The 144,179-nt window shown below is 44.0% G+C and overlaps 2 protein-coding genes across 6 annotated transcripts; one reads left to right on the top strand and one right to left on the bottom strand.

Annotated features, from left to right (window-relative positions):
• Positions 1–77,094: 77,094 nt before the first annotated feature.
• LOC112632490 lies at positions 77,095–137,255 on the bottom strand. The gene is made up of 5 exons (XM_025398146.1): positions 137,186–137,255; positions 136,680–137,111; positions 132,495–132,564; positions 118,437–119,174; positions 77,095–77,680 (listed from the first exon to the last, which is right to left on the bottom strand). Exons 1-4 carry the CDS (start codon positions 137,253–137,255, stop codon positions 119,159–119,161), a joined length of 588 nt encoding a protein of 195 aa, XP_025253931.1. The 3' UTR covers positions 77,095–77,680; positions 118,437–119,158.
• PDYN (prodynorphin) lies at positions 90,019–105,989 on the top strand. Of its 5 annotated transcripts, XM_025399871.1 has the most exons (4): positions 91,036–91,097; positions 92,175–92,234; positions 101,687–101,834; positions 103,806–105,989. In XM_025399871.1, the coding sequence occupies exons 3-4, from the start codon at positions 101,706–101,708 to the stop codon at positions 104,436–104,438; spliced, it is 762 nt and encodes a 253-aa protein (XP_025255656.1). In that variant the 5' UTR covers positions 91,036–91,097; positions 92,175–92,234; positions 101,687–101,705; the 3' UTR covers positions 104,439–105,989. The 5 variants fall into 5 exon arrangements, with proteins under 5 accessions (XP_025255657.1, XP_025255656.1, XP_025255655.1 ...); XM_025399872.1 differs by lacking the exons at positions 91,036–91,097; positions 92,175–92,234 and adding an exon at positions 90,019–90,865; XM_025399870.1 differs by lacking the exon at positions 91,036–91,097 and having other exon boundaries at positions 92,012–92,234.
• Positions 137,256–144,179: the final 6,924 nt, after the last annotated feature.

The following is a 144,179-nucleotide window of genomic DNA, read 5'->3' as shown; positions in this document are numbered from 1 at the left end:
CCCGGTTGCAGGGAGGAAAGGGAGTTGCCCAACACCACCCAATATCCAGGCTTCTGCACACACACAGAGCAAAGAAATGATAGTTGAGGCTGGTGCCATTAGCCCTGCCAGGAAGTGGGAAGTAATCTTTGCGCCCTGGGCAGTTGGAAATTCTATGAACTTGCTTTGCAGGCTCTTTATCATCCCTGTTTTTCTTGAGTGCAATTTCTCAGGAACATGAAGGATCAAGAAGGTGTGAAGCTCTGGTGCTCTGGGAAGCTTCAGTACGGCTTGTTCTCTACTGTAACAGACAACTTCCTGAAATACAGATGCCATTTCTTTCTTCAGAACCTTCTGTGGCTCCACATTTCTCAAAGTTCCTGGACCAGCAGCACCCAGGAACTGGTTAGAAATGTGTATTTTCGCCTAGGTGCGGTGGCTCACGCCTGGAATCCCAGCACTTTGGGAGGCTAAGGTGGGCGGATCAAGAGGTCAGGAGATCGAGACCATCCTGGCCAACATGGTGAAACCCCATCTCTACTAAAAATACAAAAATTAGCTGGGTGTGGTGGTGTGTGCCTGTGGTCCCAGCTACTCGGGAGGCTGAGGTACGAGAATCGCTTGAACCTAGGAGGCGGAGGTTGTAGTGAACCGAGATCGTGCCACTGCACTCCAGACTGGCGACAGAGCAAGACTCTGTCAAAAAAAAAAAAAAAAAGAAAAAAGAAAAGAAAAGAAAAAGAAAGAAATGTGTATTTTCAGGCCCCTCCTAAGACCTATGAAATCAGATACTGTGGGGGTGGGGCCTAGTAATGTGGGTTTTAACAAGTCCTCCAGGTGATACTGATATATACTCAAGTTTAGAACCACTGATTTACAGAATAAAGTAGCCCCACAGTCTGGGACAACTGTGGCCCCAACCTACCTTTCCTACTGTATTTCCTTCCTCCAACAATTTTTAAACCTACTTAGCTACTGGCTCCTTCTAAAACCCCCCTGTGCTTGGAGCAGAAACCTCTAGTTGTCTCCCACTTTTTTCTACAGCAACAGAGGCCCTCATTTAAAAACTGTATTTCCTAGTCTCCCTTGTAACTGTGTTCTGGCCAATGGGACAAGAGCAGGAGTAAAGCGTGCAACTTCTGAAATGTGCTCTTAGGAGGGAAGAGCATGCCTGCTATCCCCTTTCCCTACTTGCACTGGCTGGAACACAGATGTGATGGCTTCGGACCACGCAAACAGATGAGGACTGGGGCTCAGGTGTGGTGGAGCATCAGCAAGGAAGGAGTCTGGGTTCTTGATGCTGTGGGGTCACTGTGGGAGCCATAGAACACATAAGCCTGGACTGTTATAAAAGAAAGAAACCTATTTTATTTGACCACTGTGACTTTAGATCTATGTCAAAGCAATTAACTATCTTCCCTAATACAATACCTTCCCGTATGCTGTCCTCCCTCTACTGGCCACATCCCTCTCTTCCTTTCAAAAACAAAATCAAATGCACTTCCTTTCCCTGATCCTGGGACAGTTGATATTTCTTCATTGGTTGCTCATTCCTCTTTAGAGTTCTTGTTGCCAGACAACTGGAGATAAGTCATTTCACCATGAGATCGGGAGCTCTTTGAGGCAGGAGCCAAGCTGGGTCATCTTGGAATATTCCCACAGTTCTGACTCAGTGTCTGCCACACAGTAGATACCAACAGACATTTTTCAGGGGCAATTTTAAGTCAGCATCTGCATTTTTCTATGCTCCTGGCTAAATTGTGCTTTGATGAATACTTTGGATGAGAACTGAGAGTCAATTCATAATGTGAAATTGTGGCCTGAAATTATTTTCCACTTCCCAGAGCAGCTGTGGACCAAGTGGACTGAGATTGGCCCCTAATGGGTGCTTTGGGGACAGACAGGAGTCAGGAGTTATGAGGAAGGTAGTAAATTAGAAGGAAATCATTTGTTATATGTCTGCATAACCCACTAAACCCCTTTCTCTGTGCTTGGTCTGAATGGTGTGTAGAGGCCTCAAGGTCAAGACTTGTGAGAAACTGTGACCCAGTGCAACCTTTTTCAAAAGGCCACTCCATCATTGCCTACCCGTGTTTCATGCCCCAGGAGCATGAAACTGGTTTCTCAGAACAGTGTTTATTCCGTGAGACCAAGCTATATCAGAACGCTCTGACCTTTACTCTGACTCAGAACTAGAAGTCTAAAGCAATATGCTGTCAACCAGATTGGCGCACGCTCTCTCTCACTCCCTTGCTCTCTGTCTCCCTCTCTGAGTGCCAGGCATTGTACAAGGCACTTGGAATACAAAGATGAAAAGACGCTGTCTTTACCACAACTCACTGGTAAGTGCCAGAGCATGCATGGACAAATCCTCACCAAATGTGATCAGGGGTTACCTGGGGGACCCTGAGACCCTTTGAAGGGATCCATAAGGTTAAAACTATTCTCATAATAACACCGAGGCATTATTTGCCTTTTTCACTCTCATTCTTTCACAAGTGTACAGAAGGTTCTACCCCAGAATCGAGCCCAAATGCATACAGTCATCCCTCTGTATACACTGGGGGTTGGTTCCAGAACCCCTGAAAATACCCAAATCAGTGCATACACAAGTCCTGCAGTTAGCCTGTGGAACCCCTGGAAACCAAAGCCCCTCCATAAATGCTGTTTTCACATCGTGCGAATATTGTACTTTCAGTCTGCGTTTGGTTGAAACAAATCTGTGTCTAAGTGGACCTGTGCAGTTCAAACCCGTGTTGGTCAAGGGCCAACTGCATACCTCCAGAAAACCCTGCAGAGGCTACATGGTGTGTGGTTATCAACACATCATAATAGAGAAGCAGACATGAGAATCCAGTTGTCCATGAAGCCAGACATGAAAGAGCTTTACAGAAATGTAAGGCAATGTCACTCTTCACACTATGCTTTTTGAAACATATAGTCATATTTCACAAAATAGTTTTGTTTATGTTAGCATGTAATTGATTTATTATTGCCTTAAAAATAGACTAACAAATACTTGTAAAATGTCTATTAATTTCTGGTACAGTAAATATCGATATAAAAATCTCTTTGGAGTCCGCAATACTTTAAAAAACTTTTGATTTTGAGATTATTGTAGACTCATGTGCAGTTGTAAGAAATAATGCAGAGATCCTTTATACCCTTCACCCAAATATAGTCGCTGTACCATTTTACATTCCTACCATCAATTTATGAGTGATCTGTACTCTCCATTCTTACCATTCTCTGTATTCTTACCAGTGGTTGGTGTTATTATGTAAAATCTTGCATAACTTTAGTGCAATATTACAACCAGAAAATTGGCACTGATATAATCCACCCACCTTATCCAGATGTCATGTGTGGCATGCACTCGTGTATGTGCGCGTGTGTGTATTTAATTCTATGCAACTTTATTACATGTAGATTTGTGGGACCACTACCACAATCAAGATACAGAACAGTTTCATCCTGAGGATCCCTCAGGCTACCCTTTTGCAGCCACAGCCACCTTCTTCCTTCCCTCATCCTTAATCCCTGTGTACTCTCTCTCTCTCATTTTGTCATTCCAAGAATGTCATATAAGTAGAATAACACAATATGGAACTTTGTTTGAGATTGTCTTTTTTTTCACTCAGCATAGTTCCCTTGAGATCATCCATGTTGTTGCATGTATCAATAGTTCATTCCTTTCCATGGCTGCATAGTATTCCATGGTGGCCATCTAACACCATCTGTTTAATTATTCACCTGTGGAAGAATAGTTGACATTTTTGATTTCTGGGTATTATGAATAAAGTTGGTATGAACATTCATGTGTGGATATGAGTTTTCATTTCTCTGGGATAAGTGCCCAAAGTACAATTGCTGGGTTGTATGGTAAACACATGTTTAATTTTGGAAGAAACTGCCATGTCTTTTTCCTAAATGGCTGTACTATTTTACATTCTTGCCAGCAATTTACGAGAGATCCATTCTCACCATTCTCATCATTCTCACCAGCATTTGGTGCTTTTTTTTTTTTTTTTTTTTGAGACAGTGTCTTGCTCTGTCACCCAGGTTTGAGTGCAGTGGTGCAATCTCGGCTCACTGCAACCTCCACCTCCGAGGTTCAAGCGATTCTCCTGCCTCAGCCTCCCAAGTGGCTAGGATTACAGGCGCCCACCACTGTGCCTGGGTAATTTTTGTGTTTTTAGTAGAGACAGGGTTTCACCATGTTGGCCAGGCTGGTTTCGAACCTCTGACCTTAGGTGATCAGCCTGCCTTGGCTTCCCAAAGTGCTGGGATTACAGGCGTGAGTCATTGCGCCGGCTGTTTTATTTTAGCCATTCTGATAGTTATGTAGTGATATCTCATTATAGTTTTAATTTACATTTCCTGAATGGCTAATGATGTTGATATTTTCACCTGCTTATTTACTAGCTGTAGATCCTTTTCAGTGCAATGTCTATTCATGTCTTTTGCCCATTTTCTAATTAAATTGTTTGTTTTCATTCTTGAGTTTTGAGAGTTCCTTATATACCTAGATAGCTGTGCCTTTTCAGATATGCGGTTTGCAAATACTTTCAATGTTTTCGTCGTCTTCACAGGGTCTTTGAGCAAAAGGTTTTCATTTTGAATGATCCATCTTATCCATTTTTCTTTTATGGGTCATGTTTTGGTATCAAGTTTAAGAATTTTTCACCCAGCTCTACATTCCAAAGATATCCTATGGTTTTTTAGTTTTTTTCCTAAAAGTTTTATAGCCCAGGTATGGGGGCTCATGCCTATAATCCCAACACTTTGGGAGGCTGACGTGGGAGGATCACTTGAGGCCAAGAGTTTGAGACCAGCCTAGGCAACATGGCAAAACCTCATCTCTATAAAAAATAATTTAAAAAATTAGTGGGGCCTGGTAGCTCATGAGTGTAGTCCTAGCTGCTTGGGAGGCTGAGGTGGGAAGATCTCTTGAGCTAGGAAGTTGAGGCTGCAGTGAACTATAATCACAGCACTGCACTCCAGTTTGGGAGAGAGTGAGAACCTGTCTCTTAAAAATAAAAATAAAAATATAAAAGTTTTATAGTGTTATGTTTTATATCTAACCTTTGATCCATTTTGAATTAATTTTCTTGTGTGAGGTTTAGATCAAAGTTTATATTTGCCTGTGAATGTTAATTATTTTTAAGAGGCCCTGGGACCCAAGGTTTGAGAACTTCTACAATAAGGTCTGTGAAGTACTGCAGGGCTGGTATGTGCAAGGTACTATAGGAAGGTTAACTTTGAGCAGGGCAGTCCTGGAAGACTTCCCAGAGGAGGTGGCATTTGAGTTCTGCTTAGGAGGAAGAATAGGATTTTACCAAGCAATGATAATATTTTCTTTTCTTTTTTTTTTCTGTTCTTCCATAGTCAGTGATATTCTCAGTGAAGATGTTAATTTTTAAAAAGTGATGGGGCTAGGCACAGTGGCTCACGCCTGTATTACCAGCACTTTGGGAGGCCAAGGCAGGTGAATCACGAGATCAGGAGATTGAGACCATCCTGGTCAACATGGTGAAACCCTGTCTCTACTAAAAACACACAAATTAGCTGGGCGTGGTGGCACACTCCTGTAGCTCCAGTTACTCAGGAGGCTGAGGCAGGAGAATCACTGGAACCCGGGAGTCGAAGGTTGCAGCGAGCCAAGATTGTGCCACTGCACTCCAGCCTGGCGACACAGCAAGACTCTGTCTCAAAAAAAAAAAAAAAAAAAAAAAAGTGACATATGGAAAATAAATAGAAGAGCCTAAGGAGTCAGGCGGACCCTTGGTTGAAATCCTTTTTACATAGCTAACTTGCTTACCTTTTTTAAACCTTAGTTTTGTTATCTGTAAAATGGGGGAAATACGTCTTTCTTTTGAAGGAAACTGAAGATTAAATGAGATACATATATAAACTTGGAAGCATGGTACTTTGCACAAGGTAGGCACTCAATGAATGGCAGTTACCTTTTCTTCTCCTTTCATGATTTCCTTTAGCTTTTCTCCAGATTATGAAGTTGGACCCTTCCTTTGACCTTCAACCTCCTTCATTTGTTTTTTCCCCCATGTTGTTCTGGATGAGTGGTTGTCAAACGTTAACTGGGCATCAACCATCACAAAGCTGGTCATCTTTTGTCATGGAGAGCTTCTTAAAAGACAGATTGCTGGACCTCACTCTCAGAGTTTCTGATTTAGTAGGTTTAGGGTAGGGCCCAAGAATTTGCTTTTCTAACAAGTTTCAAAGTGCTGTGGCTGCTGCTGGTCCAGGAACCATACTCTAAGAGGCACCACTCTAGATGGTCCTGGTAATAGACTCAATAAATTGTTTAGGAGGAGTTAAAATGTTCATGTTCTACATGTAAATAAATTTCAAAGGAAATGGCTTGTTGTGTTTGTTTTTCAAAATGTATGGAAAACTCAGTGGGGACACTTCTGGTAAGATGGCTGAGTTTTGCTTATTTGTCTTGTATTTAATTGTGGTAAGAAAAAAAAAAACCACATAGCTTAAATTTACCATCTGAACAACTTTACAAAGTGTAAAGATCAACAGTGTTAAGTATATTCAAGGAGGGCCAAGTTTTGTTTCTATCCACTTCTCTTCTCATTAAATCCACTCCAGACAATTAGGAGAACATGCAACAGAAACACCCTTTCCATCTTTGATGTAGCTGGTAGAACATCTCTAGCCCTGTAACACTGTAAAGGAAGACAGAAAATGTGTCGGGGAATGGTAAACAATTTGGCAGAGTGGAAGAAGGTTAACCCTGCTGCCTTAGAAGGGGCATCTATTGAGGAACATCCAATTCACCCCAGTGAGCCAGAAAGGCTCAGGAATTAGCAGAACCAGACATTGAGGAGGTGGAGGGAAAGCAGGGTGCTGAAAACATGAGGACTGACTGAAAGTCTTTGTGGGGGCATTTTGACCTTCTGCAGCCACGCACTTCTGTCCCCAGAGGCCACCGGGGATTTGATCTCTGGGAAATTTGAATCAGACAGGTTCCAGATTTAGTGGCCACAAACAGAGCGTTGACTCTGGCCGCAATATAGGGGAGAGGCGGGAGGGGGCTGAACCAAACATAGGGGTTAACTAAAAATTGCATCCCGAATGATGACACCTCCAACCTGTTCCTAGCCCAGCATCAGAACATTACATCTAGGCTCATTGGGCAATGTCCCCTATCCCCTAACAGGCAAGGGACTGGAGCTTCTTTCTATGAAGAAATTGAACTGCCCCAGAGAATGGACCTGCAATCGTGACCTTTGGAACTTTTCAGTGAAAAATCTGGCTGGACACTCAATTGCCCTATAAGGAAATGCATCAGTTGTCAAACCCTCTCCATGCTTACTAAGCTTTCCATCAGCTTTTACTGGCCTCCCTTTGAGATAAAGATCATCAGTCCCTTGAGGTAAGTTTCCAACCTGAATGAGAGAGACCAAACCAAATCTTGTTGCAGAAACAATGCTTTGCTGTGACTTCCACTTCAGCCCTCTCTGGGGCTGTTGTGCATCTGCAACTGAACGGTTGGGGACATAATAAAGTCTTAATCTTGGATCCCTGCATCCCTTGGCAGTGTGCCAGTTTCTGTATATGCAGGTATATGGGCTCAAGTTTGGGGTAGAATTAATCAGATTCTTCAAGGGGTTCTCAGATCCCCTAAGAACTGATGATCCACTTATTGTCTGAGTCTCTAAGCTCTCTCCCTGGCTTTATTCCTTGAATATATCTTACCTTCACACATCTCCAGGCCTCTGCACATGCAGGTAATTTGACTAGATCATCATTTTCCTATTAGGTGGAGTTAATTCCTACTCTTCTTTCCAGACTGATTTTAAATATCAGCTTTTCCAGGAAGTCTTTCCTGGCCCCCAACTTCCCTTCTGAGTTTAGGTGACCACTTGGTGTTTCCCCATCTGTTGACTTTCCCCATCTTTTTTAGAGGAATGTGCCTCCTGCCTCTGGGTGGAAAAGCCCAACTTCTCCCAGCAGCACCTGTGTTCCCAGTCTCAGGATGAAGCACTTGTTAATTGGGCTGAGAGCTGGTCTGGATAGGAGTAAATCAGCTCAGTCCTTTGAATTACACTTCAAAGCCCAGCAGAAGGCAGAGTGCGTTGTCTGAAAAAAGAAAAAGGGGAAGGCAGGGCAATTATCACAATTCTTTGTGCCTCTGCCCTTAGGCTCCCTAGTAGGGCTGGGTTTTACTGAAGCTCTTTTGAATACTGTAAAAGTGAATCTGAACTTGGTAAATGAAAGTCAAGGTCAAGGCAACACCTCAACCGTCTGATTCAGCACCAGATGCTACCGCTTCTCAGGACAGGGGAATGAAGTATCCAAGTGGGTCCAGTCCTAACCTGTGTGATATGTGGGATGAATATTATTTATTTGGGGGCCACCCTGCCTCTGTTTGCTATATTTGGAGAATTCCTCATATTATGAGTCTTAATGGGAGGCAGACATCACTTGAGATTTGAAAACCTCCAAGGAGACATTCAATTGCCCAGCTTCCCTTGCAGCTATAAGATGGTCATGTGAGCTAGGCTCAGCCAGTCAGGTACACTCACCCACACTTTGGAGAGAAAACAAGTGACACAGGAAATGAGGATGGTGAGGAAGGCTTGCATGACAGGGGCAGCAGTCACAGGAAATTCGTGTTCCTGCAGGAGGGGTGGCTGTGGTGCTGAGGCAGCATCCAGGCTCCCAGGTGGGAGGGGTCAGTGATGTACTTCACCATGTCTAGTGCTCCCCCAGATCAGAGGTGTCCTTCCTGGACCACTTAGTCCTGTACTTTTATTTTCAGCATAGTTCCCTGCTAAAGAGTCTCTGTCTTCCTTCAGGTTTTTCCAAAAGCAGAGCTTGAAACAAGAACCTCAGGTGGAGATGGTTTATTTAGGAGGTGATCCCAGGAAGTAGGTATGAGGAAGTAAGGAGAACGACAGCAGGAAGGAGGAAAAGCCTAGAAAGGGTGCATTCTCTAGCTGACTTCTAAAGGAAATGGGGCTCAACTCCAGGGACCTCTGAGAAGCAAAAAGAATAGTAGGCATTTATGTGCCAGAGTCCTTCCCCACTGGATTGCCTCCAGGAGTGGTCATTACACTTTTGAACTGAACCTATGTGTGGGCTGAGCAGACTCCTGAGATTTCAAGAAAGTCCCAAGGCAGAAAAGCAGAGATGGAGTAGTCCCCTGAAGTAGAACATGATCAATGTGAATAGAACTATTCACGACAGCTGGGGCAAAGCAATTGTAGAATGGGGCACCTGAAGCACCTGTTTCTGCCCCTAACCTGGTTAGTCAGTTCTGGCAATTTTCTGTACCGCCCCGTATCTTCCTAGTTTATTTCTTTTCTGCTTACATTGATCAGAGTTGGTATTTGTGGTTTGCGGTTAGGAACCTTCACTGATAAGGAATGAACTGAGACAGGTGAGTAAGTTGCCTGGACACCCTTCCTCCTGCCCTGGCAATGCACTTAGTCCTGGACCAAGGGGATTCTTCTTCCTAAATCCTCTACTCCTCCCAGGCATTGCCCAGGTTCAGGCCACCCCATCTCTCATCTGGATGCCTGCTCAGTTTCCTGGCTTGCTTCTCAAATGCCGTTGTCCTCTTCTTCTATTCATCTCCTATATTGCAGCCAGAGTCAACTCTCAAAAATCCAAATCTGGTTTTGGTGAGAGGCATGAAAATTATTTCAATGACTTCTGCCTCATACTTCTGTCCTCCACAGGGATAAACCATGGTCAATTCTTTTCTTTCTTTCTTTTTTTTGTTGAGACGGAATCTCGCTCTGTTGCCCAGGCTGGGATGCAGTGGCACGATCTCGGCTCACTGCAACCTCCACCTCCTGGGTTCAAGCGATTCTTGTGCCTCAGCCTCCCGAGTAGCTGGGAGTACAGGCATGTGCCACCACGCCTGGCTAATTTTTGTATTTTTAGTACAGATAGGGTTTTACCATATTGGCCAGGCTGGTTTCAAACTCCTGACCTCGTGATCTGCCTGCCTCAGCCTCCCAAAGTGCTGGGATTACAGGCATGAGTCACCACGCCCGCCCTAACCATGGTCAATTCTAAGACTCCTGAGGTCTTTTGCAGGTCAGTTTTGGTACAGAATTTCATTTGAAATAGTATACTCCAACCCAGTAATAGAACCATCTTATGACATCGTTGTGAAGATTAAATTATGTGTACATAGACTGGGTGCAGTGGCTCATGCCTGTAATCCCAGCACTTTGGGAGGCCGAGGCAGGCAGATCACCTGAGGTCAGGAGATCAAGACCATCCTGGCTAACATGGTAAAACCCTGTCTCTACTAAAAATACAAAAAATTAGCCAGGCGTGGTGGCGGGCGCCTGTAGTCCCAGCTACTCAGGAGGCTGAGGCAGGAGAATGGCCTGAACCCGGGAGGCGGAGCTTGCAGTGAGCAGAGATTGTGCCATCGCACTTCAGCCTGGGTGACAGAGAGAGTCTCCATCTCAAAAAAAAAAAAAAAAAATAGCCATGCGTGGTGGCGGGTGCCTGTAATCCCAGCTACTTCAGAAGCTGAGGCAGGAGAATCGCTTGAACCCAGGAGGCAGGAGTTGCAGTGAGCCGGGATCGCGCCATTGCACTTCAGCCTGGGCAACAAAGCGAGGCTCTGTTTCAAATAATAATAATAATAATAATAATAATAATAATAATAAATTATGTATACATAGTGCCTGGCACATATTAAATGCTAGCTTTTTAAAATTTAATTTTAAAATACACTTTCTTTTTAGATCACTTTTAGGTTCATAGCAAAACTGAGTGGAAGGTACAGAGATATAGCCCATATTTCCCCTGCTCCCACATACACATAGCCTCCCTGACTACCAATATCCTAAACCAGAGTGGTATGTTTGTTATAATCAACAAACCTACACTGACACATCTTTATCACTCAGAGTCCATAGTTTACCTTAGGGTTCTCTCTTGATGTTGTACATGTCTTGGGCTTGGACAGATCTAGAATGACATGTATCCACCATTACATTATCATACAAAGTAGTTTTGCTGCCCTGAAAATCTTCTGTGCTCTTCCTTATTCATCCTTTCCCTCCAACCCCTGGCAACCACTGATTCTTTTTACTGTTTCCGTAGTTTTGTCTTTTCCAGAATGTCATATAGTTGGAATCATACAGTGTGTAGCCTTCTCAGATAGTCTTCATTCACTTAATAATGTACATCTAAGTTTCTTCCATCCATTTGCATGTCTTGATAGCTCATTTTTTCTTAGTATTAAATAATATGCTATTGTCGGGATGTACCACAGTTTTCATCTATTCTCCTACTGAAAGACATCTTGATTGCTTTCAAGTTTTCGCAATTATGAATAAAGCTGCTATAAACATCCATGTGCATATTTTTACATGGACATAAGTTTTCAGTTCCTGTGGGTAAATACCAAGGAGTGTGATTGCTACATCATACAGTAAGAGTATGTTTAGTTTTATAAGAATCTGCCAAACTGTCTTTCAATGTGGCTATACCGTTTTGCATTCCCACCAGCAATGAATGAGAGATCCTGTTGCTCCACATCCTGAGAGATCCTGTTGCTCCACATCCTGAGAGATCCTGTGTTGCTCCACATCCTATTTGGTGTCATCAGTGCTTTGGATTTTTGCCATTCTGATGGGTATGTAGTGGTATCTCATTGTTGTTTTAATTTGCAGTCCCCTGGTTACATATGATGTGAAGCATCTGCTTAGATGTTTATTTGTTATTCATATATCTTCACAACACAACACACAAAGGTGTGTGTACAGGTCCTTTGCCCATTTTAAAATCAGATTGTTTTTTGTCCCTGTTGAGTTTTTAATGGTTCTTTGTATATTTTAGATAACAGTCCTATATCAGATGTGTCTTTTACAAATATTTTCTCTCAGTCTGTGGCTTGTCTTTTCCTTCTCTTGACATTGTCTTTTCAAGAACAGCTTTTAATTTTAATGAAGGCTAGCTTATCAGTTCTTTCTTTCATGTATCATACTTTTGGTGTTGTATCTAAAAAGTTATCACCATACATAAGGTCATTTAGTTTTTATTTTATGTTATCTTCTAGGAGTCTTACAGTTTTCTGTTTTCCATTTAGGCTTATGATCCATTTTCAGTTAATTTTTGTGAAGAGTGTGAGCTCTGTGTCTAGATTCATTTCCTTTGCATGTGAATAACCAGTTGTTCCATTATTATTTTTTGAAAGATTATCTTTTCTCCATTGTACTACCTTTGTTCCTTTGTCAAAGATCAACTATTTTTATATGGGTCTATTTCTAGGCTGTTTATTCTGGTTCATTGATTTATTTGTCTATTCATTCACCCATACTACAGTCTTGATTACTGTAATTACTATAGCTTTGTGTGTGTGTGTGTGTGTGTGTATTTTTATTTTTTTCAATTTGAGAGCAGGTACTCTTTATTTACTGACCAGATTAGAAAAACAATCATGGTAGACACCTTAGTTCATTCTTCTAATAAGCCTGTTGATCTGGTCCTCCCTGTTGCCAGCATCTCCACCTTCTATGAAATGGGTGGTCTGTTACTTCATTCCACCTCATGGAGAGAATAATTTGAAGGGCCACAGGAAGTTGGATGCTTCTTTGGAGCGTTTCCCAACAGTATAGAACTCATGAATCAGATCCTCCATGCAGATGATGCCGTATTTGCCAAGATATCGAGCAATCAAAGTGTCATCTGTCAAAGCAATTCTTTTCTTATTGATTATATCTATTTAGTGCTGTGGCATGATCATAGCTCACTGCATCCTTGAACTGCTGGGCTCAAGCAATCCTCTCACCTCAGCCTCCGAAGTATGTAGCATTCATTATATTAAATCTTGAAGTCAGATAGCGTCAGTCCTGATACTTTTTCTTCTCCTTTAATATTGTTTTTCTCCTTTAATAGTGTTCTTCTCTTTTAATATTGTGTTGGCTATTCTGGATCTTTTGCCTCTTAATATAAACTATTTGCTAATATCCACAAAATAACTTGCTTTTGATCTTAATTGAGATTGCATTGAGTCCATTGAGCTAAGTTGGGAAGAGCCAACGTCTTGACAATATTGAATCTTCCTATCCATGAATATGAAATATCTCTCAATTGATTTAGTTCTTCTTTGATTTCTTTTACCATAGTTTTGTAGTTTTCCTCATATATATTTTGGACATATGTTGTTAGATTTATACCTACGTACTTCATTTTTGGAGTGATAATGTAAATAGTATTCTGTTTCAAATTCCACTTGTTCAATGCTGGTGTATAGGAAATTGATTAACTTTTAAACATAAATTTTGTATCCTGCACACTTACTATAATCACTAACTAGTTCTAGTGAGATGTTTTTGTCAAAATACGTTTTTAGTTGTAAGGTTTTTATATCTGCTCTTTATCAAGTTGAGGAAGTTCCCCTCTGTTCCTAGTTTGCTGAAAGTTCACATTTTTTGTTAATTTTTTTCCTTCCTTCCTTCCTTCCTTCCTTCCTTCCTTCCTTCCTTCCTTCCTTCCTTCCTTCCTTCTTTCCTTCCTTCCTTTTTCTTTTCTTTTCTTTTCTTTTCTTTTTTTTGACAGGGTCTCGTTATGTTGCCTAGGCTGGACTCAAACTCCTGGGCTCAAGTGATCCTCCTGGCTCAACCTCCCAAGTAGTTGGGACTACAAGTGTGTGCCACTGTACCCAGCTAGTTTGCTGAGAGTTTTTATCATGAATTGATGTTGAATTTTGTCACTAGCTTTTTTTGTGACTGTTAATATGATTATGTGATTTTTCTTCTTTAGCCAGTTCACGTGGATTACATTTATTTATTTATTTTTAATTTGCTTTTAGTATCTGTCTGCTATTGAAACATTAATTGATTTTTGAATGTTGAACTATCTTTGCATATGTGGGATAAATTTTACTTGGTCATGGTGTGTATAATCCTTCATCTACATTGTTGGATCTGATTTGCTAATATTTTGTTGAGGACAATTTCTTGTTCTGTTGTCCAGGCTGGAGTGCAGTGGTAAGATCTCAGCTCACTGCAATTCCTGGCTCCCAGGTTCAAGCAATTCTCTTGCCTCGGCCTCCCAAGTAGCTGGGATTACAGGTGCCTGCCACCATGCCAGGCTAATTTTTTTGGTATTTTTAGTAGAGACGGGGTTTCACCATGTTGGCCAGGCTGGTCTTGAACTCCTAACCTCGTGATCCACCTGCCTCGGCCTCCCAAAGTGCTGGGATTACAGGCATGAGCCACCACGCCGGCCAAGGGTTATTTAATCTTGGCCAAAATTGATCTTTTCAAATAACCAATTTTTTGTTTTGTTTATTTTCCCTATTGACTTCCTGTTTTTAATTTCATTGTTTCGTGTTTTTTTTTTTTTTAATTATTTTTTTTCTTCTGCTTACTTAGGTTTAATTTGCTTTTTAAAAAAATTTCCTAAGATAGAAGCTTAGATTATTGATTTTAGTTATTTCTTTTTTTCTTTCTTTTTTTAGAGACAGTGTCTTGCTCTGTCACCGAGGCTGGAGTGTAGTGGTGCAATCTCGGCTCACTGCAACCTCTGCCTCCTGGGTTCAAGCGATTCTACTGCCTCAGTCTTCTGAGTAGCTGAAACTACAGGTGTGTGTCATCACACCTAGCTAATTTTTGTATTTTTAGTAGAGACGAGGTTTCGCCATGTTGGCCAGGCTGGTCTCGAGCTCCTGACCTCAAGTGATCCACCCGCTTCAGCCTCCCAAAGTGCTGGGATTACAGGCATGTGCTGCTGTGTCCGGCCTCTTTTCCCTAATGTATATATTTAATGCTATTAATTTCCCTCTAAGTATTGCTTTTGCTGCATTTCACAAATTTTGATAAATTATATTTTCATTTTTACTTATATCAAAATAGTATTAAATTTCTCTCAAGATTTCTTCTTTGACCTGTTATTCAGAAAGGTGTTGTTTACTCTCCAAGTAGTTTGAAAATTTCTAGCTGTCTTTCTGTTATTGATTTCTTGTTTAATTTCATTGCGGCCTAAGAGTAGATATTGTGTGACTTCCATTCCTTCTATTCTTTTTTTTTTTTTTTTTTTAAACGGAGTTTTGCTCTTGTTGCCCAGGTTGGCATGCAATGGCATGATCTCAGTTCACCATAACCTCCGCCTCCCAGGTTCAAGAGATTTTCCTGCCTCAGCCTCCCAAGTAGCTAGAATTACAGGCATGCACCACCATACCCAGCTAATTTTTTATTTTTAGTAGAGATGGGGTTTCTCCATGTTGGTCAGGCTGGTCTTGAACTCGTGACCTCAAGTGATTTGCCTGCCTCAGCCTCACAAAGTGCTGGCATTATAGGTGTGAGCCACTGAGCCCGGCCGACTTCTATTCTTTTAAATGTGTTTAGGTGTGTTTTATGGACCAGCATGTAGTCTATCATAGTGATATTCATCTGAAATTGAGAAGAATGGGTATTCCATTGTTGTTGGATGAAGTAGTCTGTATTTGTTAATTACTTCTTGTTGATAAATGGTGCTATTGAGTTCAACTATATCCTTACTGAGTTTTTGCCTGCTGAATTTGTCCATTTCTGATAGAGGAGTATTGAAGTCTCTACCTATAATAGTGGATTCATCCATTTCTCCTTGCTTTTTTTTTTTTTTTTTTTTTGAGACAGCGTCTCTCTCTGTCACCCATGATGAGTGCAGTGGCGCATACACAACTCACTGCAGCCTCAAACTCTGGGGCTCAAGCGATCCTCCCTCTTCAGCCTGCTGAGTAGCTGGGACCACATGCATGAGCCACCATGCTGGGCTGATTTTTTATTTTTTGTAGAGATGGGATTTCGTTACATTTCCCAGGCTGGTCTTAAACTCCTGGACTTAAGTGATCCACCTGCCTTGGCCTCCCAAAGTGCTGGGATTGCAGGCATGAGCCGCTGTGCCTGGCCTCTCCTTGCATTTCTGTCAGTTTTTGCCTCATGTATTTTGATGCTCTGTTGTTAAGTGCGTAGACATTAAATATTGTTATATCTTCTTGGAGACATAATTGTTATGTCTATTCTTGGAGGAGTGACCATTTTATCATTATGTAATGCTCTTCTTTTTCCTGATAATTTTCTTGCTCTGAAGTCTGCTCTGTTTTTGTTGGTCTGTTTGTTTGTTTGTTTTGAGATGGAGTCTTGCTCTGTTGTCCAGACTGGAGTGCAGTGGCACAATCTCGGTTCACTGCAACCTCTGCCTGCTGGGTTCAATCGATTCTCCTGCCTCAGCCTCCAGAGTAGATGGGACTACAGGCACGTGCCACCATGCCTAGCTAATTTTTGTATTCTTAGTAGAGACAGGGTTTTACTATGTTGGCCAGGATGGTCTCAATCTCTTGACCTTGTAATCTGCCCACCTCGGCCTCCCAAAGTAGTGGGATTACAGGTGTGAGCCACCGCGCCTGGCCTCTATTTGAAATTAGTATAGATGCTTCAGCTTTCTTTTGATTAGTGTTGTCATGGCATATTGTTCTCTACTCCTTTACTTTTAATCTATATGTGTCTTTATATTTAAAGAGGATTTTTTGTAGACAATTTATGACCCAAATAGTTGGGTCTTTTTTTTTTTTTTGGAGATAGAGTCTTGCTCTGTCACTCAGGCTAGAGTGCAGTGGCACAATCTCGGCTCACTGCAACCTCCACCTCCTGGGTTCAAGTGGTTCTCCTGCTTCAGCCTCCTGAGTAGCTGGGATTACAGGTGCCTGCAACCACGCCCAGCTAATTTTTGTATTTTTAGTAGAGACAGGGTTTCACTATGTTGGCCAGGCTGGTCTGGAATTCCTGACTTCATGATCCGCCCACCTCAGCCTCCCAAAGTGCTGGGATTACAGGCATGAGCCACTGCACCTGGCTGGGTCTTATTTTTCAATCCACTCTGATAATCTGTCTTTTAATTGATGTATTTAGATCACTGACATTTACATGATTATTGATATAGTTGGATTCATATCTACAATATTTGTTAAGTTTTCTATTCATTGCCATTTTTCTTTGTTCCTATTTTTGTCTCACTCTTTTTGTGCCTTTTGCAGTTTTAATTGAGCACTTTATATTATTCTATTGTGTCTCCAATATCATTCGGATATTTGCCCCCATCAAATCTCATTTTGAAATGTAATCCCCAGTGTTGAAGGTGGGGCCTAGAGGGAGGTGATTGGATCATGGGGGTGGATTTCTCATGAGTGGTTTAGCACCATTCCCCTTGGTGCTGTTCTCGCCATAGTGAATGATTTCTCATGAGATCTGGTTGTTTAAAAGGGGCATCGCCCTCCGCTTGCTCCCGTTTTCGCCATCTGATGTGCCTGCTCCCACTTTGCCCTCTGCCATGAGTAAAAGCTTCTTGAGGGCCTCACCAGACGTCCAGCAGGTGTTGGTGCCATGTTTGTACAGCCTGTAGAACTGACAGCCAATAAACCTGTTTTCTTTATAAATTACCCAGCCTCCTGCATTTCTTTACAGCAATGCAATGAATGGTCTAATATACTCTCCTTTCTGGGTATATCGTACTTCTATTTTTTATACTTTTGTTAATGGCTGTCCTGGAACTCACTTACTCTCTCACCCTCTCTATACATATATATAATGTGTATACAGCTATATATAACACATATGCATTCTAGTGGTTGTCCTAGAATTGGGTCTATATATAAAATACATATGCAATGAATACAAGTCCATTTTCATATAACACTATACCACTTCACAGGTAGTGCAAGTACCTCATAATAACAAAGTATTCCTAATTCCTCCTTCCCATCTCTTATGTCATTGCTGTCACTCATTTTATTTATACATAAGTGTGTGTATATACACACACACACACATAATCATACATAATTGAATACATCTTTGCTATTATTTTTAACCAACTGTCATCTGTTAGATAAATTAAGAATAGGTGAAATAAAAGTTATGTTTTACCTTCACTTATTCCTCGTTCAATGTTCTTTTCTTTACGTAGATCTGAGTTTCTCTCCTATATAATTTTTCTTCTTTCGGAAGAAATTTGCTTAACATTTCTTGCAAGGCAGGTCTACTGGCAACAGATTCCTTCCATCTTTGCTTTTCTGAAAAAGTCTTTATTTTTCATTTTGATGGATACTTCCACAGAGCACAGAATTCTCGGTTGCTTTTTTCTGTTTTCTTCTCTCAACACTTTAAATATGTGACTCTACTATCTTCTTGCCTGCATGGCTTCTGAAGAGAAGACACAAGTAATTCTTATCCTTGCTTCTCTGTAAGTAAGCTGTTTTCTTCCTCTGGCTTCTTTCAAAATTTTTTCTTTATCTTTGATTTTCTGCAGTTCAAATATGATATGGTTCAAATGTCTTTTTTTTTTTTTTTTTTTGGTTTGTTGTTAGATTTTTGGCACTTATTTTGCTTGATGTTCTCTGAGCTTCCTGGGTCTGTGGTTTGATGTCTGCCATTATTTGTGGGGGAATTATCAATGATTATTGCATCAAATATTTCTTCTGTTCCTTTCTCTCTTTATTTCTCTTCTGGTATTCCCTATATGCATATGTTATACCTTTTGTAATTGTCCCACAGTTCTTGGATATTCTTGTCTTTGCTTTGTTTTCTTTTCAGTCTTTTTTTTTTATTTTCAGTTTTAGAAGTTTCTACTGACGTATCTTCAAAGTCAGAAATTCTTTCTTTAGCCACATCCGATCTACTGAGCCCACCAGAGATGTTCTTTATTTCTGTTACAGTGTTTTTAATCTCTAGTATTTCTTTTTAACTTTGTCTTGGACCTTCCATCTCTCTGCTCACATACCCTGTGTGTTCTCTTGCATGTTGTCTATTTTTCTCATTAGAGCCCTTGGCATATTAATCACAGTGGTCTTAAATTTCCAACATCCCTCCCTGCTATATCTAAATCCGGTTCTGATGCTTGGTCTCTCGGTAAATTGTTTTTGCCTTTTAGTATGCCTTGTAATTTTATGTCCAAAGCCAAGCATGATGTACTGCATAAAAAGAACTTCAATAGATAGGTCTTTAGCGTTGTGGTAGAAAGGTGTAGGGTGAGGGGAAACATTCTGTAGTCCTATGATTAGGTCTCAGTCTTTTAGTGAGTCCGTGTCTATGAGCTATGAACTTCACATGTGCTTCTTAGTCCCCTCTGCCCCCTTAAGTGGGACAAGATGGCTAGAGTTGGGGAAGTTGGGTATTTCCCTTCCCCTAGGTTGGTTTGGTTCTGTTAAAACTCCAATAGGTCAGACTCTGGCAAAATAGTTTTTCCTGAGGGCAGACTTGTTCATGAACAGAATGCTCTGGTGTATTTCATAATGGTTCCTTTCCCCACTCCACCTGCAAGAAGCCTTTATTTTTCTTTAATATTCACTGTGAGAACCCCATAGAGCTCCTGAAGGTAAAAGGGTAAGAAGTGTGGGGGCCTCCCTATGACTGGACCCTTCTGACGTTTTTGTCTCTCAGACTTTTCCACACTGAGCTTCCATCGGTTTGTCAACTGCAGGTCAGGTTTTCCTATCTTGTACTGATTCCTGCACAACTTTCTACTGGAGGATTTTTGCTCTGGTAAATTGTGATTCTATGTATCTGCCTGTCTTTCTCCAATTTAGAGGGCAGCAGTTTGTCCTGTGATCTCAGTTCTCTGACAAATCTAAGAAGAGTTGTTGATTTTTCAGTTTGTTCAGTTTTTGACTTATTAGGATGAAATGACAACTTCCAACATGTCACATGCTGAACTGGAAACTGGAAGTCTGTGATTAAAAAAATTTTTTTTTCATTGTAGTAAAATAGATAATTTACCACTTTAATCATCCTTAAGAGTTGAAATCAGTGGCAATAAATTCATTCACATTGTTGTACAATCATCACCGCCATTCATCTCCAGAACTTTTCTATCATCCCAACCTGAAACTCTGGACTCATTAAACACTAACTCCCCATTAAGTAACTGCGAGCTTTTATATGATTGCTGATACTGTCCCTACTATGCAGCAAGCAACTGCAGCTCGTCTACTAGGATACTGGGCATCATTCTCAAGAACATGTGTGGGGTGGGGCATCATGACATACTTTTGAAAAGGGAGCTAATGAGGTCAATGTGCGTGTTTTAGGGAGAAAAATCACTAATAGAGAGAAACTGTGGGTGGAGCATGGTAGTGACACTCCTTCAAGTCAGAGCTAAGCAAGCTGCCCTGAAAATTGATCCTAAATGGAAACATTTATCAAAGTAAATGTCTTGGCTCCACATTGACTTCATTTCACTGGTTTTGTTTTATTGTTTCATCTGCCCGGGAATGGAACCTTGAAACTTTTAGAGAGATAAATGGGAAGATTCCTTGTACTAATCTCATTTCCAAATGTAATTGGTGTCTGAATTATGAAGCTCTCTGCTTCCAAAGGCTACGTTAACAGAACCATCTATCCTCCTCTTCATGTAAGAGGGCCAGGGTGCCGTTGCGATGCATGTTCGTTATTCCAGCAATGGAGAAGCAGTGGAGCTGGTACAACCTTTCCAGAGGGCAATTTGGCAATACGTTTCAAAATTTAAAATTTGCAGAACTTTCAGTTCAGCATTTCATTTCAAGGATCCCAAAGAAATAATTGGACAAATGGTCAAGCGTGTTTCTATAAAGATCTTCAATGCAGCCTTGCTTATAATTGTGAAATATTGGAAACATTCTAAATGTTCAACAGTAGGGGACAAGGTACTTTAATTATCCACACAGTGGAATGTTTACTATGCAACTCACCAAAGATAAGGTGGAGCTGGAGGTAAGGAAAAACCTCCACAGTATTCAAGGGTATCCTGCAGAATATTTCTCTGGTTAACATTTTCCCAGTGGAATCATTCTTAATTTATAATACTCAAACTTGAGAGAATTACATATCTCTCAAGAACAATGCCTTTTTTGGCAAATGCTTACATAGGAAAAACATTTATATTTATACCCCTAAAACACAATAGAATATTTAAAAATTATCTTTGGGAAAAAGTTACTCATTATATCCCAGATAAGTTTAATGAAGTTTAGAATTACATGTAGAAGTATAAAAACACAACAGAGTGACCCAACCCTCCAGTACCAAGGAGTCCTGGATGATGAAGTGCAGTGGAAGTCACTGGGTGAGACTTTCAGGAACACTCTTATGGAAAGAACAGCCCCTGTTCCTTGCCTCTCTCGTCTTTTTGCCCCTTCCCCATTCTCCCTGTCTGGAACATGGAAGTGTTGTCTAGAGTGCAGCAAACAGCGTACAGCCATGAGACTACAAAGCCTGAAGATGAATCTTCACACTGTGCAAAGAGGAAAGAAGGAAAGAGGAGGCATAAGGCATACCCAGCACTTCTTGTTACATGAGACATGTAAGCATTTTAGTAATTTATATCTTTTTTTTTTTTTTGAGATGGAGTCTTACTCTGTTGCCCAGGCTGGAGTGCAGTGGTGCGATCTCGGCTCACTGCAACCTCCACCTCCTGGATTCAAGCAATTCTTCCCAAGTAGCTGGCACTGCAGGCATGCACCATCATATATGGCTAATTTTTGTATTTTTAGTAGAGACGTCGTTTCACCATGTTGGCCAGACTGGTCTAGAACTCCTGACCTCAGGTGATCCACCCACCTTGGCCTCCCAAAGTGCTGAGATTACAGGTGTGAGCCACTGTGACTGGCTGATTTATATAATTTTTTGGTCATAGCTTCTTCCATGTGCTTCTGAACGCAATCCTGACACTGTGCTTATTATTTCCCCACGCTTTTTAAAAAAAATTTCTCAAACAAAATTATAAAAATATATCATGAATTAATAATAAACAATACCTGAAGGAGTTAAATAGAAAGAAGTTTTAAAAAACTGCCACGGTCAGTGGCTCATGTCTCTAATCCCAGCAACTCAGGAGGCTGAGGTGAGAGGATCGCTTGAGGTCAGGAGTTCAAGATCAGCAACATAGCAAGACCCCCTCTCAACAAAAATAAAAATAAAAAATCAGTTGGGTGTGGTGCCACTTGCCTGTTCCAGCTACTTGTGATGCTGAGGCAGGAGGACTACTTGCACCTAGGAGTTAGAGGCTGCAGTGAGCCATAATTATGCCACTGTACTCCAGCTTGTACTAGTTACGAAGCTTTTGGCTTTGGCTGTATGTAACTCAAATGTGAAAATACAAATGAAATGCTATCTCACTCAAGAAGCTCAGAAGTAGAGTGTTTCCAGGGTTGACTAATTCAACCTTAGATATATCATCAAGGATTTGAGTTCTTTCTATATACCTGTTCTGCCATCCCCAGATCATTGGCTCATCCTCTTAGTCCAACCTTTTTTGGCACCAAGGAACAGTCTGGCGGAAAACAATTTTTCCACAGGTGGCAGGGAGAGGGGGAAAGGTGGGGGAGGGTGCTGCTGGTGGTTTCAGGATGAAACTGTTCCACCTCAGATCATCAGGCATTAGATTCTTATAAGGAGCGTGCAACCTAGATCCCTTGCATGTGCAGTTCACAGTAGGGTTTTGCTCCTATGAGAATCTAATGCTGCTGCTGATTCTGATAGGAGGCGAAGCTTAGGCAGTAAGTCTTGCTCACTCCACTCACCTCCTGCTTTGTGCCCCAGTTCCTAACAGGCCACGCACGGATAGGTACTGGTCAGTGACCCAGGGGTTGGGGACCCCTGTCTTAGTCTTATTCCCTCCAAGGCCCAGGATGATTGCCATTGCTCCAGAAGTGCTATACTAAGGGCAATATGTAGAGGCAGAGGATATTAATATCTTAACCACGTCCCTTTTTGAGACTGGGGAAAACTTTTCCAGAACCTCCATCAATTGGTAAGGGGAACAGGAATGTAACAATTTTTGAACCAGTCAGTGGTAAGAACAGGACTATAACAATGAGTTGAGACCAGTAGCTCTCAACTCCAGCCACATGTTAGCAATACTACTTGCAAGGTCTAGGCTCCTGAGTCCACAACACGCCAACAATCTGTAGTGCAGTATCTCTGGGGGTGGGACCTGGGCTATGTATATGGTTTTAATTCCCTCAGTATTTTCAATGAGTAGCAGGGTTCAAAACTACTCTTTTAGCTGGGCATGATGGCTCACGCCTGTAATCCCAGCACTTTGGGAGGCTGAGGCAGGTGGATCACTTGAACCTGGGAGGTGGAGGTTGCAGTGAACCAAGATTGTGCCACTGCACTCCAGCCTGGGGACACAGCGAGACTCCGTCCCCCAAAAAACAAAACAAAACAATTCTTTTATGCTAATTATACTTCACCTCCTGGGACTAGGGAAGGGGCTGATTTCCCCTTGAAGAATATTGGGATTGTTAGCAGAGGGAATGATCGAGAACTGCTTGTTATGTATGTAGACTAATGACAGTATTTGACACATATGTTGTGCTCCTATTTCTGTAGTTTAAAAAATTGTCTAAGTACATAAAATGACATATATGACAAGAAAAAATCTGGAAGACTATAGACCAGACTTTTAACATTGCTTATGATGGTGGGGTGGGGAGGGTTAATTTTGGATTATTTTCACTTACTAGTTGAACTTTCACAATGAACATTAATCACATAATTAGAAAAACAGTGATGATACACCATTCTGGAAAAAATATTTTTTAAAAAAGAAAGAAAAAAAAAGGAAGGTGTAGAAGAAGAGATGCTGCTTTACCCTTGTAGGTTGTCTTCTGTGGGGCAGTCCAGTCCCTTGTTCAGTGACTTGTTATTATGCTTGTAGAGTTGGCTGGGTGTGGTGACTTATTCCTGTAATCCCAGCACTTTGGGAGGCCGAGGCCGGTGGATCACCTGAGGTCAGGAGTTTGAGACCAACCTGGCCAACTAGGGGAAACCCTGTATCTACTAAGAACACAAAAATTAGCTGGGCGTGGTGGTGCGCTCCTGTAGTCCCAGCTACTTGGGAGGCTGAGGCAGGAGAATTATTTGAACCTGGGAGGCAGAGGTTGCAGTGAGCTGAGATCAAGATACTGTACTCCAGCCTGGACGACAGAGTGAGACTCCGTCTCAAAAAACAAAACAAAAACAAACAAACAAACAAAAATCAAAACATAGTATTGATCACTGACCCAATAATCCACGTGACCTGGGGAAAGGTAAACCCTGATCATGCCATTCTCATTTCCCTTGCCAGCGATTGGCATAGGCCAGGACGTGTGATGCAGTTGTGGCCATTAATACGTGAGAAGGCATCTGCTGGTAGGGGTGATGGCTCTGGGAAATGTGTCTTTACTTTTCAAAAACACACAGGGAAAGAGGGTCTCTTTTTACCCCAGACATATTCCTTACTATATGTAATGCCTGGCTCTTACAGCTGCTATCTTATGATGAAGACAAAGTCCATACACTGAGGCTGTCACAGTGAAAATATAAAAAGAATTAGGTCCTCTTTGGTGGCACATTTTTAAACCAGAGGTATAACTTTCATACAATAAAGTGCACACATCTTAAGTGTACAGCTTGGGGAAGATTTTATGTGTATACACTCTTGTAACCATGAGCCCGATCAAGATACAGCACACTTCTGGCTCTCCGAGGGCTGCCTCATGCCCCTTCCCAGGCAATTTCCAATCCTCAGTGTTCCAATGCCTTAACAACTTTTTGTTGTTGTTGTTTTTAATTGTGGTTATGAACACATAACATTAAATTTACACTCAAACATTTTTATGTGTACAGTTCAGTATTGTTAATTATATTCACATCGTTGTGTAACAGATCTCCGGAATTTTTTCATTTTGTAAAACCCGAACTCTATGTCCATTAAACACTAATTCCTTTCCCACCTCCTCCTGGCCCCTGGCAATCACCATTCTATTTTCTGTTTCTACGATTTTGACTAATTTACATGCCTTGTATGAGTGGAAACATACAGTATTTGTCATTTTGTGACTACTTTAGTTCACTGAGCAAAATATCCTTGAGGTTCGTCCATGTTATAGCATGCGGTAGGATATCCTTCTTTTTACATTTTAAAAATTTTACTTTAACTTTTGGGATACATGTGCAGAACGTGCAGGTTTGTTACATAGATATACATGTGCCATGGTGGTTTGCTGCACCTATCAACCCGTCATCTAGGTTTTAAGCCCCGCCTGCATTAGGTATTTGTCCTAATGTTCTCCCTCCCCTTTCGCCCACCCCCCAACAGGCCCTGGTGTGTGATGTTTCCCTCCCTGTGTCCATGTGTTCTCATTGTTCAACTCTCACTTATGAGTGAGAACATGCGGTGTTTGATTTTCTGTTCCTGTGTTAGTTTGCTGAGAATGATAGTTTCCAGATTCATCCATGTCCCTGCAAAGGACATGAACTCATTCTTTTTTTTATGGCTGCGTAGTATTCCCTGATATATATGTGCCACACTATCTTTATCCATTCTATCATTGATGGGCATTTGGGTTAGTTCCAAGTCTTTGCTATTGTGAATAGTGCTGCAATAAACATACGTGTGCATGTGTCTTTATAGTAGAATGATTTATAATCCTTTGGGTATATACCCAGTAATGGGATTGCTGGGTCAAATGGTATTTCTGGTTCTAGATCCTGGATGAATCACCACACTGTCTTCCACAATGGTTGAACTAATTTACACTCCCACCAACAAATCCTTCTTTTTAAAGACTGCATACTATTCCCGTACATGCACAAACAACATTTTCTTTATCCATTCATCTGTCGTCAGAAATTTGGGTTGTGTCCACATCTTGGCTAATATGAATAATGCTGCAGTGAACATGGGAGTCCAAATATCTCTGAAATCCTGCTTTGAATTTTTTTGGATATAAACCTGGAAGTGTGATCGCTGAGCCATATGGTAATTCTATTTTTAATTTTTTGAGGAATTTCCATACTGTTTTCCATAGCTGCTGCACTGTTTTATATTCCCCCCAACAGTGCACAAGCGTTATTATTTCTCTGCATTCTTGCCAATACTTGTTGTTTTCTGTTCTTTTGATGATGGCCATCCTAATTGGTGTGAGATGATATCACATTGTGGTTTTGATTGACATTTCTCAAAAGATTAGTGATGCTGAGCATCTTGTCATGTGCTTTTTGGCCATTTTCTTTGGGGAATTATCTATTCAAGTCCTTTGCCCATTTTAAATCCACTGTCCTAATTCGTGTTTCCATGGTTTTACTTGTTCTTGAACTTTATATGAATTGAACAATATAGTATAAACTCTTTTGCACTTGACTTCTTTTGCTCAACATGTTTTTGAGGTTCTTTAATGTAATTATGTAACACTGGTAGTATTTATTTACTTATTTATTTATTTTTGAGACAGGAACTGGTTCTGTCCCCTAGGCTGGAGTGCAGTGGCACGATCATAACTCACTGCAACTTCAAACTCCTGAGCTCAAGCAATCCTCCTGCCTCAGCCTCCCACGTAGCTGGGACTATAGGTGCATGCCACTATGCCCTGGTAATTAAAAAAAAATTTTTTTATGGAGACAGGGTCTCTCCACGTTGCCCTGGCTGATCTTCATAAAGACCTGGGATTACAGGCATGAGCCACCATGCCCAGGCTAGTTTATCTGTCTAAAAAGAGCACTGTGTAATGTTCCATTCATTTTTTCATATCGATTATTTTCTATGTTAACATAAATTTCTCCCAAACTACTGAATTTCGGTAGTACCTTTGTTGTAAATCAAGTGACCATACATGTTTGGGTCCACCTCTGGAGTCTAAATTCTATTCCATTGGTCTATTTGTCCCTCCTTGCACCAATATCACACTGCCCTAATTACTATAGCTTTACAGTAAGCATTAATATCTGGCGGTGTGTATCCTTCTTTAAGATTGCCTAGTTTGTTTCTAGGTCCATTGCATTTCCGTATAAATTTTAGAATTAGCTTGATAATTTCTATACTTTATAAGATTTTGGTTGGGATTGCATTAAATCTATAAATAAATTTCAAGGGAGCTAATTACCAGTATTGAGTCTTCTAATCCATGGTATATCACTCCATTTATTTTGACTTCATCTTGATGACATTATTAAGCATTTGATTTAATTTAATCAATCCTGGAGTTACCTTACTTTGGTCTTCATATTATTATATAATGCATTTTACTAATTAAGACTTTTTAAAGTTGTTTACAGCCATAAACATCTCAACTGATACAATAAACTTGTCCTCTAGTGTGATAGATGAAGCAGAAGGCTTCAGTTTGTGCTATTCACTGTATGAGCATGGGTAAGTCACCTTGCCTCTCTGGGCCTATTTCCTTTCCATGAAAATCCCCCTTTTACAAACTGGTGAATGTCAGTTCATCTCTTGTGTCTCAATTTAAGTATCACTTTTGTTAGAAAGGCTTCCCTGATTCTTCCAGAAAAATACAGATTTTCTTTTTCAATACATGCCTCTCAAAGCAATCATCACACTGTAATGCCATTATTTGCCGATTGGTCTCCATCAATGCCTTGGATCAGTCAGGAACTTGTAGGAAACAGAAAGCACAGTTATGGGGTTCATTGTAGAGAGGATTAGACAGGATAAAGGGAACCCATACCGGATGATGAAGCGCCCAGGGCCTAGCCATAAGCAGAAGCCATTACTAGTCTTGGGCTTGAAGGATTAAGATGAAAGAATTATTACTGGAACTTAGTGATACCTATAGCTATGGAACAGGGACTGCCCAACAGGTGGACAAATAGGGAGGGAAGAACAAATGCCTACAACCTCTCTTTTTTCTCCCCCTCTGATTTCCTTCCACTGCTCCCATAGGCTGAAACCAACCACAGGTCAGAGGGTGATGGAGCTTGGGTGATAGATTGTATAAAGTTCTGTCTCCTGGAACAGACAGCAAGGCAGAGAGGCAGATATGGATACAGGAGAAGGAACGGGTAATGCTTAGGGTACTTACCTTCAGTGTGAGCTTTTGAGGATAGACACCAAGTCTTTGAAAAGTAATGTTGCCACAGTGCTTTTTACACCTGTTACAACAATAAACACTATAGAAAATAAAAGACTGCCTATCAGCTCCAGAAATGACCATAGCTAACTATCTGTTATGTAATATTTCAGATTTATATATATACACACTGAATATATGGGTCTGTGGAAGATCACAATTCAAAAAATGACCACAGCAATATTTCTGGTCTCATGTACTTTTCTAGACATTGCCATTCCCCATCACGAGATAAGTATGTTTTCCCTCCCCTTGAAACTGGGGAGGGCTTTGTGATTGCCTTGGCAGATAAAATGTGTCACACATGATACTTCATGACTTCCAAGTCATAAAGACACTATGGCTTCCACCTGGAAGTCTCTTTCTTGGGATGCTCACCCTGGGAACTCAGCCACCATGTTGTGAGGAAGCCCTGTCACATGAAGAAGCCACATGCAAGTGTTCTGGCTGATTTCCCAGCTGAGATCCCAGCTGACAGCATCAATTGTCAGAATGAGCTTCTGGATGATTCCATCTTTCAGTGTTCAAGCCATCTCAGCTGACGCTAGTTGGAACAGAGGCAATCTATTCCCCTAAAGCCCTATCTGCATTGAAGATATGCAAGCAAAATAAGTGTAGTTGTTTTCTTAACTCAAGGAAGTTTTGAGTAATTTGTTACATAGTCATAATAACCAGCAAAGAGGCAATATGAGGGGGTTAAGCTCTCAGACTCTGCAGCCAGACTGCATGGGTTTGAATGTGGTCTCTGCAACTTATTCCCTGTGTAATATTTGGCAAGTTGTTCAAGTTCTTATTTTAAGTTCAGGGGTACATGTGTAGGATGTTCAGTTTTGTTACATAGGTAAATGTGTGCCATGGTGGTTTACTACACAGATTGTCCTATCACACGAGTATTAAATCCAGCATCTGTTAGTCATTAGTCCCCATGCTCTTCCATCCGCCACTTCCCCAGCCCCCAGGTGCCCAGTGTGTATTATTCCCCCACCATGTGTGTCCATGTGTTCTCATCAATCAGCTCCCACTTACAGGTGAGAAAACGTGGTATTTGGTTTTCTGTTCCTGTGTTAGTTTGCTGAGAATAATGGCTTCCAACTCCAACCATGTCCCTGCAAAGGACATTATCTTATTCTTTTTTATGGCTGCATAGTATTCCATTGTGTATATGTACCACGTTTTCTTTATCCAGTGTATCACTGATGGGCATTTAAATTGATTCCATGATTTTGCTGTTGTAAACAGTGCTGCAATGAACATACATGTGTATGTATCTTTGTCATGCAATGATTTAGATTTGTTTGGGTATACACCCAGTAATGGGATTACTGGGTCAAATGGTATTTCTTCCTCTAGGTCCTTGAGGAATTGCCATACTGTCTTCCACAATGGTTGAACTAATTGAGAACTCCTATGGACAGGGTAAAAGTGTTTCTTTTTCTCCACAACCTCACCAGCATCTGTTGTTTTTTTGACTTTTTAATAATAGCCAGGCTATTTTTTCCTTCTTTTTTTGTTTTTCTCTTTTTTTTTTAATTTCTGAGATGCAATCTCACTCTGTCAGCCAGGCTGCAGTGCAGTTGCACAGTCTCAGCTCACTGCAACCTCTGTCTCTCAGGCTCAAGCAATCTTCCCACTACAGCCTCCCAAGTAACTGGGACTACAGTCATGTACCACTATACTGGGCTATTTTTTTTTTTTTTGTATATTGGTAGAGATGGGGTTTCACCATACTGCCTGGACTGCTCTGCAACTCCTGGACTCACATGATCTGCCCACCTCAGCTTCCCAAAGTGTTGGGATTACAGGCGTGAGTCACCATGCCTGGCCAGTAATAGCCATTCTGATTGGCATGAGATGGTACCTCATTGTGGTTTTGATCTGGACTTCTCTAATGATCAGTGATATCAGCTTTTTTTCATATGTTTGTTGACTGCATGCATGTCTTCTTTTGAGACATGTCTGTTCATGTCCTTAAGTTGTTCAAATTCTAATCCTCACTTTCTTCATCTGTAAAATGGGACCGACATTAAAAATCTCACAGAGTGGGATTAGTGTATGAAACACTCGGCCTAGTGCTCGGCACATATTAAATGACTCTTTTTGATGATTGATTCCCTGAAAGCCCACCAGGAAAAACTGTTGATCAAACAAAGCTAACCATATTCGGTTAACTGTAGTAAGGGAGAACAACACCTTAAGAAGCTCTTCTAGTATTTCAAAATGAAGAAATTAAGGAAAGGACACTTACAGGGTTTAGGCTGCTCTGGGTAATTTTTAGGTAAGTGATATAGACAGGCTGGGCTTGGGCAGAATTTATGACATAATTGCTTTGGATTGGTGAGCCCAGAGAGGAAAGAGCCTTGAAGTAATTCTTGATGAGCAAGTTATCTATTTTGATAAGTAAGATGTTTAGTTGGTTCGGTCTTATCTTCCAAGAGCAGGCATTTCCTGGAGCAAACAGCTAAATTACTGTTACTTGGCCCCAGTATTGTTTAAGGCAGGGGAAGAAAAATGTGTTGCTCATGGTTCTCATTATTATATGTATCTTTTCATGGAAAGAAAGATCATACCCTACCTATTGTATTAAAACTTACCTTTTCATCTAACTAAATGTCTTGAGCACCTTTCCTTATCAACACATGTCAATTAATTGTATCCTTTTCAATAGCTTCCCGGTATTAACTTGCGTAGGTGCATGATGATTTGTTTGCCTTTTCCCATATCAGCAGGTACCTGGTGTGTATCTGAAGTGAGCTGGGGCACCCAGACCCTTAGTACAGTGCCTGGCACAGAGTAGGCACCCAGAAAGGGTTTGTTATTTCAAACAGAGTGGACATGACATGTGTAAGATGCCATACACATGTAATGTATGGGTGGAGGGTTGAGATCCTCCGATTTCTGCATCTTATCCCATCCCAGTTTGTCTCCTGTAGTAGGAACCGTGTCATGGATGTGCATGGCCTGGGAGAGATCCAGAAGTCCCTGTGAATCTGGGATGGGGGAGATTGCTGAGAGGTTTGAACCAGGGAGCCTAGGGAACTGTGGGGGGACCAGCTGAGGCAAAGCTGGATGGAGGATACAGCTGGGGCTCAGGTGCCCAGGAGAGTGGTGGTGGCAAGAACAGGCTGTGAGTTTCAGCGGGTGTGGGCTTTAGCAGCTGGTGCCATCAGGACACCCCTGGCTAGGTAAAGCAAGGGGCATCTCGTGAAACCAGCCAGTAGTCAAAGGACTGTATAAGGGCCACCTCTCCCCATTGTCATGAGAACATTTCCCTACATCCAGATGTCATCTTGAGGAGAAGGAAGCAGAGGAGAAAACATTTGAAGAAAAATAAAGCAGCCCCTGTAGAAATTTTAACCTGATAATCAGATGCAATATTTATGAAAAAGGGGATGAGATGCAATGAGGCATGGGTTTTCAACCTGGTGTGACATCACATTAGCAGGGGGCATTTGGAAATAGGTGGGGCATTTTCCACCCACTACAGAAAAGTAGAAAGAATCATGGAACAAATACATGTATATCTATCACATGGATTTCTCAGTTATGTGGGGAATTTGGCTGTAATCGTTTTATCTATTTTTTTCTGAAGCAGTTTAAAGCACATTACAACTATTGTGACATTTCAACCCCTGAATGCATCTCTGAAAAATAAGAACATTTTTCTGCGTCATGTGGAGATGCTCTTGGTTGACACTAGGAGTGCTACTGACATTTAAGTGGGCAGAGGGCAGAGAGGCTAAATGTCCTGCAGTGTGTGATTTACTTCAGAATAGGAAGAATTGTCAGGCCTAAAGCTCCAATAGCACCATCTTGTAGAAAGCCTGTTCTACAGAGGAATGAACTTGTGTGGGAGTGTGTGGGTGTAGGTGGAAGGGGTGCTGTCACATATTTATTCATTATATATATATGTGTGTGTGTATTATAAAAGTAATACAAAAACTGGTAAGATGTAGAGACATACTAGAAAAGTCTAAAGAAGCAATAGGATAAAATCACCTGTCATACCATCATCCTCTGAGAGTCAACCACTGTTAACATTTTGGCACATTTCCTTCTAGTTCCTATCTTTTTACATAGTTGCGATCATGCTAAATATATATATGTACAGCTTCCCATCTTAGAAAGGCATACTTTTAATCGCTTATTTAAAGTTCCTTTTTCTCTGCCCACTCACCACAACTAATGGGGTAGGGAGCTGAAGTGCAAGAGGAGGTGTGTTTCTAAAGCAAAAAATAATGCCACGTTTTCCAGAAATGCATTTGATTTGTTGCCTGTTAATTTGTTTTCACCCTACCTACTTGTGACCTCAGTTAATCTTCAGAATTACTTTATGATGTAGAGATTATCTTTCTTGTTTTCCAGATGAGATACCTAAGGCACAGTGAGTTTAGGAAGCCCACCCAAGCTCTGTGCTCTTCTCCATTCTGACTTGCAGCCCCTGAATACACTGTCTCCTCCCTGACCAGCTCCAGGAACAGAGAAGCCAGGATATGGGAATGCAGAGGGAGCGCTTGACTCAGGGATCTTGGGAGATGGGAGATTCTGATTCTTTTCTACTGAATCTTAAATGACAAGTAGGACTTACCTCAGTTGTGAGGAGTCACTTCTCCATTCCCCATTTGATCACCTACTTCTAGGTGGGAACATGGTTTGGGGAAGAAGAATTTACCTGTCTGTGTCTGAGCATAGTTATCTGGGGCCAGTACCTGGAGTGAGAACGCAAACTACCTGTGGTAGATTAAAGATATCTGCAAATTCTTCAACACTCTTTTCATTCAAGAGGAGGGGGTCTGTGTTTCTCCCCTTTAATTTGAGCAGACTCAGTGAATGTTGACTAATAAAACATTGCAGAAGTGAAGTTGTACGCATTTTCTGGCCCAGGATTTAAGAGGCTGGAGTCTTCCAGATTGTGTTTCTTGGAATGCTTGCTATTAGAACTTGGCTGCCATGTTGTAAGGAAACCCAAGCAGCCCTGCAGCCAGGCCCATGCAGAGATAATGGAGGCCACTGGTGCATAGCCCCAGTCAAGCTCTTAGCCGTTAGCTAGCACTCACCCATGTGAGTGAGCCAGCTTGGAAGCAAATCCTCTAGCCCCACTCATACTTCCCCAGCTGATGTTGCATGAAGCAGAGATGAGCCAACCCTGCTAAGCCCGGCCCAAATTGCAGATTTATGAGCAAATGACTATTTTTATTTTAAGCCACTGAGCTTTGGAATGGCTTGTGATGCAGCATTAGATACCAGAATGCCACCATTTTCTGAGCTGAGCCTCTAGGCCAAATTATATGTCAAACCTTCCACACATACTATCTCCTTTAATCCTCATACTCCACTCTAAGGTAATAAAACCAAAAACTAACATTTATTGAGTGCTTACAGTATGCCTGGTGCAGTTCAAAATCCTTTTTCTATGTCAATTCATGTAATTGTCCCAATAGCCCTGTTTCACAGGTACTCTTATTCTTATTTTACAGATGTGGAAACAGGCGCAGAGAAATTGGAGAACTTGCTCAAATTTACACAGTAAGTGGCAGAGTTGAGGACTCCTTGTCTGATTTGAAAGCCAGCAATCCTAAATGCTCCATTGCGCTGCTTCAGGCAGAGCAGGTCATTGTCCCTAGTTTTCAGATGAGAAGGCTGAGTATCAGAGAGGTGGACTGACTTTCTCTAGGTGGCACAGCTAATGAGCAACTTTGGGGCACTCATTCTCTGGGCGGCTTAGGACTTCCTCCATGGAAGCTGCCATGGCCCTGATGGAGGTGACTGTTCTTTTGGATCTGTCTCTGTATAGCTATGGCTGGCTCTCGATCTCTAATGGTGTCCCTGAGCTTGCTTCCTTTCCCTGCAACTGTGGCTCCTTTCCTAGTGACCTTTGGCTGTCCCCACACATTCAATTCCATCCTCAAAGCACAGGACTTTTCTAATTAAGAAAGTTCTTCAGAAGACTGTGCCCCAGGCTCCGAAGGACTTTCCAAATAACTTTCCAACATTCCAAGGACAGTTAGTGCTTTGAACTCCAGGCAGTCCTCCCTGCCTTTCCTGCCCCATCTGCCAAGTCTGCCTTGCAGATGAGGGCTGGAGGCAAGTAGGACAGGATATAAGGGATAAAACTGAACATGAGCTTGCCAATCACACAGACCTGTGGCTTAAGGCAATTATTTAAACACCCAGAACTTCTACTTACTTACCTGTAAAATGGGATTATGAATAGTCTCTTCTTCATAGGGTTGTTGAGTAAAATAATGTGTGTGTTTCTCAGAGTTCCTCTAAGACTCGTTGCTCCAGATGCTGGGAGGGTGTCAGCTGCAGAGAGTCTTCTCGTCCAAGGTTTTAATCTCCCCATGGTGGCTCGTATCTGAAGACTGACTGACAGAGGAGCATAAGGGCCGGGCCATCATGGCCCAATTTGGGACAAGATTGAAGGGCCATTCTAGCTTCAGAGCTGTCCGTGGGTTTGGCCAGTGCTGTTATTGGACCTGCATCATAGCTTGCCTTCTTCTTCTGCCCAATTCTATTTTGGTCCACTCTCTGCCATCAAGCGTTGATCCAAGGGCCTTTTAAAATAAGTGTCCTGCACACTAAACTCTGTCTCAGCTGTGACAGCATGAAAAGCACATACTCAGTGCCTGGCAAGTAGTACTTATGCTCTAGAGTTATGAATACCATTGTATCTGTCTGGAGGAATGCTTTGAAATAGTATGCTAGCACACGCCCATCCTTAGCTCCATTTTCAGTGACATCACATTGGTATCTTGAAATCAGCCATACATGGGAATCACCAAATGCTACAATCAGGGCCTCCAGTCACCCTGGTGAACCTGGTTGTTAAACATTTACCAGCACAGCATTGGAACTTAGTCACGTGGCCACACCTAACTGAAAGGGAGGTTGGGAAATGTAGTCTAGCTGCATCTCCAGAGGAAAGGAAAATGGATGTGGTGAATAGCTAGCCAAAAATACCAGGACCTATTTCTGGAACTGGAGCAATTCCAAACACCACAGACTTTCCACATGTAGGATTGAATGTAAGGGATGTTGAGGAGTCAGCCACAATGTCCATCATACGTTTATTCCCAGAGCCCAGTCAGGACCTGGCCTAAGGCCTGCACTTCATGAAGGTTGAATAATCTCCTCTGCACGGGTACCCAGATTTGGATATCCCAGGAGCCCTGGAGAGAAAGGTGAGCAGTCGCAGCTTGGACCTCCCAAGGCAGAAAGACAAAGTGGGCACAACGTTCATTTCTTTTGGGCTTAGCTGAACCAGTTTGACAGAACAAAGGGCCCTGCCTTGCCACTTGTCTTTGCAAACCTAGAGGCAGAGATTCAAAATTAACTCCCCCAAGGGTGGTGCTTAAGATGCCAAAATTAATTCCTCAAAAGCCGGTGCTACAACATGCCTGTGGGGCATATGTGGGCAGAAGAGGCCAAAGCCTCAGGCAGTTTGAAATAAGACTTTCTCCCACCCACCTGAGCTATCTTGGAGGGACACCAATTAAGCAGGCAGAGAAGCAGTAGAAGACATGTCAGTTCCTGGCCTCAGCTTCTCCCCAAGCTGATCTGGGTCATGTCTGACAAGGGACGATGCTGATCAAGGCATTTGGCACCTGACCTCCGAACTAAGCACAGTTGGGCAGTGTGTCAGAATCAGCCCTGGCCACTCAGTGCATAGCAGAGGCTAAGAGCAAGGGCTCTGCGGTCACATAGACATGGCTCTGATGTGCTCCGTGACCTGGCAAAAGTTACTGAACCTCCTTGAGCCTCTTTTCCTCTTCTGTAAAAGGTGGCTAGTATCTGTATCTCAGGTGTGGGTAACATCAAGTACAGTGCTTGGCACAGAGTAAATGATGCGATTGTTAAAATAAAAAGAAAAAGGAATACTCATATTGAGGACTTACTGACATATAGTTCTCTCTCTACACCACCTCCTTTAGTTTTCACAGCTACTCAGGGCCTCCAAGGTATGAACAGTAACCCCTGGAATTTGCAATGCAGCAGTACAGCAGCAACCTTGTAAGGTAGGAATTCTCTTCCTTATTTTATAGAGGAGGGAACTGCAGTGTCACAGACACTTTCAGGTCCTCACTCATATCTTCCTGCCTCAACCAACTTAGTGAACACTAAGAGCTAGCACTTGCATTTCTTTGCCCAAGGGTTTCCTCTTGCTGTTGACCCAGCAGGCTGGAAGAATTTATAACCCCTTCACCAGCAGCTTTCAAATATTGACTGATGGGAGTTTGTGCATTGATACCCTAGCTCCCTTGACCCTCGGGGGTAACCCTGAGGTGTGTGTTCTCTACCGTCTCCCAGAAATCCCCAGTGGGATTGAACTCCAGTTGCCTATGGCGGCAGCTGCCTTAATCACATACCCTCTGTTGGCTCTTTCCTTCTGTCCCTCACCTCTCTATTCTCCTGTCAGTTTTCCCTTCACTTCTTAAATAAACAACTTGCACTTGAATTTTTATCTTAGGCTATGAAGGACCCCCAATTAAGACATGAGACTTAGAGAGGTCAGGAGATTTGGCCCAGGTTGCTCAGTTCTGGCACAGTGGTTCACTTTGCTTATCAGGAACCCTGTGTGGGGCCGGGCGCAGTGGCTCACACCTGTAATCCTAGCACTTTGTGAGGCCAACATGGGTGGATCACCTGAGGTCAGGAGTTTGAGACCAGCCTGGTCAGCATGGTGAAACCCTATCTCTACTAAAAATACAAAAATTAGTCAGGTGTGGTGGTGGGTGCCTATAATCCCAGCTACTCGGGAGGCTGAGGCAGGAGAATCACTTGAACCCAGCGGGCAGAGGTTGCAGTGAGCTGAGATCACACCACTGCACTCCAGCCTGGGTGAAAGAGCAAAATTCCGTCTCAAAAAAAAAAAAAAAGAAAAAAGAACCCTGTGGGCTGGGCATGGCGGCTCATGCCTATAATCCCAGTCCTTTGGGAGGTGAGGTAGGAGAATTACTTGAGCCCAGGAGTTTGAGACCAGCCTGGGCAACAAAGCAACACCCTGTCTGTACAAAAAATAAAAAATAAAAAACATAGTGTGGTGGCATGTGCCTGCAGTCCCAGCTACTCAGGAGGCTGAGGCAGGAGGATCACTTGAGCCTAAGAGGTTGAAGCTGCAGTGAACTATGATGGTGCCATTGCATTGCACTCTAGTCTGGGTGACAAAGGGAGACCTTGTCTCAAAAAAGAACCTTGCATGCTTAGGTCTAGTGACAGAAGTGGAGCTGGTTTGGAAGACGTTCCCTACCTTATTTCCTGGGGGGTTGGGGGAGAAGTTCCTTTAGTTCCCAGCTACCCAGGGGCAGTTGATATCCTGATCAGCTGGTTTTTTGTTTGTTTTGGTGGAGAGGGTGCTTTTGTCCTCCCCTCCCCACCGCACTCCTTGTCCCCCGCCACTTTAAAGTATAACTTAAAGAATACAGGAATTGTAGAGTATAAGGAGGAGGTACTGCCCTTAGGGCTGAGAGAGAGTGCCCAAGAAAGAGGTGCTCTTCCTCTATACGCTGAGGTCCAGACTTTGTTGGAGAGGGCAAGGCTGTGGCAGACATGCAGTGCCACCAGGACTTTGGGGACTCTGTCCACTGGGATATGGGTGAAGCCACCCATGAAAAAATGCCATGCCCAGTGCTCACTGCAAAGCTGCCTGAGAGGTTGCCTGAAGAGGTACTCATAGGGAGGTACCTTGGCAGTGGCACTCTGCTGCAAAGTTGTCCAAGAGGTGTGGGAGAAAGCTGATGGCCACTGCATGCTATAAGGCACTGGTGAAGCCATACCCTGCTGAGGCCAAGTGCTGGAGAAGCCATGTAGGCCACTGGTGCTGGGTCCTGCAAGAGCCTCATACACCACAGGAGGCAAGCACTGGAGAAGCTGTGTATGCTATGGGGGAGCGGCACTGGGGAAGCCCCCTGCACTGGAGGAGCTGCACTAGTAAAGCCACACCCAGTGCTGGAAAAGCATGCAGTGCTTCAGAAACCTGCCTGGAGGAGTACGTAGGAGCCAGGAAGAGGATTTCTTCCTCCTCCAGCGTCCCACAGCATTCTTTACGGACAAAGCTCGAGAAGGAGATATATTTACAGAGCCCAAGCCCAGCTCCATTATTATACAGAGAGAATGAAGGGTAACGTTAGAGCTTGGAGGCAATATGTTGATAACTGATTGAGTCTACCTTTTGGTTACTCTGTTAGTTTTCTTTCTATGTAACATATTACCATAAACTTGGAGGCTGCAAGCAAAACACATTACTACAAAGCTACCAGTAATCAGAACAGTGGGGTATTGTCACAAGGATAGACATATATATTGATGGAATAGAATTGAGACTCCAGAAATAAGCCCATACGTCTATAGTGAATTGATTTTTTGACATGATGCCAAAACCGTTCAGTGAGAAAAGAGTAACAGTCTTTTCAACAAATGGTGCTGGGACAACTAGATATCCACAGGCAAAAAAGTTACTTTGGATTCTCACTTCACACTATATACAAAAATTAACTCGAAATGTATGAAAGATCTAAATATAAGAGCTCAAACTATAAAACTGTTAGAAGGAAACACAGGCATACCTCTCTGTGACCTTGAATTAGACAATGGTTTCTCAAATGTGATATTGAAAGCACAAGATGCAAAATTAAAAATGAATACATTGAACTTTAACAAAATTTAAAACTGTTGTGCATCCAAGGATACTATTAAGAAAGTGAAATGACAACCAACAGAATGAGGGAACATATTTATAAATCATGTAGTTGATAAAAGCCTGGTATCAGAACATAGAAATAAATCTTGGCCGGGCACAGTGGCTCACACCTGTGGTCCCAGCACTTTGGGAGGCCAACGTAGGTGGGTCACCTGAGGTCAGGAGTTCAAGACCAGCCTGACCAACATAGTAAAACCCCATCTTTACTAAAAATACAAAATTAGCCGGGCATGGTGGCACACGGCTGTAATCCCAGCAACTTGGGAAGCTGAGGCAGGAGAATTGCTTGAATCCAGGAGGTGAAGGTTGCAGGGAGCCGAGATTGCGCCATTGCACTCCAGCCTGGGCAACAAGAGTGAAACTCTGTCTCAAAAACAACAACAGCAGCAACAACAACAAAAACCAAACAAATAAACAAAAAAAAACTTTTACCACTCAACAATAAAGAAACAAATAACTCAATTTAAAAATGGGCAAAGTCAGTTGTTAAACATCATTAGACAGGGAGATTTTCAAATTTCAAAATTACAATGAGATCTCACTTTGCATTCACTAGAGTAGTTGCAATGAAAAAGACAGATGACAAGTGCTGAGCATGTGGAGAAATTGGAACCCTCACATATTGTTGGTGGAAATGTAATATGATGCAGCCAGTTTGGAAAACTATCTGGCAATTCCCCAAAATGTTAAACAGAGAGTTGTCATGTGATCTAGCAATTATACTCCTGGGTATATACCCAAGAGAATTAAAAACATGTATCCATGCAAAAATACGTACATGAGCGGTCAAATGATTGAATGTTCTATCAAAAAGTGGAAGCAACCTAAATGTTCATCAATTGATGAATGAATAAACAAAATGTGGCATGCTTATACAGTGGCCTATTATTCAGTCATTAAAATGAGTGAAATGCTAACACGTGCTGCAACATGGATAAACCTTGAAAACCTCATGTTAAGTGAAGGAAACCAGCCACAACAGCCCACGTATGGTATGATTCCATTTATATAAAATGTCCAGCATAGTCAAATCTATACAGACAAAAAGTAAATTAGTGGTTACCGCGAGAAGGGTGCAGGGAAAAATTGAGAGGTATGGTGTTATTTGGTGGGAAGTGATGAAAATATTCTGGGATTAAATAGTGTGATAGTTGCACATCATTGTGAATATACTAAAAACCGCTGAATTGTACATTTAAAAACAAACAAAAAAATCCAAGCCAAACCAAAATGAAAAACCAAGCATACACATATGACCTTAGTTTTCATGGGTTAGGAGTCTGGGCTTGGCTTAGCTGGGTTTCTTGCTCAGGCTCTCATCAGGTTGCAGTCCGGGTGTCTTCTAGGTTGTGGTCCTTTCTGGAGCTTGGAATCCTCTTCCAAGCTCATGTAGTTGGGAGCAGAATTCAGTTCCCTGTGGTTGTAGATCTGAGGTCCCCATTTTCTTGCAGGTTGTTGACTGGGGATCACTCTCAGGTCCTAGAGGTCACTCGCAGTACCTTGCCACATGGCCCTGTCACAGGTCTCATAATCCTCCGCCCATGACATGGCAGCTTCTTAAAAGCCAGCACAGGACCCTCTGGCTTAAATCTGCTAAAATGGAGACTTATATCACATAATGTAATCACGGGAGTTACATCTTATCACCTTTGTTGTTTTCTACTGGCTAGAAGTAAGTCACAGGTTTTGCCTAAATTTAAGGGGGAATTGATGATATACAAAGCCCTTACCTTAGCATGTGTCACCACAGCTACTCGGCTTACATGTGCACCCTCTACACACATTTAGAGTCCTGTATAATATAACAGTTCACCTTCCCATCTAACAAGATATAGTTATCCTCTTTACGTTAGTAAGCAGTTCTCACCTTCTCCCCAAAATGAGGTACTGCACCATCCTGACGGTCATTATATCCATTGCTGGATATATTAATTGCCTTTCAATCTGTTATAGTACCACTGAATATTCTGTTATCTAAAGGCTAAGTTATAAAACTTAGCTTCAAAAATTTGTAAAATATAAAACAAAAATAAGAAGAAAAAGAATAAAGCAGTTAGCACATTCTTATAACAAGCAAAGAGAACATATGCAGAGCTGCTACAGGCGTTGATTCTGTAATAGGTCATGAGGTCATAGTTGATATTCATGGCTTCCTTCTTCCATTACTCCCCACCTTTTAAAAAAAAACAACAGACAGAGCCTTGCTCTGTTTCCCAGGCTGGAGTGCACAGTGGTGCAATCACAGCTACTGCAGCCTCGACCTCCCAGACTCAAGCGATCTTTCACCTCAGCATCCCAAGTAGCTAGGACTATAAGCATGTGCCACCATACCCGGCTAATTTTTTATTTTTTGTAGAGATTGGGCCTCACCATGTTGCGCAGACTGGTCTCAAACTCCTGAGCTCAAGCAATGCACTCACCTCAGCCTCCTAAAATGCTGGGATTGCAAGTGTGAACCACCACACCCAGCCTCCACTACCCAATTTGTGTTTCCTTTGCTCTCCAACAGAGCCTCAGTTAGTTGGGATTCCTTATTTGATGGGGCAATCCAAACCTTCCTTCTCAAATGGCCTGAGTCCTCAATTATTCTGCCTTTTTTGAAGTTGCTATAGTTTTATCTTAATGTTTACTATTGGGCATGGACACACTAAGAGGCGATCCATAGAATCCACTGCATTCCAGGCATAGATCTTCTTGTCCCCACTTTGTGACAGCAATCCAATTTTCTCTTGTTAATCAGGATCAATCATTCCAACCCATAGAGTAACCCCCTTTTCTGCTTATTGATTCAGTGGTATAAAGAGTCCCCAAATGACCAAGTGACAGCCTCACCTTCCAATTCAATGGAATCGTTTTTGCGTTCTCTGATTGAAGTATTTCCACCCTGGGAAATAATCAAAGCTAGTATTTCTCATTGCCTTAGTCAAGTGAGTGTCTGCTGGGCCTTCTTATGAAGACAGTTAGCAGGTGAGTGGGCAGGTTGCACATGATACATCCAGGCAAACCTTCTGGTCTCTCTAAGCCTTTGAATTTCCTCCTCTGTGTAATTTTAGGGGAGTTCTGGCATCTCAATATCATTAAATGTAAGTCACTGTTGAGCCCAAGTTTTAGTCAACAACCAAGTAAGCAGTTAGAGATGCTTCCAGCAACATGAGGTCCATACAAGGTAGAGCTGTCCTCCTTAAAAGTATGACGTTCTCATGCTCTCCCCCAAATCCAGTCACTAGTAAGTTCACTTGCATCAGTGAATTTGCTCCGTATAGTGTTATAATCTACCCTCCTTGGTCTAACACCTTTCAACTCCATACTCACACGTTACCCAGGTTAATGCTGATATGCATTAACAAATTTATGCAATTCTTTTGGTGTTTAAGCTATTTTCTCCAAGGTCATAATGTGTACCTGTCTCCCTGGAGCCTGCTGTTATTTGACCCTAGTTATGGGTCTAGGGGCAACAAAAGGTGGTTGTGGTGAGTTTGGAAAAGAATGACCATACCTTTTCAAGGCATTTGCCTCAGATGGGGTTGTCCCAGGGCTATCAAGCAAAGAAATGCTAGTGTCCTAATACACCAGAGGCAAGCTACTTCCACTGGTAAGAGAAGCTCACAGTGATTTTGGGATTCAAGATTATCAGTTTCATCTAGTCCAACCGGATGTCCCTGTTTCCAGTTTTATGATTCCATTTTTTTCCAATCAACTTTCATTTGAGCAACTTAGTAAGCTTGTGAATCTAGCTGACACTATAATTCGGCAATCTGCACATTTAAATTTTTGTTATCTTTTTCAGCAATATCAGCCTTGTATCTTTAAGAAATAAAATATTCATTTAACCTCTCTGGTTTTCAGGTCATGATTTGAGCTGAGTTTGGCATTTTCTGCCTGTAAGCATTCAAGTCCACTCAAAAGAATATATTCCACACTGCAATCATTATAGTCATCATTACTGCTGTAACAATCAAGTGGAGCATCCTCCTGGGCTCCCTGGGCACTTGCTTCGGTTGGTTGTAGCTTGTTTAATTGGCACTGCACGCAGTGAATTACTAGCATCCCATTTCCCATTGGTAAGGAGCTCATTACTGTGCTCAAGCCCAAGGGCATGACCAAACCAGTGCCCAAGTCCCATCTTTACAGATCTATTTCCTAAGACTACTCCTATGTCAGCCAGAGTCTAGTCAGGGGATAAAAACCACACAGTAATTTGAACAGAGAAAGTTTAATATAAACATTACCAACTTTGGAGAGTATTGGAGTAATAAGGGATTGGCTGGTAAGAAGTGAAGAACTGCAAAGAATGCAGGAATAGCAGGTATAAGGAGTACCCACTACCCTTAGGATTGAGATGGAGTGCTCAAGGAAGCTCCCCTAGCTCCAGACTGTGATCCAGACCTTGTTGGAGAAGGCATGGCTATGGCTCGCTGACTAGTGGAGCAGTGTCCAAGCTACTGCCCCAGCAGGACTTGCTGAAATCTGCCTTTCTGCATCCCAGTGAGGAGCATCCATGCAGAGATGCTGTGCCTTGAAACTTGCTGGAAAGCTGCCCAAAGGGGTGCCACCAGAGGCAGTTCACAGGGAGGTACCTCATCTGTGGCATTCCACTCTGAGGTCACCTAAGTTGGTTATGGGGAAATCTGCTTGCCTTTGGGCGCTGCTGGCTGCTGCCCCCTGTAGGGACTGGTGCCTGCCCTTTAGGAGTTGGAAGTTGAAGCCAAGACTGGAGTCAGGTGCTGCAGAAGCCAGGCATTGGAGAAGCTGCTGTGCTACTGGAGCTGGGACCTGCAAAAGCAGCCTGCACTTCCAGAACAAGGTGATGCATAAACCACAAAAACCTGTGGAGAGAAATGCACTGGGAAAAGCAAGAGAAACACCTTTCTCCTTCAGTGTCTCTTCTGTGTCCCCTAATGTCAAAGCTTAACATTGTGCTGGCCGGCAAAGGAAAAATCTTCACAAGGCCCACCTCTATTATTGCAGACCAGGCATTAAAGGGAGAATTTGGAGTTGAGAAGCAGTAAATTTATAATTGGCACATGGAACAAACATTGTAAGTTATCTGACACTGCATTGTCCAATATAGCAGTCCAGTAGCCACATGTGGCTACTCCAATTTACATTAATTAAAATTAAGTAAGAATGTAAAATTCCAGTCCTCAGTCATGCCAGCCACATTTCAAGTGCTTGATAACCACATGTGGGTAGTGGTGGCTACAGTAGAACGCTGCAGCTATAGGACATTTCCTCCATTGAAGAAATTTCTATTTAACAGCTCTAACAACCCTTGGCCATCTCTTTGCTTTGGCTGCTAGAAAGCTTGGACATAAATTTCATCTTCAGAGTTAAGGATAAGGTACATTTCTAGCAAACTTTAAGTCTGTATTCTTACCCCTGGCCTCCTCTTACTTTCTCTTCATCTCAATTTCCTAATCTATTTATTTTATCCTGCTCTATTCCTTTCAGTAAACTTTTAAAATTTACATACATTGCAGGATTAGGATGGCTAAAATAAACATCCTTCAAGTAGAATACCCTTATTTTTAAAGCCGGATGAGTCCTTAGAGATCAACTTATTCATTTTTCAAATGAAGAAGTCAAAGCCTAGAAAGTGAAAATAAGCCACCCAAAGTCACAGAGTCAGAACCAGGATGATGACTCAGGTCTTATGACTCCCATTCCAGGTCTCACTGCACAGAATTCAATCTCTGTCTCCAAGATTTGAAGGTGACATCACCGGAGGAAGTAATTAGACCTGAAATTTAACCTGTGATTCATGGCTCTCCTCTGAGGTCCTAAAGTCAGAGCTCAAAGCCTCAGATGAGAAGGAAAATTCAAGCAGATTCAGGGAGGGGTCATGGCAACCCCCTAAAAGCCTGCCAGAGTCACTTGCCACCTTTACCTTGGTCTCCTTATTCATGGATGGGGGCTGGTTGACTCTCTGCAGCCATCACCTGAGATCCTGTTCATACCTCAGGCGTGTCTTAATTCCAGTCTGCCCTGCAGTAATATGAAATTCTGTTCCACTGGGTCTCCAGTGGTTCCTCTGTCCACTCGCCTGACTATTGTCCCTGTCTCCTTCCCCTTCTGAAATTATAAGGCCACAGCATGCTTTGATTGGCAGAAGTTGCAGATATCTATTGGGAAGTTGTCTAGGATACAGATGACTCATATAACTGACAGAGAAAGCAACTGAGAGTGAGCCTACTAGGTGCCAGCCCTATGCTGCATGGCATTTTGTGTATTATGCTTCTCCTAAATAGCTCTTGGATCTGCCTACTTCTCTATCCTCACTGCCACATCCTAGTACAGACACATCATCTCATCTCTTATCTGCAAAGGTCTTCTAATTGGTCTCCAACCAAATCAGTTCTCCCCTCTGCAGCAAAGGTGTTGTCTTTTTAAAAAAGTGCAATTCATATAGAGTAAAATTCACCTTTTTTGAGGTATAGTTCTGTGAATTTTGACAAGCACATGCAGTCACATAACCACCATCACAATCAAAATTTAGAACAATTCCAAGATTTTAAAAATTAAAAATTAAAAATTAAAAAATAAACAGTACAGTTCTGTCACCCAGAGAAGATTCCTTGAGGCTCCTTGCAGGCAACTCCTTCCTCCACCCCCAGCCCCTTGCAAGCATTGCTCTGTTTCCTATCCATATAGTTTTGGCTTTTAAAAGATACTATATAAATAAAGTAACATAGTAGGATTCTTTTGAGTCTGACTTCTTTCATGCAGCATGATTCTTACATGATTCATCTGTGTTGTTGTGTGTTTCAGTAGTTTGTTCCTTTTTTGTGGCTCAACAGTAGTATTTCATTGAATAGATGTACAGAGTTTGTTTATCTCTTCACCAGTCAATGGACCTCTGAATTGTTTCCAGGTTTCTGGTGATTCTCTACAAAGCTGCTATTTAATACAAACATTTACCTCCAGTTTGTGCTTGTGTGTGAATGGAACTGAAATGCTGGTTCAGTTGCTTGCCGCTTGCAGAGTCCAATTAACAGTGAGGTCTCGTATAAAGTGATTTTTTGTTCCAAAGCTAGCTTAGGGGAAGAAATACGGGCTTCCTGCTTTAAGGGTACCACTTACTTTTAGAGCAGAAAGTGAGCACTTTAAAGAGGGCCTAACATGAACAGCTTGAGGAGGGGTAGGGGAAATAAGCAGGTAGGGGGTCTTCTGTTAGCTTAGTGCCTTATCTACCAGGCTGTCAAGCTGGTGACTGCTGGTGTTTTTGTGCGCAGGCATACCTTGGGTTGTAATTGACTGTTATCTCTCGAGGTAACCTCCTAGCGGGTGAGAGTTCCTTTCTGGAGCTCCTAAGCACATAGTTGTAGATGAACTTGCCTTGTAGGGAGTGTCTGGTGAAGGGGAAGGAAGGCTGTATTTTCATTTCTAAAGGGCTAAGTAGGAAGTGAGGAAAAGGAGAAAAGAAGAGAGAGAGAGAAAATTATTAAATTATCTCTTAGAAAAATGAGGGTACTCAGTTACATGAACATGCATTTAAATTTCAGTTGAGTGAATGCTTAGAAGTGGGATTGCTGGTTTGAGGGTATTTCTAACTTCATAGAAAACTGCCAAACTATTCATCAAAGTAGCTGTGCCATTTTGTGTTTCCATCAGCAGCACATGAGAGTTTCAGTTGCTCCATATCCTCACCAACACTTTATATGGTTGATTCTTTTTAAAAATAGGAATGTTCTTTTTTTTTTTAATTTTGAGACAGAGTCTTGCTCTGTCACCCAGACTGGAGTGCAGTGGCGTGATCTTGGCTCACTGCAAACTCTGCCTCCCAGGTTCAAACGATTTCCTGCCTCAGCCTACCGAGTAGCTGGGACTACAGGTGCCCGCCACCACGCCTGGCTAATTTTTGTATTTTTAGTACAGATGGGGTTTTGCCATGTTGGCCAGGCTTGTCTCAAACTCCCGACCTCAGATGATCCACCCACCTCGGCCTCCCAAAGTTCTGGGATTACAGGTGTGAGCCACTGCACCCGTTCCAGGAATGTTTTTTTAACAATTCAAATTTAGTCACACCACTCCCCTATTGAAAATCCTCTGATTGTTTCTTATTGCTCAAAATTCTCAAGGTGGCCTTGAAGATTCGGCAATTGTCAGCTGGGTGCAGTGGCTCAGGCTTGTAATCCCAACATTTGGGGAGGCTGAGGCAGGTGAATCACTTGAGGTCTGGAGTTTCAGACCAGCCTGGCCAACATGGCAAAACCCTGTCTCTACTAAAAATACAGATGTTAGCCAGACATGGTAGTGTACACCTGTAATTCCAGCTACTCAGGTGGCTGAGGCACGAGAATCACTTGAACCTGGGTGGCAGAGGTTGCAGTGAGCCAGACTGGAGCACTGCACTCCAGCCTGGGCAATAGAGCATGACTCTGTCTCAAAAAAATAAAAAATAAAAAATAAATCCTGCAATTGCCGATACTCATTTCCATCTTTTGTATGTGCTATTGCTTCTGACTGAATATCACCCCTGACCTTCCAACTCTGCCTACTGAATTCTTGCTCTCGACCATCATGCCTTCACCCTTCCTTAACCTCCCATTTTAGGTGGGTCCCTCTTAGGTTACCATGTATCTATCACAATTGTACCATAATTAATTTTATAATGAGATATTGAATATGTGTCTGCCTCATTACAGCGTCCGCTCTGCCACGGAAGGGAGCATGTCTTGTTCGCTACTGTACCTTCAGGGCCAGAACAGAGCCTGCACGGGCAGGTGCTTAATAAGGTTCTCTTGGGCAAGAGATTTCATTTAGTTGTCTTAACAACCCTGAATGGAACTATGATTGTTTTCATTTTACAGAAAGTCTCAGGGAGGTGAAGTAAATTGCCTCTGTTGCTCTGCCAAAGCCAAGATTTAAGTCCTGGTCATCCCTACCTGTTCTCCCTCCCTTAGTCACCAGGTTCGAAGCCCCCTGCCCCCATGTTTACAGATGGCTGGGCCAGTTGTTGATTCTGCTGGGGCCTGCCTCTCGTCCTAGGGACATTTTCCTAGGTCTTCTGAGAAGATAAAAGAGAGATGGGATGGGATATTCAGTTTGTCATATCCCTTATTTCATTGACTCCTAACAACAGCCCTATATTTTTACCCCATTTTACAGTGGGAAAATGTGAGGCACAGGTAAAGAAAAAGATCCATGTCTCACAGCCAGTGCTGCCGTCTTTCTTCCTCTGAGGGAAATGGCCCATGAGGAATGGTTTAGGAGGTATGGAGGGACGCCTCTGGCATCACATCACCCAGAGGGCTCATTAAAATCCAGATTTATGGCTCTCACCCCCAGAGATTCTAATTCAGTGGGGCTGGATGGGATCTGAGAATATGCATTTCTAGTAAGTTCCTTGGTGAACCTGTGGACCACAATTTGAGAACTACTACCTTATGGTATGCTTACTTCTTCAGGTCAGTGGGGCCTCTCACTGCCCCTAAAGTCCTAATAATAATAGCAGCCAACATCTTACTGAACATTTACTCTGTGCTTGATGCTGTTCTAATGACGTCACACACAACGCCTCACTCAAACGCACAATATCCCCATTTTCCAGATGGGGAAACTGAAGCACGGAGATGTTAAATAGTTTGCCCAAGGTTGCAGCTCCCATAAGGATTGGAGCTGGGCTTTGAACCCAGGCAGTCTGGCTTTAAAATCCACACCTACAAATACCACACTATATTGCCCACTGCTCACAATACTGCCTACCCTTCCATCAACACTGACAGGAGCAATCCAACCTGAACACTTTTCAGGACAGGGCTGGAGGTCGTGTTCCCCATTTTGTTTATAATTAGTCTCCCCTCTCCCCAGTTTAGTTCTCAGGCCACATTTAAATGGAATGCAAACCTTCCCCAGTGTCTCCAGCAAGTGGCAGTTGACACTTCTGCTGGTGTTTCAAGAGCCAACCTCCGGCATCATGCTACTTGTTGTCAACTCCTCAGCTACACACAGTCAGTGATTACACACTGTCAGGGGCTTATAAATAGCTTCCCCCTTGGAGTTGTGGCTCTGGAAGGCAAAGGTGTCTTGAAGAGGATTCTGCAGAGACAAACTGATGATGACACCTGAGGGCTGGGAGAACGAAAGCTTTATATTGAACAGTGGCCAAAAATAACTCTTTTATATTGGGAGGAAAAGCCATCGAAAATTCATGGTAGTGAAAAAAAAAATGCAGATGTCAACTTTCCTGAGGCTAAGTGGCTAAAAGTGGTACATTTAGCCACACAGTCCCAGAGAACATCAGAGGGAAGCTATAATGTCAGAGCTGGAGAGATTCTTAAGGATGTGTGAGCCCAGTCTCTTCTTATTTCACCTAAGAAAGCTGAGGCCCAGCGAGGGTCAGGTCCTGCTTAATATCACACAGCAGATCTTGGCCTCCCATTTAGTGAATGGGCTCCAGGGCCTGGAAGGAGGGATGCAGGCTATCTGGGCAAAGGCAGGCTTGCAGAAGAGGCCAAAGAGGGGCTTACAAAAGACATCAGCCTTGTCTTCCTCTGTCCAACTTCCAGAGTCATCAGAGAGGATACTTCTAATAGCACACACTTTATCAGATTATTCCTGATTCAAAGATTTTGATGGCTTCCCAGTAGGCAGAATGAATCCAAACTCTTGTGGAATGGACAAAGTTCAAGCTGACATAGAGCAGTGCAGCTTGGTAGTTAAGAGCATGGAGCATGGAGTCAGAGACCTGGGCTCATGTCGTGGCTTTGTCTGTGTGACATTCAGCAAGGTATAGAATCTTTTGGAAGATCAGTGTCCTCAGCTGCAAAATGGGTTCATAGCAGCAACTATTCTCAGATAGTTGAGAGAATCAGATGAGATAATACAGGTAAAGGGACTTGGCAGCATTCTCGACTCACAATATTGTTATTAATTGTTCTACATGTGGCACTCAAGGGCCTCCATGATTTGCTCCCAGCCTACCTGTCCAGCCTTGTCTTTATTTCTGCCCCATTCTTACATGTCTTGGTGCCAGGCTCTCTGTTCTTTCTGCCTTGAAAGCCCTTTCTTCTGTTGGCGTTTAAGACTCGGCTCGGGTGTCTCCTTCCCTGGGAAATATTTCCTGATTCCTGATTTGTATTATGAACTTCTGCTGGGAAGAAGAAGGTCAATCACTGCTATTTGGCACAGACGTTAAGAGCAGTTTGAGTTTCCAGCAGTTTGAGTCTGAGCACTGAATCTGCCAACTACTTGCCAAGCAGCTTGGAGACTTGCCTCCTTAAGCTCCAGTTCCCTTATGGGTATAATAATAATGACCTTGGGATTTTTCTGAGGATTGTAGGAGATGACCTCTGTAAAGAGCTTAGCACAGGCTCTGTCACATAAGTACTGATTATAGTACTTATTGAATAGTATTAAGTAGCTGTTATTTTAACAAGGGATAACTGGGCTCTTAAGTACCTGACTATATGTGGCTGCTTCTTCATTCCCACTTTACTTTGGTCTATTGTCCATCCAATTTTGTGCCTTTGACCATCTACCTACCATCCAACCATCACCCCACCATCCACTCATCTCTCAACTATCCATCCACCTACAATTCATCCACCAACCATTCATTACACATCTATCCACCGTCCATCCATTCATCTACTATCCACCTATCCACCCACTCACCTACTACTCATTCACCATCAATTAATCTCTCCACTGTCTCTTCACCAAACACCATCTACTCATCCTTCCATCTTCTCCACCAGGATGGAGTGGACACCTATTATACTTCAGAATTTGTAGAGATTTAGAGATAAATCAATGAAGGCAACAGGATGTCATTGAAAGATTGGGAGTTTGATGTCAGGCAGACCTGGATTCTAGACGAGGTCAGCTCTGTGACTCTCTAACATTACTTCGCTGTGAGAATGTGGCAAGACACTTCTCAAACCACATGTGTCTTTCAACACATTTTCCTATTCTAAACACTTAAACATTTATATAGCTATTCACCTGAGCATCTCCTTGGGCTTGATTCTATGCTGATGCCCAGCCACAGAGATGAACTGGTTGCTGTCCTTGCCTTGCGGATCTCACCCAAATGCCTCTGCTGTGTGTCTAATTATTGGAGTCACCTTAAACATCCCTTACAGGGGACTCTTTTCTAATTGCTGTGATTTTTGTTTTGTTTACCACTGCATTTTGTCTCTTTCCTCAAGTTAGTTGTGATAGCCTTGAGAGCAGGGACAATTTTCTTTGGATCTGCCTCGATCTAGCGCTGTGTCTAGCTGCGACTAGCGCTGTGCTTCTACCTAGCAGCTCTTCATAATTGTCTACATTTCACCCCTGGACCGTCTATAATAATAATAAAGCTGATACTTATTGAGCACTTACTATGAGTCAGGTCTTGCATTGCATTCATTATTTTATCCTAGTCTTACCACAACACTATGCAGTAGGTCCTTTTTACCCCCATTTTACAGATGAGGGAACTGAAGCCTGGAGATGCAGAGTCACTGGTTACAAAGCTGCTCATTGACAGAGCCAAGAGGGAATGCAGGCAGTCTGATGCCAGAGACTGCTCCCTTCTGTGACTTGAACCACCCTCTGCTATTAGAGAGATGGATATGACTATATTCGTCCGATTTGCGTCAAAGGATGGCCTAAACACAATAAAATGAAATAACTGGAGAGTGCTTAAAAAAAAGAAGAGGAAGAAGTTAGGAGTTAAAAGGAACAGCACTGTCATTAAACCTTGGGGATTTCCAGAAGTTATTTAATGGTGCCGGTTCCCTGACATTATCCGGTACTATCTCCCCTCCATTAATGGCCCCCGGGGGAATGGTGTTGACAAGAAACCAGTGGTAATTGGAAGAAAATTGCTCCTCCAGGTGTTTCAGAGTGAACCTTAAATCTCTGCCCTTGCAGATAAAGCAAGTTTCTGAGAAGTTCAATTTTGGTGCCTCATTTGAAGGTGACAGAGAGGTGTAAAAGCATTAATCCTTTTGGAGTACTTTTGGGATTTGGAGTCCTGGGGAGCTGGATCTGCATATTGTCTGTCTCCCCTTTCTAGGCCCAAGGATTCCCTGGGACCAGGGCTGGGCTTCATCTACTTGTGTATTTCTGGTTCATCGTGGGTATTCCAGATTGTGCTGACAAATATCTCCCAGAGGTGACTCTGTCTGAGATGATGCTTATCCTTAAAGTAACCACTATGGCCAGGCAAAAAGAGAACTTTGTCCAGGTCTGGGTAAGTGGCTACCACTGTGGTGGTGAACCACATTTAATGCGTTCCATACACAGAGAAGGGGGTTCTATTTCCCTAGGGAGGTAGGGGAAGGGGCTCTAAACCACAGGTGTCTACAGTCAGGCATCCAAAGTCAACAGTCAGAGCAAGACCTCGTTCTGCTCCAAGCAATAGCAGACAGCACAAATTGTGACCACCTTGTCTTGCACTGACAAGATAACCACAGAGCTCATTAGTTGGGTGATGACTTTTGCTGCCAAATGAAGAGAAACTGAAGACAATGGAATTATGCATCCATTAAAGAGAGGGAGGCAGATGATAATGACAGTTAACATTTACTAGGAACTATGATACACACTTTGCAGGCATTATCTCATTTAAGTCAACAGCCTCATGAGGTAGGTTCTATTATTATCTCCCTTTGACAGAGGAGGAAATGACACTGGGAGAAGTTGAGTCACCTGCCCAAGTGGTTTGGGTAGAGCACATTCTAGAGGCCAACTCTCTTCTTTCCTAGCTTTTCATTTTTTTAAAAAAATCTCAAACCTACAGAAAAATTCAAAACAGGTTCAATGAATACCCATACATCCTTCACCTAGATTCACCAGTCCTTCAACATTTTGTCACATTTGCACCATACTCAGGAAATTCAAGGTTAATACCATACATTCGCTACATTCTATATTTGAATCCACATTCTATATTCAAATTTTCCCAATTGTCTCCCAAATGTCCTTTTCAGCTAGTTTCTTTCCCATCTAGGATTCAACCCAGGACCATGCCCTACAATGAGATGTCATGTCTCTGTAGTTGCCTTCAACCTAGGACAGTTCCCTAGCCTTTTCCCAGTGCCCCCCGTTCCCTGTAACACTAACATATTTGAAGAGTCAAGGAGAATATCTCACGTTTTGGATCTATCTGATTGCTTCTTCCTGGTTAGATTCAGGACATGCATTTTTGGTGGCAATGCCTCCGAAGTGATGTCATGTCCTTATTAGTGCCTCACACAGAAAGGCATGTTGTATCAGTTTGTCCCTTGTCCCTCACTGGTGATGCTAAATTCAATCCCTTGGCTAAGCAGTGGTTATCAGATCCGGACCCTCACACCTCTTGTAAATAAATAACCCTTAGGATGACACTTGGAGATAGTGTGAAAATCCTATTCTTCATACATATAACTCCACTGCACCTAATGACTGATATGGATAGATATGGATGTGCCCATAGCACATAATTAAATTTAAAAAGCAAGTGGCAGAACTGTGTGTGCAGTTACAACCTTCCTTCCTTTTGAGCTACTGTACATATTAATAAATACGTAGGAGAGAGGTGTTGGTTGAGAAAGACCTGATCTGTAATAGCTGGGCTGTTTTCTCGGGGTAAGCCCCAGCTGTGAGTATCTCTGGGTCTTCTCTTCTGAACTGCTCATTTTCCCCAGAGTGGAATCTTCCCAACTGGTGGAGTGAAAGCCCGAGTCTGTCACAGTAGAGAGGAGAATGAGGCCTCAGCCTTTAAGTGATACCTTTCGCATAACTCAGCCCTTTCCCCATTTTGGGATGGAACACCTCAAGGCCGGAACCTCTTGCTTCAACTGTACCTTTTTTTAAGAGGCACATCACTCTGCCAGTTCCTCAGCTTTGTGGGGATCCATAGCATAAATTAGATGCATTTTCTGGTTCTATACTGCCTGCATAGGTTTCAGCTTTCTTAGATCTGCTGTCAGTTTCCATTGGTCCATTTGCTGCATAGCATCACTAAGGTTTCTTTACTGTTGTCTTCTCTCCTCTTCTCCTTATCCTGTGGGTCATCTCTTTGATCTCTGAAATTATAGTGAGAGTGTGGAGGGGCACAGAGGTAACTATGTGTTTCACTGGTTATACTTAACTATAGATCTATAACATAGACAGTTTTACATGGTTTCAGTTTTAAAAATGAACCTATCTTTTGTAAAACAAATTAAAATAATAAAAACATTTTTGTTTTGTTTTTAAACATGCCACATCTAAGAGGCATAAAGCCTTATGATTGCATATGAGAGAAATTTGCCACAAACTGGTTTAAGGAAAGGAGGAAATTTATTGGTTCACGTAATTGAGGCATCCACAGAGACGCCTTGGGAACGCCAAGGACACCAATAATGTCCTTAGGAATCTCTCTTTCCATCCTTGACTCTCTCTTCCCCATCTTTGGCTTTTTATACAGGCTTTCTCCTTTGCTCTCCATCTGCACATTTACACCTGCAAAATGGGGCTGTCAGGAAAAATGAGTGATGGAAAGAGCTGAGAATTAATGCACTCAGCAAACAGAGAAGATTTCTGAAATCCTAACCAGTAATAAGCATAATTGCTCTTCAGAAACCTACCCAAAGCCCCCGCCTCCAAGAGCAGGCACACAATGAGGCAGAGGAGAATTTTCAGCTTTGCATTAGGAGCTGCCTGAGCTGAGAAAATGGAAACGTGTCTGGATGAATGAGTCAGTCATCAGCCTTGGTACAAGCTGATCCCTACCCATGGCCCAGGTAGCTGTGTCCCACTCCAGAGCTTCCCCACGTCTCTGTGTTCTCAAGACTGAGTGCTAGGGGTGCTGGAGGGTAAGGTCTTAAGGTCGCAACTGCCTTACATTCCATGATGACTGTGTGTGTGTGTGTGTGTGTGTGTGTGTGTGTGTGTGACCTCTCCGACCCTTATATGCTGAGCTCTGCTTCCTGGGTTGAAGAATGAGGATATGGTCTTTTTGTGCAACAGACATTGAGATAATGGGAGACTGTGGTGCAGTCAGTGAGCAGCAGGGAAACAGCGGGAGAGAAGGCGGGGGTCAAGAAGATGAACTACACGTTTAGGGCAAGTTCTTGTTGCCAGGGCAGCATCCCTTAGAAGTTCTTAGGACCTTGGATAAATTGTCTTATTTCTGCCAGCCTCAGTTTTCTCATCTACAAAATGGAACAGCATTAGCACCCTACCTTATGTATAGATGTTAAAAGCCAGAGAGAACAATTTGTTTTCTCTTTTTTTCCCTGTGTTTGGAAAACATACTTTGATAAGCTTGTGGAGGGTGAGAGACATGCACCCACCCCTTTCAGAGAATAAAACCACCAAAGGTGATTCCCATGCTGCTGTGCAGATGGTGAGGGGGAATGTCTGTTGCTCCTGAGAGGGAGGGAGGCAACGGGGAAGAATGAAGCTGGTCAGACAGTGTTGTAAGCCTCTTGCCTACTTACTGCAGTTCCCAAGAGTTTAATCAAGTTGACAAAACTCACAAAATGCTCAGTGGGAGTGGAGTTCCTGGACAGATAAGGGAAGAGGCTGAGTAGATCGGGAGGTAACAGAGACATTCCTGCAGAGGGCACAGTAAAGAAAATCCCTTTGCAGAAATCATGGGGAAGACTTTATAGCCGTAAAGCTAAGGTCTGAGCAATGCTCTCCATCTGCAACAGGGAACCTTAATGGATGGCATCCGAGGAAGTTAAACACAATGATGAGTGGATGGGAATGGACACAATGCTTGATACAGTAGATGCTCTATAAGTGGCAGCTACTATTATTTAAATAATCACTATAATTAGAACACTTGTCACTCACTGTTGTCTCTCAGGACTGGGCCTGTAAGCCTTGAGCCAGTTCACTCTAACCAGTGTTTTGCTTCTCTATTAGGAAATACAATTTGTACAGAAGGAATTGAAATTCATTGAGCCTGACTAGCAATAAAAGAAAAGTGGCCGAGCACGGTGGTTCATGCTTGTAATCCTAGCACTTTGGGAGGCCAAGGCAGGCAGATCACGAGGTCAGGAGATTGAGACCATCCTGGCTAACCTGGTGAAACCCCATCTCTACTAAATATACAGAAAATTAGCCAGGAGTGGTAGCATGCACCTGTAGTCCCAGCTACTCGGGAGGCTGAGGCAGGAGAATCACTTGAACCCAGGAGGCAGAAGTTTCAGGGAGCCGAGATCATGCCACTGCATTCTAGCCTGGGTGACAGAGTGAGACTTAGTCTCAAAAAAAAAAAAAAAAAAAAAGCAAATCAAAACCACACAATATTATTTAGTTTGTTTGGCACATATTTTGTTTTTCAAGTGTTAATACCTAGTATAGGTATGGACAAGGGGAGATCAGCAATCTTAAATCACGTAGGTGGGAGTATAAATTGTTACAACTTTTCTTGAAGACAGCTTGACAAACAGCATTATGAGCATTCAAAACACACATGTCTTTTGACTTTAAAATTCCATGTCTAGAAATAATATGTAGTGGATGTTGGCAAAGGTTTCGTTGAAAGGCATACTGTGCTGATTGTTGCAGTGAAAAATTGGAACTAGCTAACTGTTCAACAATAGGTATTTAATTAAATGAATAACAGTACATCCACACATAGGACTAAAAAGCAATCATTCTAAATGATATTGTTGGAAGCATATCTACTGGCCTAAATATAAAGTTAATTGAAAAAAAGCAAGGAACAAAACTCTGTGTATGGATATGAGCTTTTCATCCCTTCAAGATATTCTTGGGCAAGCCATGTCATGAGTGTACCCCCTGGGCTTATGCCTCAAGCTAGGTCAATGAAAGATCCTAGGATGATGATAAACCTCTCAGGAGGGAAGCACCTCTCTTTCCACAGGCATAAGTTCTAAAAACCATGCATGCTAAGAGCTCTCAGATCCCTCTTTGCCACCATGTGGGAGAACCTGCTTCAGATGAAACAAACCAAGGGAAAGCAAAGCCAAGAGGGAGAGTGGGACAGATCCATGATGATATTATTGAGCTCCTGGATCCACCTGTTCCTGAAGACAGCCCCTTGAGATTTTCAGTTCTATGAGCCAATATATTTCCTTTATTGCTTACATTAGTTTGAACTGGATTTCTCTCACTTTCTAGTAAAAGAGTCTCCACTAAAACTATTTCAGCTTTATAAAAATCAACGACAAAGCAGTATCCAGAAAAGCATACACGAAGATGTTGATTGTGATGATCTCTGGGTGGGCAGGGTTGCATGTTGCTTATTGTCCTCTTTTTGCTGGAATCTTGGGGTATTTAAAAATAGGCCTGCAAGTTGATCTTTGATGCTCCTTCCAGCGAAAGATGGGATCTCCGTCCTCTCCCACTGAATCTGGAATGACTTTAGTGACTAAATGTCCACGGGAGTGCTGTAAAAGTGATGCTATGTGACTTCGAATGCTAGGACATCAAAGGCCAGGAGGCTTTAGCTAGTTATTTTGATGTACAAGCCTTGGAGCCTTGAACTTCCTTGCAAGGAGTCTGAGGTAGCCATGCTATAAGCAAGCCCAGGCCACATGGACAGGTCATATGTGGGTATTCCAGCCAATGGCCCAGGCTGAGGTCCTGGATGACTGCCAGCAACAATAGCCAGACATGTGAGTGAGGACATCTCCAGATGATCCTGCCCCCAGCAATCAAGTCAACCCCAGCCTTTGGTCATCTTAGTTGAGGTTCCCTGGTGGAGCAAATACATTCCATTGCCCACCCTCCTTATTCCCTTTCCAAATTCTTGACTCACAGAATGTGGGAGCATAATAAATTGTTATTTTAAGCTGCTGCCAAATTTTGGAATGGTTTGTTACACAAAAATAGATAGTTGAAACATAGATTTATTTTTATTTTTCTGTAACGAACAAGAGTTGTTTCATATTTTTAAAACTAGCAAAAATTACTCTTAAAGTTTTCAGACATAAAAAAAAATTTCACAGCACCATCTGGGAAGATTTACTTGGTCCTTTAGATAGTGGGGGTGAGGGTGACAGACATTGCTCCACTTCCCATTCCATAGCTCATTGAAGGTCCAAACTGAATGAGTCAACATCCTAGAGTCGTTGTGACCCCCTGATATGCTGAATTACTGAATTCTCAGAAGCAACTCTCTCATCTAATAGGTTCAAAATAATTTCTGCCTAATTGCAAATGTTGACAACTCTTGAAAAACAATTTGGCAGGGTGTTGTACATGAGCTAGGATGCTTATATTTTAAAGTAAAAGCAAAAATGCCACTTAAAGTGACTTATCCAAGAAAAGGAATTTATTGACTCACATAATTAAAAAGCTGAGGGTAGATCCAGCTTCAGATGAGGATGAATCCAGCAGCAATGTGACTATGATGTCTCCCTTTAAGTATTTCTCTCCTCTGCTCCCTTGGTGCGGAGGGGGCTAATCCTCAGTGAGCAGCAGGATCTCCCTTTGTGGCCACCAAATTGTAATCACTGGCACCAGGGCTCTATGTCTTCTGGCTCCATTCAGAAGAGTGTGTTTTCCTGATAGTAAAAAACAAAGCAAAACAAAAATTAAAACCACTACTGGGTATATATCCAAACAAGATGAAATTAATATGCCAAAGGGATACCTACGTGCACTCACACATCCACTGCAGCATTATTCGCAATAGCCAAGATATGGAATCAACCTGTGTCCAGCAATGAATGAATGGATAAAGAAAATGTAGTATGTATACACAGTAGAATACCATGCAGCTTTCAAAAAGAAGGAAATCTTGTCATTTTTGACAACATGGATGAATTTGGAAGATACACTAAGTGAAATAAGCCAGACACAGAAAGTCTAATACTATGTGATCTCACTTACATGTGGAAGTCTAAAAAAGTTGAATTCACAGAGAGAAGAATGGTGGTTAGCAGGGACTGACAGTAGGAAATGGAAGACGTTGGTCAAAGGATACAAAGTTTCAATTAGATAGGAGAAGTAGGTTCAAGAGATCTATTGTACAACATGGCGTCCATAGTTAATAACAATGTACTGTATTCTTGAAAACTGCTAAGAGAGTAGATACTGTGTTCTCACAAACACTTAGCGTAAAAAAATGATGAGTACTGTATATGAGGTAATATGTAAGCTGCATGGCTTGATTTAGCCATTCTGCAGTGTACAGGCATCCCTGCCTGTCCTCAGGGTATTGGTTCCAGGATCTCTGAGAACACCATAGTCTAGGGTTGCTCAAATCCTTTATATAAAATGACAGTATAGTCAGTCCTCCATATCTGCAGGCTCTGTGGATCCACAGATTCAACCAACTACAGATCAAAAAATATTCAAAAAAAGAACAGTCAATAACAATACAACAATAAAAGTGATGCAAATAAAAATACAGTATAACAACTATTTTTCATAGCATTTACATTTGTATTAGGTATTATAAGTAATCCAGAGATGATTTAAAATATATGGGAGGGTGTTCATAAATCATATGCAAATACTACACCATTTTATATAAGGGACTTGAGCAACCTTGGATTTTGGTATCTGAAGTGGGTCCTGGAACCAATAACCAGAGAATACTGAGGGACAACTATATTTGCATATTACTTATGATGGCAGTGGCAACCCATCTGGGGTGGCCACTGCCATGACACCAGCTGCAGTCGGGGAGGTGTGGCTGGGGCTGCACACTCCACAGAGCTGGTGGCAGCCAGGAACAGGTAGGAGCCCTGCTCCCATCCAAGTTAAAGGGGTGGGAGCTCTGCCCTCCCAGGCACAGCTGCAGCTGCCCAGACATGGCTGTGGACCCAGGAATCTCTGCATTCTCTGGGCCTAGGAACCTCTCCTACCCCCACAGGCTCAGAAGTGCCTGCTCCCCCTGCCTGGCCTCTTCCTACTCCTGGTTCCCACTCCAATTTTGGAGCAAAGTTGTGGCCGAGTCTGGGCACTGTCATGACCTGGCCAGGTGTGTATGTGCTTGGGAGCAGCACTGACATGCCAGCCTCCTGCTGCCTCAGCCCCCTCTGGGCTTTGAGTGCTGACAAGTATGGAAGGGAGGCAGAGGGGCAGTTAGGGCAGCTCAGCACAGGCCTGCAGGCACCCCTTGGCATGAACAGCCTGGGCACTGTGGGCACTGTGCATGGCATGCTAATGGTGCAGGAGGTGGACAGGCTCCTGAGTAGAAAGGGGTGAGTCCCTGGTGAAACCCCACCTTCAGCCTAGGGACAGCCTGAGGCCTGGGGACTGGGCTGCCAGTTCTGCAGACCAGAGTAAGAACTTATGGCCCTTTTTCTGGGCCACCCATGGCTGGCCATGGACCAATCAGCATGCACTTCCTCTCCTCTGAAGCCCATAAAAACCCCAGACTCAGCCAGATTTGGGCAGATGCCAGGGTGACCTGCCTGCGGAGAGGAGCTACCCACTGCAGGTCTCCTGTCTGCTGACAGCTGAGCAGATGTCGGGATGACCTGCCTGTGGAGAGGAGCTACCCACTGTGGGCTCCTCTGAGCTGTTATGTCACTCAGTAAAGCACCTCTTCACCTTGCTCACATGATCAGCAGAGTGGACCAGGCAAAGCCCCATGGAAGTCACAGGAATTTGGGGGCAGCTATGGAGTGGGAGATCCCAGGCTCTTTGAGGGAATAACAGGCAGCTCCCAAAGGTGCTAGACTCTCTTTCCTGGCAGAATCAAGGGCAGGATTTTGGTTCTGCTGGGAAAGAGTCTGGCACCTTTAGGTGCTGCCTATTATTCAGTTTGGCTCAGGTAGTGTGAGGGGGAGTGGTGAGTGACAAGATGGGAGACATTGCTGGCCAGATCTTTTAGGGCCTGGTAAACTGGATTAAAGCCCTCGGACTTAATCCTAAGGGCAAGGAGAAGCCAATGAACCTGACTGGGAAAGTGGACTGATCAGAAAAATCCTGCTGGCTGCTGTGTGGAGAACACATGGCAGACCTGGTCTTGATCTTAGGGCGCTGCCACTTACAAGTCAGAGCACTTGGGTGAGTGGCTTTCCTCCCTGAGCATCAGCATCCTCATGTGTGCAATGGCAATGATACTATTTACCCACTGTGGGTGGATGGGCGGATGCAATGTGATAGGGCGCATGAGATTGGACAGGGTCATGTTTAAGAAGACTGAGCATGGGGCTAGACTCCTTGGTTTGAATCTTGGCTCTGCCCTTGACCAGCTGTCTGACCTTAGGCAAGTTATCTGACCTCTTTGTGTATCAATTTTCCCTTCCACAGAATGGGGATATACCAAGTTCCCATCTGATAGGATTACTATGAAACTTAATATTAGCCACATGCTCAGAAGAATGACCAGAGAAGTGTTTATTAAATAAGCAAAGCACTGAGAGTAGCTGAAAGGGCATTGGAGAGGACTTGACTTGCCCAAAATCAGATAGCAGGTAGATGGTGTCAGAAGCTGATCTGAGCTAAAGCCTTTCCCCTGTACAATGCCTTTTAAGTTAGTTTGTTCATCTTATTACTACTGTTTCTAATTTTTTCTTTAACTTGGGATAAGAACATAGATTCAAACCGTAAAAACTACACAATACTGCTTCTCATATATATGAAATACCTGGCAGGCAACAATAATTAATGATCAAAGAAGCAATTTCCCCTCTGTCTTCGAGGGACCAGCCCGGAGGATCATCACAGTTTGGAAAAGGATGCCAAAAGGGTGCTAAAGAAACCTTGGGGTGGACTTGTAACCATCTGGACCCAGGTTGGTATTCTGAGTTCAAAGTCTGGTTCCACCAATTAGGAGGGGTGTGACCTTGGACAAATCATTTAACCTCTTTGTGTCATCCTTTTTCATCTGAGAAAATGGGATGGGGTGGGGAATAATATCACTCTCCAAGGGTTGTTGTGAGGATTAAGTGGGTTAATACCTATGAGTGCTTTTTGTACCTGGCATGTCTTAAACACTGAAAAAGGTTAGCTATGAAGCAATGATGATGATGATTCTTGAGTGTTTACTCTGCGCCAGGCTTCACATTTGCGGTCTTATTCCAGGCTCACAAAAACTGTAGGAGGTAGATACTATCTATATATCTATATAATATCTGTATCTATTATCCATGGAGGTGAGATCTTGGGCTCGGGGACCTTGAATAACTTGGCAAGGTCACACAGCAAGTATGTGGTGAAGCTAGGAGTTGAATCTCCACCTATTTGATTTTAAAGTCTAAATCCTTAACCACCCACTATCCTTCCGTGTGTCAGTCAGCAACCCCACCAGACTTTGAATAACATGGGGGCGAAAAGCATGTTATTAATTTTCACACCCTTCACCACCCCACTAACACTTCTAAGTGCTTGCCCCAGAGTAAGCATCAGGAAATGTTTGCTGAATGAATTGTTGATCTTTCCTCCCACTCCAGGCACCCCCAAGTCCTTCAAGGACTTCCCTCTCTGTAGCCTTGAACCAGCTTTTACTGAGCATAAAAGGAGGTGTTATAAAAAGAAGTCTTTCTCTCCAAGGATACAATTAATCAGAAAGCTTCAGTTGCGCACATACCTCTGTCTGTATAAATACATGTATTTGTATCTATATAAATAGTAGCACTCACAGAGGTTGCTAGCTCAGTGATGTGGTTGAATGGGAAACTGACAGCGTGATTCATGCTCAGGTCAAATTTAACTCTAACCTGTTTGTGCAAGACAGATTTACTTCAAGAGCCCTTTCTGTTGCATAATTGCTGTGGGCCCACCTTCTCCCCAGGAGGGGATATTTCCACATCAGCCCACAATCTCCTGCTGCTGCATACCCAAGTCAGATCTGGAGTCTCTTGGCCACTTTCCCAGCAGTGTGGGCCCAGGTAAGATCCAACTAGGCTGTCTTTGTCAGCACAGGAAGGAGTGATAAAAACTGCAGCAGGGGGCTGCCAGCCAGGAAACCTGGGAATATGAGATGGAGAAACCTCTGGCACAGGTGATCTAGAGAAAGCTGTTAACCCATCCATCTATCCATTTATCCTTCTACCCATACATAGCATCTATCTATTCATCTACAGCGTCCATCTATCCATGTGTTTAGCTGTTTGTCCATCCATCCATTATGGACATCCATCTGCCCATCCATCCATTATATCCACCCATCCATCACATTCATGTCTCCATTCATCAGGCATGCATAAGATACGTGCGGAGCAGTCACTACCCACCAGCACTGTGCTGAGCACTGGGGTTATAGTGAACGAGTCAAACAGAGCCCTTGCATTTATGGAGCTTACATTCTAGCATGAGTTCAGTCAACAGACACATAATCACGCCAGTAATTTATTAAGCAGAGGCTCCAAGAGGTGCTATAGAAAAGAGTTCCATGGCGGCCGGTGCGGTGGCACACGCCTGTAATCCCAGCGCTTTGGGAGCCCGAGGCAGGCATATCACGAGGTCAGGAGATCAAGACCATCCTGGCTAACACAGTGAAGCACCATCTCTACTATAAATACAAAAAATTAGCCGGGCGTGGTGGCAGGCACCTGTAGTCCAAGCTACTTGGGAGGCTGAGGCAGGAGAATGGCGTGAACCCCGGAGGCGGAGCTTGCAGTGAGCTGAGATCGCGCCACTGCACTCCAGCCTGGGCGACAGAACAAGACTCCATCTCAAACAAACAAACAAACAAACAAAATAAAAGAAAAAAAGAAAAGTAAAGAATTCCATGGGGTTAAGAGACCCTGTACCTAGGGAACTTGGCCTAGTCTTGGGGCCAGGAAAGGCTTCTGAGAGTTATGGATAAGAAGGAACCATCCATCCAACCAGGAGCTGGGTGGAGTTTTCAGGGCAGAGAAAAGAGCCTGAGGGCAACTTTGAGGCTGAGAAGACCTCGGTGTGAGCAAGAAGCAAAGTGGCTTTAATGCAATAAGGAGGAGAGAGAGAGGAGACTGGGTTGGGAAGGCACTGGGAGGCGAGATCACCCAGGACTTTGGAGGCTGTAGAAGGATCTGGTATCTGGAAGGATTCTAACTTCCTTGTGTTTCCATTTTCTCTGATGGAGTGGGAGCTTCACGTCTTCAACGGGAAGGTGGTAAATCATGGTGAAGTACAGACTTGAGTTAAACTCTGAGCTCCTCCGTTCTACAGATGTCCAGGCTTAGTGAGGCAACCCATTTAACTTCTCTGACTCTCAGATTTTTTCACCCATAAAATGATGATAATCCTTCCTTCCTTTAGTCCTTCATTTAATATTCATAGAGCACCTACTATATATTGGGTGCTGTTCTGGGCACTGCTGAAATTCCAATGACCAAAATAGATTAAATGAACTGAGTTGTTATAAGGACTAAATGAGATAATGCATATAAAGCATTTGGTAACATGCCTAGCTCATTGTAAGGGCTTATTAGATGGTAGCTGTTTCGATTATTATTTTAAAAATTAAGGAAAACTTTTCTAATATTGTTCAATATACCGGGAGGCCCAAGAAAATAGCAGGTGGCATTTTGCTTCTCCAATCCTAGCATCCCTATTCACATATTCTGCCAACACAGGAATCTGGTACACATTCTTCATTCATCTCTTTTCCTTACATCTGACAGCCAATCATTTACCAAGTTCTTCTTGCCTCCTAAATATCTCAGATGTACCCACTTGTCTGTAGCTCCCATTCACTGACATAGTCTGGAGTTGTTAATCTTATGCCTGTCTAGCAGAAATTGTTAACTGCTTAGTCAAAATATATGCATTCCCTTCTTCCTTACTAAAAGAATCATGATTCTGGGTATCTGCAATGTTCATATCTTCAGGTTAAATACTCATATTCCCAGACTCTTTTGCACTTAGGAGTGATCATTCTGGTCAAAGAGTTAGAAGCAAAGTCTCCTGGAGGAGACTTTACCCAAGAGTTACTATTTCCTAATATTGCTCTAAAAAATTTACTAAGGAGATGGGACAATGAAATGCAATGTAGGATCCTGGATTGGATTCTAGGCCAGAAAAAAGACATCAGTGGTAGATTTGGCAATATTTTAATAAGATCTGTAGTTTAGTTAATGATATTTTGTCAATGTTGATTTCCTGGTTCTAATAATTTTACTATGGTCATGTAAATTGTTAACATTAGGGGAAGTGATGAAGGGCGTACTGAATTCTTTGTACTACATTTTCAACTTTCTGTAATTCTTCAACTATTTTAAGTTATTTCAAAATAAAAACTTTTTCAAAAGATCCTTTTAAGCTTAAGGGAAAAAATTATAAAACACAAGAGATTGGCATAGTTTTTAATTATATTTTTATTCTAGAGAGTATATATTTTAATTATATTTTTATTCTAGAGAGTATTCCTCTAGATTATTTTTATTCTAGAGGAGTCATTCCCTGTTAAGAGATATGATGATATTAGCACCCTTATAATTATTTTTATTCTCTCTTCCCCAACTTGTCAATTTCTGTTAATTGTTATTATTATTACTATTAGACAGTAGATATGGATACTCTTGCTCTGTCACCCAGACTGGATACAGTGGTGTGATCATGGCTCACTGCAGCCTTGACCTCCTGGGCTCAAGTGACCCTCTTACCTCAGCCTTCCAAATAGGTGGCTGGGACCACAGGTGCACGCCACCACACCCAGCTTTTTCTCTTCATGTTTTTTCTTGTAGAGACAAGGTCTCACTATGTTGTCCAAGCTGGTAATTATTATTATATTGTCAACATTTTTTGGCAATCATAATTATTACTGGAGCTGTTTAATCTTAATTACGTATTTAAGTACATTCAGTGCACACCACCAGGCCTTTTGTTTCCTGAAATCTTTGTTTTGACTTATCTCTTTATTGTCTGGATTTCCTAAATAGGAACTTTTTTTTCAAGAATGGCTTATTGCTGCTATGTTCCCTGAGCTCATACATGCTTGAGGATGTCTCTGATTTGCTATTATATACAAATGAAAACTTGGCTAGATACACAATTCTGGGATTTGCGTTCAGAACTTTGTAAACATTCCTCTACCATTTTCTGTCATTGGGTGTTAAAAAAATTTACATAGTGTGACATTGACTTGTTGGTATACTATTTTATAAATTTTAATATATCAGATAGTCACATAAGCATAGCAAGAATCAGAATACAAAATGGTACCATGATCCTCTGAACACTTTTAACGCTACCCCTTCAGAGACAAACCTTCCCTAATCCCTAGTCCTTGGAAACCAGTAATCTATTCTCTGCCCCTATAGTTTTGCCATATTGATGTCATATAAATGAATTTATACAGTATGTAACCTTTTAATGCTGATATGTTTTGTTCAGCATAATGACTCTGAAATACATCCATACTGTTGTGTGTATCAGCAGTTTGTTCTTTTTTATTGCACTGTGTTGATAATCCACAATTTGCTCATCAATTATTAAAGGACAGAGTAACTGTACCATTTTCCTTCCCATCAGCAATATATGAGAGTTCCAGTTACTTTCCATCCTTATCAGTACATGATATTAGATTTTCCCTTCTTGATTTTAGTCATTCTAATAGGCGTGTGATGGTTTCATCTTGGCTTTAATTTGCGTTTCCATAAGCACTTATGATGTTGAACATTTCTTCATGTGCTTATTTGTTAACTCATGTGTCTTCTTTGGTAAAGTGGCTGTTTAAATTTTTTTCCTTCTTGATTTTTGAGAGTTCTTTAAATATTCTGAAGACAAGTCCTTTGTAAAATATGTGGCTTGCAAATATTTTGTCCCCACAGGTAGCTTGTGTTTTCACTCTGTTAGCAGAGCAAACATTTTAAATTTTGATAAAGCCCAATTTATAAAAAAATTTTAATGGATTATGCTTTTGGTGTCATATCTATGAACTCTGTGCCTAACCAAAGGACATGAAGATTTCTCTTGTTTTTAGAGATTTTGTCTCAAATGTTCCATCTGCGATAATTTTGAGTTAATTTTATGTAAGGCATGATGTATAAGTTGAGGTTCAGCTTTTTTTTTGCACATAGATGTTCAATTGTTCCAACACTATTTGTTGAAGAGACTTTTTTCCATTGAATTGCTTTTGCAACTTTGTCAAAAAACAGTTGACCATGTTTATGTGTCTCTTTCTGTACTCTGTTCTGTCCCACTGTTATGTGTCTTGTCTTTTTGTTAATACCTCATTGATTTTATTACTGTACCTTTATAGCAAATGTTAAAATTGGGTAGTGTAAGCCCTCTAACATTATTTTAATCATCAAAATTATTTAGGCTCTTCTAATTCATTTGCTTATACATATAAATTTTAGAATCAGTTTGTCTACATCTACTGAAAAATTCCTGCTGTGATTATGATTAGAATTGCATTAGTTTGGGAGAATTGACATGTTAACTATGTTGAGTCTTTCAATCAATGAGTCTGGCATGTCTCTCTGTTTATTTAGGTCTTTTATCAGTGTTTTGTAGTTTTCAGCATACAGATTCCATATATGTTTTATTAGTTTTATACCAAAATATTTTACAATTTGAGGGTTTGTTGTAAATGGTACTGGTTTTAAATTTCCCGTTTCTAATTGTTCATAGATGGTATACAAAAATATGATTAATTTTTATGCATTAACCTTGTATTCTGTGACCTTGCCAAACTTACCTATTAGTTGCTTTTTCGTTTTTAGATACCTTGGAATTTCCGATTGTCTGAAACAATCATATTGTCTGGGAATAGGGGCAGTTTTATTTCTTACTTTCCTATCTGTATGCCTTTTATTTCTTTTCTTGACTTACTGCAGTGGCTAAGACCTTCGGTACAATGTGGGATAGGAGTGGTGATGGTGGACCTCCTTGCCTGGGTCCCAATTTCAGAGGAAAAGCTCCCTCTTGCACCATTAAGTATTATGTTAGTTGTAGGCTTTTTGTAGATGCCCTTTATTAGGTTAAGGAAGCTGCCTTTTAATTCTAGTTTGTTGAGAGACATTTAAAAAAAAGGATGAATATTGAGTGTGGTCAAATGCATTTTCTGCATCAATTAATATGATTATTTGGTTTCCTTCCTTACTGTGTTAATATGTTAGATTACGTTGATTTTCAAGTGTTGAACTGTCATTGGACTCCCAAGATAAATTTCACTTGGCCAAAACATACATATATATATATATTTTTGTGTGTGTGTATGCATGTGTGGGTATGTGCATGTATGTGTGTGTGTGATTTGCATATCCATATATACACAGTCGTGTATCACTTATCAATGAGGATACATTCTGAGAAATGTGTTGTCAGGTGATTTCATCACTGTGTGAACATCATAGAGTGTACTTAAATATACCTTGGTGGTATAGCCTACTGTACACTACTATGTGTGGTATCGTTTATTGCTCTGAGGCTACAAACCTGTGTAACACGTTACTGTACTGAATGCTGCAGGCAGTTTTAACACAATGGAGTTTGTGTATCTAAATATTTCTAAACATAAAAAAGGTACTGTAAAAATATAGTATAAGAGGTAAAAAAAAAAAAAAGTACACCTGTATAGGGCATTTCTCATGAATGGAGCTTGCGGGACTGTAAGTTGCTCTGGGTGAGTCAGTGAGTGTTGAGTGAATGTGAATGATATTACTGCACATGACTGTGAACTTTATAAACGCTATATACTTAGGCTACAAAATTTATAAAAATCATTTTTCTTTCTTCCATAATAAATTAACCCTTAGCTTACTGTAACTTTATAGACTTTTTATTTTTATTTATTTTTTATTTTTGAGATGGACTTTCACTCTTGTTGCCCAGGCTGGAGTGCAATGGCGCGATCTCGGCTCACTGCAACCTCAGCCTCCCGGGTTCAAGCGATTCTCCTGCCTCAGCCTCGGGAGTAGCTGGGATAACAGGCATGTGCCACCACGCTTGGCTAATTTTTTGCATTTTTAGTAGAGACAGGGTTTCTCCATGTTGGTCAGGCTGGTCTCGAACTCCCTACCTCAGGTGATCCATCTGCCTCACCCTCCCAAAGTGCTGGGATTACAGGCGTGAGCCACTGCGTCTGGACTATAGCCTTTTTAATTTAAAAAACTTTTTGACTCTTTTGAAAGAACAGCCTAAACCACATTGCACATTTGCACAAAAATATTTTATTTCTTTATATTTTTATTCTATTCACTTTTTAAAAATTTTTATTTTTAAAAACTTTTTTGATAAAAATTAAAACATAGCACCTATATTAGCCTAGGGCTACACATGGTCACGATCATCAGCGTCACCGTCTTTCATTTCACATCTTGTTGCAGGGGGAGGTGTTCAGGGGCAATAACACACATGAAGCTGCCATCTCCTATGACAACAGTGCCTTCTTCTATGATACTTCCTGAAAGATTTGCCTAAGGCTGTTTTCAAGTTAACTTTAAAAAAATTATTTAATTTAATTTTTATTTTATTTATTTATTTTTGAGACGGAGTCTCGCACTGTTGCCCAGGTTGGAGTGCAGTGGTGCAATCTTGGCTCACTGCAAGCTCCGCCTTCCGGGTTCATGCCATTCTGCTGCCTCAGCCTCCCGAGTAGCTGGGACTACAGGCGCCCGCCACCACGCCTGGCTCATTTTTTTGTATTTTTAGTAGAGAGGGGGTTTCACCTTGTTAGGCAGGATGGTCTCGATCTCCTGACCTTGTGATTCGCCCACCCCGGCCTCCCAAAGTGCTGGGATTACAGGCATGAGCCACCACGACCGGCCTAAAGTTAACTTTTTAAAAATAAATAGTAGAAGTGCACTTTAAAATAAGGATTAAAAATATAGCATAATAAACACATAAACCAATAACACAGTCTTTTATTATCATTACCACATATTATGTACTGTACGTAATTGTATTGCTATACTTTAATATGATTGGCAGTACTGTAGGCTTGCTTATGACAGCATCCACACAAACATGCTAGTAAGGTGTTTCACTATGACATTAGGATGGCTATAACATCGCTAGATATTAGGAACTTTTTGTCTCTATAATCTTATGAGACCACCGTTGTATACTTGGTCCATTATTGACCAAAAAGTTGTTACATGGTGGATGACTGTACATGATTTGCTGATATTTTGTTGAAACCATATGTATGAGTTTGGAGTTATATTGTTGAATTTTTTTAACTATTAATATTAATTTAATTTTGTAATGGACATGGGAATATTTAGGTCATCTGTTTCTTCTTGGGTGAGTCTTGATAGTTTGTGGCTTTCAAGAAATTGGCCCATTTCAGCTAAGTTGTCCCATTTCAGCTAAGTTGTCAAATTTAAGTGGATAGAGTTGTTCATAGTATTTTTTATTATCCATTTATGTCTGTGCGGTCTGTAGTAATATTCCAATACTTTTACTCTAGAGATTGGTAATTTGTGTCTTCTCTATTTTTCTCAGTCTGGCTAGAGGTTTATCAATTTTATTGATCTTTTCACAGAAACAGCTTTTGGTTTGATTGATTTTCTCTATTATTTTTCTGTTTTCAATTTCATTGATTTCTGGCCTTATCTTTATTATTTCCTTTCTTCTGATTGCTTTGGGTTTATTTTGCTCCTTTTTCTAGTTCTTTAAAGTGGCATCTTAGATTGTTGATTTGACACTTTCCTTCTCTTCAAATATAATTATTTAATTATATACATTTTTCTTCTGAACACTGCTGTAGCAGCATCCCACAAACTTTGAGATGTATTTTCATCTTCTTTCAGTTAAAAATTTTGTAATTTCCCTCGAGACTTCCACACTGACTTATCGACTATTTAGAAAGGTCTTTTAAAAAAATTTCTAAGTGTTAGGGGAATTTTCCAGATAACTTTCCTATGTTAATTTTTAATTTAAGTCCATTGTGTTCAGAGATATTCTAAGGATGATTTAAACTCTTTTAAACTGTTAGCGTTTGTTTTATGGCACAGAATATGATCTATTTTGGTGACTGTTCCTTCAACGTTTGAAAAGAATGTGAATTCTGCTGTTCTTGAATGGAGTATTCTGCAAATGTCAATTACATGAGTTTACTGACGGTGTTGTTCGGTTCTTCTCTGTTCTTGCTGATTCTCTGTGTACTTGTCCTATCAGCTCCTGAGTGAGTAGCGTTCACTTCTTCAGCTCTAATTGTGGGCTTGTTCATTTCTCTTTTCAGTTCTAGCAGTTTTTGCATCACATATTTTGAAACTCTGTTGTTAGATGCATACATCTTTAAGAGTGTTATGACTTCTTTCTGATTGATGCTTTTTCATTATTTAAAACCCTCTTGATCTCTGGTAATTTTCTTTTCTCTGAAGTCTACTTTGTCTGATATTAACAGAGCTACTCCAGTGACTTTTCTTTTTATTAGTATTTCCATGGTATATTTTTTTCATCCTTTTACTTTTCAATGCCTATGTCCTTATATTAAAAATGGAATTCTTTTAGACACTTATAGTTGAATCTTGTTTTTTTTTTGTCCAAATCTGGCAATCTCTGTCCTTTACCTGGTGTGTGGTGTGTTTAGACAATTTTCCTTTACTGTAATTACTGACACGTTTTTGAATTTAGGTCTACTATTTTATGGGTTGGGTTTTTTTTTTTTTTTTTTTTTTTTTTTTTTTTGGCTGTCAACTCTGTTTTTCTTTGCTGTATTTTCTCTTTCCTGGCTTCTTTTGGAGTATTTGAATACTTTTTAGTATTTCATTAAAATTTTTCTATTGTTATTTTGCTATATCTCTTTGTATATAGTTTTTAATGGTTGCTCTAGGGATTATAATATACATACATGACTTTACAGTTTACTAGAATCAGTGTTTTACCACTTCTGGTCTTATATGTAACTTTATCCTAAACGGGTCCCTGAGCCCTCCTATTATGTCGTATTTCTCATACATACTACATCTGTATGTAACCCAACCAAACAATGTTATAACTTTTTGCTTTCAACTGCCCTTTCTTTCTTTCTTTCTTTCTTTCTTTCTTTCTTTCTTTCTTTCTTTCTTTCAGACAGAGTCTCGCTCTGTTGCCCAAGCTGGCAGGCAGTGGTGTGATCTTGGCTCACTGCAACCTCCGCCTCCTGGGTTCAAGAGATTCTCGAGCCTCAGCCTCCTGAGTAGCTGGGATTACAGTCATGCACCACCACACCTGGCTAATTTTTGTATTTTGTTTTTAGTAGAGACAGAGCTTCTCCATGTTGGCCAGGCTGATCTCTAACTCCTGGCCTCAAACCATCCGCCTGCCTTGGCCTCCCAAAGTGCTGGGATTGCAGGCGTGAGCCACTGTGCCAGTCTATTTTAAAGTTAAGAGGAGACAGACAATCTATTTATCCAGATATTTACCATTCTTATTGCTCCTCCTTCAGTGCTCATGTTCCAAGTTTCCTTCTGGTATTATTTCCTTTCCTTCTGAAGAGCTTCTAATAGTTCTTTTAGAACAGGTATTCTGGTGACAAAATCTTAGTTTGCCTTCATCCAAGAATGCCTTTGTTTTGTTGTTACTCTTGAGGGATATTTTTGCTGGATATAGCATTCTGGGTTGACAATTCTTTTATCTCTTTAAAATGTTGTTATACCTTCTCTTGCCCTCTGTGATTCCTAATGAGAAATCTGCAGTCATTTGGATAATTGTTTCTCTATATGTCATACATTATTTTTCTCTGGCCGCTTTTGAGATGATTTATTTTTTAGACTGACATTCTTGCTCTGTTGCCCTGGCTAGGCATGATCATAGCTCACTGTAGTCTTGACCTCCTGGGCTCGAATGATCTTCCCATCTCAGCCTCCCAAGTGGCTAGGGCTACAGGCATGCATCACCACGCTGAGCTAATTTTTAACTTTTCTGTAGAAGCAGAGTCTCCCTATATTACCCAGTCTGGGGTCAAACTCCTGGTCTCAAGTGATTCTCCTGCCTCAGCCTCCCAAAGTGCTGGGATTACAGGCATGAGCCACTGTATCCAGCCAAGATTTTTTTATTTGTCTTAAACATTCAGCAATTTTTATTATAATATGCTTGAGCATGGATTTCTTAATTTATTCTGTTTAGGATTTGCTTATTTTCTTGAATCAAGTTTATGTGTTACACAAACTATGGGAATTTTCCAGCCATTATATTTTTAATACTTCTTTTTTCTGTACCACGTGATTTTCTCTCTCCTTCTGGGACACCAGTAACATGAAAGTAGACCTTTCTGTATTGCCCCGTAGGTTCCTGAGGCTCTCTTCAATTTTTCAATTTTTTTAAATTGGATAATTTCCATTAATCTGTTTTCAAGTTCACTGACTCCCCTCTGTTATTTTCATTGTGCTATTGAGTTTATCAAGTAGCCACATTTTAAAATTTTGGTTATTGTACTTCTCAGTTCTCAAATTTAATTTGGTTATTTTTTATAGCTTCTATTTTTCTACTGAGACTTCTCAGCTTTTCATTCATTTCAACAGTGTTTGCCTTCTTGGATTATAGTACCTTAAAGTCTTTGTCTAATCATTTCAACATCTAGACCCTCTTGTCATTGGCATCTGTTGTGTTTTTTACCTGAAATTGTTAAAGTTTTTCTTGATTCTTTATATGTGGAGTACTTTTTGTATTGTATCCTGGCCATTGGAATATCATGGCATGAGACTCTGGGTCTCATATTTGTTTAAATCCTATATAGAATGCTGATTATTATTATTATTTTTAGCCAGGAAATTGACCCACTTAGTTTTGGGCTACAAGTTTTGATCCACTTTCTGTGGGCTGTAGTTTCATTATCAGTTTAGTTTTCAACGGATTTCTGGTGCTAGTCAGATGTATTCTGCATATATTTATTGTCCATTGGCCAGCCTGGGATCTTGGTGGTGGTCTGTTCTCTAGTTCAGTTCTCAAAGTCTTTGGTATATGTTTAGGATTGGATGCATATATGCTTATTTCAGAGATAAGCCCAGGGATACATAGACTACTTTATTAGATCCCTTTCTTCAGCTGCCTTCTGAGGGTAAGTGGCAGAGAGAGAGAGAGAGAGAGAGCGAGAGAGCCATACATCAGCAGGTGAGCACCCAGAGCTGAGGATGATGAGAATCCCTAGCCAGTCTAGGGGATATTGTTTGAGCCCATGGTCAATCTGTGCTTGGTCTCCAGACTTCTCAATCACTTGTGCCAATAATTTTTTTATTTCCTAAACTAGGTGAGATCAGGTCTAGTAAAAGAGTTTTGAGTGATATGTATGCCTCTCGTGAGCATGGAAGCAATGGTGGTGAATGAGATTGTGGAACAAGAATGTGTCAAGAGAGAAGAAAAGAGAAGCCCATTTTAAAAGACAGATAGGAAGAGGAGCCCGTGGAAGAGAATGAGAGGAGTACTTAGAGACACAGGCGAGTTCTTTGTCACGAAAGCCCCAGAAAGAGAATGAGTCAAGAAATAGAGAGTAATTAACAGCGTAAAATACTTGTAGGGGATCAGTCAAGATAAGAACTGAGAAGGGCCCTTGGGATCTATCAGCATGAGGCTGTTGAAAAAACAGTTGTAGTTACCACACTAGAAGAGTCCTTTGAAATCATACTCTGCACCCTCTTCTGCAGATGAGGCGAGTGAGATAATGAGCTACTTAGTTTTTTAGTTTTGTTTTTTTAGGTGGCAGATAGAGAATTACAATAAGTAGAGGTCAAGGCTCTAAGGATATTTAAAGGTCACCTGCTCTGATTCCTTATCCAGTACTTGAGTCTCCTGTACAACAGCTCTCTGAAGCCTGTGCTTAAATATATCTACTAGGAGAGAACTCAGTTTCCAGTTCTAATGAGAGCCCTTAGTGTCTGATTCTTTACACCGTGTTTTCTTATACCACAGGGCAGGCACATGCCAGGAGATTGTCTGCATCCTAAGCTGATCCCAGAGGAAGCTGATTGGATTTGAGAACTCAGAAGATTCGGTCAGGTTTTGAGTTTTAAGAAGACTCTTGGCCAAAATGAAACCCTCTCCTCATAACTCCGGCCACTCCCTAAATAAAGACAAATCCTTAGGGAATTCCAGGACCAGGCTATTCCAGGACCAGCATAGCATTTCCACATGGGTGTTCACAGGCACCTCCAGCCCGCTACATGAAAAGGTGAACGCATCACCTTCCACTGCCAAAACCTGTTTTTATTCTTGAGACTCTGACTTCTCTTTCATCCAGGTGCTCAAGACAGAACTCTGGAGGTCTCCTTGACTCGTCTGTTTCCTCTATTCCTCATTTTAAAACGAATCATTGTTATTCTTCCCAGGCATCCCTGGAACTTGCCAATTTCTTCTTACTCCATCGTGCCTCTCAGGTACAGGCCACCATTACCTCCTGTGTGAACAATGATCAGCCTTCCAACTGGTTTCCTGCTTCCAGTGTCTTCCCGTATAACCTGTTTTCCACATTGAAGCCTGTGACCTCCATGCTCAAAATCCTTCAGTGCCTTCCCATTGCTCTCAGGATAAAATACAAGCTCCCTAACATGGCCAAGAGTTTGTCCTTAATTCTAGGGCCTCTGCCTGCTCTGTAGCCTCATCCTGTGCCACTCTTTCTCACTCACTTTTTGTACTTCCTTGACAAAGCCATGCTATTTTTCTCCTTTAGTGCTTTTCACTATTCCCATTCTTGGAGCTCCTTTTTGTCACCTTCTCTAATACTGCCTATACATTCTTAAGATCTTTGTTTGGATATCACCTTTTCAATAAAGCTTTCCTTAACTAACCCCTCTCCCCCACCATCCTAGGTAGGATGGTTGCCATCCCTGGCCTCTCACAGGTCCTTGGGATGCCTGTGTTATGTAACTTTTACTATTCTCTAGTTATCTGCTTTGAATCTTTCTCCCCATTTGACTGTAAGGCCCAGGAGAACAGGGGATATGTCTGCCCTCATTCTCACAGTATTTTTACTGCCTGGCACAGTGCCTAGCACACAGAGTGTGTTAAGTGTGTACAATTCTATGGTTTAATTATTTATTTAATGTTTTTGGTGTTGTTGGCACCACTTGGATGAAAAGAAGCTGGGCTCAGATGAATTAGTACACCAAAATTCTTGCTGCACCTTACAGAGTTCAGATAGACATCCTCTACATTCTCTGCTGTCCCAGGGAGTACTGAGTGTAACAACTGAGATGGGAGCTATTGCAGCCTCTCCAGAAGACCAACCCTCAAAAGTGTACCCCAGGAGGTCTCATTTCAATACCAAAATCTTCTCCCTGGAATACCAGTAAGCCCTATGGTGACATCAAAGCCAACCAGGTCTCTGATTAATTTGAGCTAATTACTCTTAGTAAATGTGATTCCAGCCCAAACACAAAGCTTTGGTGGCCTAATCATCCATTCACTCTTTATTCAGCAAATATTTAATGAGCACCTACTCTGTGCTATTCTCTGTGCTAGGTGCTGAGAACACAAGACAGACAGGGGCCCCCCTGTCTGTTAGTTAACATGATGGTGGTCACGTAGAGCATGGGGCAAGGGAGGGCTGTTAGATAAATAATTATATAGTGATTGTGATTAGTGCTATGATGTAAAAGTATTGGGTTCTCTAACAGCATATAAAGGGGGTCCTGATGTAGGTCTGGAGAATTGGAAAGGATTTCCCTGAAGCAGTGGCCTAGGTATACATAATTTTTGCCAGGCCATGAAATGAGCAAGGAGTGTTCCAGGTAGAGGGAGCAGCAGAGCAAAGGGACTTGGCAGTTGGGAAGGAGCATGATGCCTTTTAGTTGCTGAAGGAAGGCACATGGCAAAGCATTTGAGAGATGAGATGGGCCGAAAGAAGCTAGGGAAGAAATCAGGCCCAGAGCATGCCAGGCCTTGTAGGCCAGGTAAGGATGTATAGATTTTATCTAAGAATTATGAAAAGCTTTCACCAAGAACTGTTTGATCCTCTGAGGGAACAGGAGTAGTAGCTGCTGTCAAGTACTTGGCATTTAATTATTGTAATACCCATACATGGCAGGTGTGGTAGTTTTCAAACTTGGCTTTAAATTGACACTCCTCCCACTTAGAGATAGGGTGTATGTCCCCTCCTCTTAATCTGAGTGGGCTTGTGATGGTTTTGACCAACAGAGTGCAAAGGAGGTGACACTATGTGACTTGCAAAGCTAGATCATAAAAGGTCATGCAACTTCCGCCTGTTCACTGGAACACTAGCTTTTAGAATCCTGCTGGAGAGGCCACAGGTAAGTCATTGTTCCAGCTGAACCCAGCCTTTGAGGCAACCCTGCCTGGGACTATGTGAAAAAGCCTCAGGTTATTCCAACCCCCAGCCATTTGAGTTTTCCCATCTGAGACCCCAGACATCATGCTGCAGACACAAGCCATACCTGTTATGTCCTGTCTAAATTTCTGATCTGAGACTCTGTGAGCACAATCGAGTGATTGCTTTGTTATTCCACAAAGTGTTAATGTGGTTTAATCTGCAAGAATAGAGAGCTGAGACAGTTGATATATTATTAGTATTCTCCCATCTTACAAATGAGGAAGCTGAGTTTCAGAAAGATGAAGCAACTCGATTCAGGCCTTGCAGACAGTCAATGGTAGAGCCACGATTGAATCAAGGTCTGGTTAATTGCAGAGCCTGCTCCCTTCTGATGATCCCAGGTGACTCCTATACTGAGTAAGGCTCCCTGACAAACATCTCCCAAGCTCCCCCATTGCTGCCCTTCAATCTGGAGACCCACTTTGGTCAATCTAGATTTCAATTACTAGAATTTGGTCACAGAAACAGCCTTCGTGACACATTTGATTTACATTCTTTTCAAAGAATTGAAAGACATTCACTCTGCAATCACTTCTTTTCTGACTTTATTTTCCCCTCCACACCCACAGGCAGGAGCCAGATATTTTTGCCAAGCCTGGCAAATCTGCTTCTCTCCCTACATTGCCCCCAGTGCACCAATGCCAACTAGTCCCCTATTAAGTCCAAATCAGGGTTGTGAGAGGGCTGATTCAGCTCCCTCTCCCCACCCCCTGGGAAGAGTTAGGGATGAGCAAATCACTTATTGGAGTAATTCTGGGAGCTGAGGCAGAGCCATGGCTGGAAGCCACCCACTAACAAGAAACCCAGGACATCAATCAGCCAAACTGATTTTTCCGCTGCCGCAGCCATTTAAACAGTTATCTTTGCTCGAGGCTTTATCCAAAGTTACTCAATCAGTGGGTTCCTGGGCGATAAGTCACCGCAGCCTTACTGCACTGTCTCTGTGTCCTAGGGCTGCCTCTTTACTCACTTCTCGAGAGGGGTTGAAGTTCATTTGTTGCACTCTAAAAAGAAGAGCGCCTGCACTGCTTGCGCACATATTCTGGTTATAGCAGGAAGATGAAAAAGGATTTTGAGGTCTGCTGGGATATCAATACACTTCTCCTTTGACGCCCTGCGGAGGCAAGGGAAGGATGTTTTAAATTCATTTTGTAGCGCCCCCTGCTGGTCGCGTTGTCCAGCTGCAACAGATGCAAGATCCAAGCCTTCGAGGGAGCACCTTACAAGCCATTTGTGGAGTGGGGAGGGGAGCCCTTAGCCACACAATCTCCTTTTCCATTTTACATATGGAGAAGTTGAGGCCAGAAAGAAAAACATGATTCCCTCAAGGTTGAATAGTGAGTCAGTGCTATTGTTAGAATCAGCCTCTCCCAAGCTAGCGCCTTTTCTAGGCTCTGAGAGTGCCCAGCGCATAGTTAAGTGGCTCTGCTTGACAGCACAGCATGAAATTCGGAGGTCCTGGATTCAAACCTGAGCTGTGCCACTTAATAGCTGTCAATGAGAAGGGAGTTCTCAGAGACTCAGTTTTCTCATCTAGGAAATAGGGGTAAAATTAATCGGGGTAAAATTAAAATGGGTAAAATAGGATTTTGTGAGGATTCATTCATCCACACATTTATTAAAAACCTATTGAGTGTCTACTGTGGGCCATGCACCATGCTGGGTACTTGCGGTATAATGGTGAATAGAACATTGCAGTACCTGTTTTTTGCTTTGTTGTTTGTTTTTAGGGTGGCAGTATAATGAGAGTGTTAGATAACATATGCAAATACACAGCATAAATTCATTTGAGAAGGGCAACATTTTCCCTTTGATTCTCCACTTTCCAAATATCAGGAGGCTTGGGGCCTTGCCCTAGCTGTATCAATTTAGGAATATTGATGACTCGAAGAGATTAAGTTATTTAAAGGTCAAGACCACATAAATCTCTGTATTCTTCAGTATGCCTGCCCCCAGGATGTGCTCAGTAAACATTTGTTTGGTTGCATCAAAGTCCCACGTTCTGGCTTCCTCAACTCCCCGGCTGCAAGCCAATCGCTGTCCGTGGTGCTGAAAACCAAATTCCTGCTCCGGAGCATGAGGCGGCGCAGGTGCTGAGGCAGAAAATGGAGCCCAGGGGAAGTGAATAAAGAGAGGAAGAATGAGCCAGCTTTTCACTGACTATTAGTGACATCTTCATTCTGCCGCTCTTGGAATCCAAAGCTGATATTTCTTTTTCCAGATGTCCCCACTTGGCATTTCTTGCTAACTGGAAACACTGGGCAGATAGGTGATGCAGGATGATCATCTCTACAATGGCGGGAGGGAGAGGGTACTGGGAGTCCATAGCCCCATAAAGTCCTATTTTAAAGTGTTCTGAAAAAATGGTGGATTCTTTCTCCATATTCTTGCTGGGCAAGGAAAAGGCAGCAGTCATCGATGCCTTCTGCAGCTGCTTTCATCCATGTCTGTCACCCAAGAATGTAGGCAGCTCTGAGTCAGAACGGGCTGTGGAAGTTCTGACTCAGATACTCAGATGTATATGGTAGAGTCATATATGTGGTATACAGTAGCCCAAGAGAGATAGGTCTGGGATTAACAGGCTGAAACTGAGTGTTTCATTTTGACCCACATTTATTTCACGCATTCTATAAATATTTATTGAGTGCTTCCCATGGCCTGGAACTGTTATAGGAGCTACAGCTATACAGTCAAGTACAAGAAAGACAAGATTTCTGGCTTCCTGAAACTTACATTCTAGTGGATGAGAGAAAGAATAAACAAGTACACAAATGTGTAGAATAATTCCAAGCAAGAGGATAGATGATGATAGATAAGGTGTCTTTTAGATAAGGTGATCATGGGAGACCTCTTTGAGGAGGTGTCATTTGAGCACAGATGTGAATGAATTGAGAGAATAAGACATGCAAATATTAAGGGAGGCAGCTTTCTAACTAGAAGCAACAACAAGAGCAAACACCCTGAGATGGGAACAATATGCATATCCAAGGACCAGAAAGGGAGCCAGTGTGAGTGGAGCAGATTAGACATTAGGGGACACGAAGACCAGATCCTGTAGGTCTTGAGGAGGACAAAGCAGGGTGTCTGGAATATGAAAAACACAAAATGACAGTTACTGATGCACCTGCTATCATTTATTGATCACTGAGTATGCAGTAGACACTGTGCTAAGCATTTACATATATTAATTTCATACTTGCATCAACCCTATGAGGAAAGTGAAGTTATTCCTCTATTTCACTGATAAGAAAATTGAAGCCCAGAGAGATTAAGCAACTTGCCAAAGATCACACAGCTAGTCCAGGGCCGAGCCAGGCAGTCTGGCTCTGGAGCCCTTCATTGCTCCTAATCACTGTATTCTATTGATAAAAACATCATTACTCAGAGAGGTAAGTGAATTGCCTAGTTAGTTATACACAGGCCAGAAATGATGGATCAGACTTGAATCCTAGGATTCAGCCCTAGGGTATTTCCACTGCACCACACTGCCTCTTTCTGTGGTAAAGCAGAACAAAGGAGAGAGGCTGTTCTGTGACACCCCCACAGAGGCACGGAGCAATTTTAATGCTGCCAGCGAGCCCCATGGGGACTGTATTTAAATGATGATCTGCACTGTGCGGTTGTCTGATATTCCCTCCCACTCACCTTTCTCAAATGTGAAAACCATGTCACTCCATGCACCCTACCCCAACATGTAAATGCTTTACCAAGGAAGCTGAACCTTTCTGTATGGATTTGGGGTGTTGAGAAAGCTCCCTCCTTAAATGCCATTGTTTCAGGGGCTTGTAAAGATGACTCAGAGAGAGAGAGAGAGAGAGAGAGAGAGAGAGAGAGAGAAGCTGCAATGGAAAATTAATGATCTTATCTGAGATGGGACCCAGGCTGAAGGCTCAGCTTTAGGCTGATAAAGGTCCTTCAGCGAGGGCTCCAAGGAGTCCTGAGTTGTCACTGACCATTTATTTAAAGAGAACTCAGAAGCAAGGCTACCAGCTACTTCTATTCCCCACAACTCTTAATATTCCTGAGTGTGTCACAAAACTGGGAGGGTGTGGAGTGTGCATGTTGAAGGATGTATTTGCATGAGTGCTGCTCTTGTTTCTCTCTGTGTGTGTTTGTGTGTATTTGGGTGAGGTTGTGCTTCTGTAAGTTTGTGTGTGAATCTGAGTACTAGTGAGGGTCTGTGTATTTGGCCATGCTTGTGTGTGTCTGTTCAAAACCAGGTGTATGTATGTTTGTTTGGTGTGAATCTGTGTATCTTGGTCTGTGGCTACTTGTGGGTCTCTGGGTGAGGATCTCTATGAGGGGAGGAATCCTAGATGTTTAGTTAGAAATTGGCAAATGCAGGTGGGCTAGAATAATGGAAGTAGTTACAGTGCAGGTCTTTTGATGCCGCTAATGAGGTAGGAGAATAAAAAGCGGTGAGGTTACACCACATTTAAAACCTTTAAAAAGTTTTCATCTTCAATTCGGGGAGGATCCGTTACTGTTAATAATAATAGCAGTTTATAATTAATAGTAGTATTGTGGAACCAGTCACATCAGCTCCCATTTCAAGAATACCTACTGTATGCTTCATTATATTTAGCATCTGCCATTCTCATGACAACTCTGTGCTTTTCTCTATGTCCATTTCACCAAGGAGGCAACTGGAGCTCAGAGAGGTTGAGTAACTTGCCCAGGGTCACACAGTTAGCAGGAGTGGAGCCCGGAGGAGAACTCAGGCATAATTGACACCAGAGGCTGAGTTTTTTCCCCTCTCCAGACTGCAATTCTTCACCTACACCAGCCACTACCCCAGCTCCAGCCGGACTCCAGCCCCGGAACGTGAAGAAGAGGATGGCAGAGCAGGCACAACACAAAGGGAGAACAAGGTTCTAGGCCCCGCTTGCCCATGGAGTTGTGTGGCCTTAAGACAATAGTCTTCCCTCTGCACCTCCATTTCCTCACCACAGAAGTGAGAATCTGGATTCATTGTCTCCTGCTCTGACAGGGCCACAGGGATGGGGTCTTTGTGGGTGGTCCCTATACCACCTGGGGATTGTTGACCTGAAAAAGGGCCTCTGTGCGGAGACAGAAGAGGAAATTCAAGATCTGTGTCCACCTGGCCTAGGGCACTCACTCCTTTCCTTCCCAGTTGTGGGGGATGCACCTGCTTGGGCCTCAGCCCCCATTCCCATCCACACCTCCTCTTCTCCTTGGTGCACTTTCCTGTATTGCAGAGATAGGAGTTGAAAACTATTTTCCCCAGCCTCCCTTGCAGCTAAAGTTCTCGATGTTGATTATATTCTGTCAATTATCTAGGCTGTATGAGATTTGACTCTGGAATTGAAACAGAGGCCATCTCTCTGCTGCTGTGGCTCTTTCCTCCAGCAAGAGCTATCACGGCAGCATGGGGGGCGTGGTTTGCAGCAGCATCTCAGAGTCTGGCCACCCCCATGGGTGTTGAGAGACAGTTGTGATGATGTCATGGTGGCTCCCCAGCCGCAGCTTCCAGATCCCTGGACCCAAGGGTGACAGTAAGTTCTTGAACTCACTATTTGCAGGGGTGGTCTCCCGTTTGCCTGACTGTCTGATTGCATGCCTGGTTGGTCAGGTAGCATTCTGGGAGTCATTTACGGAGGCCCTGTTGACTCCTCCAGCACCTTCCCTCCCTAGCACCTTTTAGAGTTCCTTATCCCCTATGTTAAATCAACTTTTGCTTTAAAAAGCCTGGATGATTTCTTTCGGCTGCACAGAACCATTTCTGATCACCATGGAGCACTTCTACTCAGCCTTCAAAACCCAGCCTTGGTCTCCAGCTCCAGGATGACTTCCCATATTGAACAGACTAGCCTGGGTACTTCTGTATATCCATACCTGTATCTCAGCCCTGTCCAGGTGGTGCTGAAATTACTGGAAGTACTGTTTACTTGCTATCATCCCTGCCAGCTTGTGATCCCCAGAGGATAGGAACTGGGTCATCTCAGTCATGTAGCTGAGTGTTTAGCAGAAAACCTGGCCTATAATACATACTCCAGGTGTTTTGTGGAATTAATACAGAAAAGGCCACAATTTGGCCGGGCGCGGTGGCTCATGCCTGTAATCCCAGCACTTTGGGAGGCCGAGGCGGGCGGATCACGAGGTCAGGAGATCGAGACCATCCTGGCTAGCGTGGTGAAGCCCCGTCTCTACTAAAAAAATGAAAAAAAAAAAAAAAATTAGCCAGGCATGGTGGCGGGCGCCCATAGTCCCAGCTACTAGGGAGGCTGAGGCAGGAGAATGGCGTGAACCCGGGAGGCGGAGCTTGCAGTGAGCTGAGATTGTGCCAAAAAAAAAAAAAAAAAAGAAACAACAAAAAAAGAAAAGGCCACACAATTTGTCAGCTCAATAGGATTTAGGAGAAACTGTAAGATTTATGACTGAGAAAAAAGCAATTTAACTCCCCCTTTGGCAAAAAGAAACTTACCTGGCATACAGAGCTATTATTCGGAGTGAGGTACATTATGGGGCTCATGGGATGATGAGGAGCAGGTCTTAGATGAGGCGTCTTATTTCAGATCAAATACCCAGGATCTCTGGGCAGGTCTATCCTCTTGCTGATGCCCAGGCTGCTGCTGAGGAATTAGGAGCTGGTGGTGTTTGAGAGGTAGCTTGATGAGTGAAAAGAGCCCTGGCTTTTAAGGCAGACAGACTGGGGTTTATATCCCAGCTATAACACATTCTGTGTAATCTCAGACAAGTGACTGAGCCCTCAGCTCGGTTTCCTCATCTACGAAGTGGAGCTAATGATATTTACCTCGTAGAGTTGTTGTGAGGGTTAAATGAGATAGTTTAGGAGATGTGTCTGGCACCAGCAGAGACTTGATGTGTGGAGGCTGTGATTAGATTTTAGTGATTTTTAGATTTTTAGATTTGAGATGTAAGGTTTTTTTTATTTTTTTTATTTTTTCAGGGGGCTAAAAGCATTTCACATTATTACACAGTGAAATCTAGACCAGGCATCCAGTCCTGCCACTGACCTCTTGTTCGACTGGCAGCAGAGGTCAGGTGCATGTTCCAGACACATGATCATAAATGTTAAGCCTGTAGTCCGGACCTAGAACATAGTAGGTGCTCAGTAAACAGGTGTCCCTCCTTACCATGTGCTGGTCAAATTCTTGTTCAGGTCTTGGTCCCAGAAGGCTAGGAAGGACAGAGGAGCATCATGGGTGGATGTGACAAAGCAGAAAGGGGCACAGACTTTGGAGCTATACAGACCTTGATGTGAGTCCTGACTCTGTCCCTGTCCTGCTGTGCTACTTGGGAAGTCATTTCACCTCTCAGTGTCTCAGTTTCTTCATCTGCAAAGTAGAACTTACAGTGTCTGCCTAACTGGGCTACTGAGAGGTTACTAAAGATCATGTATCCCTGTTCTTAGTGTTCTGCCTGGCGCAGGGTGACTCTCGGTGGATAATAGCATGTATGCATTTGCTGCTTTTGGGTTTCAGCTTGCCTCTGTGAGGTAGTAGTGCAAAGCATGGTCTTTGCAGTCAGAGGAACTTGGGGTCTATTCCACTTATGAGCTGTATGACCTCAGGCAACTGGCCACCTCTCTAAGTTCAGTTTCTTCCTCTGGCAGATGAAGGCAAAAATAGCACCTACCTTGTTGATTTGCTATGAGGATTAAATGAAATAATAATACATAGAGACGAACTAGCAGAGTGATGGGCACCAAGTAGACGGACAATGTCTATTAGCTCAGAGTGTGGAAGTTGTGCTGCCAGCTGAGGCAAAATAGGAGAGAAGGTGACGTTTTGCCCACTGGGAGTGGGTAGTTTGGTGGATTCATAATGCTGTTGCAACCATTACCACTATCTACTACCAGAACGTTTTCATCACCCCAAGCAGAAACTCCCGGCCATTTAAGCAATAACTCCCCCCTTCCCCTCCGCCTAGCTCTTGATAAACGTTACTCTTTCTCTCTGAATTTTCCTGTTCTAGGTACCTCATAGAGGTGGAATCGTACAGTATTTGTCCTTTTGCGTCTGGTTTATTTCGCTTAGCGTAATGTTTTCAAGGTTTGCCCAAGCTGTAGCATGATCCGAACTTTATTCCTTTTTATAACTAAATAATTATTTGTTGTATGTGCATCTGCCACATGTCGTTTATCTATTCTTCTGTTGATGAACACTCAGATTGTTTTTAACTTTTGCTGATTGTGAATAATGCTGGTATAGGCGGGGCATGGTGATCACACTTGCAATCCTAGCACTTTGGGAGACTGAAGTGGGAGGATCACTTGAGGCCAGGAGTTTGAGACTAGCCTGGGCAACATAATGAGATCCTGTCCCTAAAATAAATAAATAAATAAATAAATAAATAAATAAATAAATAAATAAGCTGGCTTACAGGGAACTGTGATCACATTACTACACTCCAACCTGGGTGATAGAGTGAAACACTGTCTCTAAATTAATGGTGATGATGATGATGATAATGATGCTATAAACTTTGGTGTACAGGTATCTGTTTGAGTCCTTATTTTCAATTATTTTGGGTATATATGTAGGAATGAAACTGCTGGGTCATATGGTAATTCTATGGTTAACATTTTGAGGAACCATCAAAATTTTTTTTCCCATAGCACTGTACCATTTTACATTCCAGTCATAACACATGAAGTTTTCAATGTCTCCATTTCCTTGACATTGGCTCTTTGAGATGCATTAGGAGACCCATCTTTGTTTGGCAAACTCCTATTAATCCTTCAAAACCCACCTCAGAGTTTACCTACTCAGGGATCCCCAGACAGAGTACATCACTGCTGCCTCGTATCTTGCATTGCTTTGCTTTTGCACCCACTCCATGGCGTTTTATGACAACAGATATCCCTTACTGGACTGTGAGCTTGTTGAGCGTAGGAATCATGTTGGATTTGAATCTGAATCACCAGCACCAGAGCAACAAGAAATGCTCATGAGCCAGATTAAATGATTGAGTAACTTCCCTCCAGATCTCTGAGTTCTCTGTCCACATGGAGAGCCATTGCCAACCTTTTCCAGCTCCAAACGCGCTTCAGATAAAGTGCTGTGTTGACCTGGCCTTTGGGTCCTGTGTGACTTCTCCAATTCCCATCTTTCACTCTGTGCTCCAGCCACACTGAACCACTTGTTGTTCTTTTAGTCACTAACTCAACGAATGTGTACTGAGCACTCACAATGTGCCAGGCAAGACAAAAGGCCTACCTCCCTAGAGTTTACCCTCCACCAGTGGAAACAGGCAATAATCAGATAAACCAATACATATATTGCATCAGGGAGGGATAATTGCTGTGGAGACTGACAGAGGTAGGTGAGGGATGGAGAGGGATAGAACATAGATTTTGCAGAAGAGACCTGTTTTGGGAAGTGACGTTTAAGCCCAAAACCAGATGCAGTGATGGAAGGAATATGGGGAAAAGTGTGTTCCTCAGAGAAGACACAGCAAGTGCAAAGTCCCCGAAGCAGGAACGTGCTTGGTGTGTTTGAGGAGCAGCAGGGAGGCCAGGGCAACTACAGGAAGTGGGGAGTACAGGAGGTCAGCAGAGAGCAGACCCTCCAAATGAGGCATGTGGACCTTCTTCCAAGTCAGATGAAAACCACTGGATTGTTTTAAGCAGGGATGAAGTACAATCTGAGTTGCTTTTTTTTTTTTTTTTGAGACAAGATTTCACTCCTTTCACTCAGGCTGGAGTGCAATGGCATGATCTCTGCTCAACTGCAACCTCTGCCTCCCAGGTGCAAGCGATTCTCCTGCCTCAGCCTCCCAAGTAGCTGGGATCACAGGCACCTACCACCATCCCTGGCTAATTTTTGTATTTTTAGTAGAGACAGGATTTCACCATGTTGGCCAAGCTGGTCTTGAACTCCCAACCTCAGGTTATCCACCTGCCTCAGCCTCCCAAAGTGCTGGGATTACAGTAGTATGAGCCACATCACCTGGACTGAGTTGCATTTAAAAGAATCTCTCTGGCTGCTGAGGAGCGAATACTAGGATGGGTAAGGGCAGAGGCAGGAGCCAGCCATCTAGGAGAGAAGTGACAGCGACTGGGGGCCCAGGCAATAGAGCCAGAGGCAGTGAAGATGTGCTGAGGAGGTGTCAGGGCAAGAGAAAGAGGGGAGTCAAGAGTGACTCCCCCACCATCCCACTCAACTCTTCTTGCTTCTAGGCCTTTGCCTGAGCTGTTCCCTCTGCCCAAGATGCCCTTTCTTGCCCTCTGCCTGGAAAACTCCCACCTGTGCCTCAGTCCTCAGTTTCATGCTCACTTTCTCCAGGAAGCCTTCTCCCATCTCCTCAGCAGACTGGCTTGGGAGCCCCTCTTCTGTTCCCACAGTTTTCCAGGCCTCCTAGCCCCTACTTGCCATACTGCTGTGAGTGGCTGTTCCTATATCTGCTCCTCAACCTGGATGGTGAGGACAAAGAGGGCAAAGTTGTGTGTGGTATGTTAAGCCCTAAGGACTCAGCACAGAGAATGGTACATTGGGATGTTTCAATAAAAAGAATAAGAGAGAGAGAGAGAGAGAGAGAGAGAGAGAGAGAGAGAGAGAGAGAATGAGCACAGCTCCTGACTCCTTCTTGCAGCAGCGAGGCACAAACAAGATGGCTTGGGCAGTGGGAGTCTCTCACGCGCTCGCCCACCCAGCCCCGGTGTGGACATTCACGCTGGACACATTGTAGCATGAAAAGTGATTTGGGAGACTTGATGCTGACCAGAGGACCGGAACTTAATTCCACTGAAGTCCTCCTGAGTGATCCATGTTGCCTGCCGCCACTTTTCCAGGCCGACAGGGGAATAGAGAACGCACACAGAGCTCCGTGCATGAAGCAGAGCAGGGAGCAGAAGCCTAGACGCGGTGCAGCTCATGGCTGGGGTACAAGCCTGGAGTCGGATTGCCTGGGATCAGGTTGTGCTCTGCCACTTTCTAGTTACATGGCTTTGTGCGAGTGATTTAACTTCTCCCAGCCTCTGTTTCCTTCTCTGTAAGGTGGGGGCAGGAATTGCATCTAATGGCAGAATGGTGGGGAGAATCAGGTGTTGATCCGTGTCAAGTGTTTACAATGGAGCCTGGTAGCAGACAGCCCTTCAGAAATGCTGGCTTTGTTTCGTAACTTTTCCATCTTCCACCCTGTGCTTCCTGAATCCTACTTAATGGAATGATTTGAGGACTGGTTGTTTTAAGTATTTCCTTTTCTTTATTCTTTGCCTTTTGCCCACCTCGAGATCTGCAGTAAAGACTGGTTGTGCACGGAGGATGTGCAGGGAAGGGAGCATGCTAGAGTTTTGGAATGAGCCCTGACGTCTGTATAAAAGGTAGCAGCATCCTCCTGTCTTCAGAAGATGACTCAGGCACTCAGAGAGGTGAAGTATCCATCAGTTGTCACACAGTGAGGAAGCAGTGGCGTCGGGATCTAAGCCCAAGTGAGTCTGGCTGAGCCATGGTACCCACCCCCCAGGCTGCTGCCCACAGGGCCGGCACCATGACTGGTGCATCACTGAGCCCAGGAGAGGGTGAGCTTTATGGCAAGGTTCTCCAAGACTGAGGAGGAAGGCTGCTCCTGGCCTCCTCCTACGTGTGTGTGTGTAAAGGAGGTTGCGGAAGGAAAGGAAAAGCAAATGCAGGAACTATTTGCTCTTGAGGCGACAGTAGACTCAGGGGGTGAAGGATATTAAACATCAATGGCTTAATGAGGATTATCCACGAGTGTCTCTACTCTCACCGCCCCGACTTCCCTCTGGTGAATAACAGTCAGGAGAGGCCCCTGCTTCTCTGCTCTTCCAGTGCCTGCTGATTGCCAGCCATGGGAGCCATTGTACTCCCTCTCTAAGAGTCTCCGTGTATTCGAAGGTTATTGCCAAGAGTTTATAGAGACAGAGATTAGGAGAAGGAGGAAATGAAAAATGAGGATAGAGAGCAGCTGGAGTGAGGCTTTGGCCTTGGGGATGAAGAAGACGTTCACTCTTGGGCTCCCAGATTCCCGGGGTGGCAACAAATAGACTCCACCCGTGTCCTCTGGCACCATGCAAGAAGCCAGCCTGAGATGTGGTCAAGTGCTTGTGGACCCTGTGCACTGGCTATCACACACTGGGCAGGGGCTTGCCCTTAGGGCACCAGGAGTCGCTTGCACCTGCCAGTCAGACCCCTTGTGCTGCCTCGGGAAGAGGAGACAGGGAGGAGAAGGAAAGTGAGGCTGTGGGTCCAGAGGGGAGTGTGGCGGGGCTGCAGTGACCTGAGGGATGGGTCTCTGTTCCTCCTCCCTCCCTGGGTGACTGGGGCTCTCTGAACTTCTGCTGCCTTCTCCATCTGAGGACGCATTGTGAGATCTACACCACAGGTTTTCTTGTTGTGAGGATGTGATGGCACGTGGAAATGTCTGAGGCATAGTAAGTGCTCAGCAAACAGCCCCTTCTACCTTCCCCCTTATGTGAGAGTTTAATGAGCCAGGTGCAGGGAGAGGAGGATGCCCCGGAGAACCTGCTGCATCAGAGCTGGAGTGATGTGGTTTATTAGGAACGATGGGAGCAGAACACTCGCTCCATACCAGCTGCTTTAAGTGCTATTGACACATCCTCCTTTCACCCTCACAAGAGCTCAAGAGCCCAAGAGCCCCATGATACTGTTGTCCCCATTGTACAGATGAGCAATTAGAGGTTGAAGTTGTCAGCTTGTGTAAGGTCTCCCTGATGGTGAGTGGCAGACCTGAGTCAAATTCACATCTTAAATGTCATTAAGCACAGCCTGTATATGGAGAGGCTGAGTCCCAGAGAAGGAAACTGGCCCCAGCCCTCAGTGTGGGCAGATTCAAACCTGGGGAGAGGCAAGGGATGGGGCAGAAACTTGGAGGACATGTCAACCTGACTGGATTCTAGCTAGATGACTTGCTGTGTGTCTTTAGGCAAGTTTCTCAGCTCTCAAACCTCTGTTTTCTCATCTGCAAGATGGGGATAATATTAACCAACTGACTAGGTCATGAGGATTAAATCTGACGACTCTAGCTAATTGCCTGGTACAGCCAGGTGCCCACAAGATGGGCGGCCCTGCCAGACTTCTGAAATAGTTGTGCCTCCCACCACAAACTGTCTGCTATTGACTGAGAAGAGAAGCATGTTCTCTTCCAAACTCAGAGGCCCCTATGTTCTGGAAGATCTTTGTAGCAGTGAGGAGTGCTACCTTCAAGCTGCTACTGGTCCAGGCCAAGGGTATATCTAGGTGGGTCCGTCTCTCACCCAGAGTGTGTGCTGAGGCACATTGCAGCCCATATTTTGAGGCGTTTTTCCTGCTATTCATTTTGTGTTGCCGCCAAAGAAAACTAAACTACAGCTCCTGGCTGTCGGGGAAGAGCTGTGCTTCTGCCAGGGCTAGTGTGCCTGGCACCAGCTCAGGCATGTACCAGAGCTGAATGCTGTTTGCAGGCAAATGTACACACAAAAAGATTCCAGCACACGCGTGCACCAGCCAACACAGAGTTGCCACGGCACACAACACCGGGCCACGCACGTGCCTGCTGACTAGGCTGTCATCTCCCCACTGTCTTCTATGATCAGAAGACTCTCTCAGCCTCTGTCTGTCTCCGTGTCTGTCTATCTGTGGATCAGTGTGTTTTGAGTCTGACTGTCTTCCCGATTGGTTTCCTTTTCTCTTGCTCTGTCCCTCTCTCCTTGTGTTTCTACCCATCTCCCTATCTCTGCCACTCTCTGTCTCTGTTTTTCTTTCTCTTTCTCCCCTCCTTTGTAACACTCCCTAGGTCCGACATTGCCTCTTTCTCCATTTCTGATTCTCTCTGTTTTTCTGATTCTCTCTCTCTCTCTTTCTTTCTCTAACTCTTCTGTCTCTGTCCTTCCCTGTCTTCTTTTTCTATGACACTCTCCTAGAAACGCATCAAATACTGAAGTGGCCGGATTTCAAGTGACAAACAGCACTACACCCAGAATCCGCCCCCCTCCCCAACACGGCTGCCTTCCTCCTCCACATCCCTGTCACGAAGAGAAGCCTATTGTGTCGGGCCCAGGGAGTTCGAGTTGAAGGGCCTGGGGGTCTGCGCTCTGACTGCTCTCAGCCACTTCCCCATTGGCTCCCAGCAGCCTGTGCTCAGCAAGGGCTGAGCGACAGGGGAGGCTCTCGTCCATAAAAGAGGGGAAGAGGCACCAGAACTGCCATTCGAAGGGGCTTTGGTGGTGTTCACAGCTGCCTATTTAGCACCTCCTCCCAAGCCGGAGTCAGGGAGGCCCCTGAGCCTTGGACCGGCCACCTGCCACCTCCGACCTGCTCAGCCAGAAGCTGCCCAGGGACAAAGCAGAGCACAGGTAATATCCAGAGGGGGCACTGGAATTCTATCTCTTGGTTTTATTTGCTTATTCCTGGTCCTCTGGACCTAGAGATGGTGGGAGCTCGGGCTGGGGATTTTAGGTTTGGGTCTGATTATCTAGCAAAGGAGCAAAGGTAGTTACAGTTAGGAGGCTAGTTCACAAAAGCCAGACCAGTGAGAGACTGCTGTTTGGAATCTCCCTTTCTGCACAGTCCTAGCTTAAACAGGTGGTAAGCTGTCTCCCAAGAGGACCACACTATGGCTTTAGCTCCAGGGTCTCCTTCCCCTTGCAGTCTCCCACACAGCAGTTCCCATGCCATTCCCAGGATCTGGGGGGAATGGGACACCCTGGGTGGGAGAAGTGAGAGGTTTCACTAATCAGGGTGATTTTAAAGGTCAATGATTCTCATTGGACTTAGAGAACAAGGGCTTGGGGACATTAATGAGATCTAAGGCTCTGGCATTTATCAGATAACATGTACATCAATGTACAGCCAGTTTCGGCCTTTTCATTCTTTTCGGATTGTGTTTAATTGCTGACAGCGTGCTGGTTTGAGTGGCTTCTTTCGATGGAATTTGATACAGGATGAAGTTTGGGGGTGTTTCGTTGGAAGGGAATGGGAAAAGGGAGTGACAACAAGCCAGGAGGCCCAGGCTTAGCAGGCGTTTGCTTGTCAATTTTACTTGGAAAGGACTTGTTGCTCCCCTATTAATTACAGCCAGAGGAGTCCAAGGCCAGGAGGAAGCTCAAAGGGAAAGCCATTTGCTCGCTGGTCCAGAGATCCATATTCAGAAAAGTACCGGGTCTCAAAGTTTGATTCTAGCAAAAAGCTGATGAGCTTTGGGAAAAAAAGAAAAAAAAAGAAAAGAAAGAAAGAAAGAAAGAAAGAAAGAAAAGCCTGCTGACTACTCCAAGGTTGAAGAGTAAATTCTGCAACTGCTTACTTTTTTCTGGGGATCCAAGAATCCCTTCAAGCTCTACAAACATTACTTAATTAAGTCTCCAGGCTTCCCAGGGGAAACAAGCTCTTTCGATTATTGGATCTGATTTCAGTTCCCCTCCCACAGACTGAAAGTCTTCATTATCATCTTTCTTCCAAGGGTTGCTGAAATACACAAGGCTTGCCTTTCTAATTTGACAGGCATCCCAGTCGAGATCCATTGCAAAGCACTGCAGAGTGTCCATCCTCTTCTGTTCTTTCTCACCCCAGGCCTCACTCCCACCCTGCTGTGGCACCTTCCTTCTCTTTTCCCTTCCTCTCCTCCCCCCAGTCCCACCACACCTTGCCTTTGTTCTATTTTTGCAGGTCATTTATCTCCAGGCTTTGAGATCTGCGTGGGGGAAGCTGTTGCAGCAGCCCAAGCCGGTGAGTTATGCTGCCTGGGGGTGGTTTGCGTTCACTGACGGGATCTCAAGCCCACTGCTTTGCCCCAGCTGTGATAGGTGGCAGGCAAATCCTATGTGTCTCTGTTGGCAGCTGGGAGGGGGATGTCACACTGGTTCCCGAGGCTCTGTGGCAGAAAGCAGCACATTTTAAGGGAGCAGGCAAAGGGATCGGCTCTGGGGCTATTTGAGAAATTTGCCATCTTAAAACACGTGGAAGGAGTTAAGGTTTCTTGAAGTAACTCCTGGGAGCCAGGAATTTTCCATCTGTCATCTACACGTGTGTCTCACAACACCTGAAACAGTGCTGGGCTGAAATCCCAGATCCTACCACTCACTTACTGTGTGACTTTGGAACAGTAGCAGTCCCTCCCTGAGTCTCACTTTCCTTACCTGTATGATGAGAATAATAATAATATTCACCTCCTAAGGTTATTGCAAGCCTCCACGGGATACAGCAATATGCCTGGCATTCAGTAGGTGCTCAATAAATACTGGTATGACTGCTCAGATTTTCACTGTTGCAAAGTGGTGAGGTTGGACCTTTCTCTCTATCGATTATCATATCGCTGATCATCCCACTCCATCATGCTGTGTGCTATGTCCAGGAAATATGATCTAACATCTAAAATCGTCATCTGCGGGGCTGGTGCTCCTTTCCCCTCCCCATCCCAACAGAAGACTTTTTATTTTTATTTCATCTGCTGCATCAGGATCATGACGTCTCTTTTTGATCGACACTCCCTCACTCCCCCTCCCACTACCCACCTCCTTGGGCCATTCCTGCACAATTGTATTTATTAGGTCTCTTCCATCATGGTAAGAGAGATCAATAGTTACTGGTTCGATTTCAATGCATGCCTGAGAAAGTGTGGTTACACAGCTGATTTCTCTCACCGTATTCACTCATCTCAGCCCGCAATTGTTGGCTAATCTTGCTGGGTCTGACAAAGTGATAAACCTGTTTCACTGAGACAGAGCTGGCCACTGTGGTAGGCAGTAAACATCGGCTGGAGACACCCAGGTAAGCCCAGGATCAGACGCTCGATATGGAGTGAGGTCTGTTAGTGCTTTGAAGCGCAGCCTCATTAGTCCCTCCCAGGCTGGATCCAAACTGATGCTTCTGGCAGGAGGACAATGGCCCAGGTCCATGAGGCACATGGCTTGGCTCAGGGGGCTCCTCCCGGAGTCCATCCAGGTCATCCCACTGGCCAAAGCAGTTGGCCACAAGCTGCAGACATATGCACCGAAGCAATCTGTTGATGCATTGGCTTGAACTGCCATTTGGTCCCTGTCCTATTCCTGGACAATTTGATTTAACTTGACAATGGTTTACTGAGCAGTTATTATGTGGCAGGGTCTCTTGCCCACTGGTCCCTAGGAACAAAGGGCAGACTCAGAGAGCAGCAGGAGGGAGAGAATTGGTGTTTGTGAGTCACACAATAGGTCAGCATCCTGAATCAAAATCTTCTTTCCCTCCCTACTTCTCTCTCTTATTTTGTTCACTTCCCTTCTCTCTTTTCCCTCTTCTTCCCCTCCTCCTCATCCCCTCCCCTTCTATTCCTATTTGTCCTCTCCCCATCTGTATGTCTCATCTTGTGTTTTTTTCCCACATGGTCCTCCACCTCTCTCTGCTTTTTCCTGGTATCTTGGTCTCTTTTTCTGTGTGTGCAGGTCTCACCTCTGCCATTCTTTTGGGCCCATGTCTTTTTCTCTGTGTCTCTGTCTCTAACTCTTTTTATGTCTCTCTCTCTCTCTCTGTCTCTTCATCTCCATATCTCTCTAGCTCATCCTCTTTTTGCCTTTCTCCCCATCCCTTAATTGCACCAGAAAACAAAAAGGGTGGCGGTTCCATGCAAGCCTTGCTCTTGAAAAACATTCTTTTAAATATGCAGTGAGTGATCCCACCAGGACCATCGCCTGCAAGGCCATCTTTCCCTCTGGTCTCTGCACAGCAAATGCAGCTGACCACCAAATGGGACCCTCGTCCAATTCTGTGCTTTGATCTTTGCCAGGCTAAAGGGTGGGTTTACTTTCTGTTCAGAACCCAAGCCTCCTTCTCATTGATCATTCGTCTTCTGTTATGACGCTAACACCTAACAAGAGGCACCACTGTTTCAAGTTCAGGGGCTCCCTTTGCCAACCTCCTGGAGACCCACAAGGGTGAACTTTATACTTTTGAGTGTGGGGTAAAAGTTCCTGAAATGGTTTCAACATCAGGAGTGTGAGAGTTTGGGAGGTTATCCGAAAGACAGTTGAGACATATTTAGGCCTCAGGATGGTTTGTGGCATGGAGTCAGCAGACTGACTTTGAAATCTTATTCTGCTGTTTCCTTGCTTCTTGGTCTTGGCCCAGTCTTTTAGATTCTCTGAGCCTCTGTTTTCCCCATCTGGAAATAGAACTCGTAGTTCCCAACCCACTGGATTCTCTTCAAGAGAAGAGAGAAATAATTGAGATAAAGTGGATAGCGAAGAGCTTGTCTCTTCTCAGAGTTACACCCTAAATGGGGAATGCGATGGACTCGGAGTCCCAGCTCTGTCATGCTCTGTGGCCGCGGAGAGGTACTTTATCACTTGGTCCTCACCTTCCCATCTGGATCCTAAGCCTGTAATATGAGCCCCTGCCCCGTAGCGTCCACAGGAAGCAGCTGGAGTGCGCGGTGCTTGGTGCAGAGCAGCGTCTCAGTCCTTGCTGGCTGTTAGGATGGTTGTCATTGCAGGGTCATTGAAACAATGCCATCTCTTTAGTGGGAGTCATGGTTCGGGTGTGGGAGGCTGGAGTTCTGTTTCCATTTCCCTCCTGACTCATGATGTGACCTTAAACAAGTGACTTCATTTCTACCTTTTCCCATTTCCTCTTTCATCAAATAGGGATAATCATATGCGCTAAAGTGCTCACAGAGATAGTTGCGATGTTAAATCAAGCCATTATTATTCCGTGCTGGCTTTTTAAATAAAAATGCTTGCGGCTCCTCTGAGCCCTCAGCTGACTACAATATAGAAATATCATCGAGGAGCCAAGAGGTCAAAAAGATCATTCCCTTTCAAGGAACTTTGGGCCCTGGGTGAAGAGAGCGTCTACTTTGTGCTGGCCCTTTAAGCGGTGCTGTCTCAGTGCAGGAAGATGATATACCCCATTCACAGATGAGAAGACTGAGGCTTGTGAGGCTTGTGGAGGAGGTGGTACCAAATGACCGCAAAGCCCATGCCTTTCCCTCTCAAGGGAAAGGAAAATCCCACGGCAAGCCTCCCTAGGTCCTCTCAGTATTTGCGCGGAGAGCAGCCCAGGCAACTAGAAAGGGCTCAGGGCTGAAGAACAGGGCCAGTTGCCTCCTGCCTTTTCCATCGGGAAACCTACCTGACCTCCTGGTGAGAGATCCATCCACTAGCAAGACATAAAAAATGTTTTATTATTTGAGAATATGTTCACATGCCTGAGGACTCAAGAAAGTTAGCTTAAAACTATTAGAACCATAAAATGTTTATAAAACCAGTGAAAGTACGGTCAGCAAACCTTGTCTGTAAAGGACCAGAGAGTAAATATTTTGGGCTTTCTGGGCCCCACAGTCTCTGTTTCAACAATTAACACGGCTTTTGCAGCATGAAAACAACCACAGACATAGATGCAAACAACGGAGCATGGGTGTTGCATTAGCCAAGGTTCTCCAGGGAGGCAGAACCAACAAGGTGTGCCTATCCACAGAAAGAGATTTACGGAAGGAATTGGCTGATGCAATTAGGGAGGCTGGTGAGTCTGAAACAACCACTCCTGTTAGGGGAGAATCACCCCACTGCCCCAACAGCCCCTCTTTCCCCTACTGGGCTGTTACAAAGCACCTGAGGTAGCGGCTGAGATAAAGCTTCACAAACTGCCAAGTGCAAAGGACTTTGCTTTGTGCGGCCTCCGGGTCCTCGGCCAAGTCTGTGAAAGAACACCATGCAGGCCCTCCATCAGGGTGAGACGCTGACATCACGCCTCCCGCTCACCGAGGGGGCCTGCTTCCTACTTCTCATCCCGGTGATCGACCAAGTTCCTTTCCTCCTTGGCCCATCCCTAAGCAGACATGATAGGCAGGCAAGGCTCTCTCTTATGTATGACTTCCCAGCTCCATTCCTTGGCAAATCCCCATCAGAAAGGTCGAAATGCTTCCCCCGGGGCCCATCTGACATTGTTCAGTAAAGTATTTATCCTATAAAAGGAAGGAAATAGGATCACCTGTGAAATTGTGAGGGCGAATGTATCTCTACTAGGGTCGTCTTTTAACCCAGAGGGATCTGGACAGGAGCCCAACTCCCCCATTCATGAGTCCAGGTGAACTTAGACGAGCAAGTTCCCCTTTCTCAGCCTCAGTCTGGCCCTCTGTAAAATGGATATTAAAAAAACATGCACCTCTGGGGTTGCTGTGAGGATTGGAGCTAATATGTACAAAGCCGTAATGCACAACCTGGCTCCCAGTAGCCTCCTGAGAATTGGTGACTGTTGCTGGGTTGACAGGATCGTGGATGAAGGGCACTCAGCCCAGACCAACACCCAGCAGGCCCTCTGTCCACGGCAGTGAGTCATGCAGCAGCATTTTTCATTTCTGCAGTGTGCCAAGCTCTTTATGATCTCTCCTTTTTGCCCTCTTCTTTTCCTATCTCCTACAGCTCCAGTAAGACTAGACTGGAGCCTTCATACTCCACTCTCCAAAGCACCTACTATGTGCCAGGTACTTCAAGCACATGCCAGGTGCTTCACATGTGATCATTTATTTAATTCCTATGCCCATGCTCTGAAGCATTATTATTAGCCCCATTTTGTAGCTGAGAAAACTGAGGCACAGTAAAGCTAAGTCATTTTCCTAAAGTGGTGGTAAGTGGTGGGCTGAGACCTGAGCCCACATTACTGACCATTTGCTGATCCTGCTTCGGGGTCAGGAAAGCATTTGCGGTCCCACCTCTCCTTTCTCACCAGCTGTGTCCTCGCCACCCCATGCTGCTTCTCCAAGTTAGAGAGGGTAATTCAGGGGCTGCAGACTCACACGTCTGTCAGGTACTCGGCAGTGAGGGAAGCCCCGGGTGGTTCTGCGGGTGGTGATGGGCAGCATGGCTCTTCCTCTGTGACTGTTGCCATATTGAAATACAGGCTCAATGTCCCCAGGCCTTTTGTTTTTTCAAGACAAATTGAAAATTGAGATTTTTTTTTTTAAATGTAAAATTTCCTAATTTTAAAATATTGCCTGTTTATTTTCATAACTAATTGGTGTGCAGCTCCTGCTCATTCTAGCCCTATATGAAGTACTGGGACACCATTCATTCATTCATTGATTCATTCATCCATCACTCAAACTTCCTTAGTCTGCCAGTCACATTTAGATCAAATGCAAACTCTCCCTTGGCCTGTGAGAGCCGGCATTATCCGTCCTCTGCCCACCTTTTTGCTTTTCAACCCCAGTCTCTCCCCTTACGTCCCTTCATCCACCCTGGCCTCTTTGTCATCCTCAAGCACAACACACTCGCACCTCAGCGACCCCCTCCCCCCACCATGTGCCCATAAGGGACTCAGACAGGTAAGTGGTCATTTCGTGATGGAGCCAGCATAGGAGGCTGTGGGATCTCAAAGGAGGGAACTAATCCAGACACACTTCCTGGAAGAGGCAACTGAGGCTGAGTTTTGAATAATGAATAAGAATTAGCCAGGTCAAAGCGTGATGGGAGTGGATGAGTGGCGTGACAGAGATGTTCCTGGCAGAGGAAACCCTGTGTGCAAAGGCTTGGAGGGCGGGGTGCATAGAGCATTTGTTTTGAAATTGCAGGTGGTTTGGTCAAGCCCAGGATGGGCAGAACTCACATCCAATCTGTCTGGGTGCTGTGTACTTGTGTGTACTTGCTGGGATACCTTGGACAGACTATGTGATCTTTCTGTGTCTCCATTTTCTCATCCATGAATGGGGAGAATGTGAGTCCCAGCCTTATGGAGTTGTCATAAGGACCCCCTTCCAATAAGACACATACAGTTCTGAGCACAGGGGCAGGCACGCAGGGAGCACTAGCAAATGTCAGCTGTCGGTATTAGGAGAGCCTGGGGGTGCTGGTGACAGGGACAAGCTTCCTCTGGAAGCCAGAGGACACAGGGCAGAGGTGCAGTCAGATCTGCGTTTCAGAAGGGTCCTCCAGCTGCTACGTGGAAAGTGTCTACGAAGGAAAGATTGGAGGCTACTCCAGAACCAGGTGGAGGTTGAGATGGACCCTGGAGGGAGAAGTTGGAGGCTGGAGATGAGGGGACTGAAGGGGCCTGGGCAGTATACAGCGGTTACGAAGGTAACTCTGGAGCCAGACAGCCTGGTACAAATCCCAACTTTGCCACTTACTCACTGTAGAATCTTGGCAGGCTCTAGAATTTTAACTCAGTTTCCTCATCTGTAAAGTGGGCATGACAATAGCACCGATGCTGTAGAGTTTCTGTGACTATGTGTGAGTTAATCCATGAGAATTGCTCAGAACATCGTGGGTACTTAATTACCCAACCAGAATTATCAATAAATATAAAGTTAATGGATGAAAGACAAGGATGCCAACACTATTTTTGCCTGAGACAAAGAGATCTTAAAGTGAGTCCCCTACCTTAGCAGCTAAGCTGTGTGGGAAGCCTTCAGCCAGGAGTTAGATGTTGTGGTAGGCACCCCCTCCCCAGTAGGTTAATTCACTGCTGATCTTCTAACAGGCCAGACCGCCATCGCTGATATCAGAGAAAACATGAGCTGCCTGCTCTATACGGCTCACTGGTGGGGAAACGTAATCCAGTCCGCAGCTGATAGGGCGTGAGAGAAACTCAAGGAGAAGAGAAAGACACAGGATGGACCCAAGTCCGCTTCCCTGACTTTTCCACTGAGCCTCCCTGGTTCAGGGGAGCAGACCTTGCCAGCCTCAAGCAAGGCACATGGAGCTGAGCTTGTGTCTTGAATTGTTGTGTGACCTCAGAAGATTTACTAAGCCTCTCTGAGCACCAGTTTTCTTGTCTATAAAGTGGGGGCTTTGTATATAAAGTCCCTTGGATCTCACAGAGCTGTTAATGAATTGAAATTGCTCTAGAAATTGTAGTCATTAAGTGTAGGGGGTCAAACAGAACAGGCCTTGCACCCCAGCCTCACTATCGAGGTAGGACATGGGCAATTCACCAGACCAGAAGTGGCCACTTCCCTGAAAGAATAAATGAGGTGATAAATTGAAAAACTTAGCGCAGTAGGGGTTTGAGAAATGGTGACTGGGATCACTATTAAGCATGCTCCGGCGGGAGAGCCTACTGCATGCTTTAACGCAGAGACCCTGCTTTGGCTACAGCGTGGGGTTCTGGGGCCCGGGGGTGAAAGCTTTGAAACACCCTGAACACCTGAGCAAACAAGGTGGTTTGCAGGGATGGGGAAGTTGGAGGAAAAGAGGACAGCCATTTCTGAGAGTAGATTGTTGGTGTCGGGTTACAAAGACCATGCTGGGCCAAGTGTGAAGCCCCTGACCAGGGTGGGGTGGGTGTCTTAGGGGAACTAGGCACTTCCAGTTGAAAGAACTGTACTGTGCCTTCATAAATCAAATATAAAGGCCCTGAATCTTGATATCTGATTTATAAAGGGCTGACTATGAAACAGACAACCTTTTTTTTTTTTTTTTTTTTTTGAGACAGAGTCTCACTGTGTTGCCCAGTCTGGGGTGCAGTGGCACGATCTCTGCTCACTGCAACCTCTACCTCCTGGGTTCAAGTGATTCTCCTGTCTCAGTCTCCTGAGTAGATGGGGCTACAGGTGCGTGTCACTCTTCCCAGCTAATTTTTGTATTTTTAAAGGAGATGGGGTTTCACTATGTTGGCCAGGCTGGTCTGGAACTCCTGACCTCAAGTGATCTGCCTGCCTCAGCCTCCCAAAGTGCTGGGCTTACAGGTGTGAGCCACCATGTCTAGCAAAACAGATAACTTTTAACAGAGTATTTATGAAGCATTAATTCATCTGCCAGGAATTTATTGAGGACCTGTGATGTGCTGACCAGGGTTTTAGGAGCTAGTATACAGCAGAGAATAAGACAGGGTCTGTGCCCTCAAGGAGCTAACATTCTATTGGGGTGGTGATAACCATAACGTACACACCACCACCAACAACCAAACATCAAATAAGTAGGAGACTATGAGGTGGGAGTGTTCTGATGCAAACAAAGGGTGATGTAAGAGAGAGCCCAAAGAAGCCTCATTAGACACACAGTGATCAGTAAATGCCTCTCTGCCAGTATGACAACTAATTTAATGACAAAGAAGGAGCTAGTGATGTAGAAGTCTGAGGTCAAAATACAGCAGCAGAAGAACAGAAAGTGCAAAGCCCTGAGGTAGGAGCAAGCTTGGCATATTTGAGGAACAGAGTGACCACTTCAGAGAAAAAGACAAGACACGGAACCGAAACCTGAAGACTCCCATGGACGATTTTCATGGAAGAGGCACACACTGCTGGGAGAATAGAAAGGAGGAACATCTCATCTAGCCTAGGCAATCAGGGAGAGCTGCCTGGAGGAAGTAATATCTAATCCAGGACCTAAATGACAGGTAACAGAAGAGGAGATGAAGGGTTCTCCAGGCAGAGGGAACAGCATGTGCAAAGGCCTGGGGGTGGGTCAGAGCCTGATGCATTCATTAAGGGGATTGCAAGAAGCTGATGTGGTTGAAGCCCAGAGCTGAAGTGTGGGACTGCAGGAATGGGACTGAGGGTACCCTGACATTTAGGCAGAAGGGCCAGGCCTGACCCCACCCAATGGGTCTGTTCACAGAATTGATATTGCCAGGAAGAGCATTTCAGAATGGGAAGGAGGAATCAAAGAAGGAACTGGAGGCAGGCGGGGAGGCCAGCAGGGAGAGGGAGTGAAGGTGGAGCTGTGGCTGAGATCAGTGACAGTACTAGAGTGGGAGAGAAAAATTCTGGAGCTCTCACAAAGCCGAAAGGACTGATGTGGGACAGCCTGGGACACAGGGACAAAGACCTCGGAGAACTCAGAAAAGCATTTAACTAAGTATCTTCTGGCTTGGCAGGTGGCCAAAGTGGGTTTTGAAGTCTGAAAGACCCAGAGCAAGTCGTGGCTTGTCCACTTCCTAGCTGTGTGCAACCACTTCCCTGCTCTGAGCCTCAACTTCCCCATCTGTTGAATGAAACTGGCACACAGCCCACATTGAAGAAGTATTGTGCAGATTGGAAGTGAATGTACAGGAAAGCTCTGGGTATACAGTAGGTGCTCATTCCCTTCCTTGACCCTTGGCTTTGGGCCTCCACTTTACCTCCCTGGGCCTGTTTTCTTGACTGTAGAATGGGAATCAGAATGCTTTGCAGTGCTGTGGGCAGGAGTTAAAGAGATGAATTTGTGGGCTCAGAACACAACCTGCAGTGGGGTGATCACGGATTTCATTATCTTCTCTTTCTTCCTCCCCAGCAGGAATTGCTGAGACAGGATGACCTGGCAGGGGCTGGTGCTGGCTGCCTGCCTCCTCGTGTTCCCCTCTGCCACCGCAGACTGCCTGTCGCGGTGCTCCTTATGTGCGGTAAAGACCCAGGATGGGCCCAAACCCATCAACCCCCTGGTAGGTTTCAGGCAAGGTTCTTCAATGCCCAGGTCCTGGGGCCTGGGTGAGGGAGCCCAGAGAGGGGAGGTTGCAGGCCTTGGCAGCTGTGTGCTGTCCTGTAGATCCATCCCACCTGTGCAGCGTGGCGGGTGTCCTGCCCTGTAGATGGCCTGGACACCAGGGGCTGCTGTTTTCCATCTCCTATCCCCACTCCAGACCTCACCACCATGGGTTCACTCAGGCCACGACAAGAGACTCAGGTGTCCAGGGAGAGTGATGCCTGGCAACAGGAAGTGTCATTGCTGAGGTGGTGCTGACTTTGACAGTCAGCAGCCCTAGATTGACTTTTTAGGGCTTCTTATTCCCAGACTGATGAGCACCTCCAAATCTAGACAGTTCCATGAGAGGAGCTGTCTCCACCACCCCTAAATGCAAAGATCTGGCTGACAGAATCAAAGCTTTGACCCCTCTCCTGGGCCTTAGCACCTCTTGGCCCCACCTTGTTGGCTTTGCTTTGAGTTAAGCTCCCCCACGTGTCTCTCCCATGACAGCAGAAAGGCTGGAATAGAGGTACCAAGGGAATGGGGACAGAACACAGACTTTGATTCTGCCCCTTTCTAGCTCCACGACCTTGGAACCCCCTCTCTAAGCCTAGGTTTCTTCATCTGCAAAATGGAGGTGATTCCATGAGATAGTGAAAGAAGTTATTTATTTATTTACTTTTTCTGAGACGGGGTCTCACTCAGTAGCTCACACTTGAGTGCAGCGGCGCGATGTCAGCTCACTGAAACCTCTGCCTCCCGAATTCAAATGATTCTCCTGCCTCAGCCTCCCGAGTAGCTGGGACTATGGGCACCCACCACCACACCTGGCTAATTTTTGTATTTTTAGTAGAGACAGGGGTTCACCATGTTGGCCAGGCTGGTCTTAGACTCTTGACCTCAAGTGATTTGCCCACCTCGGCCTCCCAAAGTGCTGGGATTACAGGCGTGGGCTATCACACCTGGCCAGAAGTTATTTATTTTGGTTTGTTTGAGACAGAGTCTTGCTCTGTTGCCCAGGCTAGAGTGCAGTGGCACTATCACAGCTCACTGCAACCTCCGCCTCCTGGGTTCAAGTGATTCTTGTACATCAGCCTCCCGAGCAGCTGAGACTGCAGGTGCACACCACCACACCCAGCTAATTTTTGTATTTTTAGTAGAGATGGGGTTTTGCCATGTCCACCAGGCTGGTCTCAAACTCCTGGTCTCAAGTGATCTGCCCGCCTTGGTCTCCCAAAATGCTGGGATTACAGGTGTGAGCCACTGTACCTGGCAAAATAAGTTATTTAATACATAATTCTAGTCACTGAGAGATGCACACAATGGGCCATGCCCAATCTCAAAGAGCACCGTGTTTAAGCATGAAGACTCATGGCATTGGATGGCCTGGGTTCAAGTTTCAGTATTCTTTGCTATTGTCATCGTCATTATGATTGAATGCTCCCAATGGCCCTATGACGTGATGCCATTGCCCCCCACCCCAAGCCTGATGAACCCTCCCGTGTCCTCTTGTGTATTTTCTGCCATTCTGCACTTCTCTGTCCTACTTTACCAAGAGTTAGCAGCGTGCTTCACACCTGCAGAAGCCTGGGAGAGAATTTGTATTTTTAATGGAGGTGGGGTTTCCTGTCTGGGAGTCAGACGTGGAAGGGGAAGGGTGAGCACACAGAACACTCCGGGAAGATCTTACTTCCAATTCTGGCAATTGCCACCCGCAGCCATGTGTCCTGGGTCTAAAGCCATTTCACCTCTCCAAGTCTGTCTTCTCTTTCTCACAGGCACAAAGTCCCCTACCTTTATGCACCACCAGGAGTATGAACATGGGTAGCCCAGGGCTTAGCAGTGGTGCTTATTTTTATTTTGTCAGACACTGGACAGGGGAGCCTAGGGCAGAGCAGTGCATGTGTTTTAATCATTTGCCACTGTGATCTTTTTGGGTCTTTTACAGATTTGCTCCCTGCAATGCCAGGCTGCCCTGCTGCCCTCTGATGAATGGGAGAGATGCCAGAGCTTTCTGTCTTTTTTCACCCCCTCCACCCTTGGGCTCAATGACAAGGGGGACTTGGGGAGCAAGTCGGTTGAGGAAGGGCCCTACAGTGAGCTGGCCAAGCTCTCTGGGTCCTTCCTGAAGGAGCTGGAGAAAAGCAAGTTTCTCCCAAGTATCTCAACAGAGAACACTCTGAGCAAGACCTTGGAGGAGAAGCTCAGGGGTCTCTCTGGCGGGTTTGGGGAGGGAGCAGAGTCTGAGCTGATGAGGGATGCCCAGCTGAACAATGGTGCCATGGAGACTGGCACACTCGATTTCACTGAGGAGGACCCCAAGGAGCAGGTCAAACGCTATGGGGGCTTTTTGCGCAAATACCCCAAGAGGAGCTCAGAGGTGGCTGGGGAGGGGGATGGTGATAGCATGGGCCACGAGGACCTGTACAAACGCTATGGGGGCTTCTTGCGGCGCATTCGTCCCAAGCTCAAGTGGGACAACCAGAAGCGCTATGGCGGTTTTCTCCGGCGCCAGTTCAAGGTGGTGACTCGGTCTCAGGAAGATCCGAATGCTTACTCTGGAGAGCTTTTTGATGCATAAGCACCTCTCATCATGGAGTAGAGTCAGGAGCATCCCCTGACACCTTTTCAGGTTGGAGTGCACTCATTCATCCTCTTGTATGTGCCCCTTCCCCATGCTCAGCTCAGCACTGTGTACAAAATATCCAAGCCCAGCCTGTCTCTCTCCTGCCTGGGAGTACGGGATTTCTCTGGGGTCTGTGATGGGGAAGGGTGGATGTCCCTTCCTCACAACAGGCTTAATGCTTGGCTCAGATGCCTAAACTCTAAAACTACCAGCAGCAGCAGCAGCAGCAGCAGCAGCTTGTGATCTCAGTCCTTCCAACCTGTTCTCGTGACTCCTCAATTCCAGGGAACCAGAGCGACCTGTTCTTTGTACCTGTAGGTCTAGGATCTCCAAACTTAACCAATCACATGCCCCTCTCAGAAGAAATATGAGCATGCTCCCTCATGCAGATTGTATACGCATCATAAACAAAGAGTAGAGCTTTAACATAAGATAAATAATCATACACAGAAATCCTGACATTATATTCCCAAATCTCAAAAGATCTCCTGTGCACCCCACTTTGGGGACGATGCTTTAGGTACAAGGCTTAAACATTGCCTTATATTGGATCAGGAACCCTTACAGCAGAGGGTCCAGTCTTCTAGTGGGTTTAATGTTTAGTTAGTGTACTCTGAGTCTTCATTGTTCAGAAAAGAACCTCTTGAAGAACTGACTTCCTGAACTCCCAGTCATGTTGGTACTCCTTACAGAAGCGAGTGAAAACCCCTTTAGGAAATGATTGAGAGCAGCCTCTTGAATGCTTAAATGATCAAGGAGGGAGCAAGGCAAACCAATTTGTTCTGTGCAACAAACTCAAAATGTGGACCAGTTCCCTCAGCCCTCATTAAACTAATTAAACTGATCGGTATCATGCTTCTACTCCATGGTGAACTGAAGCAGAGTCAAGTTGATGAAGTTAAGCACAACCATGTTCTTGAGCAGCTGAATTGGCTGCCAAGAGTCCAAGCCATCTGGCCCAACATATGCACTGGGCATTGGGTAAGGGACTCCAGAAGCAGCAGCTAGAAAGAGAAAAAGGCTCTCTTCAGTCCCCATGATGCTTCTTTCCTCTTAATGTCTCAAAATAAAACCAGAAAGAGGAATAAAATGATTAAGTGCTTGAGGCCAAATGAGTTCCCTTGATTCAAATAACCCTGATTCATAGACAGAGACCTCCCGATGTCTTGGTTTCAATCAAAGCCCTCTCTCTCTGTCTCTCTCTCTTTTGCTCTCTCATTCCCAGGCACTCTTTTTTGGTTTGTGGGTACAGGAGATGGGACTGGATAGGAGAGGAAACAGGCTTGAGTTTGGATAATTTGTGTAAGATGCTGCTGAACACATCTCTTCATGTGCAGTCCCCAGGTATCTGATGATGTTCTGAAATGGATAGATTGTTTCAGAGTTATTTTGTGTGCTTTAAAAAAATCCCATTTATGCAATTTACTTGGAATTTGCTTAGTCTTTAATAGGCCTGTGTAATTTCCTGCTCCTCCAGTACAATAAATAAAAGAAAGATGTTGATGACTTGGTGGGTGTGTGTGTACATGCACGTGCACATGTGTGTGAGCCTCAGTCCTCAGAGAGAAAAAAAATTGCAGAAAAGAGTGCTGGAAATAAAGAAGAGTTACACACACACATACACACACACACACACACACACATCCAGGTTGGAAAACCAAGTGTGGGATAACAGAAAGAGCAAAAACTGTGGAGTGTCACAGCTTTAAATTGGAACATTGGATCTGTGCGACCTTGAGTAAGCCATTTGGTTTCTCTCAGCCTTAGTTCCTGCCTCCGTAAAATAAAGACTAATAGTGCCAATTTTGTAGAGTCGCTGTGAGGATTAGATGAGCTCATATATGCAAAGATCCTGGTACACAGTAGGTGCTCAGTAAGTGAGTTTTCTTTCCTACATTGTCTTAAGGGACGGTGACAAAGCTTGAGCCTTGAGCACCACAATGAGGAGAGTGGGGAGAGGTGCTGCAGAGGGAGTCTGCATCCCACATAATTCCCATGGGCTGTTTTCTATGCTGGATGACCAGGACAGGAGATAGACACATGTTCCTAGACAAGGATGAGTGAATTAAGGATGGAGGATGCTCTAGCCCTTGGGTGGCATAATGTCCTTTACTAAAATGACATTTTACATTAAATGTTGTCAATGAGATGTCTTTAAATAGGATGAATGTGAGATTTAATGGCTACAGACCTCATGGGTTCCATTTGGACATTGGCTTTCTGAGTGACTTCATAGAAAATGCAGAGTGAGGAAGCTCTCATTCATTCTCTCATTCATTCAACAAACTCTTAATTAAAGGTCTACTGTGTTTGGCAGGCCTTTTGCTAGGTGGTGGAAGTACAGAAAAATGAAATGGACAAGATGTCTTCTGTTATGGAACTAACAGTCTAGTAGGGGAGACAAACACAGGGACAAAAATATAAGTCAAACATTTAAAATAATGGTAATTGTTGGGAAATAGTTGGGATGTGGAGATAAAGGATAACAAGGGTAGAGGAGAAACCTCCCTAGGGTATTTAGGAAATCCTTCTCTGAGGACTGTGTCATTCTTCATATTCATAGGCTCATCAAGATGGAAGGAACCTAAGGCTTGGGTTCATCTTATCCATCCACCTACCCTGTGCCAAAATTGACACATTGATAGGAAACTTTAATCTGCTTGAATACTTTTGTTGACTTGTATTTCACAACATATTCCTATTCCTCAATGATTCAGTGTTGGAAAGTTCCATCTTCATGTTAGGTTGAAGTTCAGGTTTCTGTTATTTTTACCCACTGAGTCCCGATCCTGTTGTCACTAGCCTGGGAGATTCTCCAGGGAAGAACTGTCTGCCACTTGAAAACAAATGACTCCTAACTCTCTCAAATGGGTTAAACAAAGAGACTACAACAACAAAACCCAAGTAATTTGTTGGATCACATAAATTTAAAAATCCAGGGATATTTAGCTTCAGATAGAGTTTGATCAAGGGACTCAATAAGGACATCACAATCTCTGCATCCCTAGGCTCTCTTCTCCTCTGTGTTGGGTTCATTCTAAGGTTCTGTGTGCTTTTAAGATGACTGGCAGAAAGTCTGGGTTATACCTGCATGCTATTTTCACTGCAATCTCAATCAAAGTTTCATGATATCTCATTGGCTTCAATTGGGTCATGTGTCCCATCCTGCGCTCATGCCAATCACTGTGGACAGATGGATGTGATGCTCTGTTTGGTCAGGACTGAATCATATGGACACTACTGGAGCCAGGGATGGATTCGACCCCACTCGAAATAGTGGGGAAGGAAGTGGGTTATTCTCAAGAGGAAAATGGAGCATGGATCCCAGTAGGAGAGCAAACGAATGCTAGACCTCCTAGGTTATGGAGTCGGAATATGTTGTGGAATCCAAGTCAACAAAAGTGTTCAAGCAGATTAAAGTTTATTATCAATACATCAATTTTGACACAGCATAGGTGGATGCCAATGAGTAAGGCGAACTGATGGGGGTTGGGGCCCACTGGAGAGTATATGCTGTGGCAAATGTGGCCCTAGAGTGGCAAAACCTTCTCTGATTTCCAAGAGATTGCAGAGATCTCAGTATGCATATGACATCTCTGTTTTTCAATCTCTAGGCAGGTAATTTTTTTAAAGTACTGAGTAAGACAACATGTTTAGGATAAGCCACATCACCCTCTCACATTATTTTGTGAGTTCTTTCTAAATCTTTTTTTTATGAAAAATACTCTTTTTTCATTTTTAGTACTTTTCCCCTTATGCTATGGACTGCAGAACACTGTTGTTCTGGACTTTCTTTTCTGGACTGATTTCATTTGGTCAAGGAAGCACGTCTGCATAGGATGGAAAAAGCATGGTAGGAGCCACAGAGAACTGGGTTCAGATTCTGCTTCCCTGGGCGACTCTGAGCAAGCCCCTGAATGCCACTGTGCCTCAGTTTGCAGTCTATCAAATGGAGAGAAAAATAGTGATTTCACTGGATTCAGTAATGTATTCAGTAATATGACGTGCACTTGATACATAAGAGTTTATGACTCCTAACTATCTCAAATGGGTTTAACAAATAAACAACAACAATAAAATCCCAAGTAATTTGTTGGTTCACATAAATGAAAAACCGAGGCATATTTAGCTTCAGGTAGAGTTTGATCAAGGGACTCAATAAGGACATCACAATCTCTGCATCCCTAGGCTCTCTTCTCCTCTGTGTTGGGTTCATTCTAAGGCTCCATGTGCTTTTAAGATGACTGGCAGAAGCTTTGTTTATACCCGCATGCTATTTTTGCATTGTTGCTCCCTCTTAAAGGTGTGTGCCTCTGATTGTGGTATTTCTGATGTCACCTGAGTGAGGCACACACCTGTTGAAGGGACAAAATTATGCTGGTGGTAAGAAAAGCGTGAAATTAAAATTTTTTAATAGAGCTGTAACATACGTGCTATAAAAGTGTACTTATCTTAAGTGTGGCACTCAAAGGAGTCTTGCATTTGCATACACCTGTGTGGTCACCACTCAGATCACACTATAGAACATTTCCAGCACCCAGAGGGCTCAAGGAGATCATTTTAATAGGCTGTTTGTGGGGGATGTGGAGCAAGCCAGAGTTAGAATTGGAATAAAAACATTGAGGGCCCTGTGGATTACTGGTTCTTTGTCCATGCTACAAAGGCCACTGTGCAGTGATCACAGAGCAGGCATTGGTTAAGGGATGCCAACATCCTGGTAACCTTAAAAGAGCACGTTACTAATAAGCACACGGTTTCCACGACAACGCCGTACACCATCACTAGCGAGGAAAGTCTTGTCATAATGATCATGACAATCATTATGATCCCTCGGATTTGGATCCCCCCGCCCCCACCCCCAGCTCCAAGCCCTTCACACAAATGAGCCCGGCCATGGGGCTTGTCTGTTAATTAAAGGCCACAAAGTGAAAACAACAAAAATCCCCACGACAATGTCAGGAACAATGGTTCCCTAATAGATGTCATCTCGGCATTCTTGATTCATGTGCTGGCTCCATGTCGCCTCCCATTAGCTATGCAGATTTATAACAAAGATTTATAATCACCCCTCTAATATGTAAATCTGCATCTATGTTGCATTCCCCCACGATTTGGCTCATCTCTGTCTAACTTACACCAAGCCCCATTATTCTTTATTCCCAGGGCTCCCCTCATCCTTCATCACCTTTGACAGGAAGTGTGCCTTCTGAAAACGTGCATCTGTCTCAGTCTTAAACCCCAGTTACACCTGGTGAGCCCCTACAGGCCTGTCCTCAGGTTTGGGAAATCAGAAAGGGTTTTCTGGTTATTGTAAGATCCATGCTCTGTCTAGACTTGAAGAAGGAGCACTGGAGTTAGAGTCTCACCTGGGAGTGTGAGGATAGTCCCAGCTCTGCTAACCAGTCACTGGAGGTGGGCTGTGGCCTCCCCCAAAGAGTTTTCTCTTTGGTAGAGAAAATGATGGTGAAATATGGTAAGGTCTTTTGTCCTTTCAGGAGCTGACACACAACACCTGCTCTGTACCTGTCAGTCAGTCAACTAAGCACCAAGGCCTCAGTTGCCTCATCCCAAAATGGGGATGATGGTTTCTGCCCTGATGAACAGAAGGAGGTCATGCGAGAAGACACAGGGATAGTGTCTGGCCCAAAGTTGTTGCATAGTCCGTGTTCATGCCCTCCCCTCCCATATTCCTCCAATCTTTGATAAACATTTACTAAGCCGCTGTTGTGTGCCCTGCGCTGGGCTAGTGGCAGGAGATTCAGCAGTGATTAAGCAAAATCTGTACTTCCTGGGGCTCATTTTCTAACAGGGAGACCAGTTGCCTACAGATGAACCAGGGTCTCCAGCTTGCAGGTGCTTGCTTGTGCTGTGAAGGGAAATACAGCGTGAGGGATGCAAGTGACAGGGGCAGGGAGGCTATCACTCAGAGAGGGCACAAGGCTCTCTGGCAGGTGACACTTGACCAGAGATGTGCAGCAGGTAAGCCTGTGGGTGTCTGGGTGAGGGAGTGAGGGAAATAGCCTCCCAGGAACAGGGAACAGCAAATGCAAAGACCTCGAGAAGGATTTGTGGCTGTTTGTGTACAGAAGAGTCAGGAGCTACGGCAGCAAGTCAGAGCAGAGGGTGGGAAACAGGGTGCGGAAGTGGAAGAGATCAGATAGTGGAGGGCGTCCCGCACCTTGCACCGTCCCGCTTTACACTGTCACCCCGTGTGACTGTGGAGCTGCTTTTTCACTCTCAAAGTATCCTGGTTTGGATAATGTATAGTATTGATGCTTCACTTATGGGCCATGGATATTGACTTTTGACCTATGGCAAGATGGGAGCCACTGGAGAATTTTCAGCACAGGAGGGGCCTGATCTGACCCAGATTTAAAGGGACTGTGCTGTTCGTTGTATAAAGAGCAGGCTGCAGGGACCTCCAGGGAACGTTCTGCGTCCCTGTCTGCGAATGGCACTCTCCAAAGTGAACGTGAGAGACGGAGGTACCAGGAGTGACTTGGGAGCTTTTCTTTCTTGAGATCAAAGCCCCAGTCACAGTGTTCTCCCCTTAATATGCAGCCACAGGCATCAGGACTCTCAGACACTGCCAGTGGTAGTGGTGGATGGCATTTAAGAAACTAGTCTGCAGAAGCCAGCCTGGACCCCTCCTCTCCCCATTCCCGTCTCAGCCTTGAAAAATGTAGCCTCGTAGTTTGAGTTTTTGGGGAGAAAAATCTCTGAATTGGGGCTTGCTTTACATAAAATACAGATCATTAGAAAGTGTATAAATCAAAGTTTGGCAAATCGAATTGTATTTTAATCCACTGGGGAATGTTGCTATTCAATGTCCTCACTGATTTTACAGATTGCGACAGTATCTCTTGTCCATTTAGGAACATTGTAAAACCCAGAAAAGTATCAAGAAGGTTCCCATGAAATTGATCAACAGTCAGAGGTTCAGATAAGATCATTTATGGAGCCCCTGCCCAGGCCAAGGCACCGTGAGGATTAACGCATTAATGGGGATAAATTGGAGATGAGCGCATGACCTCTGTGCTCAAGGAGTTTGCAGTTCAGCAGGAAGACCTTGCAGAGCAAATAACTATGGAAAATAAAAAGAGTTACTTTGGGAAGACTAAACAGCAAAGGTTGCTGCAGGTGTCAGGAGCAGAGACCTGGCCTGGCAACGGTTGAGGATTCCTGAGGAGGTGACTGAGACCTGCGGAGGGGCAGGACAGAGCTGGTGTGAGTGGGGGTGAGCGCAGGGAGGACTTTGGCGGCTGGGCAGAGACACTGCAGGGAGCTTGATCACACAAGACCTCTAGGCCGTGGCCATGATGTGTGGACTTTGTTTCAGGAGCAAAAGAATGATGTGGAGAAGTTCAAGAGAAGTGGCATGGTCAGGTGTGTCGAATAAGAGTTTTCTAGAACAAGCTGAGGTATACATATTTATACATAAGTCTCCAACAAAGAAAACAAATATCGCCCTTGATCTCACCTCTCAGAGTTAGCTCTGATTAATATTTTAACATCTATTCTCCCAGGGTGGTTCCTCTGTGTGTCTCCGAACACTGGATGATATGCCTTTCTTGTTTAACATTATAATGTCTTAAGCACTTTTATGCATTCATTGTAAGTGTCAATTATAAATCTGCATAATCATAATAGTTCACAAACTGGATATACCATAGTTTACTTCAGCATTTCCTAATGAACATGATGGTTTGCCTAGAATGTTCCGAGGTTGTGCCTTTCCTCCGGTGTCATTATTAATAGCACCTCATTCACTTTTGGAAGAGTTCTGGATGAAAAATTATATGGTCACCCTTCCTATGGGAAAAAACATTTGAGTTGCTTTCATTGTTATTACTATTATTATTGCATCATAAATAACTCTGTGATAAATATATTTCAGCTTGAAAACCAAATAATCACGTCATTGCTCCAAAGACTCTTAGAATTCACGTCGTGTTTCTTAAACTTCAGACGTGCAATCTGCCACAACTGACACTATCTTTTAACATTTTTCTTCAATTCGACTTACTTTTTTAAAACCATGAATGAGCTGATTTAAGAAGGAAGCTTAATGTTATTACCATGAATGGAAAACCAGTATCATATTCCATTAATAGAAGTGGCATAACAATGAATTCAAGCAACAATTCAAGGAACAATACCATGAGGAACCAGCTCTAAGCCGAAGTCTGGTAGGGACAGGACAAAAGGAAGCTTTGCAAGCATTAGAGGGGTGTTAAAGACTTACTAGTCTCAGAGCCTTTCTCTTTAGTAGAATTGGAAGGCTTTAAAGAGCATTGAAAGCTTCCTCCCTCTGGGGTCCCAGGTGGCAGGTCTGGACCCAACATCACCCGAGGGAGTTGTATGTGTTAACAGCTAAGGTAGCCTCAGATCAGGACAGCCTCTATGCAGCACAGTAATGAGCTTGGAATTTACTCCTGCATTTTAAGCGTGAGAGTGGCACAGTTTTACCCCCTTACCACGTAACAAAGCTGCCCAGGCGCCAAGCCCTGGGCTATCAACTGATGCATCACACTCTCTAGGAGTTGAAATAGGAATAAGCAAAGAAAACCCCACTGTAAGTGTGTATGCATTAAGGGCTGTAAGAGCATTAAGGGCTGTAAGAGCTTTAATTTTTTAAAAAAATTAATAGGCCAGGCGCGGTGGTTCACGCCTGCAATCCCAGCACTTTGGGAGGCCGAGGTGGGCAGATCACTTGAAGTCAAGAGTTCGAAACCAGCCTGGCCAATATGGCGAGACCCCATCTCTACTAAAAGTACAAAAATTTAGCCGGGTGTGGTGGCAGGCACCTGGAATCCCAGCTATTCAGGAGGTTTAGGCAGGAGAATTGCTTGAATCTGAGAGGCGGAGATTGCAGTGAGCCAAGATCATGCCATTGCACTCCAGCCTGGGCGACAAGAGTGAGACTCTGTCTCTAAAAAATAAAATAAAAAATAAAATAAAATAAAATGAAACAAAACAAAGCAAAACAAAACAATAGACTTAATGTTTTTTTTTTCTTCAAGAATGAATCACACTCTGTCACCCGGTCTAGGTGCAGTGGCGTAATCTCGGCTCACTGCAACCTCCTCCTTCTGAGTTCAAGTGATTCTTCTACCTTAGCCTCCCAAGTGGTTGGGATTATAGGCGCAGGCCACCATGCTTGGCTAATTTTTGTATTTTTAGTAGAGATGGGGTTTCACCATGTTGGCCAGGCTGGTCTCGAACTCCTGACTTCAGGTGATCCAACCGCCTCAGCCTCCCAAAGTGCTGGGATTACAGGCGTGAGCCACTACACTCGGCCCATTTTTTAGTTTTGTGTTTACAGAAAACTCGAATGAAAGTTCAGCCAATCCCCATACATCTCTTCACTTCCTCCCAACACCTGCAGTTTTCCTTGTTATTAACATCTTGCATTAGTGTGGAACATTTGTTACAATTGATGAGCCAATATTGATGCAGTTACTAGAGTTCACTCTTTGTACCGTATATTCTGTGGGTTTTGAGAAAAACCCATAATGACATGGATATACCATTACAGTAACACACAGAATAATATTAAAATACTAGTCCCACTAATATATAATATATAAATATGTTTTATGTATAATATGTAATATAATATTTAAATAAAAGTCCCAGTGTCCTAAAAACCCTCTGTGTTTTGCCTATTCATCCCTCCCTCTCAAACCCTTGGAAACCACTGATCTTTGTACTGTCATAGTTTTGCCTCTTCCACGATGTCTTATAGTTGGAGTCACACAGTATGTAGTATTTTCAGATTGGCTTCTTTCACTTAGCAATGTGCATTTAAGTTCCTCCATGTCTTTTTGTGGCTTGATAGCTCATTTCTTTTTAGCGCTGAATAATATTCTGTTGATGGATATTGCACAGTTCATCCATTCACCTACTGAAGGACATCTTGGTTGCTTCCAAGTTTTGGCAATTATGAAGAAAGCTGCTACAAACATTCACGTGTGGGTTTTTGTATGGACATAAGTTTTCAGCTAAGAACTATTTATTAAAGTTATAATTTCATTATGTTGTTTTTATTACTTTTGATGGGGTTGGCTGCTCTTCTGATGATATAGTTAGGGAAAACTTCTCTGGGGAGATGACATTTAAAATAAGACCTAGCCGGGCGCAGTGGCTCATGCCTGTAATCTCAACACTTTTGGAGGCCGATGTGCGCGGATCACAAGGTCAGGAGATCGAGACCATCCTGGCTAACACGGTGAAACCCCATCTCTACTAAAAGTACAAAAAATTAGCCAGGCGTGGTAGTAGCAGGCTCCCAGCTACTTGGGAGGCTGAGGCAAGAGAGCCGTTTGAATCCGGGAGGCGGAGGTTGCAGTGAGCCGAGATCACGTCACTGCACTACAGCCTGGGTGACAGAGCAAGACTCTGTCTCAAAATAAAATAATAAAATAAAATAAAATAAAATAAGACCTGAAGAATGGGGAAGGAGTGGCCATGAAAGAGCTGAGGGGAGGACACCCCAGGCAGAGAGAAGAGCAAGAGCAAGGGCCCAGAGGTGGGAGCACTGCTGGCCTGCAGACCCTCGGAAGGTCAGTGAGGCTGGTGAGGACTGTAGGAGGTGAGAGGCGAGCAGGACCTAAGGCCACAGTGAGCATCTGCGATTTTGTTGCCAATGTTCAGGAAGCCATTCGGGGCCTTAGCAGGGAGTGAGGGGGCTGAGAACTGCAAGGTGTTTGTAGACAGAGTTTCAGAGACCTCCCAACAACCCTGCTAGGTTGGTAAACTGTCTCCATCTTGCAGATAAGAAAACAGAGGCTTGGGGCAGGAGAAGGCTCTCATTCTCTATCTAACTTGACTTAAGGGATGTTATAGCTCAGAGCTCAGAAAGGGAGAGATGCAGAAACCAAAAGAAAGCCTCTAAGTATCTATCCGAGTTCAGCCTGAGCAGACAGCAAGGGCAAGAAACAGCTTCAGAATTCAATTAAGCAATAAGGAGATTAGCAAAGGAAGCCAGCTTTGACCTCCTGGGCAGGAGGAGAGCAAGGTGGGGGTGTTGGGGGGGGTGGGGGGAACTCTGGTCTCAGATCAGACAGAAGAATTAGGTAATGGTATTGCCAGAATCTAATTGCCCACAAGATACCAACCTCTTTAGAGGAAATGGAGTCCCTTGTTGTCATAGCAACCAATTGAAAAAAAAAAGGGCTCAGCACATCCATCAGCAGCAAGAGAGAATCACCCTGGCCACTGAGGTATCACATCAAAGCAAAAATCTCTGGTCCAGAGGTGCATGTGTGCATCAGGATTCCGTTCACCCAAGACCCAAAACCATCATGCCTTAAACAAGATCAAAGTTTCTTTCTCATGAAAAAGTCAGAGGTGGGCAGCACAGGGCTGGATTTTATTTAGCTTTCACTGCTTCAACAAACCACCTTGAAACTTAGTGGCTGAAAACAACAATTTACACTTCATATTTTGCACACTGGTGAACTTCCCCTGTGGGTTTCTCCTGGGCTGCCTCCTGAAACTGCAGGCAACTGGAAGGTGGCCTGGGCAGAAGGGTCCTACATGGGCTTACTCCAGTGCCGGCAGCTGATGTTCCTGGCTGGAGACTCTCATCTTCTGGGAGGCGAGGCTGGCTTTCTCACACGGGAGTGTCAGGCTCCAAAAGTCACCCAATGTCAATTTTGCCACACGGAGGTGGGAGCGCAGTGCTGGGTTGATTCAGGGACACATCCAGATTCAAGGGAGGGAAACAAACTTTGTCTCTTGGTGGGAAGAGGGCAAAGTCACATTGCCAGGAAGCACTGGGATGGCAGGGATCTTCCCAAACAATCTCTCACAGGTTGAAGTGGATGTTCTGTTCATGAAGTTGTCAGAATCCCGGAATTCTTCTAACCCATCACACCACCCACCCTAAAGAGGGACCCTGGACCTCCAGGTCCAAGACAGTGACTGGAATCCAACCATTCCACCTGTGTTAGGCTGTTCTTACATTGCTACAAAGAAATACCTGATACTGGGTAATTTATAAAGAAAGCAGTTTAATTGGCTTATGGTTCTGTGGGCCGTACAGGAAGCATAGTGCTGGCATCTGCTCGGCTTCTAGGGAGGCCTCAGGAAGCTTACAACCATGGTGGAACGTGAAGGAGGAGCAGGTACATCACAGAGCGAAAGCAGGAGCAAGAGAGAGAAAGGGGTCGGGGGAGGTGCCACACACACTTTTCAATGACCAGATCTCATGTGAACTCAGTGAGAGCTCACTCACCACCAAGGGGATGGCCCAAACCACTCACAAGGGATCCGCCCTTATGATCCAAACACCTCCCACCAGGCCACATCTCTAACATTGGAGATTACAACTCAACATGAAATGTGGACAGGGCAAAATCCAAACTGTATCAACGTCTGTGGTCCAGGTGGCAAGATGGAGGAACAAATAAAAAAGAGGAGGAAAGGACATACACGCCAGCTGTCTTTTCAGACAGTTTTCTGGAAGTTGCTACATAACATTTCTGCTTATCTCACTGACCAGATCTGAGTCACATGGCCACACTTAGATGCAAGGAGGCTGGCAAATGCCATCTTTATCCTAGGTGGCCAACTGGCCCATTTAGAGTCTGAGGTTCTATTTCTAAGGAGGCAGGGGAGCATGGATATCGGGGATCCAGCAGTTTCTGCCACAATATGAAACCTTTGCCCCTGAGGTAGTACAATGTACTGAAAGATGTCACCCCAATTACCTTAAAATGGAAAACTTTTCCATCACTGGGCAGATATCTTTTAACCTCACAAAGATTTAGAAGTTAAACTCATATTATTGTGTAGCTGGTATTTAAAGTATTCATAACATTGAAGAGGGTTTTTTTGCATATTAGAGTATGAACAAATTAGCCTTGTGACTCCTATTTAAAATGTGTAATTGAGTTTAGACTTGTGATTCTTCTGTTCAGAAGCACACGAATCTTTTTATACTAAATTTATAAGTGACTCCAGAATGTGTAAGAGATCTTGAGATTCACTATTGTATAAGTTTTTAAATTAGATTTTCCAAAGTGGTTTAAGTACTTTGGAAAGTTTTGCTTGTCAGGTCAGGCAATGAGAGTGTTTAAAAAAGGAAATTGAATATGTTAAATTAGTAAGTCCTGTGTAAAATGTTGAAGATAATTTAATTAAGCAAGTTTGCAAATGGGACGGATCGTTTAACCGAGTGAGTCGATTGACCATTAATCAAAAGCCCCTTGAAACCGACTGCATAGAAATCAAATAATAAGTTTTGTAAAGTGAATGACTAGGATTTTTTTTAAAGCTACTATATTACATTGAATATTAAGTAACAAGTACTTGCAAGAAACCTTTTCTGCATCCAAAAAATCCCTTCCACACTGACATTCCCGAGTTCACTCAGGAGCTAAGTTGGGGTTTAGGGGTAACCCCCAAAGTCCTTGCTTGTCTGCTAACTACATGGTAACTGCCAGTCTGGGTACGGAACATTAAGGGTATGGAATCGGCAGGACAAGGCACCTGACTGGATTGGGAGACAGAAAGAGGAAAAGCATTGAGAATGAGCTTGGTGCAGTTTGGGCACAGGTGTGTATGCAGAGAGCACCAGCAGGCCTTGGGAACTCCTAAAGGATCCCCACCATATCATCTCATCAGCTCTCTCATCTCAACCTCCCAAGGTTACACATTGATCTTCACTGGAGATTTTCTTTTGGAGAAGGAGGTCCTAGCACACTCTCATGAAAGAGTTGGGGCTGACACTGAGGAGCCCTGGGGAGCCCTGGAAGACAGAGTGTCTCTGAGAGCTACCTCCATGCTCTCTGCCTAAGGGATGGATCCTCAACGTAACCACAATCCGAAAACAATCATTGCTGACATTTGGGGTAGATGCTATGGGAGCCACACCCCGGCCCCTGATTCTGGCTGTCGTACCCCTCCCCACTCCAGATCTGGGGGTGCAAAAGACCAGTCGCTCACCTCGTGGTAGTGCAGTGCCCGCTCCAGAGCTCCCCTGGGAGCAGGCTGAAGCTAGTGCACAGCTGAGACCACTTTCTTGCTTGGCAACATGCTGCGGAATGCTCTGCTGGCTGCCAGGGAAACTGGTCTGAGGGTCAGGCTCCCTCCTTCACCCTCAACTTCCTTCCCTTCTTGGACAGCCACCTCTGCAGGCCCTCAGTGTTTGTGGAGTGAATAACTTGGGTTACACAAAGCCCTGGCACATAGTAGGCCCTCAGTGCAGTCCCCTTTGACTTCCCAGAGGTCCAGAGTTTTCAGAGAGATTCCGGGACGTCTCAAGCAACATCTTGTTCCTCGACAGTGACCTTGCTCTAGCCTTCAGGGCTGCACCTGGACTTCAAGGAGTCCTAATGGGGCAGGAGATCCCTGGCCCCGCCTTCTGGGCCGGTGCGCGAAGATGCTGCATGCACAGGAGGTGGCGGCCGCGAGGCGGGTGGGCGGCAGCCGCATGTCTCTGATCTGGGAGCGCCCCCTCGTGGCGAGATGAGCAATGCACGTTGAGGGAGGATTTCCCTACCGTCCAGGTGGTCTTAACGGTTCGAACTCAAGGAGACAAAAAGAGAGGCGCTCAGGGATCATCTAATATAAACGGGCGGTCGTTAGCATTAAGATGAGAAATCTTGGTGCTTCCTATTAAAATATGTTGTTGTGCGGTGCGGTTTTTCCTCTTAGCCTGCAAATGATTAAGCAATTTCCTCACTGCAAAGAAAGGGAAATATGGTTTGCCCCAGCTTTCATCGGAACCAGTGGAGAGTGAGCTTGGATAGTGGTGTTCAGAAATCTAAGCCTCACTCGAGTAGAAAGCACTTTTGCTTCCTCCACCTATCCCATGTTTTCTCCATTTAAAATTAAAAACGAAGATAAAAACAGGCCCGAAGTATTTTGTCTACCTAGCTCTGCCTGAAGCTCTGGAGGAAATTTTCAATAATGATGATGATGATAAAAGCAAAAATAGTAAACTATAAATGTTGAGAGCTCTCAACTAAGGTTGGAACGTCTGAGAGGAAGAGCTTTTCATGAGCCCAGAACTCATAAAGAAAACGTTATTCGTGGCACTCGCTGAAGGTGGTGAGGCCAATTTAGGGGTCCCTGGCGATAGGTATAGGGACGGCTGCAATAGGGTCTCACGATGGGGAGAGAGCTGGGACTCAGTTCTGACTCCAACAGGGACAAGTGAGAATTTATAACCAAGGAGCAGGGCGGGGGTCCGTGGATGGAAAATTACTAAGAGGAAACCTCAGGGATTTTCTGGCTAAACTAATGTGATAGGATTATGGCTGAAGGCAGGCCAAGCTGATCAGATATCCACTGTGGTCGGATACCAAGAGTGGGGATTTTTGCTAAACTGATTTAGCAGGATTCTTGCTCCAGCTGGAGTCTACAAGGACAGAGAGGTCGCCTAGGCAAGTGGAGGATTCAGAGGAGACAGACTAGTTTGTGTCAAAGGAGAGAGTCTTTGTCTCCTTTGACCAAGCCCTGGGAGGTGCTATGGGTGAAATTCAGCTGCTCAGATGTGCAAATGAGAAAGTGTGCTTCTGTGAGAGAAGAGACATGGTATGGGCTTTATCCAGAAGGGATTTCAGGTAGTACAAAAAGAGTTGGGGGACCAGAGTGAATGAACACTTGTTGAGCCCTTATTGTTGCCATGTGGCTCTTATTATTGTGTCAGAGGCATTGGAACAGGAGTGACTCCATCTTGAATAGGGGCTGGGTAAAATAAGACTGAGACCTACTGGGCTGCATTCCCAGGAGATCAGACAATCTTAGTCACAGGATGAGATAGGAAGTTGGCAGGACTAGTATCACAAGATACAGGTCACAAGACCCTGCTGATAAAACAGGATGTGGGAAACAAAACAAAACAAAAGAAAAAACAAAACAAAACAAAAAACCACTGGCCAAAACCCACTGAAACCAAGATGGTGATGAAAGTGACCTCTGGTCATCCTCACTGCTCATTATGTGCTAATTATAATGCATTAACATGCTAAAAGACACTCCCACCAGCTCCGTTACAATTTACAAACGTCATGGCAACGTCAGGAAGTTACCCTATATGGTCTAAAGCAGGAAGGAACCCTCAGTTCTGGAAATTGCCCACCCCTTTCCTGGAGCACTCTTGAATAATCCACCCCTTGTTTAGCATGTAATCAAGAAATAACTATAAGTATACTCAGTTGAGCAGCTCACACCACTGCTCTGCTTATGCTTTACTTTCCTAATAAACTCGCTTCCACTTTACTCTATGAACTTCCCCTGAATTCTTTCCTGTGTGAGGTCCAAGAACCCCCTCTTGAGGTCTGGATCAGGACCCCTTTCTGGTAACAATGACATCTTTATCTTAGCCTTGACAAATAAAGGCAATTTTTCCATTTTACAGATAGAGAAACAGGCTCAGAGAAGAAAGGGGCTGAGCTCAGAGTGACATCATTGAAAAGCAAAGGGCTAGGATTAGAAACCAGGCTCCTAATATCAACCTCAGTGTTTGCCACAGCACTGGGTCAATGGGTCTACCAACATTCATTCATCCATTGATTTATTCATCAAATGTTTATTGAATACCTACTATGCACCAGATACAGTTACAAATACTGGGGATACAGCCACGTCCACAACTGCCTAAAGAAATTAGGGCTACAAATATTGCTGGGTGGGAAGGCTCAGATTACCAACGATATTTCTTTACTAACTACTTTCGTTTATCGGCTCATTCATCAATCCATTTATTTTTTTGTCTTATTTTAGGCAAAGATTTTACTGACTCATTTATTCATCCATTCTCTCAGTCACTTATTTTCTTATTTACTTATTCATCCATCCACTCAAACATTGATTCACTTGCTCATTCATTCTTTTGATCATTTATTTATTTATTCACCTGCTCATTATTTGTTCATTCTCCTACTCCATCAATCACTTACTCATTCCTTCACTAATTCATACTCTCATGTGTCTGTAAATCTCTCCATCCATCCATCCTTCCTTCCTCCTATACATGCATCAATCCCTCATAAATCCATCCATTCCTCTGTCCACCCATATCTCCCTGTCTTCTTTCTTTCCTTCCTTCTATTTCTCCCTCCCTTCTTCTTTTCTACCTCCCTTCCTACTTTCTTTGTTTCCATCTATTGGTTCCTCCAATCACTCCTCCATCAATCCCTCCCTTCTTCCCACCATCCACCCCTACATTGCCTGTCCATTCTTTCAGGCCTCATGCTGACCCTGAAAATTAAGAAATAATACAACCCATTTCCAATTTCCAAGGCACGCACCGTCTAGTAGTGGTGAGTGACAAGAAGAAAGGGCACCATATCACTGTGATTAGAAATGTGACAAGAAGGTAGGGGAGGGTGGCACAGAGGAACCCTAAGTCACCCAAGGGCTGGGAAATCCAGGCTGAGTCCTAAAGGAAAAATTAGCCAAATTGAGCAGGATGGAGGCAGTAGGAGTTTCAGGCAGAGGGAATCACATATATATATGCTTGGAGGCAGAGTGGGCACAGCGTGCCTGGGGACAGGCAAGTGTGGCTAGAGTTTAGGAAGGGCAGGGAGGCAGTGGAGAGATCACACCCACTACCCTCCCAGGCATTGCTTCCTGAGATTCTTAGCTTTGTGTATTGTGAGGATGGCCACATTTGGTGCTCTGTCTATCCCAGTCCCCCTCTGGCCTCCTCTATCAGCTTGAGAGGGCAGTCCCATAGGATTGCAAGAAATCCAGGCTACCCATAGTGTTGTGGGTAACAGGGCCCACCTCTCTCCATCACTGTCAGAGCCAGTGGTGAAGAGAACACTGCCCCCCCCCAGCCCTCCCTTTTGTCTGTGGTGATACCCTGGGCTGTGATACCCCCACAGAAACATCTTCTAGATCTGCTCCAGCACAGCCCTCCCCAGCTTCCACGCCTCCCCTATGTCTGATGGGTTTCCAGGCCCTGCCCTTTCACCTCTTCATCACCTCCTCCTTGTCAGCCAGACAGATATTTACCTAACTCTGACCCCCATTATGCCAGCCTCTCCCTACCAGCCCTGTCTCTTACCTCTCTGCCTCTAGCGGCTTCCCCTAGACCCCACATGCCCATTCCTCTGCCTCCAGAGTAGCCTCTCTGAAGCTCTGATATCCTCATGCCATCCACCTGCATAAAATCCTTTAAGGACACCTTGTTCCAGGCCAGGGGGTCAAGTCCAAACTCCTTCGCCAGGTATTCGGGTTCTTCATCATCTGGCACATGCTATTTCTCCAGGTTTGCCTGGCTCTTACCTCCTCACGTGTTCTATCCATGAAGACCAGAGCCCCAGACATTCCCAACACATCCCACTTCTACTCACCTTTGCCACCTTGTAACTGTTGGACCTTTGCCTGTGGTGGCTTTCCCTGCCTTGTGACCTCAGAAGACTCTTGCTCATCCTTCAAAACCCGGTTGGGTGCATCCATCAGACCTTGTCAGGATTGCTATTTTACCAGTCATCACAGTTCATTGCATGTCTGTCTGTCTCCCTTCACTAGACTGCAAGCCGCTGGGAGGCACAAGACTTTTCACAGTCTTCACTGCTTTCTCAGTGTCTAAAACAGTGCCTGACACACAGAAGGTACTCACTCAATCAGCATTCTATGGACAAATGAATGAATGAACAAAATATCTCTATGGATGTCTGGGTTTAAATTAGGCCTGTAACGCTTCCTGGGTCCTCTGAGACTGTGTGTCCAGCCTGGCCACTTATCCTCCATGGGAGAAGCTCTGCAGACATTGGACAAAGTCTCACATGACGTCAAGTGGGGAAAAGAATCCGGGTGCTTGGCATTTAGGGCTGGTTTCCAAGCGTTTATCTTCACAGGAAGATCCTGTCTCTAACGCTGGCTAGCAGATCACTGTCCTGAGGGTGGGATGGGCCACCCAGAGGTTACCCAGCTGCTTGGATTATGGTAGTCAGGTGAACTCTGGAATCAGAGCCAATGATCTCGGGGAGAAGGTGGTGGTGGATGAAGACTCATTCTGAGGTGCTCGCAGCTGATTTCTGAGGTTAACTCAGTGCTGCTCTGCATTGACATTACCGCAGCACACGCTGGGAAGTCTCCACTCTCTACTCCTGGCACAAAGCGCCCTGCCTTCCCTTTTGGCCCACAGAGAAGGGACCACGTGTCCAAGAGGCAACAAAATGAGATGCTAGAGCACAGCTGCCAGGCTGCCCACCCCCACCTCTGTCTAGGAGATGACCTTGGCAAGTTCCAATCTGATAATTTCTGCCTCTTTAATTGGGGTGTTTAGACCATTTACATTTAATGTGATAATTGATATGGTTGGGTTTAAATCCACCATGTTGCTATTTATTTTCTGTTTCTCTCATTTGTTATTTGTTCCTTTTTTGTTCTGCTTCCTTTTTAAATTAATACTGTTTATGATTCCATTTCATCTGCTTTGTTGGCTTATTAGCTATAATTGTTGAATTATTTTAGCAGTTGTTTAGAGTTTATAATACACATCTTTAACATCACAATCTGCTTTCAAGTGATATTATACCACTTCACATATAGAATCAGAACCTTGCAACATTATACTCCCATTTCCCCCCTGTTGACCTTTGTGTTGTTATTGTTATACATAGTATTGCTTCACATATTATAAACTCAACAGTACACTGTTGTTATTTTTGCTTTAAATAGTCAAATTTATTTTTAGAGTGATTTTAAAGTAAAATCACTCTAGTTGTCATTTCCAGTGCTCTTCATTCCTTTGTGTAGATTCCGACTCCCATCTGGTTTTTTTTTTTTTTTTTGCGTGAAGGACTTATCAACACTTTTTTGTATACAGGTATGCTGATGATGAATATTTTTTTTTTTTAGACAGGGTCTCACTCTGTTACTCAGGCTGGAGTACAGTGGTGTGGTCTTGGCTCACTGCAGCCTCCATCTCCCCAGGCTCAGGTGATTCTCCCCATCTCAGCCTCTTGAGTAGCTGGGACTACAGGCATGTGTCACTATGCCTGGCTAATTTGTGTGCGTGTGTGGTTTTTTTTTTTTTTTTTTTTTTTTGGTAGAGATAGGGTTTTGCCATGTTGCCCAGCCTTTCATTTTTAAAAAAACATGTTTGCTGGATGTAGAATTCTAGGTTAACTTTCTTTTTCTCTGAGCATTTTAAAGATGCTACTCTATTTTCTTCTTACTCGCATTGTTTGTTTCGAGAAATCTGATGCCAGCCTTATGTTTGTTCACGTATATATATAACCTGGGTTGTTTGTTTATCTTCTGGCCGCTTTTAAGATTTTTTGTTTATGTCTAGTTTTGAGTTATTTGATTATAAATGGTCCTTGGTGTCATTTGTTTAATGTTCTGAGATTCTCAAGTATAATCTTGTAAGGCAAAGTGGTATAACATCAGTTGGAAGTAGAAGGTAGACTGTGATAAATTAATGTGCTTGGGGTTCATTGGGTTTCTTGTGTCTGTGAGTTTTGTTTACATCAAATTTGGTAATTTTTCAACCATTACTTCTCCTTCAAGCTCTCTTTTTTATATATATATATTATATACAAACATATATATACATATGTATATATTTATCTGCTTATAAATATATCTGTCTGCTTATATACATATCTATGTATGAGTGTGTGTGTTGTGTGTTGTGTGTGTATATATATTATACCAGAAGTTGTGCCACATTTCACTGATGCTCTGCTCATTTTCTTTCAGTCTTTTTTTTTCTCTATGGTTCATTTTGGATAGTTTCTCTTGCTATATATTTAAGTTACTAATCTTTTTTATTCGAGTTTTTTTGCTGTCTTCCATGTCACAATTTAGTATACTCAGTCTTTCCTCTAGTTTCCTGAACCTATGAAATATAGCTATAATCATGGTTTTAATGTCTTTATTTATCAGTTCTATCATTTGTGTCATTTCTGGGTCAGTTTCCAATGACTGAATTTTCTCTTCATTAATGGATTGAATTTCCTTGCTTCTTTGCATGCCTGGCGATTTTTTAATGGATACCAGACACTGAATTTACATCATCGTGTGCTAGGTTTTTTTGTGTGTGTTTCTATAAATATGTTTGATCTTTTTTCTGGGACACAGTTAAGTTCCTTGGAATTAGTTTAATCTTTGCTTTTAAACATTTTTAGATGGGACCATATCAATGCTTAGTTCAGAGCAAATTTTGTCCAACTACTAAGGCAAAAACCTTGTGAATCCTCTGCCTAAAGCCCTGTGAGGTTTTCCACTCTAGCTCCTAAGAACAGAAACTATTCCCAGTCCTGTATGGGTACCTGGGGTTGTTCCCTCTAATCTTTTCAGGTGGTTCTTTGCTGGCTTCAGGTAGGTTTCACACATGCATGTGTTCATTAGTACTCAGAAGACAGGAGGAGCTCTCTGCTGATCTCCAGAGCTCACCTGTGCTCTTGTACCGACTCCTCCTCACAAGCTCTCTTCTCAGTGATACTCTGCCCTGTGAACTCCAGACACCTTGGCCTCTGGATTAATGTGTTTGCATTGCTACAACAAAAATACCCAAGCCTGGGTAATTTATAAAGAACAGAAATTTATTTCTCATGGTTCTAGAGGCTGGGAAGTTCAAGATCAAGATGCCAGTGTTGGTGTCTAGCGAGAGCTGTTCTCTTCTTCCAAAATGATGCCTTGAATGCCGCGTCCTCCAGAGGGGAGAAATGCTGTGTCTTCATATGGCAGAAGGCAGAAGGGCAAAAGGATAGACTCCCTTTATAACAACATTAATCCATTCATGAGGGCAGAGTCCTCATGACCCAAACACGTTCCAAAAGGCCCCATCTCCCAACACTATTGCATTAGGGGTTAAGTTTCAACATTAATTAATTTATTTTTTTTGGAGATAGGGTTTTGCTCTGTTAACCAGGCTGGAGTGCAGTGGTGTAATCATGGCTCGTTGCAGCCTTAACCTCCTAGACTTCCTTTCACCTCAGCCTCCTGAGTAGCTGGGACTACAGGTGTGCAACACCATGCCTGGCTAATTAAAAAAAAATTATTTTGTAGAGATGGGGTCTCATTTATCTTGAACTCCTGGCCTCAAGCAGTCCTCCTGCCTTGGCCTCCCAAAGTGTTGGGATTAAGGGCGTGAGCCACTGCATCCAGTCTCAACATAAATTTTTACAGGAGACAAAAACATTCTAGCCGTAGCAGCCACCCAGCTCCATCTCTTCAACTCAGAAGACCCCTGGGCTCTACCTGGACTCCCTGTCCTGTGCCATGGCCTGAAAACTCTCTCCAGATAGTAGTAAGCAGAGGCAATTGCTAGGCTTTCTTTGGTTTTGTCTCTCTCAGGGATCACAGTTGTGTGTTGCCTGATGTCCAACGTCTTGAAAACTGTGGATTCATATATTTTCCCCAGATTTTTTTTGTTTCAGCTAAGAGGATAAACCCATTCTCTGTTTTTCCACCTTGATCAGAAGAAGTCAGTGAATGAGCCCAGATCTCTTCTCAAGGAACCAATATATTTCCAGGTGTTTCAGTTGGGGGGCAACCAGGATGGAGAACTATTGGTCTAAGCCATCCTAATTCCTCTATTAATTTTTTTTCAAAAACACTGGATGCACCAAACAAGACCTTCTATTTGCCATATTTGGCCCTTGGGCTGCAATTGTGAGATTCCTGGAAACAGGAAACCTTACCTGTTTCCAGGTATTTTTTGCCTGTTATTTTAACTAGTTTAAGCCTAAAAATAGATAGTCTTTGCATTTTACTGCCCAAAGCTAGGAGTTGAGAGAAACAGGATTTGAACCCAGGTCCTCTCTGACTTCAAAGATACCATCATTTCTTTCATGAGATTCTTACCCCATTGTTCTCATTTACACTGTTACATTTCACATTATTTTGTGTGTATTCCCCCACCCCACCACCCTGCACTTTGAGACTTCCTTGTGTTTGCATCCTCTAAGTTTAGCAGAGGGCCTGACCTGTGGGAGATGTTGAGGGAATTTTTGTGGAACAAATAACTTTTCTCCTTCTGTTTGCCCTCTTAATGTTTCATGCCTCCTCTAGTCCACACACGTCTATTAAATGGGAGGTATGTTACCAGCAGCACAGGAGGTATTTAAATGAAGCGCCTGTTACCTGTGAGATGATGCTCCTACTCCTACAAAAGAGACACCAAGACACAGAGTTCATTCATTAGAGGAGAAAAGGGCTAGTTAACATTCTGTAAACACAAGCTTTGAGGGATTTTTAAAAATATTTAAAGTCCTGAAATATTGGAGCTGGGACATCCAACTTCAGTAGTCATCAAAGAAATTCAAATTAACAAACAAAATATTGGCACAATTTTTAAAAACCAATAACATGGGATATTAATAACAAGGTAAGGAAAAGATGACCTCATATGCTGCTGGTAGCATTATAAATCAGTATAATTTTTCTGGAAGGCCATTTAGCAAAACATATCAAAAGTTTTAAATATGCTCATGTAATTTTCCTCAGCAATTTCACATTTAGCACATTATATGCTAAGGAAATAAGCAGACAGGTGCACTGTGATTTATCCGTGAGAATGCTCATTGCAGCACTGTTTAGTTGAAGACTGTGGACTAGATAAATACATCACTATGAAGGATAAGCCCACAGCCTTTGAAAGCAAATACGTTGAAGAATAATGACTTGAAAAATGTTTTTGAACAATTGTTAAGAAATCTTGATTACACAATTATATGCATATTCATCATAATTAATACTTCCTTTGTGCTTTACTAATTTAATTAACTCATATAATCCTTATAATAATAATAATCTTATAAGGCAGGTACTGACTGTCCTTGTGGACTTAGAAGTTGCGTCATGGAGAGGCAGCCTGACTTTCCTGTGAGCAGGTAGCGGGTGGCAGAGCTGGATTCCAACTACCGGTGCTTAGGAAATCTCAGAACACTGAGGCCAGGGCTTCCCAAGGTGTGGTCTGTGGACCAGCATCCCCACATCACCTGGAACTTGTTAGAAGTACCAAATCCCAGGCCTGGTCCCAAACCCTCTGATCTGGGGGTAGGGCCCAGCAATCTATGTTTGAGCAACCCTTCCAGGTGAATGCGTGCTCAGTTTTGAGAGCCACTGTGCAATTGTAAGCGCTAAAGGGAACCTTCTCCTCTGTCCTCTGAAGGTTTGCTGAAAACGAACTATAATAGACATATTAGTAGAAGAAAAAGGTATAAGAAATTGTATTTAATGAGGCCGGGCATGGTAGCTCATGCTTGTAATTCCAGCACTTTGGGAGGCCAAGGTGGGAGGATCACTTGAAGCCAAAAGTTTGAGACTACCCTGGGTAACAAAACAAGATTCTGTCTCTACAAAAATTTTTTTAAAAAATTAGCCAGGCATGGTGATGTGCATCTGTAGTCCCAGCTACTTGGTAATCAGACGCAGGAGGATCACTTGAACCCAGGAGTCTGGGGCTGCAGTGAGCTATGACTGTGCCACTGTGCTCCAGCCCAGGCAACAGAAGAACACCTTGTCTCTCAAAAACAATAATAATAATAAAATAAACTATTTAATGTGAGTAACACAGGGGAATTGCAGGAGAATGATTACCCAATAACCCAGTGAGGTCCAGCTACTTATATACCCTTCTTCATCAGGGAAGGGGAAATGGGAGGCATAGGAGTAACTGATTTTTTTAGGGGAAATGTAACGAGCCTAAAGAACAACTGCCTGAGGCAAAATTCTTCTGAGCTCTGGGGGAGGCGGTGGGAAGGTGAGGGGCAGAACTTCGCTGTAGCAAAGATTGTCTTACTATGCAGATAAAGCTTCCCAGGTAATCTCTAGGAGCTGCTCTCAGAAAAAATAGATGAAAGTCTGTCTGAATGTGGTGACTACATCTAGTCTCCTTTCCAGTGGTTAATCTTTCCTGGATATTTGATGAGATTCCTAGGGAGGCGGAGTTTTAAGAAATTGCATTTCTCATGGAAAGAAGCTTTCTTAGGTGATAAGAAAATTCCAGAGAGAGCCCCTCCTGGTGCTGTGGGAAAGTAAGAGGATCAGAGAGACAGGGAGGTAGGGGAAGGTCAGAGAGAGACCTTGAAACCACTTCTTCAGTTCAGCACGTCAAAGTGCCGGATTCTGGGGTATTGTTTTCTGAGCCTGAACACAACCCTATTGCATCTTTTCTTGAAATTTTGAAAAAAAAGTATATGTATGTACAAAAAAGTCTGATGGATTGGTTATTAAAATATTAACAGTGTCACTTCTGGATGGTGGGGTTCTGGGTGAGAGAGAGAGAGATATATATAGTTTTATATATATATATTGTTTTATAAACAATATACATATGTATTGTTTTATAAACAATATACATATATATATATAGTTTTATAATTCCAAAAGGTACATAATGAACTTCTGTGACCAAGGTAAAAGAAAAAAAATATATTTTCTTTAAAAAAAAAAAAGAAGAAGAAGGGGCCAGGCAAGGAGGCTCACGCCTGTTATCCCAGTACTTTTTGGGAGGCCGAGGTGGGTGAATCACTTGAGGTTAGGAGTTCAAGACCAGCCTGGCCAACATGGTGAAACCCTGTCTCTATTAAAAATATAAAATTTAGCGAGGTGTGGTGGCACAGGCTTATAATCCCAGCTACTTGGGAGGCTGAGGTGGGAGGATAGCTTGAACTGGGGATGCAGAGATTACAGTGAGCTGAGATCCCACCACTGTACTCCAGCCTGGGACACACAGTGAGGCTCCGTCTCAAAACAGAAAAAAAGGAACTCTGCTTCAAAACTCAGTGAGATGGTATATATTTCGGGTAGAAGGGAAGTAGAGAAGAAAATGATTCCCTAAATCATATAGCAACTCCAGCAGTGCTTTTCCAGTGTGAATGAATCACCAGGGGTCTTGTGAAAATGCAGACTCAGTGGGACTTGCAGCTAAGATGCTGCATTCCCAGCCAGCTCCCAGAGGATGCTGACGATGCTGGCTTGGGGTCCACACTTTAAGAAACAAGAGACCAGCGAGATGGAGGCTCTTAAGTTCCAGAATGTAAGCTTCATGAGGGGCCCGGTCCCATGATGTATTTCCAGTGCTGAGAACAGAGCAAAGAATAGTTATCTAATAAATAGATGGAGGGGCTGCAAGCCTCCTCATTCCTGGAGACCCAGAAATGGGGGCTCTGGTCGTGGTTCTGCATCTGCTGCCAGCAATACCTTTGGCAAGCTGTGGCCTCCCTGTGATGACAACTGTCATTGGGCAGGGTGACAACTCTGGGCCCTTCTTTTCTATGACCCAATATGCAAGACCGGTTCAACCTGGGCCAGAGCTACCCGACATGTGAGCCTTGCACCAAACAAAAAGTACCAGACCTGGTAACACAGGTGTTCTGAGGAGCCCAAAGAAAGGAACTAGAGATGAAGAAATATCTAAGTTGAGGTTTCCGTAGAAACATTAACTCATCTGCATAGGCTGCGTGTTGCATTTGGATTACAGGTTAGGCTCGTAAGCCTGAAATAAATTATATACTCTTCATATTATTCAACACTGTACTGTATAATAATTTAAATTATACAGTTATAGGCCTCAGTCCAAGTTATAACAAATTATACCACAGTGTATAATTACCCTGCACTGCACCATATAATAATAAATTAGATACCTACAAACCTAAGTTGTGATTCCAGAAAGAGATAGTAGAATGAATGAGGGCTATTGATCCATTCCTCTGATCAGTCAGACAAGCCTGGAGCCTGAGAAAGAAGAGTTTGATTCCTTATTCCTTCCTTCCTCCATCCCTCCCTTCCTTCCTTCCTACCCTCCCTCCCTCTTTTCCTTCCTTCCTTCCCTTCTTCCTTTTTCCTTCTTCCATCCCTCCCTCCCTTCTTTCCTTCCTTTCCCCTTCCTTCTGTCTTCCTTCCTTCCCTTCTTCCTTCCTTCCCTTCTTCTTCTCTTCTTCCTTCCTCCCTCCCTCTCTTCTTCCTTCCCTCCCTTCCTTCTTCCTTCCCTCCCTTTCTTCCTTCCTTCCCTCCCTCTCTTTTCCTTCCTTCCTTTCCTTCCTTCCTTCCTTCTTTCCTTCCTTCCCTCCCTCCCCTCTTCTTCCTTCTTCTCTCTCTCTCTCCCTCTCTCCCTTCTTCTTTTCCTTCCTTCCTTCCTTTCCCTCTTCTTCCTTCCTCCCTCCCTTTCTGTCTCCCTCCCTCCCTCTCTCTCCCTTCCTTCCTTCTTCTTTTCCTTCCTTCATTCCTTCTTTCCTCCCTCCCTCCCTCCCTCTCCCATATTGGAGTGCCTCCCTGGTTTTTGGTATAGACTTGACCATGGGAGCCTGAGCTGACTGGAAGGAATCCCCATCCTTGTGGGTTCCCAGGCTGTGGGGCGAAGAGCATGTAAACTGAAAATGAAACACAGTGTAACAACAGCCGCTGTGGAAAGAGTAAATTAATCACAGCGCCCTTGGTATCAGGTGTCTACCAGGTAGCAGGCATCAGCACAGGTGTTAACTCCTCACGCCCTAGGGGTGGGTGTCATCATCTCCATTTGACAGGTGAAGTGAGCAGAGCTCACACAAAGTGTGACTCGCCAAAGGTCACACAACTATTAGAGAAATGGTGGATGGGAATTTTCACCCAGGACTGTCTATCTGATGGTTAGATTTCTCTAAGGGTGCTACTCAGTCAAGTCAGCTTGGAAAACAAAAATCAAGTGTAATGAAAAGTACCCCCGGCAAATCCTCAGAGACACGAGGTTGGGCACTGATATTTTGTCTGCTAGTGAGTCCAGCACAGTTAGGGTTCCCTGCAGCCCTGGAGCTTCCACAGAGGGTACTGGCTGGGGTAATATTAGATCATAATATAATCTAATGTTGGGGTGTATTAGGAGCTACTGTGGGCACTTCACAGGTGTTAAGCTCATTTTATCCTCTCAACAACCTTGTGAGGTTGGTACTTTTCTTATGCCCACTTTACAGATGAGGAGCCCCAGGCACAGAGGAGTTAGCAACCTGTTCAGGGTTATACAGCCAGGAAAACTGAGGCCCTGTAAGGTTTGTCAGCCTGTCCCATCCCACGCAATTCCCCAAGACTCTTCCACGCTGACCAAGCACTTACCTAAATACCCTTATTCTCATGTCTGGCTGATGGAAGCGGCTCAGTCTGGCAGGTCTCTCTGGAAGGGCATCTATTGGGGGACAGAGAAAATACAGGATATCTATGCCCAGTTCCATTTGAACTTCAGACAAACAGCAAGTGATTTTTATATCTCAAATATTGCATGATATATGCTAAAAGTATTCATTATTTGTATGAAATTCAAATGTGATTGGGGGTCCTATATTTTTATTTGTTAAATCTGTCTAGTCTAGATGGAGGGGAACAGGTCACTTCCCAAATAGAATTGAAACCCCTGTGCCTTAGTCAGCATCCCATCAGAGAATTAGAGATGCTGAGCCTCTAGGAGTCATCTAGAACAAGGGATTCTACCTCTAGTGTGGACTTGGAAGGCCCATGGATCAGCTGGACCAGCAGTCGGAAGGAAGAGCTGCCACAGATAAGAGTAAGGACAAACAAGAACATGTGTCTGTCTGCCACCCCCACCCAGGTCGCTGCCGCAGTGACCTGCAGGAGAACCCGCCACCTTCCCTCCGAGAGGCTTTGTAACCATGGTTACAAAGGAAGGGCCCTAGAGAATATGGAATCTGCACCTCAGTTCTGCCCTGGTCTGTAACTTTGGGTAAGTTACTAATAGTAGTCAACTTCTCCATGCCTTGGTGTCCTCACACATTAAATGTATACAAAAATTCACACCTCCCTTAGAGAGTTGCGGAGAAGATCCAATGGGAATGAGCCCAGGCTGGCAGCTGACATTCCCTAAGCAGTCAATTAATAATAGTTACTAGCAGTGTCAAAGAGTTGCTATCCATTTATTTTGCTACAAAAAAAAAAAAGTCACTTGTTTTAAAAGACAAGATAGGCTGTGTACAATGGCTCACGCCTGTAATCACAGCGCTTTGGGGAGCCAAGGTGGCTGGACCACTTGAGGTCAGGAGTTCGAGACCAGCCTGGCCAACATGGCAAAACCCCGTCTCTACTAAAAATACAAAAATTAGCCAGGTGTGCTGGTGTGCACCTGTAGTCCCAGCTACTTGGGAGGTTGAGGTGGGAGAATCGCTTGAACTGGGGAGGCAGAGGTTGCTGTGAGCCGAGATCATGACACTGCACTCTAGCCTGGGTGACAGAGTGAGACTCTGTCTCAAAAAAAACAAAACAAAAACAAAAGACAAGATATTAAGAAGCAGTATGTTTCAAAATCCTCTCTTGATTAAGTAACTCACCAGGTAAGTCTTGGAAAGGTAACATAAACCACCTTCAAAAGCACCTCCAAATGCCAAAGTGAAAATCAGATACCGCGCACAAGCTAGTTACGAATCTCTGAAATCTTAGCGACTCTTCCCCCAAATAAATGGAACGAATAAGCGCTAAGTGATGGGAAAATAACAAAATTCTGCTTCAGCACTGTTGCAGATGCAGTGACTGCTGATTAAAAGAAAATACTTCCTTTAAAAAGGCCACTTATGAAAAGGAAACTCTGGTAGCAAAAGCTGGCATGGAATGGGGGTCAGGCAGCAGGTGGTGGCCACAACCAGGGGGCATTGATCAGATGTGAGATGGGGAAGGCCAGTGGGGCTCCAGAGGGGCTGAAGGGCAGAGGACCCAGAGGACAGTGGCTCCCTTCCTTCCCGCCACTCAGAGAGTGATGGGGAGAAGGGTTTCCTGTAACCTCAGGGCTTGTTTTCACCACTTGTTTTTATGGCCTTCTCAATGCCCTGGCTTGTTTTCAGGGCTGAACAGGGAGGGGGAAAAAAAGCCAATTCCTTGTGTTTGGAAGATAGGGGTAAATTGGCCCTCTTTGGGGTGTTGGAAGCCTCTCTCTGCCTCCTGCTGGAAAAAGAGGCCCCTGGGCAGTCTTTTTAGCCACTTAGCCTGGTTCTGAGGTTTTCTTCTTAACTTATAATTCCAGATTGCAGCAAGAAATACAAATGCATTGGAGACCGGGTCTGTGCCAGAGGTGGAGGGGTTGGGCAGAGTGTTCCCAGGAGCACAGCAGGAGGAGAAAGTTCCAGGGTAGAAACTGGAACTCCTGCATGCTGGACACAAGTGGAATGGAGGCAATGTGGCCATCTGGATGTGATCAAAACAAAACAAAGCAAAGCAAAAAAAACATTCACGCCTTTGATCCAAGCATCTCACATCTGGGGATATCTATGCCATAATGTTTAAGACAAAATTGTTGCAAGTAGGGAAAAAATAGAAACAGTCCAGCTCTCCATCAATAGGGAATTCGTTAATTAAATTATTATGGTGATGTCTGTCAGTGGCAACTTGTTTCTTCTTTTCCTTCAACTCTGTCTTCCCCATCAGCTGGTCCTGTGGGCTCTGCCACTGAGGCAAGTTCCAGGCTGGAGGCTGTATCCTAGTCCCTGCCACCATTGCCTCTTGCCAGTGCCTCTGAATCCTGTAGCCTGACAAATTTCCTGGTTCCTCCATTGGTGCCTCTCCAATCCATTCCTACACAGCTGCAGGACCCCCGGGTCCAGGGACTTCACACGTCTCTCAGGATAAAATCCACAGGCACTGTCTCACTGGGCCCTGGCCTGACTCTCCAACCTGGTTTCAAAAATGCTCATTCTCTACTTCCAGTTGAATCACATTTGAGCTTAGTCCAGCCTCCTAGCCTTTGCCCTGGCTGCTTCCTCTGCCTGGACTGCTCCATGCTCCTTCCTTCTCTTCCTTCCGGTGGCGGTAAAATGACATATCCCTGGGGACTTCACACACTGTCTGTAAATTGTTTTCCCTTTCCCAACCAGTGTCTCTTTAACACTTTGTCCATCTTTTCTTTTTCCTTTTTTTTTTGAGACAGAGTCTCACTCTGTCACTCAGGCTGGAGTGCGGTGGTGAGATCTCGGCTCACTGCAAACTGCTTCCCAGGTTTAAACAATCCTTGTGCCTCAGCCTCCGGAGTAGCTGGGATTACAGGCATGCACCACCACATCCAGCTTTTTTCTTTTTTGTATTTTTAGTAGAGATGGATTTTCTCTACTAAAACCCTAGACTGGTCTTGAATGCCTGGCCTCAAATGATCTGCCTGCCTTGGCCTCCCAAAGTGCTCGGATTGCAGGCATGAGCCACAGTGCCTGGCCCCATCTTATTTTCTTCATAGCACTCAGTGTTAGGTGAAATGCTCTCAAGTATTTATTCATGCATTGGTCAATTATCCCTCCCACGAGAACTCAGAGCAAGGACTGAGTGTGTTGTGTGCCCTTGCCTGGTGTACAGGAGCTGCTCGCTCTACACATGTTTGGTGAATGAATGAATGAATGAATGAATGAATATAAGAATGTTATGAAGCTGCTTGAAAGAATGAGGTAGGCCGGGCGCGGTGGCTCAAGCCTGTAATCCCAGCACTTTGGGAGGCCGAGACGGGCGGATCACGAGGTCGGGAGATCGAGACCATCCTGGCTAACACGGTGAAACCCCGTCTCTACTAAAAAAATACAAAAAACTAGCAGGGCGAGGTGGCGGGCGCCTGTAGTCCCAGCTACTCGGGAGGCTGAGGCAGGAGAATGGCGTGAACCCGGGAGGCGGAGCTTGCAGTGAGCTGAGATCCGGCCACTGCACTCCAGCCTGGGCGACAGAGCGAGACTCCGCCTCAAAAAAAAAAAAAAAAAAAGAAAGAAAGAAAGAATGAGGTAGACCTGTATGTCTTACTTGGAAAGATGCCTTAAATGTATGGATGTAAATTCACTTATGAAAAACCAGAAATTAATCAAGTCTATGGAATTAGAATAGTGATGAGTTTTTGAGGGCTCACTATCATCTGGGCACAGTTTTAACCACTTTTACATTTATTGTCTTCTCTCATTTGGTCTTCACAGCAACCTTCTGGGCTAGGTACAGTTTTTGGCACCGTTCTACAGAGGAGGACACTGACACAGAGAGGTTAAGAAACTTGCTTAAGGTCACACAGCCAGGAAATGGAGGAGCCAGGAAATGAATTTATAGGCTCTGACTTCCGAAAAAACATTCACTAAGTGGTGTAGAGTGTTTATTTCAGGGGATGGAAAGGGGCTGAGGTGAGATTCTGGAGGCCGTGGGATATTAGGGGAGAGGTCCAGACGCCAGTTCTATTCCTGCAGTACTGTGTTATCTTGGGCAAGTCATCTGCTTCTCTGTGCTCACCTGGGAACCAGAGGCGATGGTGCAGGGCTACCGAGAGAAGTAAATTGGATAACATACCCTCAGCGCCCAGCTCGGGGCCCTCCATCTGCCAACGATGGGAATGTTTGGTGGAGCAGGTCTGCCCTTCAAGGCCTGAAAGCCCCGTCCCGGTTCCTTGAGCCAGGGCCACAGAGAGGTGGGGAGAGGGCCGCAGGGCCTTGTTGCTTGGCTGGAGGCAGAGTCCTCCCTCAGGGCCTCGGCTCTCCCAGCTGTCGCACGCCCTGCTGCCTCCCCTGCTCTGGACCGCGACTGTATGGGCTGCACTGCCGCACCAGCGGAATGCGCAGGGGTCATTTTTGGAAGAGCTCAGCTCCAGGCGCAAGGTGCCAAGAGCAGGGCGGATGACTTCAAAGGACCTTTGCAGCCTGTCCTGAAAGATGAGCCCTTGCAACTCGCCCTGCCCCCGCAGAACACACAGCTTGAAAGGGAAATCGAGCTCGGAGCAGGTGGCTCAGGAATTTGGTGCACGCTGGGGAGGCAGCTTATTTGGGCACAAATACGTGAGGAGGGCGTGGCTTCCTCACACTCCCGGTTAGTATCGCGCATTTCGGTCCGGAGTAAACTCGCTTTCTGAGCTTTCATCGCTGGCCGCATTTCGCATTTATTTTTCTGATTATTTCATGATCTCTTTCCTCCCCGACAAGGGCCTGGGATTTGTAGGTTGCTCTCTGTGTCTACAGTTCGACCTGCAGTAGGGGCTGAGTAAATATTTCCCCAGTGAATGAATGCATTTTCCTCTTCCACCAGTTACATCACGTTGGAAAGGCACCTGGATTTAATCCTGCCTCTAGTAATAACCAGTTGGGAATCTTGGACTTCGCTGTTCAGCTATAGGCTCAAAATCTGCCTCCATTTGAACCCAGGCCCTGCCTCTTACTAACTGCGTCACTTTAGAAAGTTGCCAAACTTCTCTGTGTTTCAATGTCTTCATCTGGGCAATGGGGCACTCAGTGCCTATGTCACAGATTGGAGTGAGGGATAAAGGGCTTAACACATAGGAAGCACAACTAGGACGGCACATAGGTCTAGATAAATATTAACACGTATTATTTTATTATTATTTATTTTAATATCAACTTTATTAAAGTATTAATTTACAAACAATAAAGTGTACTCATTTGTAAGTATACAATTTGATGAGTTTTGACTGATATATACACCCATGTAAGCACCACCTCAATCAAGATAAGCATTTCCAGTTCCCCAAAAGTTCCATTTGTCCCTTTTAGTCAATTGCTTCCCTTTCACCAGCACCTGAGAGATGAGTTTTGCTGTTTCTCGAACTTTCCATGAGGCTGGGAATGGTGGTTCATGCCTCTAACCCCAGCATTTTGGGAGATGGAGGCAGGAGGACCACTTGAGCCCAGGAATTCAAGACTAGACTGGGCAACACAGGGAGACCCAGTCTCTACAAATTTTTTTTTTTTTAAATTAGCTGGACTTGTTGGCATGCATCTGTAGTCCCAGCTACTGGGCGGCTGAGGCAGGAAGATCACTTGAGCCCAGGAGTTTGAGACCAGTCTGGGCAACATAGGAAAACCTTGTCTCTACAAAAAAAAAAATAATAATGATAATAAATAAATAAATAAATAATTAACCAGGCATAATGCAGTGCACTAACACTTATTCCACACTCAAGAAATGCTGTTTCCTACCTCCTCTCCCTTCTTCCCCTTAAAGGGGTCCTTCCAAGGGTATTGGGAGGCAGGAGTCTAAAGGTCAAGGGCACTGTGGAGTGGATGGGGGAGAAACCACTGAGTTTATAAAGCAGGTTGTTATTTTTTCATTCTTTGCCTCATGTCCTTTCCCCTACTTCCCTCTTTTGAGGATAATTAAAATGCAAGCTGGCACTCCCTTGGAGGAGACAGCTGAAGATTTAATTGCCCCAAGAAAAATTTTCCAGCAAAAGGTCCTGTGGTAATGGCAAGTGCTGCCCAAGTGCCTTTGCATCTGGCACAAAACATTAGTGATAATGCGTTAATCTGCATGTGCACAGGGTCCATTTACTGGCATGGGGGGAGCCATGGCAGAATCGAGCCCACAGCCTTAGTCAGGCTGTAGCCTTCTTGCCATTAAACTCTCACCCGACCTCATTCTAGAGACAGGTCTGTGGCCCAGATCCATGCGACCGGCTGCCGCACCATCTGACCTTGCCCGGAGAGGGCCTGCGGGGGCAGAAGGCCCAGGTTGGTAGAAACGGCACCTTCTACCATGAGGGCTTAGCCTGTTGTCACTGAAGCAGAGCCAGGAGGACAAGTCTGTTGAGAGGCTGAGCCCTGCCAGCTCCCAAAGTTGAGCCACTGACCAGCCACACTAGGGTTGTGCAATTTGAGAGTAGACAGATTTTTTGCAATCTTTTATCCTGTTTTCTAAGTATAGCCCCAGTTTCTCTAGAAGAGGAACCAAAGGCTCAGACAAGGGTCATTGGCTTCTTGCCTGTTGGGGATCGTGCGTCATTGTTTTAAAAAGGTGATTGCCCTGAACCCAGGATCATGATGAAAGGCAGAGAAACTCAGTGGGAAAAGTCAGATGTACTGAGGTTTGCTTCTAGTTCCAAACCTGCCAGCCAGGGACTCTCAGTTCTCCTAAGATGCCAAGCAGACTCCAACTTTTATACTCTTCTTTCTCCCCTTTTGCTCTCTTCCCTCCCTCCCTCTCCGCCTTCCTTTCTTCCTTCCCACCCATCCACCCATCCATGCTCTCCTGCATCAATCCAGCCACCCATTCAACCTCCCTCCTTCCCATCCATCTATCCTCTCGTCCTCCTTCTTCTCATCACTCCATACATCCTCCCATTCCTCTAATATTTGTTGGGTGCCTCCTATGGGCTTAGCATAAGAGTTACATTGATGAGTGCAGCAACTAGGGCAGTAGAGGAAAGGGATATTAATCACGTAATCACAGGGCCAATTTATAGTTACAAATCGTGATGAGGGCTACAAAGAAGTGCTGGACATGGTTACTATGGAAGTGTTTGACAAGGGAACTTAGCCCAGCCTCTGGATTGGAGGACCAGCAGGAAAGATCCAGGGAGTGTTGTAGGCAGAGGGAGTAGCTCATGCAGGGGTCCCGTGGTTCATTTTAGAAACTGGCAGGAGGCTGGTGTTGCCAGTGCAGGGAGTGATGGAGAGAGTGGTATGAATCGGGCTGGAGAGCTCAGTAGGGGCCAGTGCACACAGGGAAGGCTGGTCTCTGCTAGGCGCTGGCTCCTTGGGACTCCTTTGCACTGGCTCCTTTGCACTGATCTGGCTTCTTACTTATTTTTTAGATCTCAGTTCAGGGATTTCCTCTTCAAGAAGTCTTTTCTGCCCTGTGCAGGCTGAATGAAGCCAGTATACTTTCCTTTAATAAGACAGAGTATCCCAAATTTGGAAATAAGGCAAAACAAGACAGTGCTTCATTTCGTTGCCATACTGGGGCATGGTTTAAAAGCCCCACTGAAGGATTAGTTAGTTCTGTAGAAGAATATACCTGAGTTTGTCTTTCGTATTTGATTAAGGCCCAGATTGGGGCTAATTTGCAGACTTCTGTCTGGCGGGGGTGCAAATGGCTTCTGTCTGGCAGAAAAAAATAGCTCCAAAGATATGGCCTTGTTGCCTTGTAGAACATTAACCAGATTGATCTCTAACTTGAAAATGTTATTCTCACCTTCCTTTTTCAAAGCCTCTAAATGCCCATTTACTCTTGGAACCAGCTCTTGCCCCCCTGCTGGCTCACTCATTAGTGTGTTAATTCTGCACTTGTATGTCATGTTTGTCACGCCCTTCTCAGCAGCACTCATCCCGGCACTGGGATTGCCAGTGGCTCGGGCTCCCTCATATATGAGCTCATATGGGTGTGGTCCATTTTTGGTCAACATTGTCCTCAGAATTTTGCACAGGGCCAGGTTCCAATAGGAGCTTGAGAAATAATTACTGGTTGAAAGATCTTGAACTTATTAACTCTCCACCTCTCTGAGCCTCAATTTTCTTCTCTGTGAAATTGACATTCCATTTGTAAAGAATGTGAAGTTTCCATGAAATAAAGAATTCGAGTGTCCAGAGTCCAGTGTGGCACACGGTGGGCTTCAGTCTACCTTATCCTAGGGGCTGAATCCCAAAGGTAGAATGTGAAGTCCTGGTTTCAGAGCTCATGTCTGGTCGAGAGGACACCAAGTCCCTGGAGGAATGATTCATGTTGGGGTTAGGGAAGCCAAAGGAGTTGCTATCTAGTATTTCTCGGGAGAGGAAGATCAGCCTGGCCAGGGAGTCCAGTAGGGGCTGGGGAGGAGCAGGAAATGTTCTTGAACAGGTCAGGTGGTGGTGTAAGGCAGAGGACTCCAAAACCCAAGCTGGGGTGTTGGACCCCATCCCCCAAAGGTTGGTAAGAGAGACCTATCTCAGGCTAATGAGAAAGAGAGGGACTTGATAAAATTATTTGTCAGAAGAGAAGACCCACCATTGCAGAGCTGCTGTAATAACCTGGCCTGACATGTGAGTGTGTGGGTGTCAACGTGAGTGTGAATGTGAGCGTATGTTTGTGTGCATATGTCGACTGCTGTCTGCACCACACTGCTGCAAAGAGTCTTAAATCTACTTTCTCAGCGAACCCTCGCCAGAACCCTAGGAGGTGAAGGCTGCTACTATCCCTGTTTCACAGATGACAAAGCAGAGGCTCAGTGGTGAATCTGTTTGCCCAAGGTCACAGGGCAAGGACTCCGTGGTGAGGTTGTATCCAATTCCCATGGGTGGAGGAGGAGGAAAAGTGATGGAGGGAATTTCAGGAGATGAAGTGATGACAGATAATGGCTTATCCTTGTAGGCATCCTTAATCTTTGTGCTGTTTGACATCTTTTCTTTCACTGTTTTGTGTGCTATTTTGATCACAGAGATGTTCATCTTTCAAATGAACTCAGCGACACTCCTTGGGCCTCTCACTGGGGCCAGGCCCTGGGCTGGGTTCAGGGACCAAAGATAAGGTGTTGACACTAACTTTGAAAAACAGATTGGGGCAGGCATCAAAGGTTGAGGGGGGCAGGGCAGGGGCATCCATCTTTTAAAAAATTCAAGGTATAACTTATATACAGGGAAATGCACCCATCTTAAATGTGCAGCTGGGAGAGTTTTTACTTATGCAACCCCCAGATAACCATGACTCGGGAAGATGTAGAGCATGTGCCACCCCAGGCTTCTCCTTGTCCTCCCTCCAAGGGCAGCCACTCTTCTGATCTCTGTTGCCAAGGTTTTGCCTGTTTTTGAACATCAGGAGCACGTCTTCTTAAAAAGCATCTTCAATGTCATGATCTTGTATTCAGAAAAGAAACCAAGAACCTGGTCAGGCACAGTGAAGAGGGTGGTGAAGCGGGTGGTGTCGGGGATCCCAGCAGTGACAGGTTCAAGGGTGCCTTGGCTGGCTGGTGAGCAGGCAGGTAGCCATACCACCCTGACGTTCTACCACTTTGGTGGTGAGATGATGTGGTGTTTCCTGGCTACTGACAGTGTCCAGTGTATCCTGAACATTATCTATGCCCCCCACTTTCTCTCCAGCAGCCCCAATCCCCATTATATGCCCATTCAGTGCTGGACTGGACCATACCCACAGTGACGTCGCTTCCTGGATGGTGACCTTGGAGCAAAATGCTTAATCTCTGTGTTTCCATTTCTTTCTTAAATGGGGGATAATCATAGTACTTAACTCATAGGTGTGTCAAGAGAATAAAGTGAATTAATTTTAATAAATACCTGCCCAGAGTTTAGGAGAGTATCTAATATGTAGTATGTGCTTATGCCAAAATTCAATAAACTTTCATCAAAACTTGGCTGTTGGAAATGTGCTAGAAGACGCATGGGTTTTTACAGTTGGGCATTCGAATCTTGGGGTTGGGGGTCGGTGGAGATTTTCCTGATTATCACGTAAAATGGGCAGAGGCTTCAGGCGGAAGGCAGAGGACTCTGGCCTGGTCCTCATGGAGGGAGTCTTAACATTCTCCTTTGCACCAGGAGGAACCCCAAGGAGGTGCCTGATAAATGCCAAATGCTTGACTGATTTCCTGGCGGGCTGGACAAGGGCCACTTAGCTCCCATCAACTTTCATTTTGCTTGCCAACCTCCAGCCCTGGAGATTTGGCTGTGAAGAAGCAAGGCCCAGGTGCTGCCTAAAATACACCCCCCAAGTCTCCTTGCCCGGACACGCAGTCCATCATCCCCCACCTTCCCTGAGAATGGAAGGCATTTCCCCACCCACTCGGCCTGGATTCATGCCTTGAACACCCCATTCCTGCAAGCAGTGCACATATTTCATGGGTTGCTCCCAGAGGGAGGTGGAAAGCTGAACTCAGGCCACAGGCCAGGAAACTGCTGAGCTGTCTGTTACAGCCAAAGTCCTGGCCTGAGAGAAGGGTGACCTCTCTGAGCCCTGCAGGCAGCTCCTTGTTTCAGGTGGTCTCTGATCACATGGACCAGGCCAAGGGTGTAGAGATGATCCCCAGTGGGCTTGTGGATCTGAGTTCAAGTCTCAACTTGACTAAAGACTCATTGCGTGAGACTGGTCATGTCACATGCACTTCCAGAACCTTATCTTTCGTTCTTTGCAAAATGGGCACAACCAGAGCGATCTGATAGTCATGAGAATTAAATGAGGCAGTAAGTACAGTGTGGGGAAGAGTCAGATTCCCTGGCTTCAAACTGCTCTGCCATAGGACATTGGAGAAATGACTTCTCCGTGTCTTAGTTTCCTCATCTGTAAAGCACAGAGAACAAGAGTTCCTCCCTCATGTGGTAGTTGGGAGAATGAAATGGGTTATAGCTGTGAAGCACTTGGCACCACACTTGTCATAGCTATTATTAGCTATCATAGTGGTTAATTTTGCAGTCAGTGCTCAATACATGATGTACTGATTATTAACCCAGTGGCTAAGCATCAGGCACTGCAGTCATCCAGTTGGAATTGGAGGCTCAGTAACATCGCTCATTAGCTCTGTGACCTTGTATAAGTTACACCCCCTCTCTGTGTCATCTATAAAATAGAATCAGTAACATGATTGCCCTTGAGTCACAAGGTTTAAGAATTCATCAAAGTGTTGACACATAGTAACCACTAAATATTAACATATTTATGCCTTAACTTTATTACATAATTAGCACTAATATCATTAATGATCTAATGGAGGGAGAGAAAGGAAACTAACATTTATTGAGCACCCACTATAAACCAGCACTTGACATCAGTCATCTGGCAAGGATATTACAAGACAAGCATTAGATTTCTGCATTTGGTGGGGAAGGAAAGTGAGGCCCCAGGAGGGGGAGCCACGTGTCCAAGATCCCATCAGTGTAAGAGGCCATGAGACTCAGCTATGCAGGGTCAGGGCAGGAAGGAAAGACACAAGCCTCAGTGATGGCCTGCCCAGTGCCAAGCATGGGCTCAGTGCTTCCAACCTCCTTGAATCCGCACAGTCACCCTGGCAGGGACTCTTCCTGCCCCACTGTGCAGACGTGGGGCCCAAGTCTCAAAGAGGTGCTGTTTGAATTCCCACAGCTA

Source organism: Theropithecus gelada, chromosome 10 (genome assembly GCF_003255815.1).
Source record: "Theropithecus gelada isolate Dixy chromosome 10, Tgel_1.0, whole genome shotgun sequence".
NCBI lineage: Eukaryota > Metazoa > Chordata > Mammalia > Primates > Cercopithecidae > Theropithecus > Theropithecus gelada.
Note: the sequence above shows the minus strand (reverse complement) of the source record. Positions and strands in the feature narration are given on the sequence as shown.

What these genes read in the sequence shown, in the direction of transcription:
- PDYN (XM_025399872.1), top strand. Translation starts at nt 101,706, where the DNA reads ATGACCTGGCAGGGGCTGGTGCTGGCTGCCTGCCTCCTCGTGTTCCCC. An exon ending in CCAAACCCATCAACCCCCTG is followed by an intron (nt 101,835 to 103,805) that starts GTAGGTTTCAGG and finishes GGTCTTTTACAG; the next exon opens with ATTTGCTCCCTGCAATGCCA.
- LOC112632490 (XM_025398146.1), bottom strand. Translation starts at nt 137,255, where the DNA reads ATGCGGCCAGCGATGAAAGCTCAGAAAGCGAGTTTACTCCGGACCGAA. An exon ending in GCGCGATACTAACCGGGAGT is followed by an intron (nt 137,112 to 137,185) that starts GTGAGGAAGCCA and finishes CAAATTCCTGAG; the next exon opens with CCACCTGCTCCGAGCTCGAT. An exon ending in CCCCGAGCTGGGCGCTGAGG is followed by an intron (nt 132,565 to 136,679) that starts GTATGTTATCCA and finishes GTCCCCCAATAG; the next exon opens with ATGCCCTTCCAGAGAGACCT.